This window comes from Triplophysa dalaica, chromosome 24 (genome assembly GCF_015846415.1).
Source record: "Triplophysa dalaica isolate WHDGS20190420 chromosome 24, ASM1584641v1, whole genome shotgun sequence".
Taxonomy (NCBI): domain Eukaryota; kingdom Metazoa; phylum Chordata; class Actinopteri; order Cypriniformes; family Nemacheilidae; genus Triplophysa; species Triplophysa dalaica.
The window spans coordinates 2,739,731-2,883,909 of NC_079565.1; the positions used below are offsets into that span (position 1 = coordinate 2,739,731).

The 144,179-nt window shown below is 39.3% G+C and overlaps 5 protein-coding genes across 7 annotated transcripts; 1 reads left to right on the top strand and 4 right to left on the bottom strand.

Moving 5' to 3' along the window:
* Nucleotides 1-3,350: 3,350 nt before the first annotated feature.
* sin3aa (SIN3 transcription regulator family member Aa) lies at nt 3,351-15,420 on the bottom strand. The gene is given in 22 exon segments (XM_056739655.1): nt 3,351-4,830; nt 4,933-5,128; nt 5,219-5,313; nt 5,431-5,523; nt 5,615-5,788; nt 5,985-6,154; nt 6,254-6,839; nt 6,930-7,113; nt 7,539-7,777; nt 7,862-7,978; nt 8,108-8,318; nt 8,431-8,549; nt 8,646-8,735; nt 10,073-10,084; nt 10,086-10,229; nt 10,423-10,575; nt 10,816-11,055; nt 11,213-11,498; nt 11,592-11,698; nt 11,789-11,968; nt 12,245-12,454; nt 15,394-15,420. Coding segments are annotated over 21 exon segments (3,807 nt in total). The 5' UTR covers nt 12,425-12,454; nt 15,394-15,420; the 3' UTR covers nt 3,351-4,599.
* A 742-nt stretch (nt 15,421-16,162) lies between these two features.
* Nucleotides 16,163-28,519, bottom strand: ptpn9a (protein tyrosine phosphatase non-receptor type 9a). The gene is made up of 13 exons (XM_056739656.1): nt 28,037-28,519; nt 24,888-25,031; nt 22,915-23,004; nt 21,916-22,040; nt 21,369-21,474; nt 20,842-20,952; nt 20,376-20,692; nt 20,141-20,228; nt 19,954-20,023; nt 19,792-19,870; nt 18,671-18,821; nt 18,375-18,582; nt 16,163-18,256 (listed from the first exon to the last, which is right to left on the bottom strand). The coding sequence occupies exons 1-13, from the start codon at nt 28,067-28,069 to the stop codon at nt 18,066-18,068; spliced, it is 1,713 nt and encodes a 570-aa protein (XP_056595634.1). The 5' UTR covers nt 28,070-28,519; the 3' UTR covers nt 16,163-18,065.
* A 1,545-nt stretch (nt 28,520-30,064) lies between these two features.
* On the bottom strand, nt 30,065-32,895 carry snupn (snurportin 1). 2 transcript variants are annotated; one of them, XM_056739658.1, is made up of 9 exons: nt 32,753-32,895; nt 32,388-32,552; nt 32,038-32,224; nt 31,795-31,899; nt 31,599-31,695; nt 31,398-31,495; nt 31,228-31,305; nt 30,922-31,002; nt 30,065-30,821 (listed from the first exon to the last, which is right to left on the bottom strand). In XM_056739658.1, the coding sequence occupies exons 2-9, from the start codon at nt 32,543-32,545 to the stop codon at nt 30,519-30,521; spliced, it is 1,107 nt and encodes a 368-aa protein (XP_056595636.1). In that variant the 5' UTR covers nt 32,546-32,552; nt 32,753-32,895; the 3' UTR covers nt 30,065-30,518. The 2 variants fall into 2 exon arrangements, with proteins under 2 accessions (XP_056595636.1, XP_056595637.1); XM_056739659.1 differs by lacking the exon at nt 32,753-32,895 and adding an exon at nt 32,645-32,743.
* Nucleotides 32,896-33,587: 692 nt separating this feature from the next.
* Nucleotides 33,588-45,566, top strand: snx33 (sorting nexin 33). Its single transcript, XM_056739657.1, has 2 exons — nt 33,588-35,736; nt 42,413-45,566. The coding sequence occupies exons 1-2, from the start codon at nt 34,326-34,328 to the stop codon at nt 42,664-42,666; spliced, it is 1,665 nt and encodes a 554-aa protein (XP_056595635.1). The 5' UTR covers nt 33,588-34,325; the 3' UTR covers nt 42,667-45,566.
* A 4,502-nt stretch (nt 45,567-50,068) lies between these two features.
* cspg4 (chondroitin sulfate proteoglycan 4) lies at nt 50,069-93,427 on the bottom strand. 2 transcript variants are annotated; one of them, XM_056740284.1, is made up of 10 exons: nt 93,290-93,427; nt 70,128-70,291; nt 65,386-68,943; nt 63,376-63,828; nt 59,754-59,930; nt 56,539-56,737; nt 56,224-56,355; nt 55,616-55,776; nt 55,208-55,391; nt 50,069-54,357 (listed from the first exon to the last, which is right to left on the bottom strand). In XM_056740284.1, exons 1-10 carry the CDS (start codon nt 93,366-93,368, stop codon nt 52,595-52,597), a joined length of 6,870 nt encoding a protein of 2,289 aa, XP_056596262.1. In that variant the 5' UTR covers nt 93,369-93,427; the 3' UTR covers nt 50,069-52,594. The 2 variants fall into 2 exon arrangements, with proteins under 2 accessions (XP_056596262.1, XP_056596263.1); XM_056740285.1 differs by lacking the exon at nt 93,290-93,427 and adding an exon at nt 73,272-73,320.
* Between the last annotated feature and the right edge of the window lie 50,752 nt (nt 93,428-144,179).

Below are 144,179 nucleotides of genomic sequence, written 5' to 3' on the forward strand. Positions count from 1 at the left end.
TTATCAAAAAAAGATGATGCGATATAATTATTTTTCTACATAAACATTAATCCTAGATTTTCCTTATATATATATTTACTATGCACCGATAACATTTTATTTAAAGAACGAGGACGGTTACCGATATTTTTTCTGGTGCTCTCCGATACCGATGTCAGTACCGATGTCTGTACCTTTTAACAACACAGTGAGACTAATAGAAATAGAATAGATTCCTTATTACAAACAACTCCACCTTAAACACATTCTGAATGTGCTTTTCACAAACTTTCACAGCAAATTTCAGTCAGTTCTGTGAGTTATGTCAGATCAAGTTTAGGTCTTTGTTATCGGTGCATTTTTACGAGTAAGAGGACATGAGCTCAGTAACTGGCCCGATACCGATACTGGTACATCCTTAATATGTATAGCCTACTGTGTATATATTCCAAAAGACAAAATAAATGTGATTAAACAGAGGTAAATGACAAATATTACCCAAACTGTATACATGCTTGAATTCAGGATAAAGTATTTTGACATCATTTTGTCATAATTTACTAAATTTATGGCTGTATTGAATTAAAAACTGAGTACGAAATAAACCTAGACGCAATACAAGGGTTAAATTGAATCACCGAATTACAACTTTAAAATAAAAGGCAACATAAAGAACATGAACAGTCCACACTTGAAAAAAAACAAATTCAATGCTAGCCATAAATCTCCCCTTTTCTAAATTTGTTAGTTATTACAAAATCTCTTTTGTGAGTCGACTCCAACCCCTGACACCCAAAGTCAAAATACATCTGTCTCATTCATAAGGTCATTTATCCACTAGAGAGATGTCAACGCTAAAGAGCCATTCAGTTTAATTCCGGCCTTGGAAGTCGTGATTGAGTTTGGACTCTATATTCCCAGCGGCTTCGCCTTTGCTTCAGCTCGGCTAAAAGTTCTGCATCACTGTCAACGACAAACAAACCCCGAGACACGAACAACAAAACATCAAAGGCCTCAAACCGATTTGTCTTCGTGCCACCGGGCTGCCGGGAGCTAAAAGCTGCTCTTTCAACATGCCGTTTCACACACAAAACACTGAACCAACGGTTGCCAGGTCCTTCCCCCTCCGCCCTGATTTCTGACCAGCGACAGCGTCAAAGATTACATTCGCCCCACACTGCGACCACGAGTGTGTGACGCTATGTTAATTTGATGGTTCCGACACTCCTGAAAGAGCTCTTTGTCGAAAATGCTCAGCGGCTTTGAGAAACATTGAGGACGAGATCCCCTCCAGATCCTAAAAGGGGCCCAAAGGGACCGAAACAAGGCCAGTGGCACTAAAACAACTACAGACAAACTTTTGTTTGAAGGAAACTACTGTGAGTTAATGAGAAGATTTTACATGCTTTTATTCATTCATGCATTACTACGGTACTTAGTATGTTATTTAAAATTACCGACAGAATATGTTATAATTATGCATTTGGCATCAACCTTTCTTACTCTATATCTTTCTACACCTAAATTAGTGTAAAAATAACCTGTCAGAGCTCTTCGCTTATCTGATTGGACGGTTTCTTTTCTAGATATGTATGAGGTAGAACAGACGTCATGCTGATAGTCAAAAGTCGGACTCGGCATGAAGTGAAGTCTATGTGATGGTTATTTCAGCTTACAAACATGGCAGACTAATGAAGTCTCTCTCTCTCTCTCTCTCTCTCTCATTAAATCTCTGTGGGAAACTTGCCGCACCTGTCAGGCCGAGCAGCCGTCAGAGCCACACAGAACAATCTGGGTCACTCTGACTGGGCCGAAGAAAAGAAACCATCCTTCACCTGTCCAAAACCATTTCATCCATCCACAAACACACACACACGTTTCCTTCCTGTCAGAGCCAGACTGGACCCGCTGAGATCAGATGTTTCTATCTTTCGCTTGAAATAAACATGGTTTTGCTTTTAATAAGCGCTCGTTTTAGACATTACCGTTGCATTCATTTATAGTTTATGTTCATCTATTTAAAGGAAAGCTTTAAGTGGGCTGTGTGCCATCCTAACCGTATAAAAATAATATTACACGCCTATTATACAAACAAGTCCAGAATAGCATATTAAGACGTATGTAGTATGTTTACTATGCAGTATGCAAATTTCTCTCTATCCTTGCGTTCCAACTGGGATATATCTCCATCCGAAGGGTCCTTCGGAGTAACAACAGTCATGGCCGCCATACTGAAGGGTCGTTCCAAACCAAAGTGCTCATAAATGGCTACTTCAAAGGGCCCTTCAGCATGAAGGGTTTCGAAGGGTACAACTGATGGTACTTCGGGCTCCCATGATTCTTGGCGCAGATTCTTTCCATCGTGACGCCGCCTCCTTATGGGCGCGAGATGATGATGCAGAAGGGCACATCAAGAAACAGTTGTTCGGTCCCCTACACCTTTTAACCCTTTGAAGGTCTAACTCCGGAGGGTAAACCATTCGTAGGGTTTAGGGGATGGGTGTGTGTGTGTGTGAAATCACTACCTCCATTATCTACAGTATGCTAAAATAAACATGCAATCCAAACCAAATTTGCCGATGAGATGACTTTTCCAAGTGTGATAAAATGATAAGTAATATAGGTACCAAGAGATGTAAAACCACATAACAACACCTAGTACTTTGTTTCCACTGCTGTTTGTACGTCATAGGTGAGCGAACGTACAGATCACATCACGTGACCTTAAAAACATGGCGGATGTGGTGTGCGAGTAGTCACGTACAAATTTTAACCTGTCAACAAGTTTTAATGACGGTTTTCACTTTGCTGATTGCTCAGATATCAAGATTCGGTGGTTTTATCGGGGTCTCTCTTTGGGTTTTAAAAGCATGAATTATTTTTTAAATCTTCATTATTAACGCGCTTTTGATCTCAAAGTGTGTGTAGCAAACGAGACAAATCTCCGCTAGCTAACACATCCCACAATGCTTAAAAAACTATTGTTTATTAACAATTTGTGAAATTATTTTACCTCAGTAAATTTGAATCAACTGAGACTCCAATTGTCAACTGTCTCCGGCTCTTGTGGACTTCGAGGTTCACCGTAACTTCTGCTCGAGATCAACCAATGCAAGACGACACCGCCAACTAGTGGCTACACTAGAGAATGCAGCATAAGTTAAGACATTTTTTTTAGGTCAAATAATCATTTTTTTACTTGCAAAATCAATCTAATAATACCTTTTGTGGTGCCACCCTTTGATTATGATCAAAATATAAAAAAAACTGAAGCCAAATGTTTATGCTACAAATGTAATTTTTATTAATTTAAATAATATACAAATAAAGGGTCTATAATGATCCACAGAAAAGACATGCTTTGTGACTCATTTTTAAAATGTGTATATATATTTATATTTAGATTTGTCCAGCAGAAATCTATCCAGAGTCAAGACCGGAACCTCTGACAACAATGAAGACCTTTACATTCATACAGTTGTGTATTTGTGTGTGTGTGTGTTTGCCAGAGCTGAAAACGGTCAGTGATAAAAGTGTACAGAAACAAGATCCATATTAAACATCAAAAATTAAAATGCTTTTTTATCTTATAAAAACTACCATTTCAAAAACAAGAACCTGGATACATTTATATTTTTGAAAAGTAACATTTTCCTAATAAAAAACAGTCAAAGGAAAAGCGAAAAACAAAAGGGTAACACACGAAAAAGAAAACACAACACAACCCAACTTCAACAATCGACTCCCTTTGGTAAAAACTGTAATAAACCATCTTGCATTTTCATCGCTTTCCATGTGGGCTCTTGCGACGTTCTCTCAAGACGTCACACTAATGTACTAAACACAACATGCACATCTGGAATAAAAAAGGTCTGGCAATATTTACATTTTATTTACAAAACCGCTGAACTGCTTGTGTGTGTTTGACATGTAAGCTGGTGTACTGTGCAGAGATAAGCGCGATCTCATCTTCATTTAGAGACACAAACCTGCTTTCCGATTCTTGACACACAGGCCCGAGATTTTTATTGCAGTCACATTTTTTATTTTTTGTCTTTATCTTAAATAAAAATGTATTTGTTATACTAATATTACAATGAAATTTTCTTTGAACCTTAGATATTTGTTTTCCTTGAAATGTGGCAGAATAAATCGCTCGTGTTCAAGTTAAGTGCACTTATTCCAAAACTAGAGGAATTGCCACAGATTTTTCTATCCATAAAAAGTCATTTAGGTGAATCTAAACCAACAAGTCTGATTCAGACACGTCGGCTATCAGATTTAGATCTGCTGCCTGCGAATGTGACAGACACTGTCAAATCCAGCAAAAAAACACACTTTCTCCTCAACTGGCGTTTAAATGCTACAGAACACGGATCTGATCTTAATATCAGGTCAGAGGGCAGGTCTGTATTAAGAGCTGTGCTGATTGGTCCGGACCAGGTTTGACTGACAGGTGCCCCGTGTTTTGGCACTTGGGGACGTGTGATTTTTGCAGCTTATAAAAAGGAAAAAACACTGTTAAAAATCTTTAAATGTGTGTTGATGTCACAGGACAAACAAGACAGGTTAGCCTGGCTCCGTCATGTTCCGTGCAAGCCCCGCCCCTGCTATCTGATGTCACTGGCTCTTGTGGCTGCTGCCGTATTTGACCCTGTACTTATTAATACGCTGGAAGTGAAGGATTTCGGGGTCGCAGGTGGTGGAACAGGGAACCAGTCCTTCATGCCCCTCTCCCATCAGCCACTTGCTGGTCTCGGCGGCCATGTCTCTGGTCACGTGCTCCTTCGCCCAGCGTTGGGTCAAGGCGTGAAACCGCTGGTGAAGACGGGTGCTCACTCGCTCATGAGACTGTATAAAAGACATTATTCAAATCATTTCCTTTAGAAAAAGCTGCTATGCAGAAAATATTTTGACAGAGACGTGAATATTATGCAAAGATATCATCATTACCTGATGGGCTCTCTGCAGTGCCGTGCGTCTGTACATGTAATCTTCTGATTTGAAGACGTACACCATCTTGTAGGAGTTCAGTTTGAACATGCACTCCATCCTCATGTTGTCGGAGTTCTCCTTTTTGTCTCCTCCTTTCACCTCCTTCTCCTGAGACTCATGGTCACGCTGACATTTACGAATCTGCCGCAGGTTCCTACAAAAACGGGAATATGCGTCGATAAATACAGCTACAAAAAAGCTAAATTTGTATGCAAATGAGTTCAAGGTCGAAGGCCGCATGTACCTCGGCAGAAACACCGGCTTCTGCGCCAGATGATCTCTCACGTCTGGAGATATGAAATCGGACGACAGGTAACGCATGACGTAATCTGACCAGCACTATAAACACAATGTGAGGGAAACGTCAATGCCCATGTGCACAAACAAAACAAAAAACCTAAAACGTTACCCCAGCGGCCGTACTACACAGATTTGCGTTTCTACTTAATAACTCACTTCGATCTCCATTGGCTCGTCTGAATTCTCCTCCTCGTTGTCCAGGAGCTCCACTGTGAGCTGAATGTTTTCTCTGTTCTTCATAAACATCAACTAGAGGACAAGAAAGAGTTACATAACTTTTAATATGGCAACCTTAACTTTTAAACACTACCCTCGACTCCGCTTTGTTTGAAGGTTGTACCTTAAAACAGTTTTCGTCAGACATGAGTTGTTCGGCTTTGCGCTGGTAAGATGTTTCCGGAGCTGTTCTGCTGCTCTGAGTGAGCAGAGATCCACCTGTGGCCGAGTGGCTGCTCTCATTCAGGTATAGCTCTGTGACCTGAACACAAATCTCATCGCTCACTATGTGCTGAAGCTGGAAAAAGAGAAAAGACAATTTATTTCAATTTTAATATGTAGGCCCAGGTGAGATATTATTGGTTTCAATGAAATGCAAGACAAAATTTACAGGCAACCAGAATGACTGAAATGGGCGGAGCTACCCAACACAACTCGTAATAAGTCTGGTTTTCTTTGCTATTTTTAGGACAAAATAATGTAAAAACCCTGACCTGTCTAACAATGTTCTGGATGAGTTTGTCCATGGTGAACGCGACGTAAGCGTGAATGGTGAACATCTCTCTGAGAGACTCTTCGTACTGAGACGCCTCCATGTTTCCATCCAGCAGATTGCGCAACATCTCCAAAAACGCAGAGTAATAATCATCCACATCCACGTCCACTGAAAGAGAGAGACAGCATTTTTGTAATTCGAACACAACTTCACCCTGGGTTATATTTGCGGCATCTGACATAAATATTACACGTTATTTCAACTCACTGGGCTCCTTCAGACGCAGCTGGACGGCCGTGTTCTCATTTTTATCTCGCTTGAGCCCGAGCACCTCCCGCTCCCATTCGCGCTCCCTCAGGTCATCCTCGAGCAGCCGTTCGGCCTGCATGTAGAGCCGCAGCAGACGTGAACAAAGCGTGTGGTGCAGGCGGAAGAAGATGTACCAGTTATTATTCACGTAGAACAGGTTGTACGGATCATCGCAGGAGCGAAGCCGTTGAGCAGTGGACACGCTGAAAAGCATTTTGGACTTCGTGGGGCTCCCGCTCGCTCCTCTCGTTAGCCCATTGTGCTTCTTGGACGCCCCCTCGTCGAGGTCCATATCTTCTTCGTCGTCTTCCTCCTCCTCCGCGTCCGACAGCACCCCCCGCTGAGAGAAGAGCATGTCGGGGATGAAGTGGTGGACGATTTGCTTGATCTTGTATTTGTCGTCTTTGTTGATGCTGCTCTGCCGTTTCACGTGGTGGATGATCAAAGCTGCGGCGTCTTCCAGGATCTGGCGGTCGTCGTAAGTCAGCGTCAGGTGAGGGCCAGTGGGGGCCGCGGCGTTATCCTCCGAAGCTTGTTCCTGCCGCTGAGCAAACACGAACATTGATTGTTTTGTGAGTAACATCATGACGAATAAAGTCTTGCATTCTTTTCTAAAAGATGAAGTATGTCTCACCTCATCAAAGATGCTCTCGATCTCATTGAGAAGAGTTTTGGAGCGTAGAACCTTAGTGTCGTTCTGTTTGAAGTTTATGCCCTGATGGTCCAGAGATTTCAGGTAATATTTCTCGTTTTGCTCTCTCCAGATCTTGTTAAAACCCCTTTGAGCTTCTCGCCACTCCTCCTCTTTCAGCTTCAGCCTGACAGTGATGGAGACAGAAGAGATGGAATCATAATGATTCAAATGTCATTGTTTCCAAACAAACTGCATTTATTTTTGAGTTACACAAATTTTTTTATTCAACCTCCGGGTTATTATTACCCAAAAATATTTCATAAAAAAAAAAAAACTGGATGCCTAAATATTATTTAAAAAACTTTTTATGAGAATAAACTTTTATAATAATTTCTAAGTTGATTGGGTTAAGTAACTAAAATGTATTGAGACACTATAAATAAAACTAAAATTTATGTTAAAAATAATAAAATGACTAAAGTACATCAAAATCACATGACAAAAATGTCAGAAATTCCATTAAAGTTTAAATGAAAACTAGAAATATAAAAACAAGCTATTTAACATTATTAAATAATTTTGCTAATTTGTTCTTTTATTCTCTCTAACCTCTTCAGCACGATGGGAACCGAAGCGGCTGGGTTCTTCTTCAGCCCGTCGATGATGTCCAATGCTTTGTCTCCATATATCCTCTGTATTGCTTTTCTGTGAATAACCTCAGAGGAGCCGCCCAGAGTGTTGTCCAATCGAAACTTCGCCTGCTCTTCGGCAGACATTCGTGACACCTTCTTCTGGACCGACTCCAGCACACGGATGGTGGCCAGGTTTGTTTCCAGGACCACATCCAGCTGCGGAAAGAAATCAACATGGATTTTATCAAGTACAGCGTTACGTCAATGCTTGAAACCTCAATCGTGAGGGCAGCGTCTCACCTCGAATCGCTCATCCTCACATCTGTACATATGCTCCTCATACTGAGTTTTCTTGGAGCTGACAAATGTTGAATCTTCCGACCAGGACGGGAAGGAAACCCAAGTGTCATTCAGCACCTAAATAAAGGAAATAAAAGAAGAATAGTTTTATTCACTTAAACACTTCACTTTAGAAATCAGGTTCGCACAATATGATATTATTATTTATTACATATTTTGGCTGATTAATAAACAATAGTTTCTCACCTCTTTACAAAGTGGTGTTCTGCCGGTACATTTGGGTAGCTGGTAGCTCTTGGGCAAAGCTCTGTAGCTCGAGCCCAGACGCTTGCATGAGGCGTAGTCGATTTCCATGGCAATGCCCTCTGTTGCTCTCTCTTTGGGGTACGTCTCCAAGTGTGAAATCTCTTTATATCCCAGGAAGTTCTTAAACCAGCTAAACAGCTCTGGAAACTTTCTGTTAAAAAGGTTTGGTAAAATATTTTGAATCAATTAAAGAAGGTCGCTTCTAAACGCATACACCAAACTGTTCATTTAAAAACTTTCAATTGTTAAAGCCATCTTCTCACCCCAGGAATGGAACCACGAGTTGAACCAGCTCAGCGCGTGAAATGATCTCTTGGTTAAAAATGACCAGGCAACGCAGGAAGTTGTCATAGGCCTCCGCGCTGCGCAAGGCTTTCCGCACCTGGAAACACATCAACATCAGTCAATGCGGAATGGCAAGGTCTTTAATATAACACATGATTTAAGATATAGAGAGCATTAATCCACAGAAACTCACCTTGTCAAAGAAGAGGGATTCAGTTCCCCCACCGTGTTTGCCGTCCTCTGCCACAAATGGATCTTTCAGATTAAATAACTTGGGCTTTTTCTGGAAAAATATAAGGACAAACTGGTCTGAGAAATGATATAGGACAGTTCAGGAAAACAAATTAAACAAATGAAGACATTTTTAATCAGTCAGCTGAAAGACATTTATGACTACTGGAGAAGTATTAATCAAACATTTTCTAATATTATATAATGTAACAATGGTAAAAAGCAGAATTCAAGCAATCACAAGCATTTCTAGCCAATGAGCAGGAACGTTCATCCTTATAAACACTTTACATGACTTCCTTAGAGTTTTCTTTAAAGCTACAATCAGTCTCTTTTTCTTCAATTTCTCCATTTTTATGTTCTTTTTATGTGATTTGAACTCAAATGATGTCAAACTGACATTTCCAGCAAAATCATAACCAACCGCTTAAATGAGAAATGACTACAATTCATTATTATAAAGTCACCATTGTGATTTTAGGGTAGAACTATTTTAAACACTTATTTTTATGAATTTGCCCAACTGGAGGAGGATTCACGAAACTTTCTTAAGAAGGGTTGGGTATCGAAAACCGGAATCGATTGAGAATCAGAATCTTGAATCTATAATTTCAATTTCACTTATCAATTCCTGTGTTCATATTTTCAGAAATGTGCATGTTAATTTGTGGTAAAGCACAGGCGCCACAAATTGACCATAGTTTCATTATATTAACTACAATTTAACCATGATGTAATTAAGCTATGGTAATACAAATTGTAATAAATCAGACAAAACATGGTTTCTAAGTGTATATATACACAAAACCCGCCAATAAGCAGGCTAAAGGGTCATACATGTTGATATCTAAATGATTTACTTCAACTGTGGAATTTAAACTGGAAATCGATATGCAGAATCGAATCGAAATCGATAAAATTTAAGCGATACCCAACCCTATTCTTAAGAAGAAAATTCTTCTGAACTGACACATTTGATCTTAGATTCGTATTTAAGAAAAAAGTAAGAATTGTTTTGTTTTCCCCCAAAAACTTCTTAAGACCGTTCTTAGTTTTTTTCCTCAAGATTGAATGAAATTTGTTTTACGAACAGTTTCATGAACACATTAAATTGTTTTTTTTAATAAAATTAAATAAAATTAACTTTCCAGAGCTTGGAAATGATCATTTTGCATATTTTTAAACTAAAATTTATGAATTTATGAACTTTCCAGAGCTTGAAAATTATCATTTTGGAATATTTCTAAACTAAAATTTTAGAATTCTCCAGAGTTTGAAAATGATAATTTTGGCATAATTTTGGCAATAATTCCAGAGCTAGGAAATGATCATTTTAAGATTCCCTGACATTTCCAGTTGTTGCACAGTACGCTTATGATGGTCCTGTACCTTCACAGGCGGGGGTGACGGCTGTAGATGAGTGTCTGCGTATCTGGCAGCCGTTCTGATTGGGCCTCTGTTTGTTATTGAGCTGCGGTTTCTTAACGGTTCCACCGTGATCGTTGTGCACAGCTTCGGCCTTTTCTGCCGCAGTCTTGCTCAACAGCTGGAAAAAGGGGAGACGTTGGTCAAAAAGTCATGTTGCATCACTTTTTCACTGCATATGACCTGACCACCACCAACTCACAGTTGGTGCGGTTTCAGAATTTTCAAGTTTTGGATTAAAAGATCCTCAAACTAGAATGGTGCTTGGGAAAAGGGGGCGGAGTCCAAGGAGGCGGGGCCACAGTATAACTCACCACAGAGCTGTTGGCGTCAGGCAGAAACTGGCCGAACTCTGAGAGCAGATCTTCCTGGTTCTTGAAGAGCTGAGCAACCTGGGCGTAAACCTCCTGCTCGGTCAATGCTGGTGTGTAGCTGCTGCCAGCTTCTTTAGCATTGCGCTGTTCCTTCTGTTTAACAAACCGCCGCATAAACGGATTATAAGCAACTTTATTATCGTGCCTGTAACACACATCTTATGACTTCATTGCAGTAAATGGTGTTTATCCATTTTGCTGCCAAATCCTCAAGGCCTTACTCCTGATATGCGTTATATAAATAATTTTTAGAAATACTTAATGTACAATGTGAAAAAGTATCACAAACTCTTAATTTTGTACATTTGAAGTGTTTTGGGTGTGAAACCCGACCTGATATGTGTGCAGGATTTCGAGGAAGGATTTGTAGATGTTTGGCTGGCCCTGGAAGCGGTTCTTTATCTTGTTGACGTAGTTGATGGCGTGGTTGAATTCCACAGGCTGGTTGTTCTGCAGTGGAGGGGCAGAGGGGGTGTTGCCGACAGGGGTGTGGGGCTGGAGTGGGGGCGACCGCGGCGACACGTAAGGGGGGATAGAGGGGCTGGGATGACTGCTCGGAGTCAGACCAGGAGACTGCAGCGGTTGGAGAGACGAAGATGGAAAAATCAGTGACCCTGACCGAACTTAACATTAACTCCAGGTACCAAGGGTTTAGAGTGAAAAAAGCATCCTCACAGTCTCCATAAAGTAAACTGAAATAAAACACATCACAACATTTAATTTGTCAAACCTTGCTTTTCGGCGCAGGCTGGGCGGGTGGCGTGGAAACTGTGCTGGTTGGGTTTGCAGGAATCTGGTTCTGTTGCTGCGGAGCCGCTCCTGTCGGGATGTTCTGCACAGTGATGCCATGTGGCGTGATGTGATGGATCTGACCAGGCGTGGTCACGTTAACCAAATCGTTGGTCTGAACTTCAATCTTGTATCCCGGCGGAAGAAACGTGTTGAACCCCATAATGAGATCGGGGTGACCCTTAAAGAGCTGGGACACCCTGCTGATGACACCCGGGGTGTCGATACTGCATAATAAAAGACAGGCGTGTTAAACATTTATATAAGCATTAACTTTAAACAGTAGTTTATATGCATTCAAACCTAACAGAAGAATTCACCTCTGTGATTTGAACTCTTTCATGATGTCCAAAAAGTCATTGTAGACTTGCGGATAATTTCCAAATTGAAGCTTAACCTGGTCCAGGTAAGACAGGGCGTCCTCCACCTGCAGGACAGAGAAAGATGATCCAATTAAGCCATTTCGTACAGTTTGTTTGTCTAACAAATTGTACACACAGAAATTTCCGCTTCTCACCTTCAGTCTCTGAAACTGCTGCTGCCCCTGCGCAGATGCAGAGGGGGCGGGAGGGTGGGCGTGGCCCTGCACTGGAGCGGGAACGTGGGACTGCACCGCTGGACTGTGAAGGTGAGCCCCGCTGTGGACCGCCGGGCTGGGGGTGTGACCATGACCAGAGCTTTGGGTTACTGCGGGCACCTAAAAAAGCAGACACATCATTGTTTCCGACTTCTGTTTTCACTTTCCAACTTTTAATAGTCATTTTTGAATTTTTTTTCCGTTTAATTCCTTTAAAACTTTTAAACATTTTCCATTTACTTTGCTTGAATCTTCCAAACACTTCTTTTGATTTTAGACACTTTGGTCGTCTTTAGTTCTTGCCGACTAGACGTTTTTGAATATTACGGGTTAAAAAAACACAGTGGGAACATAATCCTATGATTTAAAATGCCCCATGATGGTGAGTTTCAGTACCTTGTACCCTTGGGTAACAGGATACTGTATTCCCGGCGTAGGCTGCATGCCGTCAGCCACAGCCTCGTAGACGGCAGGCGCCGGGGCAAGAACCCTGTGCTGGAAGCCCTCGGCGCTGCTGGGAAGCCTGCGCTGTTGTGGGGTGAACACTGCCTCCTGATCCTCTAAACACCTCCTCATGCTGTGTTCATACTCAGAGGGCACAAAGACCTGGAAGAGCCAAGACACAAGAGCTCCTTATGAAAAAACCCACAATGCATCAGTTCAAAACGTTTTTTTTGCATACATTGCACACAGAAATAGCAACATCCTTTTCTTTCATTATTTTTTTACCCTGATGATCAAGACCTGTATATGACTCTTTCTTCAGTAAAACACAAAAGAGATATTTTGACAAAGGTCTCATTGGATTTGCGTTAATACAATGGAAGTAAACGGGGAACAGTGCGGTTACCAACATTCCAGGTGTGTGCAGAATTGCAGTGCGTGTGTCCACTACTCAATGGATGTGTTAAATGCAGAGGTCACGTTTTGATTATGGGTCAACATAGCTGACAAATAGGTCATTTCACTTACATTCTTTAAAACACAACCCAACAATCAACAGGAAGTCTATTTGAAGCTACGGTTATTTATTTTAAATAAACAAGTTTGTACATCAAAGCAGAGCTCTTTATTATAGATCAAAGTTAGACTGGTGTTTTAACAAATAAAGGGTTTAAAAGACAAAAAAAGTATTTAAGAATAATAGTATTATTCACTCCATATTAGGGTGAAATAAAGAATATTATGCATCTAAACAACTATGCTTTCAGGGTAAATTTAAGCTGTTCTTGCAGGACAAATGCGAGAAAAAAGATCGATTCGAAAGACTTTTATTTTTACAACTTCACACATAATAATACGGAAATGATTTCATCTTTACATTCTTACGTACTGACACATAAGTAATGAAAATAACAAAAACTGACACGTGACTCGCGCGCGCGCTCGTGTGTGTGTGTGTATATTTATATATAGAAAGTGGTGTGTCTGTGTATGTGTATAACTTTATGTGAGTGTAAGAGATACGTTATGCGAGTATAACTGCGTGAAGTACACAACTTACGCATAAGTATGTGTATAGTTTGTGTGTGTACGTACGTGTATATAGTGTGAATCGTGTGTGTCCGTCCCACACATGCAGGGAGAAAATGCTAGCTAGCTAACTCGCGACTAAAAGCGGCAAACTTCAGTCAGGAAATCAATCGTTTTTATCAAAGCAATGGTGAAAACTAAGCACGATAGTTTCCGTGTGAGAGAAAACCGACGTATCGACGTATAAAGTAGAAAAACTCGAAATGCGATATAAAGAGACCCGAGACTCACCTGCTTCTTTTACACGAACTCGCCGTACACCGTGAACATTCAAGAGTAGTTAAAAGAGCCGAAACATTAAAACTCTGTACGGAAGGTCTAACACATTTAAAAACAGATTTTAAAATCAACTAACGCAACAAATCCGACTGAAAACAAGCGATGGGAATGGGCGGGGCTTAGACGGTTTTGCGCCCAATCTCCGCCTACCGGGTCTCCGATAGGCTCTTAGCTTATGGGACGCCGACTTGGAAGAGGGTCGTATTTTTATTGAACGTTTAGACTGTCACTCAAAATATACATTATATTTTTTTTAGGGGTGGAGCCAACTCTTTACAAGTTCTCTCCCACACACACACACACTCAGTTTTATATCGACACTATTAAAACAGCCGGTAGGGAGACTAGCTTTTATCAGCACGTGCATCGTGTCGTCTCTGTTTTTCCCGCCGACTCGAACAGGAGTCCCGCTTCATACGACTTAACCCAAATATAACTTGTATATAACTGAACAATCAGTCTCTGTCTTATTTATGTAAAAAATAAGTTTCGCGGCATTACGTCTGGATGCTTTCACAGTAACTTCCTGAACTTCGGCCACACGTGACCATCCAAGGTTACGTCATTCCTTACTCCCCCCTCAGAGTGGTTAACCAATCAAGAGCACGGATTTTACTTATTAAACGCCTTTTACACGATCCTTAACACTGATTGGCGGGGCGCTTTGAGAGCGAGCATACTATGACGTACCCACAGAAAGGCGTTTACTTCGAGAAGTCCCTGCTTCTGATTGGCCAAGCGCTGGGAGAGGGCGTTACACATGACGTACACTCATATCTACGCTCCGCCCACGAGAGGCGGAGCTTAAGCCAGTGCCCGGGATTTCTCGCCCCATCCGTCCGTCCGCAGTCAGTCTGAGCTCAGACGCGCGCGCGAGTGTATGTGTGCACCGCAGCGCTGTTCCGGAACCGCGTTTCGCTCAAAATACGACCAAAACACAACAATGCCCGAACCGCGACTACTTACGCAAACAGAACAAACGAGTTTGCACCGATATTGGCGCAGAGTGCCCCAAATATACATGATGTTTAGAGAGCGCTAAAACACGACAGCGAACAAAAGACTGGCATTTAAACACCATCAAATGCGTTTATTAGACCCAGATCTCGCGGACGCGTGTTTTCTGGATCAAGCCAGAACACACGAACATGACACCACTGATCCAGAGCTCGAACACACACGCCTCTATCATGTTGTCCTTTAGTAATCAGACCCAAAGTCAAAATGGGAACTAAAAATCGGGTGGCGTAAACATGGACTCTGTATATGTGATCGTGCGATGTTGTGAAAGGAGAGATCAGATCACGCATTTTTACAGAAACACGCTGCCTGATCTAATATGCTTTGTTTACTGACTGAAGGGGAAAATGTCTAACCGTGTATGAGCAGATCTTCCCTCCCCCTCTGAACACCAGACACACAACTACAGATCTAAACACTGCCTTCGGATTAAAAACAAGTTATAAAAGACCTCACGGAAACATCGGACACACACGGACGACTTTGTGCGTCTTAAGACGCGGATAGATTTTTCTTTGGGGCTTTAGTTGGCCAAAGCTTTGCCCCTTTTTCTCTCAGTAATGTACCATGATCGAACAAACAGCCCCGATTAACACATTTTAATCTACTGAACGATCGAGCCCTGCAGAAAGCATTCAAACACCGACGGAAATACATATTCGATCAAACCGAGATCAGATAAATTTGTTTTCTTTTGCACAGCTGGTACATACCTGCGAAAAAGAGCCTCGCACTCCGGATTCGTGTTTGGAACAAATAGTTGGGAACGCCCCCCTCTCTTCCCATTGGTCTACGCGGCAGTTTGCGTCAGCGTCATTTGAATACGACCCGCCAAATCCTCAGGAATAAAGATGTGCTCGCAGCCTTAAACACCTGTGTTGGACTTAACGTTGCTTCTGCTATTCTTTTTCTTTTAAGTTTTCTTAATATTTTACTCTGATTTGACTATTGATATTTAACTCCAGTGCATTATTTTACGACAAAATCATTCGTTTATAAGTGCTCTTTTGTGCCAGCTTTAAAAAGTGCTTTAAGCTGTTTTATCAGTTTGCAAACTTCCGTCAAATTAAAGCACATGTTAGGCCACGCCCCTTACCCACTCAAACATGCTAGCGAACCCAATGGCCTGGTTTCACAGACAAGGATTGGACTAGGCCTTAGTTAAATTGGGATGTTTATGTCACTTTTATAAAAATCATGACTGATGTGCATCTTGAGACAAAGCAGTGGCACTGATATATTTTAAGTGAGTTATTTTCAGTTAAGACAACTCAAACATTCATTTTAGTCTGAGACTAGCCTTAAGCCTGGGTCTGCGGACCAAAATGATTGACAGGAAGAGATCGTTTCTGTTTGGCCACTTCTTTCACGGTTTTGCTTACAGATGTCATTTCTTAAGACGTCTATTTTAGTTTTAGTCATTCTGTTTATTCTGTGCAATATTGTGAAATTCCTTTTTATAAAAAGTGAAGTTACACTCAGTAAATGATTCTTTCATTTAATAAACAAGATTTTGCTAAATGACATTACAGTTTGACAGTTTATTTTTTTGGGAGACAGACATACACAAAGGCAGCAGAAATGTGCAGACAGTCCTTGCACAAACTTTGAATCGATCCACATGTGTGGAATAAGGCTCTTTTTATCACTACAACAAAACTGCTGCAAACACATTAATGTCACAAGCTTGGCATTTTTAGGTTAGTTAAATCCCATAAAAAGAAAAATCGGATATAAATGAAAATATAATTTACATATATATTTGAGAGTAATAAGGACATACAACTTGAATATAATAGAAAAATACAACTGGTCACATTTTGTGCCCATGGAGGCAGGACTGCAGATCCTGAAATCATTTGGAGTGTGTTTACAAGCAAATTCAATATGAATTCGGTAGCAACGACTCTTTAACTCCACAACAGAATAAAAAGCGATTCTAAATGCACTTAGATATAATTTTAAACATGTTATTAGTACAATATAGACAAAAATATTACAAAATGAAAATGACTCAATTTGTCGTCCCACTAAATAAAGAATACATCATTGAAGTGTGGAGGTTCACAGATCCGATGACGCTGCAAGAGTTGGTGAAGAACTTTTCACGTCCAGCCATCCACACCATCAGAATTTTGTTATTAGTCATCCGTTTCATTTAACTGCACAAGTCGTACAAACTACAGAGGCATCAAGAAATTATTCAGTCTTAAGTCAATTTCAGCATATAAATAAACTCTAGAGTGTCTAGAATAATGCACTGGACTGGACACATAAGTAAATCTCAAAAATAAGCAGAACTAAAAAAACTAAACGCTTGTCAAGGAAAAGACACTGCTCTTCATATGAAATTGAATATGGACAGACACTAGCCAGCTCCAAAAAGGCAAATAAAAAGTGTATTTGTTAGCTATATTCCATAGTCTAACGCCATACAAAATCTCAGGCTGAAATAAAGTTAAATTACATTTATGGCATAATGTTTATGATAAAAATACTTTAAACTATCACCAAAAAAAAATGTTTTTGATAAAAAAACATCAAGGTTACAATATGAGACCTACATTGGGAATTTATGGGGCATGTGCATAAGCATTTAATACACGATTTAAAAACTATGTAAATATTATTTTTGTTACCACGATTGTAGTTTAATCAAATTTTCAATCTTTTAAAGCGACAAATCCTTAACCTAGAATTTTCCTTCATGTCCAACTGCCATTCAGCATCTGTCCAAATTCACTTTAACTGCATGAAAAGAGCACACATTATATATCTGCTTAACTTCACCCGTTGCATAAAGTACAGAAAACCTGACAGGTTTAAAATGATATAAAGAAGAGTAAATAACCAAAAAAAAAACTTTGAAAAAGTGGAAGGATGGATTATTGGTCTGAGGCGCCATTATAAGAATGAATCATTGGTCTGTGGCAAAACGACACAAAACACCAGCTTGCACTATGAGCTATGTGCAAAAAGTATTTTTTTAAACAAATGTCAAGTTTTCTCTTGTTTAATCATTACAGTAAATGATCTGAAGTAAAGTCTTGGAACTTCAGTTGCATCATTGTCCCAAATAATATTCGAGTGCAGCATATTTGTGTGAAATATCTGAACTTTGACAACATTCACAGACAAACCTGCAACATTACAGACACTTTATAGAACAGGTGGACCACTCACTTATGGTAACTATTTAGGCTGCCAACCATCAGGATAATATTGAAATAACTGGTGTCGATCAGTAATAATAAAACAAGCTGTTGAGGCAAATATATCCTGGAAGAAAATCACTGACCAACCACATCATAAGATTCGATTCTCTTACTGATTGGCTGAGATTGGCCCTTCACACCTCTGATTGGCTAAGAGTTGGTCATGCTGCTCAATGATTGGCAGAGAGCAGGCCCTGTCTCTGGACATGCTCGAGAATTGCGGTGTGGCAGAAATAGTACTGCTCAGGTGTTTGAATGCTAAAGGCACGCTGCGATCTCATCCGCCGGACCGTCTGACAGACGTTAAGGGTCCCAACGTCCTGCAGTTGGGACAGACAGATGTCCAATGCACAAAATGTACCTGTGGAGGTCAGAGGGTGTTATAGGTCAATACGATCATAAAATAAAAAATATATAGTTATTTTTTATAGAAAATGTTGCTTTCTATGCACCACAATGCTTTTTGGTTCGAAACTAACCGGTTCTCCCAATGCCAGCGCTGCAGTGGACCACCATGGGCGGCCCAAGTGGATGACCCCTCCACTGTGACCCGAGAGCCTGGACCGCCCATTGCTGCTGATGCTTCACGGCTCCCAGGAACTCGATGAGAGACACCGCGGAGGACGGCACCCCGTAATCAGGCCAGCTGAGGAACTGGAAATGAGTCACCTGTCTCTGTTCAAACGTCTGTGGAAAAGAAACAAAAGTTAAAACGCTGTTCCAATTTACTCTTCTAAAGGTAAAAAAGGAAACATTGCATGTCTGTGTGTGGCACCTCTGTGTTGTGTAGTTCCAGTGTGGTTTGGTTGTAATGGGCGTGGTTGTCCACTCTGTGATTGACCACAGCGATGTGTCCATAGACCTCCTGACCGCACTCCTCCAGAGGCCAGTACTGTCCACACTTCCTCCGGCCGCCCTCTTCCGTCCTGCAGAAAAAAAAACGCAACAACCTTAAACTTAGTTTTTTGTCAAGCATGTATTTCAAGTTTTAGGGGTGAAACAATGTATCATGGTTCAATATATGATGACGTTTATGATATAACATCCATTTCATTATATTGGATAAGTGGGCAACGCGTGAACAGCCCCAACATGGTTTTATAACTTTTTTATATATATTTTTACTTTTACTGATTTAAGAAACTCTCTTTTAGCATTTAGATTTTCAATCTGGTGCAAATTATATTAATTATGCAAATTATACAAAAAATAGATAGAAATTTGTTCAAATTCAGTTTTATTCTTCAGTGACCGACAATTTCGCTTAACCTTGATTGTTGTCGTCATATCTATAACACGCTGTTTGTATAACAAAAAGTGTAATTAAAATAGTATAATTGAATGTCATTAGGAAATCATTAACTTAAATTTCAATTAAATATTATTTTAGTTAAAAATATTGTGATACTATTGCGTCTTGTATCATGAGCTGAAAAGTTTCATATTAGTAGTGTATATGAAATATCCGTAATATCAACAACATTTTAACAAGAGAAATGACTACAAACACTAAACACACTAAATTAAACATAACCAAGCATCATTTATTGATATTAAAAACATTTAAATGTAAATCATGAATATTGTAACCATCAATTATTATGGCCACAATATCTGATGCCATGACAGCCCTATTTTATAAGAAGCATTTCATATTTTCTTTTTTTGTATACATAATTAATGTATCATTTTTTTTTACTGCTTTAAGAACTTTAAGAGAATTTAGATTTTCAATCTGGTAAAAACTAGTTACAATATTATCATGATTTACATGTACACATTAATTATAATGTTGTATAATTTCTTTCTTGAGCCTGCCTCCTAAAATCCTGTCTCTTCATGTCTACGTGTACTAGACTTCATGTCCGACACTATTATTCATGCCAACCGTCTCACCTTGTTGTCATGACGATAACAAGCACATTTTGCTCCCAAACCATTCTCCAGAAATCTCCGTACGTTTTCTCCAGTGCTCCTGGTCAAAAACAAGGGCCGCATTTTAACCTCCAAAAATACTGAAACTGAACCCTGAAGAAGCTTAAGAAGATCTGTTTTTACCCTGAGTCCCAATATACGCATTCTTCTGCTTGTATCCGTCCATAAAGCTGGCGTTTATGTAGTCTGATCTCTGTGAAAAGACAAAAGGAGGAAAAGTTTTGTATATAATAAGTCGTTTACTAACTTCCACCACTAAAACATTTGATCCAGTTAAACCTATAAGAGAATGACATCAGACAGCACAAACCTCATTTCGTCTCGCTTTGAGTCGCACACGTGTTTGATCGAGACACAGCACGTCGCCATAGCGATTTCGCTCCTGGTTGTGAGCGGCCCTGACAAAGTGTAAAGTTATATTATCGCTATGAATGCTTTTCAATCTCATGTATGTCACAATATCAAATTTTAAACTCCGCCTACACTATTCTATCTAGTTTTACCCTCCGTTATAAAAAAAGATGCTAACATTCTATCATACTCACATCGAACAGGAGAAAGTTCCCGGCGGCTGCTCTCTGCGGATCTCTTCGTACTCCATGTAGATACCGCTGCGCTGAGCCCGGTTCAGGTGGGCCATGAGCTCGGGCAGACCCATCCCGTCAGGTCCAGGGGTGTGTATGGAGACGTTCTCCAGCGGGATCCCCACCAGCTCATCCACGGGATCCACGCGGCCGTTCTGCTCAGACAGCAGCTGCATGTTCCAGCTGTGCACGTCCAGAGGCAGACAGCCACCCAGGTGTTCAGGTAAACAGTCTCTGGGCAGATGCTGTCGCAGGTCGGCCATCTTCACCATCTGAACCTGAGAACAGGTGAGGGGCACGTCAGCATTTCTTTACCAAAATATTCATTTTTAACTTTTACAACAAATAAAAGACAGACCGGATTTTGTTTTGTTAGTCTGCAAGTTATATAACAGTATAAGTACTCTTGTATCTTGTGTGTACTGACCCGTTCTCTCAATTTCTCCTTAAGTAAGAGGCTCAGTAGGTTATACGGCACTCGGAACCACACAGGAGCTCCGACAATGAGCACTTTCTTCAGACGTGCTGGAAATGCGCCCTGCAACCAACAACAGAGAGAACAAAATTATCTAACTTCCACAAATAAACTTTCATGTCAAGTTTCTTTTCTACCAGAATGCGTCGATAGCAAAATCCCAAAGTTAACAGAGTTGAAAAAAGCTTTTTAAATAAAGAATCTTCATCTGAATTTGATTGGATGATGATGCAGGAACAGGAAGTAAACAAATACATTTGCACTATATGCCATTACCGATCTTCTTTTATAAAAACATTTGAATATCCCTTGTAAAGTTGTATTTCAGATATACTGTACATATATCTTTTTTTTTTTTTTTTTTTTCTCTATTCTGTGTTAGTGTTATTTGTATGCACCATGGGTCTGAGAGTAACACAATTTCAATCCTCTATATATATGTACTGTTCATGCGACTTTGACATGAGACAGAAACTCACCTTGAGTAGATTAAGGATCTTTTTACTCAAATCCAGTTCGAAGTTTGTGTAGTTGGATCCAGCCATGTCATAAATGAAAACCAGTCCATTTCTCTGAGTCTCAAAACTGCAGAAACATTAAGACGAATAAGAACTGTCCACCACTGTTAACATTCTCATTTTAGCTATTAAAGGGAATATCTAGCCAGAATGTTTTGTGATATTAAAGGGACAGTTCATCAAAAAACATTTTTTTTTTTCATGCTCATGTCGTTCCAAACCTGACTTACTTTCTTCTGCACAACCCAAAAGAAGATATTCTGAAGAACGACCGTAACCAAAAAGCACTGGCCCTCATTGACTTTCACTCTAGAGACACTTAGCCATCGAGACATTTCACAAAAGATCTTCTTTTGTGCTCCACAGACGAAAGAGTCATATACCGATTTTGAGCAACATGAGAATTAATAAATGATGACAGCATTTTTATTTTTGGCTGAACTATCCCTTTAAGAAATATGCTACCCAGATGTCTTATCTGTTGTCTATAATCTTTCACACTCTCTACCTCTCCACGGCTCGGTCCAGCAAGTAAAACAAGGCCTGCAAAACCACATGATTTCCTGTTTTGCTGGGATGGTGCAGTTTAGCTGTGTACAGGGCGATGGATGCTCCAGACGGGTCACGGACACCCTGATGGCAGAAAAACATCTGACATTAAAAATCTAAAGAAGCCTATTTTACAGAAAGCATGCTCAGACCATCACAGGTTAACTTTTATGTAAGAGTAATAATATCATGACTAACAGCCTAAGTGGGATGAAGTTTTGAAAGTGTACACATGGGGACAGTAGAGAGCGCTTCTTCCAAAGCTGTTAACAATGACTCATTCTAACAAAAGCTGGCTGTTGTTATAGAAACATGATGTTCATTAACATTATACATAAACACCATACTCATCTCTGCCATTCAATACCATGCTAAATCTTGTTTATTTGCTTTCAGCTGCTCAGTGATCAGATCCGCTTCCGCACGCTCACATCTATCAAATATTTATGTTAATAAAATATTCCGATAATCTGATGACTCATAAGAAGTATGGAGCCCGCGTGAGTGTCTCCGGACTATAAATACGGATAAAAGGATGTGATGAGAGAACAACGGAGGATAAAAAGAGGTTAAAGCGATCAATGAAAGTATCGGATGAAGCACTGCCTCCGCAGCGACCAATCAGGTGTCACATCACCAATCCACATGACCAATCGGAAAGCAGCACCAGACTCTAAACTCACTTGATTCTGTAACAGGCTTAAAAATGCACAGAATCAATCACAGAGACAGATAGCTGATCTCCTTAACACATGCGAGATGTCTGTTCGATAGACCTACAGGTAGATGGAGAGATTTCCGTTTCTTAAACACACACATTATAATTGGGTTGAAACTGCAGAGTCTGAAAATGAAATTTGGCAGATGATCTTTTTATCGATGAATCATGAATCTGATTTCCCAGCATACCCAGCTCATCTGAAGATAAATAGATCCCTGATGTGATGTGTGATCTTACCAGAACGGTGAACTTTCCACTAAGCAGCTCGGAGCGTAAAGGCTCCTCGTGAGGCTGAAGTTTGACGATTCCTTCCCTCAACCGAGTCTCCTAGAAAAGAGATATTTAGTCTCATTTAGTGCATAAATAAGACCAGACATCATTTTTTATTAGGGATGCACAAAAGTTACTTTTGGGACGATAAAGATTTTCTATTTTCTTTTTTTTATAGATGTTACAGAAGTAATTTTGTAACTCGCTCACTTATTTCAACTTTTATCATAAAAGCTGTCTACTAATTATTTAACATTTTAAAACGTGCAAACATTTATGAAGACATGCTTTAAGGTGTACTTGCTCGTTTATCGGCTACATCACCAAATAATTTCCATTTAATATGAATTGGATCCATTTAACATTCAACAAGCCAACATAATAAAAGTCACAAAAAAGTATAGATAAAACAAATTCTGGACAACATGACAACCTTCAGATGTTATTTTTTGCCGTCAAATATTTCTAATTAAAAACAAACTCACATTTGACTTATTATTATAGAACATTACATATTCCTGCCTTGCACTGTTAATAAATGGGTTGTTTTCTTGGCCTTTCTCATGCTATAGCTGATATACAGATGGTTGTAAATTAATGAAAATAAAAAAAGGTTGATTAGTATTGTCAATGTTCACCTTGTATGTCCAAATTTGCTGTTCAGAAAACGGAAAAAACACAGTATTTTCAAAATCGTGTTGTCAAAGTTTTTACAAGACAAGCACTTTTAATAACTTTTTATTGGTTAGATATTTGGAAAATCCAGTGACAAACATAAAGGGTGACTAATAACAACAGTGATTTATGATCAAATATAAAAATCACAAAACATAATGAAACAAGGTTTCAGAAGGACAGCAGCGATATGGTGGCCGACACATCGGTGCATCTCTACTTTTTAATCTTCCTTTCTTTCTTACTATTGTATACGTAATTGAAATGTGGTTGTTTAAGTGACTAGCATAAAAACACAAGCTATTAACACTAAAAATTAAAACAAAACTATTGTGTGTATATGTATTATAATTGTTTCGTCTCTTGGATAGATTGCCACGATGACAAATGCATTTTGAACTGGTGTAAGAAATGGAATTATACAACATTTATTCATCCTCGATGTTCATTGCGGCATAATGAACAGACTTAAAGTTAACAAAGAATGACATAAAACAAAAAAACATGCAAAAAGAGACTCATAACATTCTTTACTGACAGATTTGCATTTGGATGGCGTCTGAAACTCAAGTTTTATTGTTCTGATTTTTATTGCTCATGTCTGGATTACTGATATCATCACTGCATGAGTCAGCTCATGCACTGAACACATCCACGTCTGATCCAAACAGACCTCAGGAAAAAAAGAGCTCAGATCTGCTGCACGCTGAGCAGAAAACCAAACAGATCTTTACTGAGTGAATTAACTACAGTCCAAACCAGACAAACAAAAGCATTCTCCTTTCCAACCCAATTTAATGCTGAATTAACATCTATTGTAAAACCAAATCTGCTCGTATGAAGCCAAGCTGCACTCAAATCTGCTAGTTGCCCAAGATTGTGCCGGTAAGTTTTTGGGACGCCAGAGTAATGTCCAGTCGTATAATACTGTATATGGGAAAAGGAGGGTTTTCGGATGACAAATATGGGTGTAATATATATGGGGTAATATATAAGCAATATGACAGATCCTCTTTACATTTTTCAGAACTTTGTTTAGCCAAATCAACTCAATAGTGTTGTACGACCATAAAGTAGTCTGGCGACTCTGGCGTCGCAAAAGCTCACCAGCGCCATCTTGAGCCCATTCACGTTGCAGTATTTTCCACCAGTTTCTTCGGTGAAGTTGAATTGTGACTTACCACGAACAAACCGCGGTAAAAATGACCAGGCACCACATTGATTTCTGGGTAACTTGGGGGACAAATACAACGCTGAACACTCACCCTGTAGCTGTGGAAAAGCTCAATTGCTCGCAGGACATCGAATTTGCGGGCCATTAGAAACTTTACCGCCACGTCCCAGGATAACGGCGTGACACCATGTTGGGATGTCCATTTATTGATCTCTTCCAAAAACTGCTTAGTTGCCTAAGGAGTAGGAGGGAGAGAAAGAGAGAGAGTTAAGAGCGGTATATTAGCTACTAAGCTCTTTGCAGTTGGATTTACAAGAAAGTGAAACATTAAATAAGCCAAACAAATGAAAAATTGCTTTTGAACTTGGCTCTGTGCGTGTTTGTATGCATTCCTCCGGTGGTTTTGGATGAGTTTACAGCAGAGAAGAAAATGACCTTGTTTCAAGCGAAACACACACTTCGTTCTCAGTATTTTCCCGATAACTATAAACACTCGCATACAAACAAATACTGTCAAAGAGCGCAAAGCAGAACACATGGATCCATCCGACTGAGAGTTCTGGACCTGTAGGTCAAAGAACATCAGGGTAGTGGGCAGCAAGTTCTGTAAAAGCCTCCTGTATTTTTATCTAACAGTGATAAGATCAAGGTAAACCTAGACTGACCCACCATAGAGAAACTGCCTCAATATGCAAATCATCTAAAAGAAACTTAATTTTCATGTTTGCAAATCAGTTCCACTCAGCATGCAATGCATTCTGGGAAATTATGGCATTCCACAGTGTGATGGACTGCGTGTGAGAAATTTACATGACTACAGCCGGGTAAAAAAACATCTCCAATTAACAAATACTGCAATTATCAGCTTTAGTTATTCATCTTTTATAAAGCAATATGACAGTAAAACTAATATTATTATTCCATTAGTCAAACTCTTCTAAAACTTGTCGTAAAGACAGTCATGTCTGTGGACTCAGGCTATGTACCAACACAAAAACATACACGTGTATAAGGGATTATTTTTGATATTAGTAGTATTTACTTAATTTACCAATAACTGAAAATATAAGTAAATGTTTATTATTATTTTTATATATATACACACATGTATATGTTTATAAATACAAAATTAAGCACAGTACACAGACATACATTATGTAAACACAAACTTTTATTCCGGATGCGATTACTCACGATGAATTGTTTGACAGAAACAAAAACATAGCTTAAACATAGTTTATAGTCGTATTAACTTCTCCGTTGTGCATGGTTACTGCATGCGACAAGATGAACTCTAATAAACTCCAATCCACAATAAAGCTCAACTTTTTCTAAAAGCTGGACACGCCCACATCGCGCTGCCGCCATCTTGCCCCTGTTTTCAAAATAAGTCAGTTTTGGTTTGGTTCATCACTGTAAATTGCTATATGTGATATATGTGAACCCCGATAATTAAAACAACTTGCACTAGTAGAGTAAACTTACAGAACATACTGTATCATTGCCAAACTACTTCTATCTGAAACCTTTCTTTACACAATTCTTCGAGTTCAACTTTACATTCTGCTCCTCTAGTTGTCCTGAAAACCAAACGGAATAAAAATCTGCTTTTCCTCTCTTTCGCTCTCTCCAGAGGTTCCAGTCCACCCACTTGCACAACACAGTCAGTCTCCTTAAAAGGACAGAGAAGCAGAATATGCAGGCAGACAGCCCTGAATTGTGCAGAATTCACCCCGAGATGAACTATGCGGGCCTGAGAAACCAGCAAGATTACAGTTAATCACGGTTCAAACCACTTCAGTCAAACACACATTCAAGCGGCCAAATACCATATCTATCTCATGTTAAAGCGTTCACGGTAACGACGGTTTCCATATGATTTCTTTGTATAGCCTAGTTTCAATTAAGAGAAAAAACGTGTGTAAGACACAAACAATTTTTCACTCAAAATGATACACTGACGTATTGAATGACCTCAACATCATAAGCGAAATCTGAGATTTTCCACACACGCGTGCACTAGCAGATTTAAACCATCACTTCATGTAGAAACGCACATCCACCAATGCTTTGGATGTTCAAATGCTTTTAGCAGCTCACGTCCCTCAGGGGCTCCGAGCGCCGGACACAGCCAGTCAAACATCAAATTATTCTCGCACACTCAGGAACCAGCCAGCCACCCCGATAAGCCTGTGGTTCCAACTCCGAGAAGGAAGCCCCAGAACACCAGGCATGACATTCCCACAAACGGCCATTATTGCTGGGAAAGATGGACCATACGATGCTGACGAGCAGGTGAATGGATGAATGAACCAATGAATGAATAATTGAATGAATGCGCGACTGGGGCTCATGTAAATGAGATTCAAAAGCGGAATGAAAAACACAGAGAGGCCTTGTTAGAAATGTGCAGCCTTTCCTCATCTTAAAAAAAAGGTTAAGTGTTTATACACAGAGCACTGATGCATCTTTCATTCATAAAACTCAACTTCTTCAGTTATTCGAAAGACCATTTTTAACACGTTAGCGTGAAATTGCTATCCTGTATTTATGGCTTGAAAGAAAGTATTGAGACTGAATGGACTGGCGAGTATATTTCACAATATCTTCAATTACATAAACATACATTTCTGCTGACCTATAAATAACCGGCAGACTTACATAATGACTGTTTCCTGTTTGAGTCTTTTGAGACAAACATCTCTCTACACTAAAGTTCTTCACCGCCACACATTAAAAGTGTTACATACGCAGGTATGTGATAAAACCTCTTGGAGTTTTAATAGCTCTGCTCTGACTTTGGACAAACCTGATATTGAGCTATTGAGTTTAATCCACTTTTAAGTGAGTCATTGATGAAGTCGCATCTGCAACCTATTTCCCTTCAGCTGTATTTCCATATCAGACCGGAGTCAGACCTGATTGTGAGGTTGTAGAGGAAATCGAGTCGAATTCAGAAGCATCTCAACGAAAAGGCATCTTTTATCAAACCTATCATTCTTAAAAGTATAATTTTGTGATACAATTATGCCTATACAAATTGTAATAAAAAAGAGTGTACTGTAATAAAACCACGGTGAAACTTATTAAGAGAACCAAAGTTTCAACAAAAATGGGATTTTACAATAAATCATCGCAACCGGACAACGTTACCGGGGTTGCTTAGCAACAGAACCGCTGGAAAAGAGAACCGATGTTCTGGTACGGTAACGTCAACCGGACTGTGAAGGCATTTCATACCTGCTCCTCTTCTGCGGTCAATCGGGCGGCCATGCTCGCGTCCTCCTCGGGATCCTGTTAAAGCCCGGACAGATGTTGAGATCGGACCGTGTAGATCCGACCGGGATGGTTTTTAAGGCCCGTTAGCAGCGATCAGGCTAACACCAAGAGAAGCGCGAGACTCGCGCTGTTTTCAGCCCGTGCGGCCCGCCGCTTCAACAAGGCACGCGACACAGCGGCGCGTTCATGATCCGGACCGGGTTCGGTTGGACACACGTTCACGTTTACACGCATACACGCGCAAAAACGAGCTAATGGTTTTCCGGCAGCGCTTCGGTCCGCCCGAATTTGTGACGGAGGGGAAAATTCATCACGGAAAGGCGTCGAAACTCCCGAGGGCTGCTTGGTTTATATCGAGAGGCTGAAACGGTCGTTAACGATCAGCATCCGGGCGCTTTAAGACGCTTTTCCGAGAGAATGAGAATGAAGATCATACGCTACCGAAATGCAGCAGCGGTGAGTGAGGCCCCCTGCTGGCCGCTAAGAGAACTGCGCGTGAATGACGCTCCGCCTCTTTCATTCATAAAAACTACGACGTTCGGGCGAAGAGACACAACTTTTAAACTTTTTATTTTGATTCACCTTCTGGTTAATTATAAAAACAATATGCTTGCCAATCACACTCAGCCTTAAAAGTTTGAATATTTTTAAAGAAATATAGATGACTATTAATTAATTGTTTTACCAGATCTCTTACAAGAAACGAACCACGTTTGGTCTAGTTTTTGACCTCCCTATTATATCACCACATTTTGCTACACAGAGATGTGTTTTTTTCTGGTCAACACATAGTGAACGTTTTCCTTTTGATCAGTTAGAAAATAGCACTAATGGAAGAAGAGTTTCTGCAAATCTGACGTAAGAAAATGTACACCGAAAACGAAAAAAGAGAGATGCTGTAAGAACTGCAAAGAGCTTCCTGTGGGTTTTCCATCATTTAATGAAGGCCAGTGATTGACAGGAGAACATAATGACCTCATCCTGGATAAATGCACACGAGCACTTTCACTTTAAGAGAGGATTCATACACTGGGGGTGACATATCATCGCCAAAAATTAAACTAGAGATAGTTTTGTGTCATTAAGCAGACGCTTTTATCCAAAAAACGTGATTACCTAGACAGCATTTGCGGGCATCAAGCACACACTCCCTGTTTTGAGTAGACCTACAATGTTGACCTGCTTGACACATTTTACTCACAGCCAGTAATTCTGACTTCTGTTTTGACAGACACGGTGTTTGCTCACGAGAGATCCAGGAAGCCTGATCTAGGGTGACAGGTGCTTCGTGTTCCTGGAAAGCAGCGACTGACTAATAATCAAACCCACAAGCAAACCACAGGCCTCTCCGATGACGCTCTGGGTTTTCTGTAGGACGTGATCTAACGTTAGTGGTTTCACATCTCTGCAAAAAGCTTCCACGTAATCTTCCTTCACGTTTTGGTCTTCATTAGCTGAGGCTGTTGACATTTAACCAGAATAGATTTTGATGATGACAGCGTTTCATTGGCAAAAATAAGACATAGTTACACTAAGTGCTGTACAATGATGCAAATTGATATAACACTATGGATTAAACTGTATTTATTTACGCTTTATAGGGAAATCACACCTTTAAAAACAAAATGAGCAGCAACTGAAACAGAATTTAGTTGTGGAATTACAAATTAAATTTAAAAGTAATGTTTTATTTATATTCAAATGCTATATTTGTTTGACTGAGCAGTTGTTACATAAACCAAAGTCTATAGCTATGCTTGTAATGCATCCCATATTTCTATCCCAATTGAGATCCCTCAAATCATACAGTTTGGTGTGGTTTAAGATGAATTCGACTTTAAATGTGTAAGTCTGAAAGACTATAAAAAAGGGCAAAAATGTTCACAACAAACACCTTAGAAAGTGCATATATTTTCATAAAAATCTAGTGTATTATTTTTGAAAGCAACACTGCTAACGACTTCTGGACATTTAGAAATACACAACAAACATGGACAGTAAAACTTTATTGAAATGGCAACACATATTTAAAAAACAATTCATTGGTTTTATCACCAGATAATAGTTGACCTTCTACAGAGAAGGTCAATTTAAAAAGATACATTTAAAATCAAAGACGTTGTGTAGAGGTGCATAATTGAACCGTGAATATCCTATTGTTATTAGCTGTACATTCACTAAAATATTTGGCAAAAAAGCAATTAAGTTTTAGTTTTATGAATATATTGATACGAATAGCCCCTTACGAGGCACTCATAACAAAATTGCAATTGAATAATACGCCAAGTAAAAACCCAACTCGTTCACATTTCTGTTCTTTAGAATTAAGACTATTCTGGTTAGTGATCTTCATGTCTGAATTCAGGCTAAATCAAATCGATCCAAACAGGATCCACATCTAGAACTCTACAAATACTAAATTCGTGTAGTCTATTTATAGACCTCAGACCTCCATGTTCTCCTTCTGAGAGGTTTGTGAATTCTCTAGCGGTGCCTCTGGTGTGGAGAGGTGTTCCAGTTCATATCGGCCGTTCTGATCCGCGGGACGAACTTCTGTAGATGTTTTCTTGTGTTCCAGGATCTGCTGAAGTTGGTGGCTGGCATACTCAGGCTTGTTGGTAAGAGGGCACTGTGGCACCTCTATGCCCAAGATATCTGCCACCATGTAAGGTCTGAGCCAGCCCACCAGTGGTGTGCTACCAGGGGTGTAGTGGGTCTCCTTGTGGTAGAAAAGAAGGCCGTCCACCTAAAAAAGAAGAAAAAGTGTTGTTCAAAGATTAAAAAAAATTGTTGACACGCATAAAACATTAGGGATTTCGAAAATGACACATGAAAGATGTTCTTACAGTGAAGCTGTATTCATGTGCAAGAGCTTTCTGGATAGACTCTGTTAAACAGGGGATGTTGCTCAGACTGACGAATCGGAACTGAAGAGAGAGAACAGAAGTTAAACCAATGCAACCATATAGACGAACAAGATGTATATACTGTAACGTTTAGAATCGTAAACCCACCTAGCCAAAATGCCTGGAACAATGTATATTTTATTATTCTTAAATGACTATTAAATTATGATGTTTTTGAATAAAACAGTAAAAAAAATATTAAATCATTCCATGTGCTTCATTGACAGCTGTTCATTTCTGACTTACAGGATTAATTTTAGAAATTTCAGAAAGACTTTCAGCCTCCTCCACTTTAGACTGCAGCCAATAAAATCTGAACTCTGTCTGTAAAAAAAATTATAATTGTGAACATGCAAAAGAACTGATTTTAATCGAAAATTTTGTTTATGTAAATAAAAAGAGGGAGAATCACTCACCGGGCAGTCATAGACCGGATGTCCCCTCCAACACATGACGTCCAGTATGTAATAGGTTCTGTCCACATCGCTGTAGATGCAGTCTAGAATGGTGTAATCTACATCAAGACACATTTATCAGTTTCGTCTCCCATGATGGCTCAGAGCTGTGCTCTAGCACACTCTAGTGTGATAACTCTGAAGGACAGGTGAGACACAGACCTTTTCCCAGTGCAGAGTTGTGCCTACTTCCACCAGGAAGATGAGAGGGGAATCGATTCACACAGTAGCCACTCTTAGTGTAGGATGTAGTGGACCCCTACGTAACAAAAAAAACACAAACTGGATAAAATGTATCATATAAAAACAAGTGTTGAGCTCATAAATGACAAGAAAGTAAAAAGTGATTGGCACAAACCTTGGAGGCAACGACGAGGGATCGCTTGCCAATCGGACAAACTACCATCAGCCAATCAGAGCTCAGATCAGCAGGGACATCCACCAGCCACTCCGACAACATCAGCTGCAGAATCATAATGTTTATATGTAAACGCTCACAATGATGAGTCTATAAAAGTCAAACTTTTCTGTACACTTTTTAAAGCATTTAAGGGTTCTTGCACCAAAAGCATCAACCTCTAGCAATGTATCTAATAAGCACCTGGTTGGCGTAATGTCTTGGCAGCTTTTTCCTCTCCTCAATCTCCATCCCGTCCTCATCTGCGCTTTTGTCAAGCTGCTGTTGACTCTTCTTCTCCTTCTCTTTATCCTCCTCATCTTCACTATCCGCTCCGGTCCAGTCTCCATCTGCCAGTCGACGAGCATGATTCACATAGTTCAGTCTCTTCCTGCAAAATGCATTCAAGTAGGTGACAACTTGGTTTTCACTCCTACTATTCATTTGTCAACTTAGTAGGGAGCATCAGGGCTCCAAACCTCCACTGTCTGATTCAGGAATCTGAGTGATCATATGACAAGACATTGAAGCATCTCAGGTTTGGAATAACTCACTCTTTCTGTAGCTCCAGGAATCTTCTGCGGCGTTCGCTTTGCTCTAGGACACTGTATTTGCTCTTGTATTGGGCCAGACGTGGGTGAGGTGCAGACGTGGTGTTTGGTTCTCTGGACACAGAGAAGCTGGAGGAGAGAGCCTGTGTCAGAGCCTCCATTATGGATCTGTGACAAAATACAGAATAATTAACAAACACAAGCGATCCACGTGCTTAGTAAAAATGTTGTTTCAAGAGCATCAACGTCAGATCATTCACTTGTATAACGTGCGTATCAAAACATCACGATCACGTCACACACCGATATTAGACAGAAAGAACAACAAAAAAACGATGGGACAAACACAACTGCGAAACACAACTCACCTTCCGCGTAAACGTTTCAAACGCGTTTAGCGCGCTGACGTCGTCACGAATCTAAGCGGCCGACCAATGTCTTCACGGAGTTTCCTCCCGTTAGGCGACCAACGTTCATCACAGAGTTTCTCAATCTGGTCAAAATACCAAACGTAGGAAAGTTTTGCTTTGCTTAATGTAAACGTAATTTGACGCAATTTAAAAACATTGCAAGTGGACGTTAAAGAAGCTGTCCTATGAAAGTATAATAAGCTGTTGGAAAGACTAGGAACGACTCGGAAGTGATCGGCAAATGAAAGTATACATATTTTTTAAATCTAATTTATCATGTGTGTATTTGTAATTTAAAGACCCTTACGTTTATTGGTGTTATTATGTTGGCATGCATTATTCCGAATGGTGTTGATGGGAGGTACGGAGTTGTCACGTGACTCCTGTTACTTTTCATATTGCATTTTAGGATGGGCCAATCACTGTAAAATGTGTTCACTGGGCGAGATTTTAAAAAACATTTTTATACATCGTAGATAATAATCGTTGGAAATACGGGATTATTGGAAAAACTCCAATAATAGGAAATAACATCGTGGCATATGAATTTGACTGAATGAAGGATTCGTTTTTTGTAGCTTGTACGTTTTACATTACAATTTAATTTAGCTCAGTTATTATATTTAATTGTTTTTTTGTCTTGATTTGTCTAAAACTATACTGGACATTGAGGGTTTTAGTGTTGACAACAGAAACGCAATGGTATACCTCAGACTCTGCAGTTATCTCCTTGACCGCCGTGCGGCGCCATAAACGCGCTTTCAAACCCTGCATTCAACTGCGCGAATCTCATTGTTCGATCGTCACGTCATGGAAAGAGTTACTGCGTTCTGCTCAAAGTAAAGAAATACTTCGAGAAAAACTTTAATCTATTGCCTGTTGAGTCTAATCTCGAAGGGAATAGCATGATCACACATCTATAAGGGCCGGATCGGTGGATTATAAAGACGCTTCAGATGTAGTTTTCTTTTGTGTACGGAACGCAAAGGATGCGTTCATTCCTCATCTCCGTCTGGGACGGACGACGAGCTGTTGGGACAATGTTTTCATCTGGAATTTAGTTCAGCCGAAGCAGCTGTGTGTGTTTGTGTATCTTTCACTTTAAACGGAGTTTTGCGCCATGCAAGAGGCATAAAAATCTTCCATAAGGATAACAAAACAGTGAAGTGCGTGTGTTTTGCCGGTGTGCGCTGGACTGTGTTTATGGACTTATGGGTTTATTTTTTTGCGCCTGAAGAAGAGTTTGCAGTACAATGGAAAGAGATACATTTTGTGAAAATGGAGAATAATAATCTAACAGCGAGTTGCAACATGTTACACTTGAGTTACAAATGTAGCAGATGAGATTATAAACCTGTTTCTTATTTCCTCAACGCTGACTTTTGGTAAAGTGCCCGAATCTCTGACTTTGAACACATTGACCGTATTAACTGCTGTATTGAGATAAAACTGTTGACCAATGAGCCTTGTAGCATCCCTTTCGTTTACTTGTTGATTCTTGCCCCCTTTTTTGTGTCACAAAGTTTTAAGGATGTCCCTGAAAGCCAAAGCCCTCTACACTTTCCAAAGTGAGAACAAGGAAGAGATCAGCATACTGGAGAACGAGGAGCTTGTGATTTTTGACGAGAAGTCTATGGACGGCTGGCTACAAGGAGAAAACAGCAAAGGAGAGCGAGGACTCTTCCCCGCCTCGTACGTCCACATCGTCCGGAGCCGCTCCGGGTCCAACTTAACCGATCAGTCCTTCAGCTCACCCGGAAGTTCACCCGGTAAAGATCACTCGTACATCAGCACGCAGTCCGCGACCCTCCCCAGCGACGACGATGACGATTGGGACGACTGGGATGACAGCTCCACGGTGGTCGACGATGAAGATCCACGAAGGGGCGTGGGTGCCAACGGGCATTCCCACCAAAGCCAGTATTCCAACCCGAACGTCCACTACCGGGCAAAGCCGTACATTGAGCGTCAAGACAGCATGTCCAGCAACAGGAAGGGCAGCATGGTGGGCAGGAACCTGAACCGATTCTCCAGCTTCGTGCGGTCGGGTGTGGAGGCCTTCATACTCGGTGACGTGCCCATGATGGCTAAGATTGCCGAGTCTTACAGTATAGAGATGGGACTCCGGGGTCCCCAATGGAAGGAGAGCCCACAGCCCTTCTCCTGCTCCGTCGAAGACCCCACGAAACAGACGAAGTTTAAGGGCATTAAGACCTACATCTCGTACCGCGTGACCCCCAGTGACACCGGCAGGCCAGTATACCGCCGCTACAAGCACTTCGACTGGCTGTACAACAGACTACTGCATAAGTTCACCGTCATCTCCGTACCCCACCTCCCCGAGAAGCAGGCCACGGGTCGGTTCGAGGAGGACTTCATCGAGAAGAGGAAGCGGAGGCTCATCTTATGGATGAACCACATGACCAGCCACCCCGTTCTGTCCCAGTATGAGGGTTTCGAGCACTTCCTCATGTGCGCAGATGATAAACAATGGAAGCTCGGGAAGAGGAGAGCCGAGAAGGACGAGATGGTCGGCGCTCATTTCATGCTCACGTTTCAGATTCCCAACGATTATCAGGACCTTCAGGATGTCGAGGAGCGCATCGACTCCTTCAAGTCGTTCGCCAAAAAGATGGACGACAGCGTGCTGCAGCTCACCAACGTCGCTTCCGAACTGGTTCGGAAACACCTCGGAGGTTTCCGGAAGGAGTTCCAGAGGCTTGGGAATGCCTTTCAGTCCATCAGCCAGTCATTTCAGCTGGACCCGCCGTACAACTCGGACGCCCTGACCAACGCCATCTCTCACACCGGACGCACCTACGAGAACATTGGGGAGATGTTCGCGGAGCAGCCCAAGGATGATCTATTTCACATGCTGGATAAACTGTCGCTGTACCAGGGCCTGCTGTCTAACTTTCCCGATATCATCCACCTGCAAAAAGGTAAGCTCTCACAGAATATTCAATTCTACACAATCGCAATTCATTACTTTTTATTTGACTAAAAATAAGGGCACTCACATGGTGACATCACATCTGTCAATGAGAGTTAAGGGGCCTCAAATGGGACCGGAGTGAATTTTAGTTAAGCGGTCACAGCTGATATCTGGTAACTCCCAAAGCTGGCGTGCGGAGACATTCTAAAGTGAAGAAGTAATGCGTTGGAAGAAATTGCATTTACAGGTCGTTGAGAAAAATAAATGAATGGCCTTAGTCTGAATTACAGGAAGTGAAGAAAGTAATGAGGTGAATCAATGCAGTTCAAGACAGTAGAGTTCAGTCGGTTCAGAGCTACACACTACAGTTTTTATTGTCATGTTTTTGTGGAATGACTGATGTTAAGTATCTCTCACTGCCGAGAGATCAGACCGAACATATGCTGACATCCTGACACGCTGTTACACGCCAGCACTGACAATACAAGACAAGTGTTGGACAATCCTCAATTGATGTTCTCCAATCTTATAATCTATAGTTTAAAGCATTCATGTTCAGGATTCATTTTAGAGAGATATAAATTCTACATTATACATTATATAAATTATACAGTTCACCCAAAAATGAACATTCCTTCATCATTTACTCACATTCTGGTCTTGTGCAGAACACAGAAAAGAAGATGTTGGTAACCAAAACCGACGGTACACTTTGACTTCTATTGTATGGACATAAAACCAATGCAAGTCAATGGGTAACGTCGATTTTCGGTTACAGACATTTTACAAAATATCTTCTTTTGTGTTCTGCAAACGAAAGAATATTTTGTTTTTTTGGGTGAACTGTCACTTTAGACATGGACATTCAAATATTTTCTTTGTCAAATTCCAGTGAAGTATCTAGCATACATGAGAACTCCTTAAATACTCTTTACAAAAATCCCAGAATGCACCTCATGAAGTCGAATGAGAACGACCAGAATGTGCAGAGCTGTAGGCTAGACACAAAATTGTTAATTCAAAGATACTAAAATGTTAGAAAATATACATGTTATTGTTCAGAGGTGCTTCGTCTGGATGTTTCTCCTAAAATTGCTAAGGAGAAATAAAAACAATTGAGTGAACATGAAGAGTATGGAGGTGTAAAATGAATGTATATTCTATAGGTGGAATCATCTGGTTTTGGGTAAATTTGATGAGAAATGTTTGAGTTCTTGAGATCTTCAATAATATTGACTTTTGATTGCAGATTCAGTTTAACCCATTGTTGACATCTCTTCTGAAACTCGTACGACAGATATTTCTTTGTCAGATTTGTGGTTCTTTTCAAGGGAGAAATATCTGAGCAAAACTTAAGCAAAACCAAAAGTAATTGGCCTTCACATATTATCTCATTGTGTCAAGGAGAAATAATTGAGATATTATAAAGAGGTACACCATTCTCAAACTTGTGTTGTCATAGTTTTGATGATTTGTGCTGAATGATTTCAGCTTTTTTGCTAACTTCCACTACTGACCCCTTTCAATCCCTTCTATGACTTGTCTTAATAACCTCGCCCTCCAATGGCATGTCACCAATCCTGTAAAGGTAGTTGACAGGCAGCAGATTTTGTCTGATAAGAAAGCCACATTCTCCTGTTTATTGAGCTAAAAGTTGCCATACAGATGTTATTTGTATATAAGTTAAAAAAATTCTGTAAGGTGGTGTGGACAATTTCGGTGCGATACATATAACATTAAAAATCACCTACAGATTTAAAGTGATGGTTCACCCAAAAATGAAAAATTCAGTCTAACATCTAATATAAAAACATCAGCCTAACGCAAAAAAATATATTTTGAAGAATGTTGATAACCAAACAACACTGACCCCCACTTTTATTTTATGTTGACAAAACATTTCACAAAATATCTTCTTATGTGTTCCACAAAAGCAAGAGTTGCAATGTTGTATTGTGAGTCTTGTATACATACACACAAACTGTGATATTGCTTGCATGTGTATGTTTATTTGTACTTAAATTAGGGCTGTGAAACAATTAATTGCGATTAATCGCATCCAAAACAAAGTTTGTGTTTGCAAAATACATGTCTGTGTATTGTGCATATTATTTTTGTAATTATAAACATATACACATAACCAAAAACACGCATACATGAATACATTTAGGAAATATTTACATGCATTCATTTAAATTTATAAATATGTTAAAATATATATAAACTAGGGCTGTCAAAAGATTAATCGCGATTAACCGCATCCAGAATAAAAGTTTGTGTTTACGTATTAAATGTATGTACTGTGCATATTTATAAATACAAACATATACACATGTATACATATATATTTACATGTATTTACTTATATTTACTATTAATTGAAATTATTTTTCTTAAATATGTGCATGGATGTGTATGTGTTTATAAATACAAAATTATTATGTATCACATGACAGACAAGGTGGAAAGCTAATACTGCACTAATAGGTTAAACGGTCATGGGTTTAATCCTAAAATAGGAGTGACCAGGTGAAATTATCATCATTATCCGTCACCTTTGTGCATTCATCTTGTATTTTTCTTTAGAAATACCTGGAGGTAATCAAATAACCACCTTGAGCAAACATTTGCTTTCGTTTCTCCTTCTGATGTGTGTGGACTGGATGGCGATATCATTGCTTCAGTTTCACATACATACACATACATACACAATGGACTTTGGTGTACAATGGAGAAAAGTTGCTAATAGTTACTGATGTACGCACACAACATCAACCGTTAGATTTGGTTTTAATGCAAATGTTATACACAGTCGTCCTGATAGCAACAGTCATCATAGACTGTACTGATCTGAGAGTCCATCAAGCATGAAATCCCATCATCTGTTTCTCTCGTGAGCTGCAGGAAAAGATCAAAGAGAAGCAATGAAAAGAGGAAAACAGCACATGACCCAGAGATATAATAGCAGCTCTCTCTCTGAGCGCACTCCTTACGGTGCTAGTGTGTCCGAGCCAGCGATCTGTAATAAGATCCGCTATGGGACGGCTGGACACTTAACCTGACATCCTGAAGTCATGCTTACATTGAGCCCACTCTTAGATTTAAAAATATTTGTTTTTTCCGAAAGCAGTGGGGAATGTGTTTGGATGTTGATGAGTCAGTGGCTCAGTTTTTGTGTCTGGATCTATTGTTATTCAAAAATACAAAAACATACAGATACTGTTAATGATGAACATGCCGTCAAACAGTTTCTGGATTTCATTAATTTTGTTTTTTGGGGGGTTTTGTGGCTTGATGAATAACATGTCTAGGTGTTGAAACTATTGCAAGATTGTGAAGAGTTCAGATGCAAAAGCCTCTGTAGTGCCTTAAGAGGCATTTTCATCTGAACTCTTAACTTTTGTATTTATTTTATTTAACTTCGTTTAACTTTAAATATTGGATCTTTTAAAACTTGATATGTTAAACGTTAGTGTAGGTCTGCTATCAACATACATGATAATTGTATATTAAGCAAAATTTAGTTTGTGGCCTTTTTTACTTGGTTTAAAATAAGTGAGAAATATTATATGACTTTCTTACTAGTTACACCGTTTGACAATTTTAGAATTTTCATAATTTCATCCCCATGTTTTATTGACCCCAATGCATAACATGTTGGTCTGTTGTATATCTCTGCTAATGAGAAGAAACAGTTTAAAGCAGCAGCAGGCGTTCCAGGCCCTGGGCTCTGCGTGCAGCAGTAGTCATGCACTCTTATAAAGGGTGTTGGTTTGCTTTTATTGCCAGGTCTTTGAGTAATACACTCACGCAAGCACTACGGTGCAGTTGTTCGCTGACTTTCAGAATGACTGTCGTTCCTTTTGGGAATTACATGTCGGGGCAGGACCTCCGATTTTTTTTGTATCTGGTCTACGCACACACGTGAGATAGGGTGTTCTTCACACACATAAAGTTAGAGGTGCGTCATTGCGTTGTTCTTAACCGCATGACTTTCTTTCAGTAGAACACTGTAGGTGCATTTTTACATATAATTAAAGTGAATGGGGACTGGGGCTACCAATCATGTAAATGAAACACTTTTCACAAAGTTATCAGACGACAGCAGAAGACTCGGAAAAAGTCTTTATTAGAGTTTTTTTGGTTTGGTATTTCGGAGCTTGACAGCTCCAGTCTCCATTCACTTCCATTGGGAAACAAATTTTGACTTTAACTGGGAACAGCAAGTATGAGTAAATCAAGAGCTGAAACTCTTTGAAAGAGGGACAACCAGAGACATGGCCCCCCAAAGTATAACTTCGAAAGCAAGGGCTAGATGTGTTAACTTCTTTTTCCTGAGCTGTTTTTGTCATTACTTTCAACAAACTAGTGATTTTTAGCGTATGAAGTCACTTCCCCTCAGGTTCACACAGGTGTCTGGTAACTCCAGATGTAATTCAGCCATTAACTGTGACAACCAGAAGTGACAAACTGCTTTTATCTTTCAGTAAATTTATTTTAAAGGTTTCTGTTTGTTTAAAGTATACTAAATTAAAATGTATATTGCTTTAAAAACTGTAACACACTAATTGTTTTGCTTGTGCTATGTTGTTGGGCCACCGTTTGTAGTTCGGAACGGTTTGTTTCTTTTCTGGTTTTGCTCCCGGATTCATTGAACTTGGATTGTTTTTCCAGTTTGAAATTCCTGTTTCTACGGCTGTGCTGTTAGACACATTATACTTCAGTTATTCATGTGCTGTTGACATTTATTTTAATTGAAAGACTTGATAAAGGTCGGACGAACTCTACGCTACCATTGGACAGTTTATTAATGCTTTGAATGCTTTTTATAATTAAACCTCTGTTTGGAGAATACAGTCTTTAAACTGGTGCTGTAAGATTAGAGAACAGAGAGAGAGAGAGAGAGAGGTCAGTACTCGTCTGTGTCTGTCACCACTGACTGCTTGTTTTACTCCATCACTTCTCATTCATTTAAGGGGAATATCATGGCATCAGGACATTCTTTGCTCTATTGAATACAAATCTATTGAAATATTAAGATTAGTTTGTAAATAACATGTTATTTATTATAAAATAATTTAAACTGTTATCAAATTCAAGTGTCTTTGTAATGACATCACAGTGATGTCATTGACAATCAGAAGTCATAAAAGTACAGTAGCAAACAATTCACAAAGTCTTTCTCTAATTGTAAGGTCAGAAACACGGAGGAGCTTTTGAACACTCAGTGGAGAAATGCAAACACACAGTTTTGCATACAGACGTCATTTGACTGGATGACACAACTGTGTGTTTATGAGTTTGTTAATGCTTCCAAAATGTCATAGTATAAATAAAGTGTGATGTTTTCAGGATCAGATATCTGATCTCATGCACAAGTGATCTGTTGTGGCCTTGTGTGTTCATATATGTGATGATTCAGTCGTTCCCGTATTACATCTCGATTTACAGTAGCAGCTTTCAGACCTGAGATTCTGAGCTTTGTCCTGTTGTAACAGGAATGCGATGGAAACCGTTCTCATAGATGTTAAAAACTGGTCAAACTGGAAATGTGAGAGAAATCGGATACAAAAGGCCCTTTAATCTGAAATCTGACAAAGAAATAGATATATTGAGATGGCCTGGAAACGTGTGCATTTGCATATATTTAAGGAAGTATGCACAGTATATTATGTATATTGATTGTTTTACTTTACATTTTTTACAGTAAATCTAAGTCAACCCATTGGTTGTCCAGCATATAGTCATATTAAAGCATGTTTACTTCCTCAAAAGGAAACTGAGTGAAACTCAACTAGAATATGAACGTCTCATTGTTAAGTTAAAAGTCTTTATATGATGGCAGGTTGTAAACAGGGTTGAGAATAAAGAGACGTGATGACGTCAGAAGGGAAGAAAAAATAGGTTAAGCAATTAAAATTATATTTTTACATAGATTATATATACATATATATAGAAATATAGAGTTTGGTTCCAAAATGAGATCAAAAGAAAAATATTTTTTGTTATCATGTTTCTTTATGGTTTTATAGTGTTAGATCTTAAGTTATTATGACTTAAATCAAAACAAACCAACTGCAGTTTGATTGATATTAATAAAAAAAAAAATTTAGTTATCTTTTGGAACCAAACTCTTCATTTGAATATTGTGTTTTAAAAATGTACTACATGAAATATTGCAACGTTTATTGTCAATAGTTTATCAATATGCATCGTTCTCTTTTTTAAAATCGTGTGCCCTCATAATTCTCAGTTAAAAACTAAAATGCACTTCTGTCCTGTAATGACTATCCATCTTAGATGACGTATGTTAGACAGTTTGGGCGGAGCATCAGTTAACCCCTCCCCTTCAACTGTCAGTCTGCTGCCAGTTCCATTTCAAAATGAAAGCGCTGTTTTTATACATCAAATCAAATCACTGAGAAAGACGAAAGCCACGCCCACTATTTTTCCTAATTCAAAATTTGGGAGATTGTTTGTGATTTATATAATATAAATGTGTGTTGCGTGTATATTTATATATACATGCACACACAAACATGTATATATAACAAATATTAACAAATATATATACAATTATATTTAAATATAACTTGCATTATTAATATAATTATCCAGAACTCATACTTGAAATAAAAGTCAGTTTTTATATTTCTTTTGACCTCCCTCACTCTCTCTTTTAGGTGCTTTTGCAAAGGTGAAGGAATCCCAGCGAATGAGCGACGAAGGCAAGATGGACCAAGCGGAAGCCGATGGCATCCGTAAACGCTGCAGGACCGTAGGTTTCGCCCTGCAGGCGGAGATGAATCACTTCCATGAGCGCAGGGATGTGGATTTTAAAGAGATGATGCAGGCGTACCTCCGCCAACAAATCCTCTTCTATCAGCGGGTGGGTCAGCAGTTAGAGAGAACCCTACACATGTACGATAACCTCTAGAGCCTTTGGTAATGGAGAAATGACACTCCTGTGGACGGATATGAATGAGTTCTTTTACTCTAAAAGTCGGACGTTTTGTTTTGCAAAAGAAACTGGACATTTCTGCTTCTGCACTTAAAAATGTCACTTTTAACCCCAGGAACCAACCATATAGTTGCCTTTGATACACCACAGGTTAATAATGTATCTTTGAGTTTACGATGAAATTTATTTAAATTGCTCATAGAATATTGTTGCAATGTTACACTAATATCGAGTCAGGTGTGCGAGTGACGTTACCTGTGTGTTGGCAGGTACGGATGCTAATCAGACTCCAAAAACGCTTCTGTCATATTGAAATAAAAACACGGCTTGCTGTTGCATCGGCTAGCAGTGACAGTAATACTGCGGTTTGCTTATCGACTACGCTAGTTTGTTGTAAAACTAGCGTATCATGCGGTTTTGTTTACACAAATACTTCCCAGAATACATCGTTTTTGTAAAAAAAAGCAAATTATGAAAAAAATTATGTATCCAACCTAGAAACATAGCATAGTAGCACTGTCGTAAAATTCAAGAATGAATGAAATCGTATTGTTTTAAATGGCCAATCCACATATCCTGATAGCAGACATACATCTGGGAGACGTCTATTTGACATCTGTGGTTACATCTGCAAGACATAATTTTTTCTTCGCTCATCGTCAATACGTCTCTGAGATGTCTCCTGTCGGATGTCATATAAACATCTTAAAGATGTCTGAAAGATGTTTATGATTTAGAATGTATGTAAAACTGCATGTTTCTAAGACGTCTATCAGATGTTTTTACACAGCAGATGTTTTTCAGATCTTTAGCAGACATCTTACAGACGTACCTGTGCTATCCGGGTTGGGTAGCTGTATATTAAACACAAACTATTGTCTGTGATTGTGTCACTCTGCACAGGATTTTACAGTGATGATAGAGAAACTGCTTGACACTCCAAAGTGTGCGTTCGCGCAAAGTTTGTGTAAATTTTGAGTTGAGAAGTTTGAAGATCTTTCATATGGAAGTCACTGTTTGCTAAATTACTTAAACATTCCAAATCACTATAAACTAGAGTGACTAGAAATTAATTCACAAGTGAAATTAATTCTGGTCCAGATGTCAGGAGAAAATGATGTGATGCAGCATCCATCGTGTAGATTTTTTTTTTGTCGAAAATGTCGAGTTGATGTTATTGTGAAAGAACACGTGCATTGTAGTTCACACCCTGCTACTGTGTTACTAAAGCTGCTGTGAGAGATTTTAGCCATTTTGCTAACTCCAGCGATGACACAACCTTACTGGACAATCTCTTTTTGAAACCCCGCCCCAATACCAAACCTGAACATGAGCGAAATGACTGACAGGTTTCTGATCGGCTATGTTTTATAAATGCTTAATGACACTTGTTTTGTCGTTTTGTGGAGAACTGTCACAGAGACTTGAGATTTCTCAGGACCAGTAACAGGGATATTTTAGATCCAAAAAATAAATCGCTTACAGCACCTTTAACACAATGTTTTTGTGGAATCCTCACACAGAGGTTCTGGATTGCAGACACTTCAGTATTAGCGTTAGCATTTTAGAATGAGCAAAACTTGGTTCAGGGTGTTTCCAAAACCAAAAGGAGCAAAACTCTTCCTTTTGGAGCCCTCAGGAAAACTAAACACGGAACTCTATATAATGTTTTTGTTTTAATTTCCGAACAAGTGATCTTTATTTTTAGCCGTTAGCTTTAAGGGGTGCGTGGATTTGTGTAAATAAGACCTCCATGGTCTCCATGGATGTGGTGAAGTTACAGTGCTTTGGTTTAGCTGTCGGACCTGTCTCAAGTTTCAAACTGTAAACTTGAATATTTACTTTTTTTGCACATTTTGGAGTTGTTTTTAAGGACCAACATGCAACCTTTAGTTTTCTTTAAAGTTTTATGTGAGGATTTATGTGAGGGGTTTCGAGCTCCGTCACTTTTACAGAATGATGTCCCTCTTGTATTGTGAATGATTTCTCTGTGCACATTTTTCCAACTTAACAATGGTTTGTCTTCATTACCTTTCAAAACCAATCAAAATGTAATAAGTTGCTACGCCTCTGAAATGACTTTTCTTTTGGCTGACATCGCCGAGCCCTCTTATTTTTCAACTTCTCCCACTCAACCACTGCCAAATACTGCAGACAGATCAAACCAATTCCCCCGTACATTTTTTACTCAACCAATATTGCACTTTTACACCAATATATCACAGTAGAGTATGTTGACTTCAATATAGAACCATTGAAGAATATTGTGGATCTTGCGGTTTTATTCTTCGGGTTTCCAGATGTTTGTGTGCTCGCAGGTTTCAGATCAGTCAGAGACTCGCTGACCCTTCCCTCAGGGGATTTCTCTTCTGGTAAATCCACGTAAACAAAAACCTCTGCCCTCAATTCTCTGAAAAACCTTGGAACACAAACAGACAGTGTTGTGGTTGCGTGTGTCCACTTGGCGACTTCACACGCATTCCAAGATACAGCTGAGCTCAGACTTGAATACCAAAGCCGGACACTTTTCCATGACTGGACTAATCCAAATACTCCATATTTTCCTAATGTTTTATCAGGGTATATATCTGGAGATGGATTGCACGCTTTCAGAGAGAATAATACATGTCTAAATGGAGAAGAAATGTCAGGCAGATGAAAGAAGATGGACTTGTCTGTCATTTTGTTGAAACATGTTCTGTAGCTTTAATAAATGGGTTCCGGAAGGACGGCAGACCCCACACGGATGATTTTGGACGGAGCCAGAACCGGCACATTACTCGCTGTACAGAGAACATTAGGATTTATGTAATGTGTAGACTTTTCTACTTTTCTGGTGTTAAACAGGGGATCTGAATAAAGAGATCTCAAAACTTGTTTTTGTGTTGTCTTGTGTTGATTCGAGTTATACAAACATGTTCTCACAAAGGGGGTTTGTTCAAGGGATAATAATTCATGCATATTTTTTAACCCCTCTTTCTGATTGAATGCTTTCATTTTATAATCATAAGGTTTAAGTTTCATTTCAAGTATTAAAAGATCTGAAGGATTTATGAATGACAGATGAATTTCTTTGATCACTGTAGCACACGAGCATCTGCGCTGCGCCTCTGAGCAAACAGATCCATAAATATCACCTTCAAAGTCTCTCTCTTCAGGAAAAACTGCAATATAGGCCAAAGGTCTTTGGACTTCTTAGGATGAGTTTTTATGGAAAATTATTTCCAGGCAGGATAGAAGTCAAAGTACAAACACAAAGCAGCTGTTACTGTGATGTCATCATTATAGCAAACTGTGTCATGACATTCTAACATCTCTTCAGAGTCCAGACGGTCATGTCCACTTAGCATGAAGAATTGTCTGTTCTGACAGTTCTCTGCTGCTGGTTGCTTTATGAAGAGTATCCTTTTTGGCATATCAGCGTTTGCAACTTCATCTTGCATGCATGTAAGGGGGTGTGGTATTAGTTTACAATGGTTAAATCGAAGCAAACACATTTTTTGTGTCATTCAGTTACGCAACCATTAGGAATCCACACAGAGAAAAACATTTTCGTAACTAAGGAGATTTGATGCAGGTCTCTTGTTTCATTTATCATCTTTGTCTCAGATATTTCTAACATTTCTAAAAAGGAAAACCCCCGGAAACAAATGAGACAGTTTTTCAAATTCACAAAGAGTGTGGAGGTGAATGTAAATTGTAGAGGTCACTTAATCTGTATTTGGGTAAAGATCTTCAATAAAATTGACTTTAATTGCAAATCTCTCCTGAAACTCTAATAGAGATTGCTGAGTCTTTTTCTCAGCTGAAATATCTGCCCTAATGCTGGTTGCTGGTTTGTGCGGGTTTAAGCTGGTCACGTGCTGGTTTAAACTGGTCACATGCTGGTTTAAGATGGTCCTGAGCTGGTTTAAGATGGTCCTGAGCTGGTTTAAGCTGGTCCTGAGCTGGTTTAAGCTGGTCACGTGCTGGTTTAAACTGGTCACATGCTGGTTTAAGCACATGACCAGCTAAGACAAGCAAATGCACAGGGCTTCGTTCAGCCCCGACAAAATGATTTTAAAGGGAAATGGTGGTGCAGTTGAACCTGTTGTGATGACGCAAGAGTTGAACTATGGCAGCTGAGAAGGCCATTTTTTGTGTTCTTTTAGAAGTATTTTCAGAGCCTGATGAAATCGGTATAAATACGTGTTGAATACTGCAAAATAAATCTCTTCTCATATCTTCAATTGTTGCGTATACTGCAGAAGACACATTTGAATGACTTAACCTGGACCCTTTGTGTGAGCTGTCTCTTTAATACAGCGTGGGTTATATACATGTTGCTGCTGATTGGACTGATGTTCTTGACTCACCCACCAAGCAAGAGAAAACGTATCTCAAACGCTGTTGCTCACCGTTGGAAACTGTTTCCAGGAAACATGTTGTTCCACCCGGACACTGTAGCGAAACGTTGCGCACCGGTTTGAACTTGAACATGCCCCTGGTCACATTCTTGGTTAAGCTGGTCATGTGCGGGTCCTTAGCTGGTCATGTGCTGGTTTAAGCTGGGGCATGTTCAAACTCAAACCGGTGCACGTATTTATACCAGTTTCACCAGGCTCCGGAAATTCATAACAATGAACACAAATAATGGCCTTCTCAGCTGCCATAGTTCAACTCTTGCGTACTCACAACAGGGTGTTCAACCGCACCAACACTTCTGTTTAAAAAGCGTTTTGCAACATTTTGTCGGTGCTGAACGCAGCCCAAGTAAGGACCAACTTTAACCAGCGCATGACCATCGTATACCAGTATGTGACCAGTTTAAACCAGCACAAACCAGCATCAAAACATCCCCCAACCCAGCACATGGGTTTCCCAACAGGGTGAGTAACAGATAAGTAACAGATTTAAGCGAACATTTCCATTCTCTATCTATTCAATCTCATAGTAGAAATAACCGAGACATTAAATAAATCGAATCTGTGATTTTTCTCTCTTTTCTGTTACAGTATTCAGAAAACTTTGAGATACATTATGCAACACCACAAACTTAAATGCTCCAAAATATTTCTGTATAATTTCTAGTGACTCTACTGTATTGTAAAGCGGGAGAATGTTGGTTACTAAACTCAGCAGATGTAGACCCTGGAGGCTGGCCAGATCAAAGAGAGCGAGAGGGGAAGAGTATGAGGAAATGTTTGGACCACACCCCCTTATCATGAGACCCTTCCCCTGTCTCCGCCCTGGTCTTCAAGCCAAACAAAGTTCCCAGAAGACCACAGTTACTTCCTCAGAACATTGAGGCTACATTCTTCAAATGCTTTCTGATCTCCTTAGACACCAACCCCAAATGGCCCATTTTCACTAGCTCTTAAAGGGACAGGTCACCCAAAACAACAAATTCTGTCATCATTTACTCACCCTTGTGTTGTTCAAAACCCATATATGACTTTCTTCTGGGAAACACAAAAGAAGATATTTTAAGAAATGTTTTAGTGGTTTTGTGTTCATACAATGGAAGTCAGTGTTGTTTGTTTATCAACATTCTTAAAAACGTCTTCATTTGTGTTCTGCAGAAGAAAGACACCATTCAGGTTTTGAATGAAAGTCTAATGTTTTTAACGATTCATCTTTGCTTGCTGTGTGTTGGAAGACCGTCTAAGTGACTTACCAGAGCTCATTTCTTAAAGGCACAGTACCGTCTGCTACCCTGGATCATTTCCTCATCTCCTGGGCATCAGACTCACCCCGTAGACAGCGCTGTGGAAACACAGAGACAATGACGACAGGTCTCCGATCACATACCCAGACGAGACTCTAACTGGGGCACAACACTGTTTCCTGCTTCCAGAGATCTGCAGCCCTCAGCTTCTACTTTAACAACTCAATCCCTTTAAAACTGTGAACATGACACCATCATAGCCACATTTTGCCATAACAGTCGTGTTTCAAACTATTAAAAATAAGATTGTGAGATTTTTAATGGGTACTGAAGTGACCTCACATGGAAACATGGATGTAATCGCAGATCGAAAGCAGGAAGGTCTAATATTAGGGTTGGAAATGTTAACACAGACGCAGGATGTAAAAAAAAACAGAAGTTTGCGGCTGATTTCGTCCAGACGGGATAAAAAGTTTAGAAGGGATTCTTTTGAATGATGTTTTGTGCACAAAGAGCAAATCCTTGTTTTTTAGTGGTGTTTCTGTAAGGCAAGCATCAATATTTCATTTTCACACTTGACTTCCATAAGAACAATATAAACAACTACGAAATTTTAAGTATAATGAAATTGAAGGAAATTCAACATTTACATTTATTCATATACCAGAGGCTTCATCCAAAGCCCTATTCGTATTCTTAAGGCCTCAGAACTATATTCCTGTATATTAAGAGACTGGCGAGTTTTGTTGGCAGACGATACAACAGCAAATAAATCTCACAGACATATATTGAAGTTAAGATTCAAGCCAAACACCAGAGATCCTGTTCTTATCTTTTTTTGTTATCTTTTGGCCTTAAACATGATCCTGTTCTTTATTTTTTCTTTTGGCCTTTAACATTTGCCCGTATTTATTTTCTGCTGAACGATGCATAAAAGCAAGAAACACTTCTGCATTTCTAATGTTTCCAGTTTCTAAATTCTCAAACATGAACATTTGCAGACCTTCATCAATATGATACATGCAACCAGTCACAAATTATCTTGTTTTTATTTTTTTATATAAATAATTGTATATTTAATACATCTATTTGTATTTCTAACGTAATAATAATAATACATTTTATTTATAAAGCACATTTGTAACCATTTGTTATTGTGTTGATTTTAAAATCATGTAACATTTTATTTTGTTCAATAACTAAAAATATAGTAATTTGTTTAAATATCTCATTGAAATCGTAGCGCAATCTGATTGGGTAAACTTAACTGAGCTAGCTAGACGACGAGTAGAATTTCAGAATAAAAGTCTTCTTTGGCATCGACTGCAAAACATCATAATAAAATACAAAACAAAACCGAATTTTACATATAATACAAAACAGTGATCTGTTAAGAACACTGAAAAGCTCCAGGACCAGGTTTGTGAGGCGTCTGACTTTGAGTCTTAATTCCAAAGAATGAGCCAAGAATGTGAAGAAAACGAAAGGCCGCTAGTAGGAAAGTATGATGACAGGACATCACATATTGATGGACACCCTTCCGCCCTCTGCTGGTTAAAATGAGGCACAACAGCGACTTCAAGACTATAAATCTGGAGAAAGTTTTCTTTAAAGAATGTAAATAAAATTGTAACACCGTTGAAATGACTTATATTAATAAAATGAAACATGTTTAATGTGCTTGTACAATTTTAAAGACACTTAATAAAATAAAAGAACCAACAAACACTGTACTTTTAATATTTTATTTCTATGTTGTGTAAATGCATATACACAAAAAAAGAACTGAATTTAAAGTGGCTGAAAATAAATTATAACACTGGAAAAAGTTAAACTCGCCTACAAATGAAATCTTCAAAAAGCTGGAGAAAAGTGCATTTTGATTCTTATGACAGGTTAGCTGATCTGAAACAAATATTTACAAACAAACTGAATTTAAAACACAAATAAGATGGTTGTGGGTGGAGTAACGTGGTTTAGGGTTAAGAGTAAATAATTCCCATTAACACACAGAGAACAAACACATATCCTGAGTTTTAATGTAAATCTCATTCTGCTCTGCAGAAATACAGATACAAAATGTCCTGAGTGGTCTCAGATAGCTATTACAACCCCAGGATATGCTGTTAACACTAGCTTAATATATAAAAGAAGAAAAAAAATGAGATTTAACAGTGATATTGATTCTATATGCAGTACATTGGGAACAGACCATGTTTCGCTGTCATTAAATTGCTGGAATGATCATGATGAAGGAAAGGAAATGGTCTGGGATAGAAAACTGATTAAAAACATTTACCCAAGTAAGAAATGTTTTTGAATGAACATCTATAATTCAACAAATTTGGATGCTAAATAAGAGAACTGACCTACTGAGGTAATCAACACAATTGTTTTATTTAGGCAGTTATAAAATCCTAATGATGTAGAGTTTGACATGCCAGTGTCACATATGCCAGAATTTAAGACTAAAATCGCGGTTTATACATTTCCTGAACTGCAACAATGACACAAATGTTTTTTTCCACCCTGAACAGACAAAGGCAGAGATTGCAAAACATTTTGGATTGAGTGTTGTAAAATGCATACGCTCAAATGTCCACCTTCTGAAATCAAATAAGACCCATGCAGCCACATAAACTCTTCATACTTTTAAACTTTAAGAAAGTTTCTTTGAAAGTGAGCTCTGGAAAATAGCACCACCATGTACAAAATGATGACCTCATATCTTCCCTGCAGCCAATCAGGACACAGGGTGAATACACACAGCTGACTCACTTCCTGTACGAACTGCGATTCAGAAGAAGAATATCTGACAGCTCTTCAGTGCCTGGAATCAGTGCAGCGGATGAGCGTTAGCAGACTAAAAAGATACAACAATCAGAGCAGAAAATAAAAGATTCATAAGAAAATAAAGACAGATTTATACGAAAATATGAAAAACATAAAAGCATTCTTTCATACTGGGATTTTGGTTAGTGGACATGAATTGACGCTCTCGAAGCATCCAAATTTGTGTTTGATAGAAAAAACTTTGTACAATATAGCTTTGAAAAGACACTTCAGGCACAGCATGATTCTAAAATGGCACTATTTTAGATGTGTAATATGATAAAAGTAAAACTTTTTAGAGTTTTAAGGAATGTTCTTGGTTTAAAGCAAGATAAGATCAACACATACATGTATAAACATCTGTGGCACGATGCAGATAACCGCACAATATTTTAACTACAAGTTTGTTGAAACACAAAAATAATGTGAAGAAGACATTGGCTGACTTATACAGCCACGGAACAGAACATTGCAATGTTCATTTAAGCTGCACTTCTAGATATATTGTGTCCGTTCCCTGATGAATTTCAACCAAATCAAACCTCAGGAGTGACATAAAGTCATCCAATAGCAATATGAAGACAGACAGCATAAGAAGACGCATGAAAACTCTAAAAGAATTGTTAAACCATTGATTAAAAGTGAATCTGAACGTGTTTTCTTTGCAGTGTTTGAGGTCTGAAAAAACACAGAGCATCTTTTTCATCCAGGTTTCATTTTCTGTGATAAAAGCAATTTCTTTTTATTTAAAATTTGGGAGAGATTTTCAGTAGTTCGCAGAATGAAGCAGAAATGATCATCTAAACACATACCTATAAATTGTACATTTTTTAAATCAGACAAACGAAATGGTCTCTTAAATTTGTTTCCACGGCTGTATGAATTCAATTAGAAAAACTGGACAAAATGATTGTACTTAGTAGAATTTAAGGAAAATGTGTTGACCACAAAATTGTTGTTTGCTTCTTCTCTTTCTGAGTAAAATCATAAAAAACACTAGGTTAAAATAAACGTCACATATGTTGTCTATAGAGCTTAACCCGGAACATTCCTTAAAGATTGATTTTAAACCATGTGACACCTGCTGAATATACATAAAAATTGATCTGTGTTCAAAACGCATCCAAACACAAATCAGAGACCTGACACTCTGAGATTTTACGTTATTTGACGCTGTAACATACATACAAACCATTGCTCAAACATATCAAACGTATGTTTTTGTCCAAAAGTACCATAAAGTTCTCGGTCGTCTATTTTTGTTCTAAGAGAAATCAGCACACAGAGTTCTGGTCGTGACATTTCAGAATCTATAAATCAAACATGTGCTGAATTTAAATTCATCATTACAGCAAGAAATTTGTAGAACGCTGACCGGAATGATTCAAGCAAGCCTTGAAAGCGCTGTCCACTCTCTTCTCTGTCTCAAACCCAATACTGGTTCTTTTTCAGCGGCGGGTTTGTTGTCCGACAGTGCTGTATCAACTCGGGATCCGTCCCTTTGGAGTCCATGTTGGACATGGGGATGGTGTTCGCCGGATCGGTTTTCCTGAACGTCTCCTGACTCATCTCTCCATTCTTCGGCTTCGCCGCTACCGTCTGAACGTCGTGCTTGCCGGTTTTGTTGCGCCGGATCAGGTAGTAGACCAGAAGTGCGGCGATGAGCATTAAAAGAAGAACGATGAGGATGGGTATGAGGATCGCCCAGAGAGTGTTCATTCTGGACACCACGGGGGTCGCTGCGGTGGCCCCGTCTCTCAATCTGGGTATGGGTGAACCTTCGGACACGGGTGGAGGGACTTTGAGAAGAGTCGCGGCGTAAGTGCTGGAAGGATCGTAAGGCGTGGTGTGGAACGGCAGGACGCATTCCGCGGGAGGAACCCCGTGAGCTTTCAGGAGGAACCGAGCTTCGTCTTGACCCTGACCGGCGGTTGTGTTTAGGATCTCGAGGGCAACCTGTCCGTCATCCAAGTCTCTCTGAGTGAAGGTGCTCACAGGCTGGCCGTCCTCTGTACCGCCCCTCTTAATAAACCGAGCGCCACGCGGTTGCTGGATCACACTGAAGGTAGGAGAACTTCTGGTCTTGTTGGCTAGAAGTGTAGCGTCCAGCAACTTCTTGTCCATAAGTACGGTAGTGCCTTGGGGGAGCAAGGGATTCTGGGCCATCTTAGCCAGAGGTTTCACGGTAATGTTGAGGGTGGAGGAAACATTCGCCGCTCGGCTCCGGGCCACGAAGGCCACGCTGTCCCTCGGCGAGGTGGACTTGACGAAACGTACGCTCACTCGTCCTCCTTTGATCTGCTTTTGCGTGAACCCCGAGGTGGGCTCTCTGTCTACCATCACGGCGGCGTATTTGGGTGCGTTGGTGATCTTGTAGATCACATCCTCGTCCACGATCCCCCCGGTGGAGGCACTTAGCATGTCTTCGGTGATCAGCGTCTCGTCGTCGCCCTGCCTCACGTGGATCTCCGGAGCTTTGTTGAGCACCAGAGTTCTTCCCATGACCCCAATTTGCAGCGTGTACGGGCCTGTTTGGTATTTCCCATCGGACACCGTAAACTCAATGAAGCCTTCTGACAGGCTCCCGTCGCTGACGAACGCGACCCGTCCCATGTTGACATCGTCCTGGCTAAACTGCTTGATTTGTTCTCCGGTGTCGGTGTCGATCAGATATCCGTTAGCGGGGCTCTTAGAAACGGTGAATCGGACCTCGTCGGGTGTGTTATCTTGGTCCACCGTGTTGAGGTACTCTTTGGAGATGATGGTCGTGGAACCCTCCAAGACCTCCAGAAGCCCGTCCAAGATCACGACCTCCGGAGGGTTCGAATCTCGTCGCCTGATGGCGATTCGAAAGATCTCCTCCAGAACCAGAGAGCCGGGCTGGGCCTGCGGAGTGCGGCCGCTGGGGTTCAAACGGACACAGAATGAGAAGCTATCGGAAGACGCGCCGGAGTCGTCATGGTGGTATTTTAGATCACCGCGTGTCACATCGTCCTGCAGGAAATGGGGAGCGTTGCGGGGCAGGTCGGACCCTCCGAGCATGAGTCGTCCGTGAACGGGGAATTGACGCACCTCATATACGATATCCTGGCCCGCACGCTTCTTCTCAGGCAGACTGGCCAGAAGATTAGAAGCGTCCAGCACAGAACGGTCAATCACTTTGGATTGACCCTGCACTACTGACTCACCTGCAAAACATAACATAACACCAGAAAATATGAATATACAGTATCTCCAGTTTTGAAACAATAGAAATGAAAAAAAAAATCACTTGAGAGTGAAACTGTGGATTATGTAATATTATGTAATTTGTATTTTTATAAAGTGTTAATATCAAACAAATGATAATTGAATATAATGAATATTTCAGGAACCAATTTAATATTTGCCTTAAAGGCATAGTTCACCCCAAAATTTTAATTCTGTCATCATTTTCACACCCTCAGATTTACTGCCACATCTCATCCCCCCTTTAATGAAACAGTAGGGAAAAAATAAATACTATGGCAGTAAATGGGGGATGAGATATGTTTGGTTACTGACATTCTTCAAAATATCTTCCTTTCTGTTTAGCAGAACAAAGACATTTATACAGGTTTGGAACAATCTGAGGGTGAGACATGTCCTTCCTGTTTTTTTGGGGGTGAACTGTCCCTTTAAGAGCCACCATAGTTACAAACCCTCTTTAAGGTTCCTATTTTGAGTGGGGCTAACAATATTAATTAACAAAATAAACCTAACTGATCGTATATTTTATAAAAAAAAGATATAGCGATTATATAGTTGACCATATAATCTGGGAAATTTTGGTTGTGAAAATCCTGATATCTTGAAAGTCCTAATATATTACTGTATTAACACATTAAATAGCTAGCTGTCAATACAAGTCAAATTTAATTATTAAAGCAAATTTAATTTAAGAAAACAAATTCAGGGGACACCACAGCACTTTTATTTTGCATTTCTCTGGTAGATTTTTTCCAATACAAATTAGTTTACCAACATAAAAGTGTAAAAAGTCATATGCAAAGCAATTACCCTTGTTCTTCCAGAGCTGAGACGACACATTTCGATGGGCAGCGTAGTACGACACAGTAACCGGGAGGCTGTGCTGTAACTCTGTTGCCGGGGGAGACGACAGGGCCAGCTCGACTGAATCTCTCAGCACCCAGAAGGGCTCGGACGGCATCTGGTGTTCGTAATACACTGCACCTGCATCCACCTAAATACATGAGAAGAAACAAACAATGAGCCTTAAAACAGTAAATGATTAAGGATTTTACAATTAAACATGATTGAACTGGGTCATTTATTTATGCCTTGAGTGACAGTGGAATGCTGCCCTCTACAGTCCACTGATAAAATGAAATGACGACGCCCTCTAGAGGCCAGAGCATCACAAGCACAGTTTTATTAACAGCACTATAAATATGTGGCACTATTCACCTCGGTCTGTGTGAATTTGGAGATCTCTTCGAACTGTCCGATCTGGTTGGGTCTGATTATTCGTCCCAGGCGAGGAGGCTTCACCAGAGAGTATGTGATTTCATCTCGGTCTTCACTAGTTGTGGCTCGCAAAATATCTCCACCGATCACCTGCCTGGTGCCTGGTACAGATCAGCAAACAAACATTTCAACAAAATTCAATTTAAATGTATGTTTCTTTGGTTAACACAAAATGTGTATATAGCAAAATATTCATGGAAAACTATATACAATTGGTTCAAAAGACTGAAAATCTAGGACTTCAAATCTAACTTAAACTTGGAAAGAAACTCAAACTTTTAGGATTTAGAACTAAGAAATATAAAGATGGTCTAATATTCAAGTAAATATCTGTAAATTCTGAATCGAATCAAACCCACAAGCTTTGTGTTGCAAACGTATTGCTCCACCAAATGAGCTCCAGGAACATTTTATCCTCAAGTGCAGGTTTATATTAAAAACTAATAAAAGGGATTCTGTGCAAATACAGATGAAATTTCAGACTTGTCTGATGGGAGAGAACTTGTCGAGAGAGTGAAAGATTCGAGCTTTGGATCTGTGAAGCCCACCTGGGAAGATCATGAGTTCGCCCTGCGTTTCCATGGTGATATTGAGCTGTCTTGCCATGACGACGAAGCGATGGAGAGGTGAGGTGTGCTCTCCATCAGTCACGGTGAAACTGAACCCTCCGGATGCCGAGCCTGAGATCAGACACGAGCACAACAATCATATTTTCACAATTCACACCGAAATCTGATCAAATCAGACCACAACATTCTTAAAGTTACATTAAAGGTTCTTTAGATCTCTGCAAAAAATAAACTACAGAATAGAAACTTCTTTGTGGATGTTTTAAAGTTGTGTAATATTTTATTTGAACCCACCCTGATGATTAAAAAAAACCTCTCCGTTGTCGATCTGAGCCTGCGTGAAGGCGTCCACGCTGTCATCCGGTGATGCTTTCAACACCACGATTCCATTGATTGGCTCCTCGATGGCGTAAAGCAGCTCCTTTGGAGGCGTGTCCTCATCCTCAGTGCTCAACATACTGGATGTGATTTCAGACTTCTCACCAACCTGAAGCTGAAACATAGAGAAAGCGAGATAAACAAACCCATAAACAAGACGGAACAAGTGTGTTGTGGTGTTTCTAAGCACTGATGTGACTAACTCTCTGATGTTATTGAGATGGAAAAATGGCACCGGAATGTTTCGCTAATGGATCTGTAATGGACGAGTCACTGTGGTTCTTAAACTATCATATTCAGCTGGGAGCCACACATCCATTTATCTGTTCCTGCTCGCTTTCACTCGCTCCATGTGCCGCTCACGTGAAGAGAGGGGAAAACAAAATTGAGTCTGTGGTGTGTAGCACTGGTACACAACGCCCAGGACTCTATTACATTTTGTGAGATGGTGATCAGCAACTGTTGGGCCTCGGGTACCAGAGTATTTTGGGGTCCACGAAAACATTTCTTGAGTCACATTTTTATAAAACAAGAGCGTCATAAAACTTAGTTAATGTTAGTTAATGTCAATACATTTATTCCTGTTGGTTCATGTTGGAACTTTTTATTTTGAAGAAAATTATAAGGAAATGTTGAAATGAACATGAACTAAGTGCTGAAGAAGCATTGTCCATTGTTAGTTTATGCTAGCGAATGCAATTACTAACTGTTAACAAATACAACTTTATTATAAAGTGTTACCAAAACGTATTTGTAAAAAATGTAATATTAGAACCTACAAAGATAATGAAGAAATATAAAAATATAGAAAGTCACTATAGGCATAGTTTCATCGACAGAAGACTAGATCATATTTGATTCTGACAGCAACACCATGACCTGTATTATAAGGATATATACAAAGAGCCCTGAAAAAAGTAGGAGACCACTTCTATATTATTTTCATTTTTTCTGAATTAACCATTTCTAAATACGTGGTTAAGGTAAACGTTCATTTTTCTTTCATTCAGTCAACAAGTAACAACATTTCCTCAAATAAAAATGTTGTTTTTTATTCGCTAGCGAAGTACAAAAAAGTTCAGATAGGTATCGTAGAGCAATTAAGATATGTATCTTCGAGCTATGGTAATATATATATATATATATTAATATATATTTCAATTTTTTCAGTGACAGATCAATTTATATTTGATGAGATAACATACAGATGGTTCAATTAAACCTTGAATGTTGTCCCTTCGTTAACAAAATTACAACATGTTACTGAAAACTGTTAATGTTTTAGGGAACATAACGTTATTTGAGTGTCAATTTTTACATTTCTAAAATGTAAAATCATATGTATATATCATATTGAGATCTGAGTGTATCGTTATTATTATTTGCAGAAAGTTACATGGGAAAAACTGGTCAAAACAACAAAAAATATGCAATGTTTGCAGATCTTAAATACAGCGAGTGAAAAGTCTAAAGATATATTTAATTGTCAAAACCCATATGTATTTAATTTATTTGTACTATTTTCCTTTATTTATTTGTATTATTATCATATTATTTTAATATTTTATTATTATTATTTTATTTATTATTATTATTACGATTATTATTATTTATCTATTTCCTTTTCCTTTTGGGGGGGTTATTTTCTATTTTCAATGCCTTTCACTGTTCCTGTTCATTGTTGTATCAAGAAAAAAGAAGGATATTTTTTGTGTGTTTAAACAATGCAATACTAATGTTTTTTACATGTATTTTGAGATCTATATAAAATGAATATGTGTGAGAATAAGCCTATTTTTTCACTTTCATAGGTCTTTGCATTCTCTTACTGCTGTTGGGTGACTTAATGTCATTCTTGAGATTTGTCTATGTTAAAATTCAGCACGCACAGGACTGGATTTGCTAAAAGACATAGATTAAAGACAAACCCAGAGTGATCTCTTCATTTTTTCCTGTGACTGAACATAATTCTACTAAACAATATTTCCATGTAAAAAGCAAGTAGGAATCTTTAATGGTTGGTCTATATTTGGTAGGTGTGTCAATAATAAAAAGCTCCCATACTAGCAAAGGCAAAGTAAATACATTCCTAGACCTCTATAGACTCTGTTACATAACATGATGTGTTATATCCACCTTCAGCCACTAGGTGGCAGCACAAGAGTATAGCCAAACAGCTGAAGTTTACAGGACAAATGTAATGTAAATTGTTTGGAAAATTGCTGTTTCTTCATACTCAATATTTAATTGACATAACATTGATCTTTGTGAAGCTGTGTGGCAAATCTAATGGCAGCGAGCGGAATCTATTGTGATGGCGAGCAGACGTCTCTCTCTGATTGGACGGGTGCATCTCTACAGGGTCTCTGGAGCTGAACGTAGGAGCCCAGAAACGGATTCATAACCATATGTGTGTTTGTGTAATCATGTGATTGTGTTTGTGTGTGGGTGAATCTCAGGAAAAGTATATCTAGGTCATATTTTATCCTGAAAGCCAAAGAAAGATGTTCTTATTTCGCAGTAAGGAAATAAAGCCTATTTTCAGGACCATTATTATGTCACATTTATCACAAGCAGTGATAATGAAAAAGATGCCATTTAAATTATGCATCTCAGTAACGTAAGTGAGCTTATCCCTTTGTTTTATTCATTCAAAATGCATTTCATGTTTTGCTTTTAAAATAAGACAGATATTTCAGTGTGAGATTCACAGTGTGTGTGTATGCGTGTGTGTTTCCAAAATAATGATCTGAAATCTGTTATCATCCATAATCACAGAAAATTGCGGCGTACGGCATTAAAGAATTCCCGAAACAAACCAAAAGAGACCCATCAAAACCCGTCCGCATGTGGAAAATCACATATCATTATTTCACATTTTGCGGGAGTCACACGGCGCCTCTGATTGGCCGGTTTCTCTCCAGCCCAGAAGCCAAATTCTCGCCACCGTCATGGTTTTCCAAAAATATGAGTTTCCCGCGGCGACCAGAAACCACAGACAACATCGAGCGCGCATTAAATGACACTCTGTGTTCTGTTGGAATTTTCCGAATACGTCTCCGTTCTCCAACCATCATTAATGTTTAAAACAGGGGATGAGAGACCGAGCTTTGATGGACGGCTCTGCATACCTCTAGTCCAGTGTTGAGTTGAATGATGGGAGCTTCGTCGTTCACAGGTTTGACGGTGATGCCAATGAACAGGGATAGACTCTGGCGAGTGATGTCGAAAGCCGAAGCCATGAGGGTCAGACTGTCTTCCGTGGTCTCGCTGCTGTCATGGAAGTAGAATACCCTGCCCTGCTGTACCTGAGGACACACGTACAGAAGTTATTTATTAGAATTTGACTTCTATTACAGACACAAAACCAAAATATCTTGCAAAAGAAAGAGTCACATACAGATTTCAAAATGACATGGGGTGAATAAATGCACCTTGGCTCAATGTGTCTGATCACGTGGTCAAAACCATGAATCCATGTCCGTTTTCTAATAACACTAACCCGATTGTTAATAGCACAGCTGTTCGTCTATACAGACTTTGTAAACAAGCCATTTTCCGGTTCGTTCCATCATTTAAACATATTTAATATACATCCGTCACACTACAACTGGATTTACTGTGGGTGGTCAGATAAACTCTTTAAACAAAGCACAGATTTAACACAGCAAACATAACGCACGTTTCCAAGAAGCCGGGTGTCATGTGTGAACCCTCTGGTGCAGGAGGTCAGACGACAGATTTGCACAGTTTGAGAGATTTTGAGAAGAGATTTTCTTTTATAAGAACAACAAAACGGGTGAAAACAATCCTTCAGATTTACATTGAGGGTTTATAAATGATCGTGTTGACCCGGGACCGATGAATATCCAGACATGATATGGAAAATTCTAGTCACTTTCTAGCATCTTGGTGATTTTTAAGGAAACCATAAATATTATTAATATGATATTATTCAGACATAATAATACCACCTGTAAAAGTGTAATAACTTGCCAAATAATGTATCCTCTCAGTCCTTCCGAAACACTGAAATATGGATGTCGGAAAGACGATATGCATCAATATGTATCAATTTGAACAACGTTAAAATATATTTAAAACCTATTAAAAAAATTAACCTTTTATAACCAACATGCATTTCATTTTTTTGTACTATTGTTGATCATCTGCTATTCTTCAAACATAACTTTTTTAAGTATTAAACCCATTGTCAGTCGATCACATTGCCGTTGACTTTATGTCACTCCTGAGGTTTGATTTTGCTGAAATTCAACCGACGCTGGACTGGAATGACCCCAATACATCTAGAAATGGTCCTTAAATGAAAATTTGGAACGGTCTCTTGATTGTTTCCATAGCTGTATATGCACATCTGTGACTCATATCTCAATATTTTGCATCTCTAATACAAATAAATCATACTATTCTAAAGTCACAGAATCTTCAGCACAGAAAAGCCATGCCTCATTTCTCAGAGCTGGTGGTAAATCGTGGCGTTTGTCAGGAAATCGATAACCATTGGCGACTATTTACGGAAGTTGTCATTTTTGTAATAGAAGTGAAATGTTTTCCGGATTGTTTCATGTAAGATGCTAATGGCTCGATTCTTTCTCCCTCCCGCTTTCTTCTCAAAGCCCAGAGCTGTTTTGAAATCTTTTAATCTGAATGCGTCGGGAGCGTCTGCTCCTCCGCCATGCCGTAGGCTGTGATTACAATCCATCCCCTGGAGTGGAAGCTTTGACTGGCAGTAGACCTTTACAAACCAACCACAATAAGAAAAAAAACGCCACATTTTGTCCAATAATGAGCGTGACGCACACATCTTTAATTCTGGCACAATTTCGAGAGCCAAACAGCAGCCGATTTGTTCCATATGGAACGTATTAAAACTATGCCGGCTCGAGATGTATTACAGAAACGATTGAGTAAAACGTCAATGAAGAAGTCCAGAAGGAAACGTGGGGCAGAGGACAGAATAAGCCAGAGCCGTTGAGACATTATGCATTACGATGTGAAGTGTAACGGCTCTTATGGAGCATGTAATGAAGTTATTCTGACAGCTGGACATAAACCACCAGTTGACATCGATTCTGAACTTCCCATCTGCGATCAATCGCTTTCATCCTGTGTCTCAAACCGCCCCGTCTGTGACTGATCTGAGACCTGCTTTTCTTTCTATAAGATACCTGTCAGTCTAACAAGAGTCTTAATGGAATACAGAAGTATTCTGGGTTGTTTTCAACGCGGTATGATGTTTTCCTGCCGAATTAAATGAAAAAAAAATTTGGGGGAGCTCTCCATTTAAATGACAGATAGACCACAGTGCTTTGAAATCACATTTGCACACAAACTAAACACGTCATATCGGATTTAATAAATGGAAAATAGCAGCAATTAATTCTGATCAAACTCTTTTTTGTGGTTGTTACGTGAGTTTGGAATGACATAAGCATGAATAAATGATGACCAAATTACTAACAATTATTTCTCATCTTTAGGTCTTCGTGTTTTAGGGACAAAATTCTTTCATTTATTCACCCGAATGCCATTTCAAACCTGTATAAGACTCTTTTCTCTGTGGACCAGTAAGAAAATAACTCAAATATGTTTTAACAAATGATCATTGATCTTTAGACTTAAGAATTCCTCTCGAGTTAATCTGGTCTCGATGGCTTGGCTCTGAGCCTGGCGGAATGGTGCGAATGCTTCATTACGGGGATATATGGGCGAGTTTATTCTGGCCCCGGGCGGCGAGGAAGCGCAGTCAGAATTTCCATCATGTTGGAACAGAAGGCATAAGAGCGACGACTAATCGCTCTCTCGAACAACAGCGTACACATTCTACCGCCAGATTTTCCCTTCTCATTTTTTCCACTAGAAGACCTTTGGGACACTCCGCTAAATATCATAACGCACAGTAGTTTCAGGGGCCCAGTGGAAACAAAGAGATCTTAGAAAATCTCCTCAGACGGAAAGTGAAATTGTTTCTCTGTGCCTCTGAAACACAGCGAGCATCTCTGATAGCATAGACGTGCGGCGTGATCAAGGTCGCTTTCTGCGACCGGCTTGTAAATTAAGATGCGGAAAATGCTATTTTACGCCTGACTGTACTTTACTGATGTGGGGAACATCACGCAGGGACGCTGGTGGTCTCTTAGAAAGCATTATGTGCTGCTGTGCGTCCTTTTAATTAAAACCAATGAAAGCTCCTGTGGCAGCTTTGTTGTCGGTAGAAGAATTAACTCTCATTTCCAGAACACAAAGTACAAACAATGAAAAACAAACACCCTGTAATGAGACCATCATTAGCTCTTCCCACTGTTGCCACAACGAATGAGGATTTAAAGAACTAAATCTCCCAAAAACAAAACCTCTTTGTTAAACCTGCATGACTTGCTGTCATGAAACAGACCCTGATAGCACAGGTACGTCTGCTAAAGATCTGGAATATGTAGAAACATCTGATAAACGCCTTCTAAAAGGCAGTTTTACATGCATTCTAAATCATAAACATTCTACAGGCCTCTTATAGATATCTATATGACATCGGACTGGAGACATCTCAGTGACGTATTGCAGATGTCTTGCAGATGTAAATGCAGACATCAAATAGATGTTTCCCAGATGTATGTGTGCTATCAGGGAGACATTCTGAAGATTACAACATGCTGTCAAACATCAACATGAGGGTAAAAAACATTGACAGAATTACACATTTTAAGTGAAGCGTTCATTTAAAAGAGGACTTACTTCGGCCCAGGTGAAGCTGACAACCCCATCCTCGTCCTCCACATATCTGATGTCTCCGTGTTGAGGCTCCTCCTCCATAATAAAGTCAACACTCAATTGCCTGTAGAAGGGGTGCGTGATATTCAGAACCTCTTGGGTCAACGCCACGGATCCCCCCTCCCTAACGGTGAGGTTGACCACCTGGACAGGTATGAGCCGTGGGACAATTTCCACCTGCACCTCCACATTTTCAACTGTGGTGAATCCATTGCTGACATCGGCAGCAAAGTGGTCCTTGCCTTGAAGAGAGGTGGACACGTAGACAATTCTGCCCATGTTTATATCCTCCTGTGTGAAGGACTGAATGTAGTCTAGGATCTTTGAGTCGTTGATGAGTTTAACCACGTGACCCAGGCGTGGAAACTCTTTAACAGAGAACACCATCTCTTTGGGGAGGATGTCTGTCTGTTCAACCTGATGAAAATGAAAACAAAGCATTCAACAGGTGCTGCAATAAATTACCTTGGTATGGAGTTACTTGTTGACTTTGAAAATGCATATATTTTGTCATCACTAAATCTTGGTTTTAAAGGGATGAAAGGGATAGTTCACACAAAAAATGAAAATTCTTTCTTTATTTACAGACATTACAAACTTGTTTTACTTTCTTTCTTCTGCAGAACACAAAAGAAGATATTTTCAAAAATGATGGACACCAAACAACTTCGTCCCCCATTGACTTCCATTGAATGAACAGAAAACCACTGAGACATTCCTCTAAATGTTATCTTTGTGTTCCACAGAAGAAAGAGCCGAACAGGTTTTGAACAAAACGACGGTAAATGATGACAGAATTGCTTATTTTTGGGCGAACTATCCCTTTATGTCAAACTTACTTGGAAACATCTTTTTACAATCATAAAATATTTTGATATATTTAATGGCTCTGAATGAGCCGATATCATGAATAAGATTTACCTGAAACCCTATATTCAGTATGTGATAAATCTAGAAATACTGATGGCAAAGCAGCACATAAATTACTATCAAATGACCAACGGAGGCAGAGTTTCCTCATCGGCAACATTTGGATTATTGCTGAAGTAAAATCAATGAAGCATAAACCATATTGCATAAACTACATCTGAACACTTTTCTCTTCTTCTAAAATACAATTTCGCTTCAAATTTCAAAGCAGCTCCTTGATGGATTTACGAGCCCTTCGTTCAGGGAGTTTTATAAGTAGAGCTCATGCCGTTCTGAAACCATGACTGTAACACAAAGCTGTCAAACAAAAATTATCATTAAGTACGGTGGAAACTGCCAAGGGCCTTTGAAAACTAATCTAAATATTTCAGCTCTGTGGGACGTTGGTCATATACTTTACAAATTATGTGTATGTTTCTTTTCTAACCTATTAGCGTAAAAGACTCACAAAACACTGAAACAGAATTAGCTTTCTGGCCTGAGATAACAACACTTTATGACTGAGAGAAAAGACAAAAAATAGGCTCTAACAGCTGCATTCATGAAGCACGAGCAGAGCAAATTTCAGTTTAAACAGTTCATGAAAACCTTGAAAATTCTCATCCAATTCAATCAGACAATTTATGTAACAATGGTTTTCCAAACTATTTATATCATCTGCTTGTGTTTTATGAATTGGATCTTCAGATACTACTTTTTCAATTACGTAGTTAATTATACAGTGAACATAAGACATGCAAAACAAATGTAAACACTACTGATTTGTGTAACTTTGTGTATACAGAAACATTCTGATACAACTATGATGTATCAAGATTGAACAAACCTACATACAGTAACTGGGACCTGATGTATGTATAAACTTTGCAAACACAACTTTCCATGCCCATATTATAAATATAAACTGAGTAGTAATATGTATAACACACTACCGTCAGTTTTGACTGTGCATACGCACACTTTAAGGATCTAAAATCCTACACACAGTTTTATACATGAGGCCCCTGGTCATTATATGTGGCATACACTCATAAAGTGGCTTACCTTCAAGTGGTCTTGGTCGATAACAGAATGTTCTCCCTCATATGCGATGATCAACTGGTTTGCCAATACCTCAGGCTCCGACAGGTAACCTTTCTTGAATATCTTAATCTTGAAAGTACCCTCTGTGGACAAACCCTTAGCTTGCACAGTGAAGGCAAAGGAATCTTTCGAACTAAGGCTCTGGTAATTGTTTTCATAAGAGACCACACACTTTTTTAGGTCCTCTTGTGTAAACGTTGAAGATTCAACTCCGCTGACTATAATCCTACCATCAGTGGGTGCAGAAGTCACAACATAGATGATCTCAGCGGGACTTCTAATGTCCATGTTGGACTCTGCACTTATCATACTGGTGTTCAGGGTCTTGGTGCTACCATGGTCCATTACCACCATGCTAATGTTGGTTATACGTAGAAAAGAGTCACCTGCCTGAACTTGAAGCATGGATGTGGTCTTGTGGTACCCGTCAGATACCTGAAGTTGGAATTGCTCACGGTCGGCCCCGTGGTGGATGAACAAAACCTTCCCATCTCTCAGGTCAGCCTGAGTGAAACGGTAAAGAGGTTGTGTAGGGTCTGCTGATGAAACTATGTTTCCTGAAAGAATTCCCACTCGGACGTAAACCAGTTGGGTGTCATTAAAGTCATAGTCGTCATCTTTGAAGAGAATGTCATCAGTTGTCAATAAACGCTGGCCATTTCTAACTACATTAAAAGGTTTGTGAATTACCCTTTGAGGCACATGGTCATTCCTGGAATGTATTGCAATGTGAAACACCCCCCTCAATTCCTCATTACCCTCCTCTTGCCAATCGTTGCCATCTCTAGCATCAAACACCAGGAATGTGAACTGGTCATGACTGCTTTCCGATCCATCATGTGTGTAGATCAGCCTGTTTAGTAGCAGATCTTCATTACTGAAAACTTGAATTGCACCCTCAAACCTTTGCACACCAGGAGGAGAGTCTCTGATAAGACGACCGTGTTTAGGATCTTGGGCTATTTTGTAAACAAAATCAGTTGAGTTGGAGGTTTGAACCCACAGATATTCCTTGTTTAGAATATTCTCATTGCCCTCAAACACAACCAGTCTCTCATTAGTCAATACAGGGGCATCAAAACCTGTCTGAATTTTGATCGGAAATGTGTATGATGAGGAGGGATGATTGTCTATAAATACACTGAACTGGAACTGATCCTCAACATAACTGGGACTGGTAAGAAATCCAAGAATTGGTCTGTAACTAATTTGCCTGTTCATAATGTCTTGTTGGGTGAAGCTCTCGCCCTCATACAACTCTTTACCATGGAAAAACAAGACTCCCTTTGCTGGACGTTTCTGAACTGTGTACGTAATTCTCGGATCAATATTATTAGCTACCCTCCCAACAGCTTGTAGTTCTTCTAGCCCAATGACTTTCGGGTTCCCACGATCAACTTGGAGAGGACCCACTTTAACCATTTTCACATGAGTGGGAATGATCTTAATGGAAAAAGTGTTGTTATGAAGGATGGCTTGCCCGAGCTGCGCCTTGAAATGAATAAGTTCTGTCTGTGCGTTCGTGAGGTCCGCCATGGTGTTGGGAACGTACCTCAGCCGATTCTGTTCAAGATCAGACTGATGAAATTGCATCACCATCTCTTGCACCTCATTGTTTGAGATCAACTGCAGTTCTCCATATCTAAGCGACTGAGTGACGTAATACACAATGTCTCCTGTTTTTGGAGTAGCAGATATGGCCAAATGCTGTATTCCAATTGAGGCAGTGCTATGCTGTGTAAGCAAGAGGCCAGCATTGGTGACAAGATTCATCTGTGGCTGTGTGATCAATAACTTAAATGTTGATGAGTAGCTAATCGAATCTCCATCCGAGACTTTCAGGGAAAGTTCGGCCACTGCCCCTCCTTTGTGGATGTAGTAGATGTTGCCCTCTTTCAGTTGTCGGCAGGTGAACTCTTTCAGGCTGACTCCTGGCTGGTTAGCTCTCTCCAGATATCCAGCAGGTGTTGGGGCTGATGTGACTGTGATCTTGATGTTGTCACACCGATTATCTGAATGTGAGATTCTGATGAGGTTCGGGCTCAACCGTGTGCCCCCATTAGCCGTCACAGAGATGTCACCCATGATAATCTGAGGAATATCATTGACGGGCAAGATCTCTACCGGAAGAATATACTGGTGTGCAACACTTAGGCATTCTGGGAGACTAGTTCCATGTGCAATCACTTCCAGAAGAATTTGGTCATTATACTTTTCGTTGCCATCATGGAGATACTTGATTTTCTTATTGACGACATCGAGAAGGGTAAACTTCTTTGTGCGTCTTGTGTTAATGTTCATATCAAGCAAGCCATACCAGGGATCATTTACAAGAGAAAAGATTATCTGGGATTGACGTACACCCGCCGCTTCCAGATTGAAAGTTGGGTTGAGGTTCACAATGTCGAAAAGGGCCTCTCCACCTTCAGGAACCAGCAGTGGAATGACTTCCAAGAGCTTGGAAACATTGTGGAACATCTCTGGCAAGTCCTTAGTAGGTAAACAGTGTCTTTCATCAAGACTGACATCGACATATGTGACTCTCACTGGGAGAGTTGTGGTTGTCTCCATATCATCGTAAGCAGAGTAATCATAGTCCCCTTCACATTTCACGTGAATGTCTTTAGTAATCAGAGCGTCCTGCAGGCTACGGTGTTTCTGATTCACCTTGATTTCTCCTAAACATCCAATAAAAGATTCAGTTGTGAGCTCCTCCTCCACAAGAATCAAGTAATCGTCCTGAAACACCTCCTTCATCTTCTTTTGAATGCCTCCCAGATACAGGTTCCCCACCAGATCCAGCTTATCTGACCCATTTAGCGGAAGCGAAACAACCTCACTGTCAACATTAATCTGGAACTCGTTGGGATCTATTTGAATTCTGACTCTGTGCCACTGATCGTCGTCTACTTTGACTTTTGTGTTCTCCAGCACATGCATTCCACTCCCAAGATCGATCACACCTTTAAGGAGCCCTTGCATCATTCCTATTGCGATGAAATCTGCCTGCTGTCCAGGGTGGAAGGCCAACAAGGCATCCTCAATGGTCGTTTTCATCAGCATCTCCAGTATACGGGAGTTAGAGCTGCTTCTGGTCCATGTAGGGAAAGAGATGAAGGACTCGGGGCTGATGAAGCTGGTGGTTTCTCCATCTCCTGCCTCAAACTCACTGCTGCAAGTCTCCTTCGTGTCATAACAAATGGTGGCTGCTGAATCCAGAATATCAAAGTCGTGAGACTCAAACTTGACATTGCTCATGCAGCCACGCAAGGAGGGCACAGCTGTGCTTTGGTACTCCACTTCCAGGTCTTTCACACCCCCGAGGAACACTCCCTGGTCGATGTTCAGGTCCTCATCCTCTCCATCCATTGGAATAAAGGTTGTATAGAGGCTGTCCACAGCCATGGTGAGTTTGGAGTCTCTCAGAACAAGAGATACGTGATGGTCCAGAACGTTGTTGAGCTGCAGACCCGTTGAAGAGGTCAGAATATGCTCTCCAGATCCCATGTCTATCCTCGCCTGTAGAAACACACACAAATGTTACACTGCATTACACTGCACCTCATTTCGCATTGGATAAAAGTGTCTGCTAAATGACTAAATGTTAATTTAAAATGGCTTTTAGAATTGTAAAACTAGATTTGTAGTTTTTATACCTATCTTAAAATCCACAAGGTAACAAAAAGTTTAGGAAACAAGTAAGTTTAGGAAACCGACAGCACACCTCTCCAGAGCATAAGGAGTTTGTGTTAGCAAGCAACAATAATATATTTAGTATGGTTTCTTGTTAAACCTAAGGAAAAATTTACTTATATTCACTTCAAACCTCAAACAACTCTTAATATGCCATGCAAACTTTCGACTGGAAAACAAGACGAAGAAACTAATTAAGAATAAGACTATTTGCAGTGCATTGTTATGAAATTCATGCATTAAATATTCCGACATTGGCTTTGTTTGATTAGTCTGCACTTTCAAACACCACAGTCATTTAAAACGAAAATATCACCAAACTCATTTCACATCTGAAGCCTCCAAAGATAATGATGGAAAAAGTAAATGAGTATAAATTGTAGCAGTGGAAATGCGTTTTTAATGACAAATCCTTCCGCTGATGAAACAGTCACAGTACTGTGTCATATTCAAACATAATGGCTGCAGTTCCAATGTGTTTATATCTGCAGAGTGGGAGCCATTTTCTAGCGTGGCCGCAGATGAAGAAATATCTCTGGGCAAAACGGTAACGCGTAGTTGCAGTGTCATTTTCCATGTGTTGAGCTTAAAAACCATGCATATCCAGTCACATTGCAACTGGAAGCACATGCGAGTCATTCCTCTCACCGCAAGGTAGACGACAAACCATCTCAAAAACTCACAGGGAGTAACACAGCGTGTGGCTCATTCTGGGCCATGAGAAAATACTGGAGTTTGTTGTTATTTGTGCAAACTACATCAGCCTGGGATTTCCTCTAGAGTGCAGAGCAGATTCAAGCACTTTTTGAAAAACTGCGTCTAGTGAGGTTTAACTTGGCTTCGGATTGGCCAAATCTTTAGAAAGTAAACAGTAATTTAGCAGGCACTTAAAGTGAAACTTTGACAGCTCTGGTCTGTTTGTGAGCGAAAAAAGTGGCGGTTCATGTATTGCTACATTGCTCGGATTTGACCCTATAACCATTCGCTGTGCATAAAGCTGTGTGTCTCACCTGCAATCTGCCATTGTAGAGCTCCAGCGAGAGGTAATCTCTCTGTCCAGCAGCCAGCAGGAGCAAACCGCTACGTCTGCTGGTTTTAAACTGGAGCGACACTTGAAAACTCGACAGGTCTTGAATAGCATCTATCCGGCAGTAGCTGTCCCCAAAATAAGAAGCTGCAAACATACAGGAAGGAAGAGATATCATTTAATATTACAAATATTTCAACGATGACGTGCACAATTAACGTGTGAATCTGGAAGTGGGAAGATGCACAGCAGATGGAAGTTTGGATTTAAAACGTTCCCAGCTGTCTTGTCAGCTGTTGTGTAAAAACGACACAGGAAAATGTTCGGGAGACTAACGCCGTTGGCCCCATGAGAATGTTTATATAACTGCTTTGTTGCAGGATTCCCTGAACTTGGCGTAGTAATGTTCGACTCTATGCTAATGGAGTCACCTGTCCTAGTGATTTTTCTCTTTTTATATTCCTTTTGTAAATCACATTTATACACATCACTCCTGGGCTGTGTGTCAAGGAGGTCCCTGTCTCATGGAGGAAACTTTCATGGGCCAAAGGATCAGCGTATATGGTAACATTATCCAGTCGGACTCAATGGGAAACCCTTGCATGGAATTCTGGGAAAGATCCAGTAATGGAACGTTCTCACAGGAACAGTGGTCAAACAGTGGTCAAACAGTGGTGGAAGGTCAGGGGTCAGATGAGGTCACCGTGTGCCTGTTCGCATCCAATACTTTATGACTCATGTAATTCCCTTAGCATCTTTGTAAAACTGAACCAAAAGTTCTCTGAAAATGCTATTATTAGGAACAAACAATGTCTGAAACTGTTGATAAAAATATAATAAATGTGAAATTATTTCTCTATCATGCGTTTACAGTGTTAAAGGGATAGCTCACGCCCCCAAAAACAATATTTTAACCATATTCTTGCCATTTCAAACCTGTAGGACTTTCTTCTGCAGAACACAAAAAGATATTTTGAAGAATGTTGGTAACCACACCATTTACTTCCGTTATATGGACACAAAACCATCGAAACATTTCTCAAAATATTTTCCGTTGAAAAATAAATCTACAAGCTTTAAACCATATGAGGGAATAAATTATGACAGCATTTTTCTTTTTGGATGAACTCTCCCTGCAACAAAATAAAGTAAATAATGAAACAAACTGTAAAGCCCATTGCACACTGAGTCCGAAATTCGCGTCCGAAATTTCCTTATGTTAAAAAATAAATGCAACCTCACATTTTATCAAACACATTTACACACTGCCTTCAATATTTTCGTCTGTCATAAAAAAATTCGGACTGGGTTCGATTTTCTGCGCCTTTGCATCTGTCAAGCATTTTCAGTTGCCTTTTTAACAATTTAGAGACACCGTACAAACGAGAGCCAAATACGAAAAAACGCATACGAAAATTTTGGACTGCATGTGCAAAGACCTTAAACATGAATGGGTAAAGGTTCACTGTAGTAAATATCCGTAAGGCCATAAGAATACAAACAATACATTCACTCACTCACTCACTCACTCACTCACTCACTCACTCACTCACTCACAATAAAGGCTTAGTTTACTAACAAAAATCTAATTCTGTCACACTTCTTATAATAATTTCTTGCTTGAATTACTATTCTTCAAAATCCTGCTTTTGTGTTCCACAAGAAAACAACATTGTGTGCAACTAAATAAATAATGGAATAATGGCATTTTCATTCTTGTGTGAACTATTCACATAACCTGATAAATATTCACAGCAGTATAGCAGCTGAAATCATTTAGCAAAATTGCAATTGTTTAGCTAATCGCTAAGAGCGTATTCTTAAAAACTCAGTCAATGGCAACCAGCCCAGTTGTGTCTCTGTCTGTGCTCCTCTGTGCTCTCTCTGATTTATACACAAAGCAAATAAAACGACTTTGGAGAGCTGCATACAAACATAAATTACATGAAAGTGAATTGAATGCACAGGAAAATCTCAGAAAACCACTGGGAATTAAGAATATTCATGCACCAAAGACACAAGATTAACCATCTTCAAAGTAATTGAAACTCTCATTTACACTCCTAGCGTGTTATACATCAGAGATGTTCACAGTTCAGCGAAAGGTTCTCACAGATACCTTCAAATACACACGCTCGATACACTCCAAAAAACAAACACATAAATCTCCCAGAAAGAGCCAAACACAACAGGAGGGCGAGCCAAATGCTGAGGCACATGTAATCTCTCGTATAATAATCCATAATGCTGAAAAGGTTATAACATTTAGATCTGAGTTTAAAAAAGACCGTTCGCACACATCTGAGTAACACAGATAGCATATAAAGCAGAGAAAGCACTGTGAATTTTAATGAAGCCACATCTATCTGAAGATTGTTACTGTGATTTAGTTTATATCAGTGTTCAAAGAACTTCAAAACGCACTACAGATACAGAGGCCAGATAGAAAAGGGAATTATCTGGGAATATTTTCCTCAGCTTTACAATCATCAGATCTGTTTTTGTTGGAATGTTCACGGCATGCACGGGTGGTAAAATGGCTCAACTGGAGCCCAAGGACTCAGAGGTTCAATCTCAGAGAACCGCCGCTTGAGCATGCTCAGACAGGAAAAGACACAGGGGCCAATGTGAGCCGGGCCTGCGTAAACAAATCTGGAACTCGTTAAAACTCTTAGAGGGGATTCTAAATGAGACACATGTGTTCAGGACCCCAAAATCCTTCCAGCGTTCAACATGCACTATACATTTAACGAGGACTCGATGCGGCTATCATCTTTATAGGCCCGTCACGTTTCACTGCATGATAAAAATGCAGCCGGCTTTTCCTTTGTTTGTGAATGAGCATCATTATTCTGTTGGTTAGTCCATTATGAAACTCCAAAAGTACATCTGTTTTAACAGGCCAGCTCTTTCTTATGGGATGAAGAAGAAGGTGGACGATTTGAATGACTGAAATCTGGAATTACTAAAATTTCTACAAAATTTCTACTTGCTGCACTTCATGTAATCTTCATATAGTTTTATATCGCACTACAACAAATTAACTAGCTACTGAATACTGTATAAAACATTACTTTACGCAACAATAATCATTTTAATTGTAAACTAAGTTAAAAACATTACGAACATTAGTCAAGGTCATGTAGCCTAGTCCATGTAGTATGACTTGAGCGTAATGCAATTTAAAATGCAGCATAAATAATTTAAACACTGCGTAAAAATACATTAGTTACATCCTAATGTAAACTATTAAAATACCTATAAATAGAATGATAGGCTATACAAATATATAAATAGTTCGAGAACATGATGTCGCTGACGCGATTACGTCACACGCAATGCTTCGTGAAAATAGGTCAATACTTCGGCGAAGATTTCGTTTCCATGGAAACACAAAAGCGACTTGAGGTGGATTTGAGGACACTGACGATTAGCATTTCGGCTATTAAAAACGATTGTCATGAAGTTGGAATAACGTTTTTGGATGACGTCAACAAAAATCGAAGAACAAACTCAGAGCTCGTGGTACGTCTATTTCCAAATTTCATCAACATTTTTCATCAAATCGTTAGTCAGACAATGATTGGGATTTTTTACTTTCGGAAGTCGACTGTTAGCCCTTGCTAGTGTGCGACTGAGCACTAGTTGTGTGCTACATTAGTTACAAAGCGTGAATGTAATGTAATTAAATAAAGCATATGGTCAAGTGATTAGGCCTCAGAAATAAACCAACAAATAACGCCTCAAAAACACAACATGGTGTTTTATAAACGACATGAAGATAAATTAGCCTCCTAATCTAACTAGTGCAAAACCTGTCACGGATGTAAATAACCACCTGTTCCCTAACGAGATAGGAACCTCAACTACGAACAACAACACATTGATTTGTTTACTCACACTCGCGTCGTTAATCTCCATATTTCTTCATCCATAGAAAACATAAGTATGAAAGTATGTATGAAGTAACTTTTTGTGATGAAAGCAAATAACTGGGGCTGTCAGGTTCAAGACGTAATTAAATTAATTCATGCCGCTTATGCATCGTTTGGTTTGTTTGGAGAAACAGATTGTTGCCATTTAATTACAACTGGCTTCGATTTGTTCCTAAAGAGGGCGCTAAAAGACCAGCCTTTCATTGATTCGAATCTTTCTTCGATTCGAATCGTTTATTGATTCAAATCGTTTATTGATTCGAATCTTTTATTGATGAAGATCTCTAGGCATTTTAGCTAATTGGAAAACACAATATTTAAAAAGAGCATTTTCTAAAGGATCTGTCCCATAGAATATACATCAAACAATGTAAAGAAATAGAAATATTGAATTGACAATACAACCCGCTGCAATGCCATTTGGGAAAGAAGCTGGTGTCCCTTGGCATGTGATAAACCGGATAGTATGCAAGCTGGGATGAAGTCCAGTTCTTTGATGTGGTTTTCTTACACACATTCATTTAATCTCATGATGGTGCTATTGCATTGCTCTCACCCTGGGGAACGGTGTGTTTATGGACTTCTGCCAGGGCAGATGGCGCTATCTGCTCCGGTCTGTATTTTTAGTGCTTAAAGGGAACTGAGTGGTTCTCTGTCTCCTCATCCTGTGGATGAATCCGACTCACCCCAGTTCCCCAAAACCCTCCCGTTCCTTGTCAGACATCCGGAACATTCACACGGAAGAAGAGGCCAGGCTGTTTCCTCTGGTTGGTTATAGTTGCATGAAATATGAGAAATGTTGAGAATGATTTCTGGGGTCTGTTTTAAAATTGCACTTTACAAAATCTAGAAATAAATATTAACCAATGTTAAAAATGATGTTATCAATATTTGTTAGAAAACCGGACCAATTTTCTAGTTTATTCTTCAATATTTGTATATACAGTAGTATATAAAATACTATATAATATTAATATCATATTGTACTTCTTTCAGGATAAAGGATTTATGAAAAAATCATTCATCTACTTTATTCATTTCAAATACGTTTTCTTTACAAATCAGATTGAAGCGGTACTTGATCAACTTACTGGAATGATTATCAGTCAATACCGTACCTTAAATTTTTGTATTGTGATTTTCTGACTTCAAAATACAACAAATATTTCAAAATATAACACATTTAGCATTTTGGACCTTCAATATATTCCTCAAAATTTCAGTTTTTGTTCAATGAAAGAAAGAAATAGTCTGAACTATTTCTCTAAGAAGTCTGGAAGAATGTTTATACCGCAGTTATATTCTGTCTAGACTGGATCTGAAGGTGACCTTAACCATCGCCAGCACGTTGCTTAGTCCTGTTTGGCTCCCGGATGATTTGTCGTTCTCGGTTGCAGTCATGAGGAATAAGCGGATCTCTCCACAGATGAGCTCTGTGCCTGTAAAACAGTGCTGGATGTGATCCAGACTGTGTGGTTTGCTGCACCACACACCTGGTATGATAATCTGACTCCATCTGAATAATGAACTTTCACCTGAGTACACCATCCACAAATGAATGAGTCTTTAAAGAATTTAAAGAATGTAAAATAAATATTCTGGTCTGTATACATATGTATGTATCTAATACCCTTTTTGTTTGTATTTTGCCTGCATGGCTCAAACAAGCACAAATAATTAATCCTAAATATAAATGTTTAAAGTCAACAAGTCAGAAATACATGGCAAATAGCTTGGCGCATGTTGTCTCCATGGTAACAGCGACTGACCACTTCGTTTGCTAAAACAAACCACTGGGTTGCCATTAGATTAAATATAGTAAATAGTGGTTGTGCTGCTGATGTGTTCTTTGGTTATGTAGTGGCTGTGCGAGGGATGGTTGTAATTACATCAATCTAAGAGCGGCGTCTAACTGGAGTCTCTCTACATAGACTACAACCTATTTGTGGCATCGCTGTTGCCATGGTAGATCAAAAACAGCACTGTGTTGGTCAAAGTCTTAGAAGATATTTCAAGGAAATATAATTTTTGAGAAAATAAGGACAATGACTCATCAACGGTAAACAAGTATGTTTTTTCTTTGGATTCTTTTTTTAACATTGAAAGAGGCCACGTTATGTTTTTGTATCATTTTGTGTTATTTGTTGCAAATGTCCACTTATGTTGTTTTAAACCGGTTTGGGGGTCAAAATAAACAAAAACATCAGTAATTCAACAAGTACTTAGAAAAGTCTACTTACAATAAGCCAATATCAATCAATGAATATTTTGCAGTACGATTTGATGCTGTTTCACTTAAATCTACATAAACTAACTTGAAAGTTTGTTTAAACGGTTATATAGAGGAAAAAGTAAGGATTTAAGGTTATTTGGATTAAATGTACATTTATGTGAATAAGATGTTATCATTTCAATGCATAAGAATATAATTTTGATCTGTTTGTCCAACAAAACCAACGAATGTAAGTCACACTTTTATGTTGTTTTTTGTTATTTTGCAGTTTGACAGCTCCATTCTCCATCCGCTTCCATTATATTAGGAGGGCAGCATCTCTATTGTGTTCTAATGAAAGAAAATCGCAGGGTTTGAGGCAACATGAGTGTAAGTACCTTTTAACAGAAATGTCTTTTTCAGGTTAACAGAGACTTTGTGGGAGAAACTAAATGTCTAATTCACACAATCCCTTTTATTGGGTGCACCATGCTGGTGAAAACCGAATAGATGTTTCTTTATAATGTTGGCCGTCATATGTCTACATCATTAGGATGTTTCCCCACTCATCTCTTTTTTATATTGTGGTTTCGGGTTTGAACTGCGGCGTGTTTTGTCACCGGAGCCTGAACAGAAGACCTTTAAAAGCTGTTTACAATCTTTAGAATGGGCTAAATTGCATCTCTGGTGTAAAAGAAATGTTTTTGCAGCTTAGTTTTGTTAAATGGTCTGGCTGGAAGGGGAAAAGATGTTTGGACAAATGCAGAGGATGTCTGCGTAGTACATTACACTCTTATTCCAAAAGAACAAGAAATCCTGTTTTCCATGACATGGCCCCTTTAAACTCAGCATTCTGGGAGTATCTTTCCTAAAGAGGAATACGAAACAGGTTTAGGAATGCAGTCAGGATGATACCTGGGTTTATTCCAAGCGCAAGCTGCGGTTTTTTTTGTAGCGAAGGTAGAGAAACGCTGCTCCTGTGTTTTATAGAACCCAGAGCACGTTTAACTGAACTCAGATTTAGTGTTGACCCAGAGAGATTCGGCTCTATTCCCTGCACACATTTCATTCAGATCACCTCCCTCTCCGTCTGTCTGTCCGTCTGTCTGTCTCTCTCTCTTCATCTCTCTCAGTCTCAAACAAACACTGTTCACAGGGAATTGTTTCCACAGCATGCAACTGACACTGATATTAATTAAACCATCCCAACCTTTAAATACAAACAGCGTGTGCAAGTGAGTCAGAAATAATGAATGTGCTTGTAAAGAAGCATAATTGTTCCTAAAATAGACGAACGGAAGATCGTATGAGTATAGTTGTTTTCCACAGCCTTTTGTTTTAGGTTAGTTTTAGTTAGGAAGAATCATTTGAGTAAGAAAAATAAATGCGTATACTGAAGGTTTGTGTAGTTTTGTCTATTTAACTATATTTATTTTGCAAGAGAACCACACAAAACTCTCCCAACGATTTTCTTCTCGAGTGAGTAAAACTACCCCCAAAATATCTTGATGGGCCAACGTCATAAATGGCCGTTTTTGCTCTCCACAGGAGTAGAGGCCCATGTTTGCCTTGCAGTAGTTCAGTGTTTTGACTAGTGCAAAGTGTGTGCGCCGGCTTTACGCCTTTCCTTGCGGAATGCTGAGAAGCTGACGTTACGTTTGCCAGTGCAGTGCAAGAAAGCAGAATAATTTGTAAACGCCCCGTGGCATGATGTCACTTCCCTGCGAGCTAAAGGGAGGCATTGTGTACTTGTTTATATGGATTTAAACACTAGAATGGCTGTATTATAGAGTATTGAGATATTACAGCAAGCGTTTGTATGTGTTAGCACACACATGCACTCTTTTTGTCTGGAATCTGTTCCCTTTTGACCACGAACAGTGACCTATGGCCTCTGACCTGCCATAGGATAGATAAACAGTCCCACAGGAACCTTATTCTACAGCACGGGATATTATAAAGACTTTATATGGACCCTTTTGACTCGGGCTAGTAAGTACCTGGCAACCAACAAGAATAGCCATAGCAACCACCTGGAAACACCGCAGCATCATCACGTTGTGTGGAGGCAAGAGATGTTGAAAGTAATTGCATCATAGACTTCAAAAAGTGTTTTAAAAATGATATGTGTGCTATTGGTATGTGCACAACGAGACCAGAAACATTCTTTAAGAAATTAAATGGGATCCGTTTTGATTCCGTAATGCCTCTAAACACGGATGTATTACACAATGACAGTGTAAATATTGACTCAAGTCGTCAGGGGTGCAGATGGTGAACAACGCAGGCGCTGTTAGTGTAGCGCCATCTTCTGATTCCCGACAGCTTCTCGTTGCGTTTGCGTGAGTGAAGCACTTTATTGAGCCGCTGATGTGGAGCTGTTTTAACTCTGACAGCTGAACCTTTGTTCTCACACGTGTACGTGAATTCCTCCGGGCTATAGGCAGAATAAATGTTACTGCGTTTGATCGGAAGGGCAGATGTGACACCCAGAATCTGAGTCGCACAAGCTTCTGTTTACACTTTATTGGTGCTTGTTTTGCGCTAAAGTTGCTGCCATGTTTACAAGGTTTCGTTTAACACGTTTCTATGTGTTTGCTAGGGTGTTAGGTGTGGGTTTCTAGATATGGCTTTGGTTATTGTATGTATTTAGAATGTTGGCTGTATGGGTAATCGGGAACTATCTAACAATCACGTTTTTAAAATGTTGCCATTGCGTAAAAACCTGAAATATAGTAATATAACACAAAACACAAACCAATACATTCTCACATTTGATCTTTACCATGGCTCTCAAAACGATAACTCGCGATTAATCACATCCAGAATAAAAGTTTGTGTTTACATATGTGTTAAACCACAGGGCTTTTCATTATAATCATGGAAGTGTTTCGAATCTCAAATGCGTCTGCATTTAAATTGGTTTTTAGGAAGAGATGAGATGGTTCTGCTGGTTTTTGGGCGTGCTAAGTATCACACGCAGGGTAATGGTTTAAACATATGTCTCAGCTTGAGGCCTCTCGTGCGGGGAGAAAAGTGAATGTGTGTGTTTGTTTAAAAAAAAGGCAGCTGAATATGACCTTCTCTCAAGGTGCCCTTTAAACACACCCAGTTCTCTCTTTAAACAAAAAAACATCCATCATACAACACATACAAGTCATACAGCATCAATAGGCCGAGATCTGAGATTCGCTCTGTGTGTGTGATCTGTGAATGATCTGTAAGACAGATGCACATACTCTCTTCATATGGCATAAAACAGCCGCAGATCTAAAACAGCTCATAAAAATCAGAGTGGACAAGAGCGAGTTTTTATGAACATGTGCTTTGTGAGCGCGGATGAGATTTTCTGCCCGTCTCCTCAAACGGATCTAAGTTCGACTGCCCGAGGACGTATGCCTTCCGGGAGATTGCGAGCACACGCCGAAATAGACAGAAATGGAATAGCAAAGAGATGCAACAGTACAGCCTCAAGTTCTCACGGGATGCGTCTGCTTACGAGTTTGGAATTATGAAACGTGACTTTTAAGTTATTGTGTTTGGAGTAGATAGATGTGTTCATTTCATACTTATCTCTTCCTGGCAAAGTTTGAGTGTTAGTTGATTTATTATATTACCTTTTTCAATAAAGATGCTCCCATAAAAGGCAGCAGCCTTGTAATGTGTGTTTTGAAATAAAGTATAAGTCTTGTAAAGGGATGCTGTCCTGCTGTCACTGGTGTAGATTAGTGTAAATGATGTTTCCTTCTCAAAGGAGAGACAGTAAATCAGTTGAGTTCTTAGGAGACGCTGTAAGCCCCTCAGGTCCTGTTATTTTACTATAGTCTGCAGTCTGGCCCTAACAAACACACACACACACACGGGTGACCCCTGCCGTTTACTGACCCACTGAGGTCATATGACCTGTTATATCTGTAGCCAGCACTGCTGACACATGCATATGTTTCATATTATGAGGATAAATTATGATGAACAACCCTGAAGCAGGAACCACGGAGAAACCTTGTGGTACTTTCTTTTCTTATTTCTGTTCCCATCTCTCTTTCTGTAACAAAGCCAAGTAAACTGCCTACTTAGGCAATATTTTGAGGCATCATAGGCTTATTACAGATGGTAGGGCGGTTCCAAACAGTAGCCAGCAATGCTCCTTTTTGTCAAATTCTACAGCAGTCAACGCAATCTTCAAGGACAGAACAATCCCAGCATGCATTGCATTACAATAAGCTGAGTGAAAATTAAGGAATGATTTCTATGACTAATTTTGAATAAAATATGTAATTCAAATTTTTCTTTAGCCCAGTGTTTCTTCCCAAACGCCTAAGGAGGCCTCAAGATGACTTGTAATTATTTTAAAGGTGCTGTGTGTAATATTTATGAGGATGACAGAAAAGCTATATTATATCCATAACTATGTCTTCAGAGGTGTATAAAGACCTTACATAATGAAACTGGAATTTTTTTATTACCTTAAAATAAGATATTTAAATCTACACACACTGTGGGTCCCCTTGTTTTTACAGTAAACCTACAATGCCTTTACAAAGTGCGTTTCTTAAATATGTTATCTTCTTTTGCAAAGAAGTGAAAACACAATTAAATCTTTGTCATGTGAGAGAGAGAAGGGTTGAGCAAGCCGTTGGTTGCAATTTGCCATCTCACCTCTAGTTGCCGCTAAAATCTCCAAGTTGCTCCTTTAAATAAGATCAAACAGCATTTGAATAAGCTAATAAGGGATATTTCTTAGTCTTTGGTTATTTTTTATAACAAATAAAACATCTTTACAGGTATGTCAAGATTTAGAATATTTTATTGGGGTCCTTCAAATATTATTGGGGACAGTCCGGGTCTTAAAATTAAAAAGGTTGAAATCCCTTGCTCTAGCTAGCCAATTGTCTCTATATAAATCAACAGGTAGCAATAGCCACTTGACTTCTTTGCTATTTGTGTGATGCACAGTTGTGTTTAAGAGACATTTTTCAGTCATGGGAGTTAATTTAGAGCTTTAGATTTTTTTTCAACACAATCTACTGATGTTCTCTAACCGTTGCTCTCAGATCGCTGTTCTCTGAACTGGATCTCTTCAGTAAATGGTTAAAATAACAGATACATGTGAGGTGTTTGTTTGCCTTTGAGAATGAGGCGTCTAGGAGCGGTAGAAACACTCAGTACACTTGTCTAGTTGTGTATTTGGGTTCTTTAGGCTACTTCACTCCACACTGCCCCACAAACGTCTACAAACTGCAGCGTTTCAGACATAAGCACAGCCGTCTACACTAGAGGTGATTAATGACACGTCACACAGTTTAAAGGTTTTTACAATCAAAGTGTCAAAGCTTGTCATATTTAATAATTACTGACATTGACCAATCAGCTGTAAGCTCAAGGCTACATTTCAGTGGTAAGCCGTCAAAAATACATGGAAGTTGATTTGATCCCATTTAATTGGGATCCATTAACACATTTTCACATATTCATATATATTTGTTATTAAAATCAAATTCAGTTTAATGTTTGTTTTGCGTTTGTGGGGGCAGTAGGATAGCTCCGGCTATTGGGTTTTAATGGATCAGTGTGTTAACCCTGTTGGTGTTTTCTGTGTGTGAAATGAAAGCTATGCTTCTAAATCAAGCAGCCAGTTTTAGAGTGTTTGTTGGGAAAGTGTGATACAGCTACTAAGCTTTCGATATAACTTGTCTCTTTGTTGAACAGACTGGTTTTTTTTTCATTATTTCGGCTGTTTACTGTTGTTCCTCACTTGCTTGTGACCAAAGAAACAACACCAGGATTGTCCTTCATAATTTTTAACATACCATGGTGTTTTGCCTGGCGATCCTGGAGTCATTTCAAGGCATTTCTTAGTAAAGCTTTTATACAACACTCCATTGAACAGTTTAAACATTTTGCCTTGTCGGACAGAAACATTTTCTGATTTTGATAGAGTTTTCTAATTTAATAGACACCTAGAGAGGGCTTTGGCGTAAAGTGTGGACGAAGGCAGATAAAACACCAGCGTTTAGTCAAACTGACAGTGTCTTTCAATGAGAAGGGTTGTAATGAAATAAATGACCTCTTTATTTGCACGTCAGTCTATTGTCTATTATATATGGTATTGTCGAATCTCTCACCTAATGAATTTTTCTTGTGTAACGATTTGCGCTAACGTAAAGCACATTGTGTCCCATGATTCCTTCAAGATGTTATAAAACATAATGCAGTGAATCACAGGTGAGGATCGCTGGGCTTTAAACTGCCTCATAAATTTAATTTCATATAATGTGTTTAATTGATGTCTTTTTATGAAGTCAACACTTTCTCAATTAGACTGTAAACAATTTCATATTACTGTGCTTTGTTCACTGATTTAAACCTTGTGTTAGAATAAGCCATGCGTTGGATGTTTGACAAAAGAGGCTAATGAAAAAAATCAAACATGATTCAATGAAAAACACATTTTTTTGTTGCTACGCTAAATACTGAATAGGTGTTGATGCATGTGGACATCACATCCATTTTTGTGACTGCATCTGAGTTTGTCGAGCTGGCTTTGTACCTTTATATTTGCAAAAGTGTGTTTCAAGATGGCCAGATTTTCTCAGAGATATCCACTATACCTGCTAAAGAAATATTTTCCTACAAAGTAAGTCTTTGACTGCAGAATGTCACGATTGACCAATCAGATTCAAGAGAGGCGTGTTGAACAGTAGAGCTGTGTTTAGACAAGCAATGTGGTCGGATGAAAATCGTGTCTAGTTTCACTTAGTTTGGATGGACGAGTCCTCCCTTAGAGCCGTAACGAATTACTGTTCATTGGTGACATTTCCTCTTTCCATTCCTGAACCATCAATCACAGTTAATGACAGACAGAGATGAGAAGTGTGTGTGTATGTGTGTGTATGGGACCACAGGACAAGGGTGTCTTACTCCACCCGTCTCTTGAGCTACTGGAATAACCGCCCCATCACTACAGATCCCACACACAAGCTATTCTTCATACTAAATTGCCACTTAACGTCCGAAAAATGTTTGTTTTTAAGTTCTTAAATGGCTTACTATTTTCTAGTAAGGTTTTTATAAGGGTAAGTGTATGGACCCTTCACATTTCTGGATTGTATAACTAAACAATCGTAAACCTTTATGGAGGTATATGGGAGATTATACTGTAGCAATCATTTTTGATTTCCCATTTGCTACCACAGCGAAAAACAATAATGCAGTAGGGTTTCTTGGTTTTACACTAGTTTTTTTTTCAAATTGCTGCCAGGGATGTAACGCAAAGTGTTTTTATTTTTTTTAAATAAAACCTTTTTAACACGTACAAGGTTAATTATTGTGGAAGTGCGTCATCACAGTCACATGTAAAATGGGTCCATTGTAATTGTGATTTTTATATAAAAGCAATATAACTGTTATGCATCCTCATTTATGTACCTTAATGAGTGTTTGTGTGTGTGTGAGTCATGGTGTCACCTCGTGTTTTGTGCTTGAAGCGACCTAGAGCTCTTAGAGAAAGCTTGTTATCTCGCACAAACATGCATTTTCACTAAAGCCAATTCCCAGCATCCCTCACTCCGTCGCAAGTGTGCGTGCCTGTGCATCACACAGTGGGACCGTAACACCTTGTCAACCTTGCTCATCCTCTGATTAACTCGGCTGAATCATTATGGTTTAGCTAGCGGAGCGGACTCTTTAGCAGTAGACGGGAAGGACTGAAATCATAGACGTTCACCACCGCCCGAGCCCACAGTTCTGGTTTGGCAGTCCTTGAAGTGGTATTGCGCTCATAAGAGGGAGAGTTGCTTTTTTTACCCGTTACGAGCTGCCGGGCGAATCCATCTCAGACAGGAGGGGCTTGGTGGAAAAGAAAACTGTGCAAAGAAAAGTAAATAGTCTGAACAAAAGTCGTTTTTTTACTTTAAAAAGGGTCTTTGTGCTGATAGACCAGTGGACCACTGTGTTCCTCTGCATCATGGAAAAGCAAAGCAAGGAAACAGAGCTTGCGAATATAAAGGACCAAAAGAGGAGTGTTTCACTAGCTGAAGGGAATGTGTTTGAATAACGGCGCCTTCCAGAAGCTCCCTTCTCGGTGCCAAATGGTTTGACTGTTGGTTGAGGGCGTTTTCTCACTTGCCTCGCTGTGCCAATGACAACGGTAGAAATGAACAAAAGTCTTCAGACCGCAGGTTTTTTTAAAATGGCTTCCTCCAGACTGACGCATCACGTATTCATACATCTCATAAAACATGCTCTGAGAACAGCTTGTACGTAGGGTTGACTTAAAAGTGCAGACGACGTGACTTTTGTTGCTAATTGTGTAACAACTTGTTAACTGTACACTCACTGTTAAGTATTTCTGACTGAAGCTGGACTTCAATAAATGAAAAATTGAAGTCTATTCCTAAATAAGTACATAAACATGTTTCCACACGTGAACTGTCGGGTGTTTTTAGATTCGCTATATATTCAATATATTTATTCAATATAATGTTCAATGAACTAAACTATTTTGTGCTGTCTGGTCATTTATACACAAATGCCTCAACCAGGATTCCAACAAAGTTAAACTTCACATCGAGTTAAGTTCAGCTTTGTCCTTGAATATGTTTCAAACTTTTGAAAGCAATTCGTTTCGACAAACGTGCCAAGTATTACAGCAAGTTAAACTGGCACTGTTCTGAGGTCTGTGTTTGTCTTGTGAAATGTCCTTAAGTTGAATTCCTCCTACATTACCTCTGACAAAATACGTGGAAAACGCTTTACGATATTCACACTTCCGTACCGCAGCAGCTTACCGGAAAGTGAGCATAGTGCTGAGCGAAATCCAGACCAGGTAGCTTAGAACAACATACCTACACAACAGCTGTTGATGTGTTGATTCGGCAGGGGTCGGTTTATGCCCTGCTAATTGGCTTGGATGGAAATATGGAATGATAATGAGATCTTTGAACCGTTTTTGAGGGATGCTGTTTGCGTTTTTCTTGTGCCGATGCAGTTTTGAAGGATGTGCTTTTAATTCCTCTGGCAGATTCGTCTTTCGATTCCCTGACCTTCCCCTAGAAGCGTCCAGAACTGACATTCAGCATTCTTCTGACTGGAATTTATCGATTTCAACTCATGGCTGTTTACTGTCTGTTATGCAAACAAGAGCAACTGTTTGATTCCACTCCGGTGGTCTGTCTCGCTTCAAGAGGTTTCAGGACTGGCCTGATCCTAATGGAGAATGGCTCAGAAATGTAGTATAAATTCCTGTTCAAATGAATGAGACCAGACAACGTTTGTCTTTTCTCGAACGTTTTTACATTCTTTATTTAAAATAAATGATGTTCCCTGTGGGAATTTTTCAAGTGTAAAGGATACTCAGGCATTTTTGTGTTTATGTTGAGGAGGACAGAGGTCAAAATGTGGTGGAATTCAGAAAGCGAACATCTCGCGTTTAATGGTCTGGTTTCATTTTCTGCGCATGGTTATTAAAATGATCGATATAGATTCTTTGCAAGCAAAAGCAGAGAACACCCAGTTTGTGTTTGCGAGAGTGCCGGAGGTTAATAAATTCATGTAGTTAGATGCTGGGACCCCCAAACAGGAGGTTCATTTATGTCCACAGCGTTGCTAATGGCTAATTGCCCCGCTAATGTTTCCCCCACGGGCTAGTGAAGTATTAGAGCAAGCTTTTACCCCCCCACCCACACACACTCGAGACTCTACACAATACACACATAGACATGCTCTGAACACAGCACACACTGTATATATACGTCACATATACAATGACCCTCATTTGGGTTTTTAATGACTGAAATGTTTGCGTTTTAAAGCTTTTCTCATGAAGCCACATTTAGATCCCCATATCTCTAGGACTGAAACATTTGCGGCCTTAAAAATGGCGTTGCCAAAAAATTTGTAAAGCAGAAGAATCTGTAATAAGAATCTTAGGACATTTAGGTATTTCTTAGGTATTAATGTATTTTAAACATTTGTTGAATTACAGGAATGCAAATTCGTGAAAAATAAAATGCATCAAGGATTGCTAAAGTTAACATATTTTACACATAGAAAAAACAATCTCTGTTTAAAAAAAAGTTATGATGTTGGCATATTACCCTTGTCTTTTCACCCTTCTAATTTTGCTCCAAATTTCAGGTGAAAACTATAATTTTTACCCTGTCCACATGAGTGGATTGCTATTCAACGATGACATTTAATATTTTGGCTTTTGTGATGATGGTCTTGTTTTTGTAAAATGATATCTCTTTTATATTAACTCGGGACCTCTGGTTGAGTTGACACGGACTGACCCAGTGGTGTTTCAACTATTGCATTATAGTGTTGCAATTTATTGACTGTTGCATTATAGAGTTTTGTTATAGACTGCTGTGTGGTCATATTCTTTGTTGGTGTTGTCTTGTGTGTTTTAGAGCTCTGTAACTGACAGGCTGACAAATTTCACCCACTCCTCCCAGAGCGTTTATTCTCTCGTTTATTTTAAGGTCCCAGAATCGAGCGATGACGGAATAGCCGTATCCCTGTGAGTCACAGTACTAGTCTGTTACCCCACCCTGTCCGCTAACAGCAGCCTCAGAGCCAGCACATGGCCCGTCTGAGAGCGGTTATATTTATCCATTTTGCTACAGAAAGGCCGTGTCTCCAGAGAGCGCCTTTCTAAAGAGACGCTTGCAAATTACCCAGAACGCCTCTGGCTGGCTGGAGGTTTAATGCAGGACAGAAGTCAGAGCTGACACGCAGGCATGCCAACGGCTACGGGAGGATCCCAGCGGAAAGTTTTACAATTGCCTACCGTTCTTGGGTATTGCGGCCACTGAAGACTGGAAGGTCACCCGCAGTTAAAATGACAGCAGATGTTGAGAAAATGAAGGTTCTTTATGCAGGAAATAATTTTCATATGAAAATCTTCAAATCCAACTATGGCTATAGCATGATAAGGCATCAGATGGAAGTACAATGTTTTTTTTATTGCTTTAACATTTCAAAGAAGGGTATTTCAGAAATCCTAGTTTTGCCAATGTACTGTATGTCATATTTTATCAGTTAAGGGTTTGTCAGATCATCTTGCAATATGCCATCCATTAACAAAAAATAGTGAAGCTCTCTTGGGTTCTTTGAAGCTAGAACTCTGTGTGCACCACAGAACTCAAGACGGGTCTCTTATGGCATTATTTGAGCTTGAAAAGTTTTTCACATGGCTTTAGGCTGTACAACGCTTTTCAAGAACGTTTATTTTTAGTATGAGCATGGATTTCTATTCCTAAATATAAAGAATTCGTTTTTTATTAATTTACCATATGCACTGCGGTGTTAATCTCCATTCAATAATATACTGTATGTGACCCTTTCTGCGAAATCCAATATATTAAGAGGATCCAAGTTTGGTTTCAACCATTAATATAAGGCTGTGTCAAATATTGAAATCATAGCGTGAATACAGATATAAAAAAAGAAGCAACATAAAGAAAGCATGTATTCAATCACAGTGGTTAGCACATCTGTGCCCCTCAAAGTGATACTGTGATTTGAATGACCTTGTTGAGCCAAGATTGTTTTCTGATAAGCAGACTGGAAAGAGTGCATCTTTAAGGGAACTGTGGGACTTTGTAGTGTTCCCAGTGCTGTTTCATAAAGATGAATCACGCCAAATGTCCCCCAAGGGAAGACCAGACCAGCTCCATCGATCGCCCCCTCAAATATTCTCTCATTACTGTTGCAAGTTGTTATTAATGCCGTAAAACTCTCATTTCTTATTGGACTTTTTCCAGATGTTTCCTTAAAGGGATAGTTCACCCTAAAATCCATAAATGGTTTACTGAGCCTCATGTCATTTCAAACCTGTATGACTTTCTTCTGCTCAAAGAACACAAGAGAAGATTTTAAAGAACGTTGGTAACCAAACAAAACCGGACCCCAATGACTTCCATTGCATTAGGGTTGGGCGATGTCATCTAATTCTCTTCAAACGATATCTACAGTAAAATACGTCGCGATGGACGATGACTAGGGGTGTAACAGTACATGTATTCGTACAGAACCGTCACAGGCAACATTCCAAATATAGTCATCATTCCTATACCCTACTCCTTCGAAGGAAAGAGCCCTTGGAATTTATACTTTGGAGTGAAAAGGGCATTTGCATGCCATTATATAGACGTTTGGAAGGCACTTGGAAGAAAAGTAATTTCCTCATTATCTTCAGCTGGCATGTTCACGTGAGAAGGAAGCATTGTGTCCGTTAGCAGATGTTGCTGTTTTAATGGCATACCTTAAGCACTTGCAAATAAACATTTTTAAAATATGCTCTATAATATATTAACACTATTATATATTAACTTTATCAAATATAAAATGTATGGTTGATTTGCAAACAGTTAGGTTTTATGCTTAAGTTCTGCCATTAAAACAGCGACATCTGGTGATGGACTCAATGCTTCGTTCTCCCAGCTGAAGATAATGAGGAAATTACATCGCTTCCTTTGCCAAGTGCATTACAAACGTCTACATTATGGCACGTAAATGCCCTGTTCACTCGAAAGTCTAAACTCCAAGGGCTGTGGCCTTCGAAGGGAGTAGGGCATAGGAATGATGACTCCATTTGGAATTTTCCCCGTGACGGCTTGTGGTAGTTCGGTACGAATGCGTGTATCGTTACACCTCTAACGATGACATCGCCCTGCGGCGCATGGAGACAAAACAACAAGATATTTCTCAAAATATATTCTGTGTTCCACAGAAAAAAGTAATAAACAGGTTTTGAATGATGTTATTTTTGGTGAACTATTCCTTTAAAAAACCATAGCCCTATTAGAAGAAATTTTATCCAATGCTTTGTGTTAAACACTTGAAGTTTGTCTTTTCGATGTCTCTATCTATGAAATCAATGACGCACAATGGAGATCTTTTTAACACAATTGCTTCTCCTAGACAGCAATAAGATTAAATAGAGAGCAAATGGAGACTTTGGCTTATGGCTACTGTTTATTAGATTATTTTATCTGACGAAAAAACGAAAGCTTAATATCTGAAGCAGGTTGAGCAATTGCAACAGTAATGTTTGCCTTAGCAAGAATGACTGAGAAAAGCCCATACAAGTTTATTTATTATTAATTCTCTATTTTTGGTACACAGAAGTGGTTTGAACTCATACGGCAGTGTGACATTCCTGAACCCCGTGTGTGTATTCAGGTTGGTGCAAGGGCCAACAGTTGAGTTGTGATCTCAGAGATAAATTTAGCTTGATCTATGTTGACAGTGATTGGGGCCAGGAGCCACCGTGGGGACGACTGCCCAGACCATGCCGTATATACCCACAATCCCTCTGTCTCTCTGTAGTGCCACATGAGGTGGTATTGAGTGAATGTGAAATGACAGAAATGTAGAGTCTGTCTTTATGCTTTCCCTACGGTATTGTATTCTAGGGCTTAGAGGATGTGTGTGTAACATACTGCAATTCATTTTGGGGAAAAAGATGGGGAAAAAGGAACATCAGTGTGCGTTTCCATTAGTGGCCGTATTCTTTATGTACACTACATACAAATTCGACCCGACTGCTGGGGTAGCGCTAGTTTTAAGTAGCTGTATTTTTGACCGTCGACATACTGTCTGGTCCAATTTATTCAGGCCGAGAATAGCCCACTCAGATACCTCAGTTGTAAAATGACCAACTGAGGTTTGTTTTAATGTGATGTTTTAATTGAATGTGACAATAAATTGAAGCTAATTCTGGCCAAATAGATAAGATAGGACGGTACGATTGACGTTCTGTTTTAAAGGTATAGTTCACCCAAAAACTCAAATTTGGTGTTTATTTACTCACTCCCAGGCCATCTGAGACGTAGGTGACATTTTTCTTGAGTTGAACGATTAAGAAGATTGTTTGGTAAATCTCTCTGCTTCATATAATGGATGTATATAGGATCCCTGTCTAAGAGTTCCTTAAAGATATAATTCCAACAAAAGCGGCTCCTGGTGACGTATTGACGTCTTGTGAAGCGAATAGATTTATATTTGCACGTCCTGATCGCGATCTTCAAGTAATATTTGGTGGCGATTCGACAGTCGCTCAACACTCCCTTTCCGCAGGTGGCGCTAAACGCACAAGAATCTGGTATGCCATCGGCCAATGTGTGTGATTGAAAGGGAGTGTTGAGAGACTGTCGCAGAAATGAAATATGCGCGTTATCAAACACTTCCTTTTGTCACGTGGCCTATCCCTTTGTGACGTTAATCATGAAATTGGTCAATCTGAAATTGGTTTTCATCAAAATATTATAAATAGCTTTTCATTTTGATACCTCTGATGTAGAGATAAAATGACCAACCGTTCTAGCCAGGAACCGTGCACTTGGAGAAGAAGAGACTTTCTAGAAAACGACAAGTTAAGCGGCCAACACAGTATATTTTTATTCATGATTTTTAGAGTTGGCATATTAAACCATTTCCATTGACATACCGTATTAAACAATTCATTTTCTACATGTGTTCTTTAGTGGTCCGCAGCCTTGCTCTCTGAGGTTTAAAGTTGGACAGACGGATTTACAGCTCTCGCTGCGCCACATCGCATTGTACTTCAAGTCAAGTCGCACAACCAAAACCTCAACACGTTTCATTATTCAATCCCAAACAGCACCCGCTGAGAGATCAGCAAAAGATAAATGTTTGCCTTCTGTTTTCGAGACGCCCCGAGTCGCGCTGGAAGTGGCTCCTCTCTCCGCGGCCGCCAAACTAATCTCATCAATTTACAAATGCAAATATTTTGTTTATTAATCTAATGTGCAGGGCTGTGCAAACATACATTACCCTGCCAACTATCCAGATCCAAACATATGCACTCCTGCCACCACAACACACATTCGCGCACAGTCACAAACTCCATGTATAGCCTAAGATTCCCATCATCTCCGAGTCCTGTTTGTGTAGCTCGTTGCCATGGTTACAGACAGCCGCCCATAGATGGTTTCAGCGCCTAGTGCAGGATGCTATTGGTGTCTAAGTCTGAGTAATATCCAATGAAGCCACTCTACTATGATTCAGTCCAGCCACCAGGTTCTTTATTTTCTGATTACCACTGAATCATTTTTATTGCAGATATTTTATTCTTAAAGCATTTGCTGTGTCACTAGCATCACTATTTGTGTTTTATTGTCTGGCAAACAGATAGTTATACCGCAAACATCATTGGTTGTGCAGCTGATGTGGTTTGTTAGGTTGTTTAAACAAACCGATCAATGTTTTGATAGAGCCACAGTGTTTATACTCTTCAGGGGACTTAACCTTTCCATTGTTTACTTGTGGTTGTCTTCATGTAAAGCTACTGTAGGATAGGAAGTTATTCAACATTAGTTAATTTTATAAGATATCTTCTAAGATTCTATGAAATGCTGTCCATTTTATTTTCATTTCCTTAGTGCATTACTGCAAATGCGATTTCTGCTTTTATTTCACGTTATTTCCATGGTAATCAACATTATGTCTGAAATGCACAACTTGCAGTAAACACAGAACGTTCTTTTAAGATGTAAGATAGTGATGTGTGAAAAACTGCTAAAAAAGTACTGTTCACATGTTTATGTGTTTTCTTTACACATCTTGCATATGTTTATTTAGTGTCTGTCGTCGCTGGCTTCGAAATGAACATTCGAAAGACAAGCAGGGTGTGTGAGTTTTAACTTATAAGGAAACGGAAAAGTTTTCTGTAATAGATTTCATGTGAATATTCAACTAGAGCCATGCATAACCAAATTCAGTCGAAGCAAGAAAATGCCTTTTTAAGGAAGAGTTCAATATAAATATATGATTGCAAACCTGTGTGGCTTTCTTTCATCTGCACAACGGAAAAGAAGATATTTTGAAGAATGTTGGTAACCAAACAACATCGCTCACCATTTACTTCCATTGTATTAATATAAAACCACTTTTCTATTAAAATATCTTCTAATGTGATTCACAGAATAAAGAGTCGTATACAGTTTTTGGATAACATGAGGGTGAATAAAAGAGGACGCATTTTTGTGGGGGAACAACTTCAAAGGGATCGTACAGTTCTTTAGACAGTCTACTAGGGATTTCTAGTTGGTTACAAACCGTTATTTAATTCAATGAGTCAATTTCTAAAATAGCTCAGCCTCTTTTAACATCCTTGCTTGCCACGCCTGGCCACACCCCTCCACGCCTCGCACATCAATTAGACTCCAAGATTCCAGGTGGGTGGGCGTTTTTTTTCACTGTTTCATTGAATCAACACATGGCTCTCGTATGTTGCCTAATGATGCAGGAAATCGATGTAAACAAATGAAGGGTGTGTGATGTCAAAACAGCATCTTTCATACTGTACATTCTATAGCATTCTGCTCAACCGGTGCGTTGCTGTAGTAACCGAACGGGCGTCGCTGGCGCGGGATTTGTCCGCAGCAGCTGGCGCCGGTGAAACGCTTTGATCCAAAGCTCCGAACAACCACCACTTCAGTATCACTTTAGCTCGCACACTCATTAAACTAAATCTCACAGGCGACTCTGTGAATCCAAGTGAGCGAGAGAGGAGCGGAAAAGCAGTTACATCTGTGTGAAAGTCAGCTGATCGCACCTCTGAAAGTGACTCTTTATTTAAAGACCTTAAAGACATTTCCAACTCGCCCAGTGAGTGCCAAACACCGGAGTGCACGTACGGACCCTTGGAACGGAAATGCAGAATGAGAGGGAGAGAGAAGAAAAGGGAGGGTTTTGCCGAACTGTGAGCTTATTGTATACCGGCTGAACAGACGTGAGCTTCACAAGTATGAATGAGTTTTTCTGTGAGAGATGCAGAGGAGCCTTACCTTAAACACACACACACACACTTGGATGTAAGAAGCTTATCCACTCAGCTTGCCCACATTAGCAGAATTCACATTAATACAATTTCATAAACTTTTCTATGATATATTTATGAAACATGCACATAAAAATTTTCCACTGCATGTCTGGCGTGCTCAGATAAAGTTTAAGCTTGAGTCTTACCTCCATGGGCGGTCTGAAGCAGGTATAACAGTGACAGCAGGGGCAAGAGGGCAGACTGGAGCGGGCACAGGGCTCTCATCTTGCCACTTTAGTCCGACTTTCAGAGTCTATGTGGCCACTTTTGGACCTGGAGTTGTGTGAAGGGTGTACTCATGAAGGGGGCGGGACGGCAAAGGATGAAAATGACACCCTGAACCCCCCCAAATGCACAGAGAGAGAGATCCAGCCCCTCACACACAGACTCATATACACCCCTGCCCAACCCCACAACGCCCATTTGGAAAACTACACCTCTTTTTTCTATCATTCGTGTGTTTCTCCACCCCTTCTTTTTTTATGCAATACCCTGTAAAGATGATGTAACTTTTTTCCGATCAGCAGAAATCGCATTTTTTCAGATCGTTTTTCTTAAGATGTAAATGCTGTAGCTATAACACAATAACACAATTTTAGAAGTTATGTTTAAGATTGAATGGTTGTCTGTCTATATATAGTGTATATGTGTGTGTATATATATGTATACACACACACACATAGAAAGAGAGAGAGGAATATGTATGTACCCATTATAACTATATTTTGTGGAAACTGCTACCTAAAGATGAGAAAAGCCTGACAAATCCCTGCAATCCTCCCATAAAGGGAAGTCCTCATTTGTAAATTTAACGTGAAAGGAAGTTTTTGCGGTTTCAAGATTTTGAAAAAGTTGTCTTTCTTCAGGGATAGGGTTGGAGTGTGGGTTAGGTTGTGGTATTATTAACTAGCTGTGTATGAAAACAATAGTCTATGGAGTCTCCTTTTTTAGAAAGATGAGTAAGTGTTTGTGCGTGTGGAGATTGTAATATCTATAAAAAAATATCTCATTAGATATGAAAGAACTGTCAAATCATATCAGCCTAGTTTGGACTTAAGCTAAAAAAGGTCTCTCACACACCCGCTCACTAACTTAAACCAGACGTGACCCCCACTTCATGTCTGCTGCTGTGCTTCTCTGATTACGCACAAACTGTTTGTGTGTGTGTGTGTGTGTGTGTGTGGGGAGGGTTATTTCTCACCCTTTGACAGCACCCCAAAGAAAACACTCGTAACAGTTTCCAGATTCTCACAAAGACCCATTCTTACAAATTTTTGTGTTAAAAATAAAGGATGGTTGTTCTGAGTTGTGTGTGTCTGTGAGATCACTCACCGCAAGTATTGAACGTTAGATGGTTTAGTCATGATGTCATGTGGGAAGTTATACACTTATAATTATATTAATCACCTCTGGGCTGCTGGATCGCTGCGTCATGACTTCCTAGCTGTTATATTTACAGGAATTATATTGTTTTGAGATTTTTTTGAGCGTTTCTTTTAATGCTACATGTCCTTGGTTATTGACAGATACAGCCGCTTTAGAAAGTATTTGAGCACTTGAATTGCACATAGAAGATATTATTTGTATCATTAGGTAATACATGTATTAAACCAAGTGTACTTTTCAAGATTGTTAAGTTGTAAATTGCACAATATAATGTGAGATAAATGTCTTCGGATGTCACTCTTGTTTCTGTGATGGACCTAGGCTTTGCAAACAGCAAAAAAGTATTTTAGCATGACCCGTGTGTGGCAGCCAATCAGACGCCCTGGAAGGTCAGACGGGGTCACCCGACACTGGCACATGATGATTTATTCAAGCCGGACGTGTTCCTGGATCAACATTCCCATCAAACTATCATAACCCTCACTAACCTGGACAGATGTGATTGGGTGATAAGATATTTGTTCAGGTCCAGACACAATCTGTAATACGTCTCTCTATCGCCATCTCTGTTAACATCATAGATCTGCAGGTTACATATTACGTATTTTTGTAAATCGAGGTATGTGAGATATTCCACAGAAAATCATCTGATAAATAATAGCATTCTATTAAATAGCTTCTTGCATACTTTTGTTTGTAACTTTTCAAAAGAGTGCAGTACCTTGATTGTTGTTTAACTATAAATTTGGAGTATCTTGGCAAAATGCAGTTAGTCCTCGAAAACAGGATGGAATGTCGTCCCCGGTCCAAACAAAAAGGTTGCTCCAGGAATGTTTTACTTGAGTAAATCATATTTTAAGCCGAGACACAGCACGGCCATTATCGTTCATCACAGGGACGTATAAAACATTAAAACATAACAGTACCGTATATCAGGCACTCACACCGACTAAGACATGAGTCAGTTCTTAAAAAAAAACAATTAAGTTATCGGACAGGTTATACAACAGAAAGTCATAAAGGTGACGGTGAATAAATGACAAAATTGTATACCTTTAATTCTACATGATCACCTTTTACATTGTAAGCTTGTAAATGTGTTAATGATCTCTGCTGTGATTGGGTAATCGTTTTTCGTGGTCGGTTGAGATGTTATTGAGGTTTTAATCTGTAATGTTGCCGGTCATATGCATAGTAGTGACGTCAGACTGTTTTCGAAACGCTACGGTCAGTGGTGTACCGCAAGTGAATGAGATGGGACCCTGCACATTTGTACTGACGTCATGCATGAATTTGTAGTGGGGGTCAAATTGTTGTGCCAGTTAGGTGTCCCTAGTGTGGTTTTGGGCTGCTAACACCCAGGGGCTGAGATATGAGATTTTATTTTGCACCCAAAAAGTTATAGATTTAAGAGTCAATAAAAATAGAATAGATAGTAAAGAAAATAGAATTCTTCACACCACTTTGCCTGACCCACATTTGCATAAAACATTTGTTCTTGTTTGTGTACACACACCGCAGGAGTTGTGTAAATTTAGGCATTTTACTTTCAGTAAAAGTCACCAAGGACGAGATGACAGAACTCTCTCTCTCTCCCTTTCTCTCTCTCTCTCAAAGATGATAAAAGGTGAGACAAAGGCAAGTCAGTGATTACGGCTTGATGCCCCTCTAGCAATAAACAAGAACAGGAGACCTTTCAGATCTCTCTCTCTCTGTGTATTTGTATTCACAATGATTTCTATTTCCCCGAGCGCAGGACTCCTCCCGAGTCTGTGTAAACTCCCCTGTTTCCTCACGCTGTGAGAGGTGAGGAGGAGACGGACAGACGGAGAGAGATAGAGTCAGAGAAACTAATGTTTTAGGGATGTTTTCCAAAAGAACTTATCAAAAATCTGCAGGAGGAAAATGAACCACAGCAGGAATGAGAACACGAAACCCTCTGAGACATAAACTCTCTCTCTCTCTCTCAGACTGGTAAGAAAGGAAAATCGTTGTGCTTCTGTTTTAAGGGATAGTCTAACTCGGTATATGAGCTGAAAAACAAGAAAAGAGAGATGAAAGATGGAAAGCAGAGTGTATCGTTGTTATAGATCAAGTGTGATGTTAAAATTCATCTGTCCCATCTTATTGTGCTTAATATTTGGACTGAAATTTGGATCACAGTTCACACACAGACTTCCTCAAAATTCCAATTCGTTGCATGTTAGTTTATTATTGTGTCTTTATCCATTTCAGACGTAACAGTCTGTAAATGCTGTGTTAGCAGATGTGGTCTCTTTAAATTTAGGTCTCGAGGTCTTTTTCCATGAAAGAGGAAAATTACTTTGCCACTGTAGAATCAATTGCGAAGTTGACCAGACCGGGAGATGTAAAGTCTGCACGACCACAAACGCACACACACCGTTCAGAATCTGAGACGTGAAGTGCTCATCGTAGGTGGTTATTGAATCAGTAGGTCAGACAGATTCTTCTCTCGCTATGATTAAAGACAAAACAGCCGAATTTGGTCGAGAGTCGATCTGAATAGCAAACACTCTCAGGTTATTGAACCACACGGCCAAAAACGCGCAGGCTTTCTTTTTCCTTTCTGATGTGTGTACTGTGCTGAATAACGTCGCCGAGCGTCACGCAGAACTTTATTGTTATGCAGTTCAATAGTTTGCAGCAATACTCGCCTACATTTTCGGCGCTCTGGGTTCTGGTTGTATTTTCCCTATTCATTTCCTCCATTGAAGTCTTTATAGAACATTTCTTTCACAGTATGATGAAGTACAGAATTGAATAGGGAGTTTTGAAGGAAATGAATAGACTTGTCCTATATTTACCAAATCAAATCAGTCTGGGTCTCTTTTTCCTTAATTTGGTTTCTCAAAATATAACCACTGTATTTTATGTACTGACAGCCACAACATTTTGTTTTAACAAGATGTAAACTTGCAAAGACTTACACAATTATGATATACCTGTATATTTTTATGGGTTTGTGTCTCGCTTGAAAACAGAATGATCAGTTGCAATGTACAATAGGGGGCGACCAAATCAGTCATGTTTTTGTGTTTGTCAAGAGTTATTTTAATAGACAGTTATTCAAAGAGTGGACACTCCAGTAGGGTTGTACGGCCTACTGATGCTACGGCAGTATCGCGATGGTAAAGCTTCTAAATGCCCACGATACCACTCTATTTTTTAAACGGTAGTAGCATAGTACCGTAAGTATGTTTCGCAGATGTGCATTAACATTTTGAACACTTACATCTGCCTTTTTGCAGTGAAAGACTCGGACTAGATAATGATTCAGTGAGTCATTCCTCAAAACACCTGCTTTGTTCTTGAAAAATTCTGCCGTTTTACTCAGTAAAAAAATGTTTTAGTTTCACATTTAAAGTAAACCTAACTTTTCCTTTTATAAACGTTCCCTTATAAATTAAAATTGTCTCACGTTTAAATTTGTTCCCACGTGAAAAATTGTTCTAGTGTACTCTAGTATTTACTGCAGTGAATTTTTACAAAAATTCCAACATTAGTGTTTTTGAGTCTTATCATACAGTACACGAAAGTATTTGCTACAACTTATCCAAATTGTTAATACTACAAAATATTGTACATTAAATAATACATTAAATAAGTGTGGTATAACAGTAACATATCACAGTATAATATAGTTTGGTATAGAAATATTAAATATTTTTCTTATACTAAATTAAAGTTTTTATCTAAATCTGCGTATTTAGGAAATGTTGGTTTATTTTGTATTATGTACATTGGCACAGCATCGTGATACTACTTGGTATCGTGATACTTCAGCTGGTATAGTATTGTAAGATATGTTAATGGTACCGTGAAAACATTACACTACTGTTATAAAACAAAGAGCAATAAAAATCAAGGTCTTAACTGAAAAATTGAAGAAAACTGGCCAACGTGCGACCAAGACTAGGACTGTTAAACGATTAATCGCGATTAATCGCATCCAGAATAAAGGTTTGTGTTGTGCTGTGCATATTTATTTTGTATTTATAAACACATACACATACACGCATACATCTTAAGGAAATATTTACATGTATTTATTCATATTTACCAGTAATTTATATTTTATATAAATGTTTATTAATTTGTATATTTTTCTTGAATAAATGCATGTATGTGCATGTTTTCAAAATAAAAAATATTAACATACATGTGACAGTACACATACGTATATTATGTAAACGCAAACTTTTATTCTGGATGCGATTTATCACAATTAATTGTTTGACAGCCATAACCAAAACTTCTGAAATTTTTCAACAAAGTATTACTGTAATTTTTCTGTATCTTGCCCATGTTGTTAATTCTCATTTCATTTGAATATATATGTGGTCAGGTGTGTGGCTAGTTTTCATGTAATTGAAATATTTTCTTGAATATAGCGAATTAGTTTTACAAGCATTGTTTTGAAGGTATAGTCTGATAACTTTTGAGACACATGTAAGACTCTGTTCCACAAAGTTGTTAGACAACTAGTTGAGAATACTACTTACTACCTACCTACTTTTGACCAATTTTTTTTTGACATGTTTTGAATATTATTTTGTACAAAAACAACTCTCAATCACACAGACTTAGAAAACAGAAATTTGCCTCACGGTAGGTGCTCATGTTCTGGCTGTTTTTCATCATTCATACTTCATTACTAAAGAAATCAATTGCTTTAGAGAATTTTGAATAGCATTTTTATTTCGAGAACCCCGAGCTCTGTTTCTCAACAGATTCAGAAATGCACAGGAGAGGAGGGGCTCAGTCGCTTTGTTTTATAGGTTGTGTATCAGACCTGAACACTATCAGTGACGGGCATCAGTCCAGCATCCCCGCGGGGACACATGTGACCCCACACTATCAGCTCAGGGTCGATAAACTCTTCACAGTCAGAGGAGACTCATCCAAACATCATAATGCACAGATAAACAAAACTAATAGTGTAAAGAGAGTATGTTGCGTGTGGGGAAATTGGATTTACTTATGATGGTCTTCATTAGCAGCACCTGCTGAGTCTCCTCGAGGGATTCTGGCAGCGCAGGAATCAAACAAATGCGGAAACAACAGCCAACTGCAGGGAGAGAGACAATCAGCACAGGTTCCTGGAAACAACACAAAGGATTTAATGCACAGATGCAAACACTCACAGATACAGAAAAATCACACAAGCTGTGCCCATCTCATCCAGATCTCATTACATGAGAAATTGGCTCGCACAACCTGTAGGGGGAGATGTTGCTCAATCGTCTGTAGTAGAGAGAGAGAGAGAGAGAGAGAGAGAGAGACAGACAGACTGCAGTGAGACAGCCAGGGAATGTTGTTTGGCAGTAGTTCTTGTGTTTGTGAGCAGATGGAGACACTGAATTCCATTTATTATCAGACAAACCTGATGAAGACAAACCGATAGCGCTGCTTTCGACCTTATTACACACGCACACAGGCACATTTATTTAGATATCTAAATTAGGACATACTACAAACCTCTGTTTCTGTTAGGGTTGTCCATTTAAAATGATACTGCAGTATAATGGATTCAGTATAACTTGGAAAGAAGGTGATGAAATAATGCACTGACCCATCCGAGACACGATTTTCTACCATCTGAGGACCACCAAATATTTTCTATTTTTCTGTCACAGTGGGCTTTGTCTACTGACTTATTAATGATAATGCTAATGATTTATTTTCATCCTTATGCCCAACCCATTGAGAAACCTTCTGCCATTTTTTATTTTAAATAAGACATTTAAAATGTTTATTAAATGGCTTTCTTCGGCAGAACACAAAATAAGATATTGCGTAGAATGTTGGTAACCAAACAGCATTGCACCCTACTGACCCCATAAAGCACTCCTAACCTTTTCTCTAAATATCTTCGTTTTGGGTACTTTTGTGTTTTTTAAACACATGAGGGCAAATAAACATGACAGAATTAAATATTTGGGTCCCTTTAAGCTTCGCATATGGTTCAGCTTCCAGACCCAGATTGTGCATTTGTCTTTATGGTTGTTGGGATGAGGTCATATTAGGCAACCTGTCCATATTGGCATCTATTTTATTTGGCTTATGTCTCTACCAAAAGATAAAAACTTGTGCCAAAGTACCGTAGAGCACTGGCACGTACTGCCTTTAATGTCAACAAAATATGTGTGAAGGGTTTCCTCTCCCTTTAAAAAAATTAAAAGCGCTCGTCTAGGTTGCTGACTATTTATGATAATATGCTCATTTGCATATAACATTGTTTTTTCTGCTGTCAGAACAGACCAGTGACTCATTTCTCGGTCGTGACCCTCCAGTTGAAATCCATTGCTTTAAATATCACCAATCCACTCAAATGACTTTGTGCACACAAAAAATCTACCCTGCAGGTGCATACCTGCTATCTTTTCATATGTTTGTGTTTTCTTCACGCACGCCTCCTTCAATAAAACAGCTGTTTTGTAATATAATGATATGAGATTTCTAAGAATATCGGACTGTAAATCTGTTGCGAAGTGCAGAGGCAATGCATTTACACTTTCTGCATTATTAAATAAACTGGCGCTGCCGGCAGCTGAGCGGTCACGGGAGAATCGCTGCTGTCTCTGGCATCTAATGAGAAACACAAGAAACATTTCTACCTGCTACCATCTTCCCCATCAAAATAACGCGTGACGACAATTGTTCACACTGTCTGCCCGCACATCCAGAAATGATTTCTCAAAGTAATGCGTTTAAATGTCATCTGCTGCGATTCTGACAGGAGAAACTCTAATGATGGAATCGCAAGAGATTTCTACCTCTAATGTGCCTAGAATGGCGCCAGAAAAGCCATTTCATGCATTAAAGGAAATGTGAAATCAAAATTGACCCTATTTATGCTTTCCTAATAAAGCGGCCTTGCTGTGAACGATTCATTAATCACATTATTTTCGAAAGTCGACGGTTGTACGAGCGGGGAAAATAAAATGAACAGTATCATGCATTATAGAGAACTTCATTCAGGTTCTGTTGTCTGATTGGCTGGTGGTGTTCAGGTAATGCTGATGTTGTACTGATTTTGTGTTGTGTTTCAGACAGTCATCTGTGTGTGCGCTGCTTGCTTGGAGACCTGGGGTGCGTTTCCCAAAAGGATTGTTTGCCAACTATGGTCGCAAGTTCTGTCGTTCATACATAGTTTAACTATTTAAGTGTTTTCCAAAACCATTTAGATTTGAAAAGCGAGGTTTGCTATGATTGGCCAGTTAACCAGTGCGTATTGATTGGTCGAATACTGTCGAATACTGTAATTTAACGCCTCTTACCATATTTGGAACATCAGGATTATAAAAATTAAAATTAAAAATTTCTGAAAATAATTAATTGTTTATTGAACTGTTGTCTATTTCTTTTTTACGTGACGTTTTTGTGGTACTGCTTGCATGTTGCTTAGCTGTGAAATTGGTTTCCCTATGACGGCTGGGAGAGCTGTATGGGCTTTGCATGCTTGCGTCAATCCGTTCAGAATAAAGATGAGACGTTGTGTTCTGTGATGTTGCCTTTCTTTGTCTTCTTATGTGCAACTCCAACAGATGTTCGCCGCTGGCTTTTCTGGATGTAAATCATCATCAGCAGTTTTGCAAGAAAGAAACGTACACAAAAAAACAACAGAAGACAGATTGCGCTCAGCAAATCGCCTCTTCCACAAACGAGTGTCACAGTTCTGAATTCACACCCCGGGAAGTGAGAAGCGTTTCCGTGTCAGAACCAAAGAAACAGAAAGTGCTGGTGATTACTAGAAAACTATAGTATTAGCTTAAATCCTAGAAACAACGAACTTTGTTAGAAAAAACACATCATTACTGGGACTAGAATACTGCTTTAGCTGTCAACATTGAAAAGTACACACACACAAACACAATCTGGTGTGCGATGAAAGGTTTGCGGTTCTTTTTTACTCGAGTGTTGACAGGCCCGTGACGTCAGATGAAACATTTATGTCAAACCAAAGTCGTGACCTAAAAAGTGTAATTATAAGAAGAAAAGTGGGACGTGTCCTAAACATGTCAAGCGGATGAAGAACTGTTATTATATGTGGCAGTTTTTTATAGACAGCACAAAGTAGAGTTCAGTTGTTGAGCGACGTTCCAACTTGACCCATTAATGTCAAGTTAAATTGATTTATTAAATGGGTCATATGTCACGGCTAAAATTAATATTATCGTTTGTTTTAGATGTAATGAAATACACAATTTAAGGTTCTAAAACGCAGTATTTTCCACATACCGTGCATGTTTGTATCTATTCTTTACTCCGCCTCTCTGAAACGCGCAGATTTTTTACAAAGCTCATCGCTCTGAAAAGTGAGGTGTGCTATGACTGGCCAGTTAACCAGTGCGTAGTGATTGGTCGAATACTGCAACCGTGTGACGGAAATGTAACACCTCTTACCATATTTGGAACATCAGATTCCAAAGCAATTGTGCTGACAGGTACACCTTACTTGCAAACTAGGTGCTTTTTGGCGAAATTCGCCGATTTGAATCAAAAATATGTAATTTATGTGAATCGTGTAGTTACGAAGAGTTTTTTCTCTGTGGGGGGGTGGTCTTTGGTCCAGCACCTAGATTCGTTTGGCCAACCAGAATCAAGATAACAGCTAACCGCATCGTCTTTTTTGGTCCTTGGGCCAAGCAGAATCGTGTCTAAACATCATGTTTGCGCCCGACCGTGCTGAAAGGGACGACTGCGAAGTGTCTTTCAAAGAGAAAACGACATTGATATTTATTATTCAGGTCACCCGTGTGATGGAAACGGCTATTTTATGAGAGACAGTTGCTAGTCTCCCTTTCGAATTTCCACTTCTAGAGCTCTGCACTGCTAAGTGAGTTAGGCACTTGGGTGCAATTGATATTCGTCCAAAGTTTCAGTCGCAGAAGCTGTAGTTTACAGACGCACTTCATTTTCTCAATCCTGCATGTTTTAAAACCAAAACCCCAGACGTGCAAATGCTTTGGTTCCAATGGACACGCATTATTAAATTGAATTAGGAAGCGTGCACCTCTCAGAAAACATAAACAAATGGAGATCATTTTAAATGTTTAATTATGACTCGGAGAATTGTGATCGTGATAAGAGGGCAACATATTTATTTTTTATGAAAATGTCAAATTCGTAACAAAATCCATATTTTTCCTGTGGTTAAACAAGGCGTTTCAGGAAGGTCTGGGTGAGCATTCGCTTTTAGATTGAATGCGTCTTTTGTTCTGACACTTAAATTTTTGCAATTTTACATGTCTAATACAATGCATGGGGAACACACCAAAGACACAGAAAACAGGTATTTAATTCAAATGTATTGGTTGCAGTGGTTTTGAATGTGGCTTATGTGGCCAGAAAATGAACAGGAGGATGGCTAACCGCACTCTGATCCACTCGAGACTCAAAGTCTACAAAGACATGTTGTTTATATTATTTTATTACACGGGCAACGGTTTCAGCACACGGCTGTCTTCAGTGCTCACATAACAAACAACATTCACCCTTTTTAAGCAGGTCAGCAAAGGTTATCAGCTGGATTCAATTATCACAGGTGAACCTTAATTGTCACAATTTTAATTCCAAGAAAGTCTAATCAGTTATATATAGCAAAGTATAACAAACATAAAAATTCAAAGAATGGTCAAACAAATAAAATAGACATCGAAGAAAGTATTATCTGCGATGGCACTGATCAAAAATCCTGCAAAAACAACTACAAAACAACTACAAAAAGTTCTAGTTCTTCATTCATACCTCAGGAGACAGAGACTTAAGTTCAAAAATCAACTTCTTTGTGACAACTTCTTATCCCTATCTCCACCTCTTCTATGAGGTAAAATGTAGCCAGAACTATGTATTTACGTACTTAATTTGTTATTTAAAACTAATTTTCTTAACAGAGAGTATAAATAAAGTATACACGAATATCGAACTTTAAACTAAAATAATTGATGTATTCTGTTGTTAAGGTGGAAATCAGCAGGTATCTAGTGATATATGAATATCTGGTAACAATATTAGCAGTGTGATATACTCTGATCTTTTATTTAACCTGGTTTCTGTTTTGGACTTTTGGTCAGAAAATTTCCAGACATAGGAATATTGAAACAATGGGGTGAATTTAAATTAAGTTTTCCGGTATAAATAAATAAATAGACCGTTTAGCAAGATGTTAGAAGCATGGGTCCAGAAGAACTTCCTGTTTTTTTTTTTACATTTAATTAAGTTTAAAAGATGTTTTTTTTAACATTTTGATTCTAAATGTTTTGAATGTTTATTTTTTATATTTTTGTCTCTTGCAAAGTGAGAAAAAAAAGAAAAGAAATAAATATGAGTTTTTCTAAATGTGCCATTTTTATTCATTCTGTAATCTACTAAAAATACAGTATCTCTGCCAAATTTTCAAATGAAAATATTGTTTCTATTTGCATTTATTTGCAGAAAATGTTAACTGGTGAATGAGATGAAAAAAAGCCTCAAATTCTGCAAAGAAAACAAGTTCGGATTCATTTTTAAGCAATACAACAGTCATTTTTTGAGTATTTAGGGAAAGTTCAACAACAATATATATTGTTACAGTTACAGTTATTACAGTTTTGTGATGCTGTGTCTTTCACATTGCTGTTGGATGACTTTGTCACTCCGGAAGTTTGAATTTGATGAAATTCAACAGACACTGGACTGAAATGACCACAATACATTGAGAACTACTGATTTAATGAACATTTGGTATGGTCTGTTACTTATTTCCATGACTGTATATATACAAATTACGTTCTTAGATTTAGCACAAGGCACAAACCAAACCACCTTGGTCCTATCTTCATTCAGATTCACATGTTTCTCTCAAGGAGATCAGCACTGTCTGTTAAAGTTCTTCCAGCACAACATTAAGCACCAATGTGGCATGTCGGTGTATTAAAATTTCCAGACACATAGATACCATGAAAGGCTGTCTTTCCCTCTCGCGTTTTATCCCGGTAAACCAGCGCCTGAATCTTTGATGATCAAAAAAAAGCAACAAAACATTGGAATGACAGGCGCGGTATCAGCACGCAGCAGAGGGGAGCTGAGCTCTGGTGAAGGGGAATTCATTTCCACGTCCTCTGAAATAGAAACATGGTAAAACAGTATTTAAAACAGTGTCAGTGTAGTTAGCTGCTTTTTCAAATGGGCAGCTTCTAATTATACTTCTCGCTTCAAAAGTTATGCCAAAGCTTCTGAACCTAAGCTTTCAAGCACAGAGTGTCAAGAAAGCAATTCGTGAACGAAACGCCGGCGACGTTTTCTGTACATGAGGTTGATGGGTGATACAGTGAAGGTGTCACTCCAATCTGTTGAGATAAATCACAGATTACTTTCACAGATTGGGGAAGCACATTGTCATATGCATGAGCCCTGTTGTACTCTATCAATATTCAGCGTTCAGTGTTTTGGCTCCACATGCTCGGGTTGGATGTGATTGTATTTGGCACGTGAGAACGGTATCGGTTGATGGAATAAAGAGTCTCACGTCTGAAATGATGTCTCTATTTGAAAGGTGTATCGCTTGTGACTCGATTAGTTTTAGTTCGAGCCAGTCACACCTGCAGACTGCTTTTTCTAGAGTCTTCTGTCAGAGATCTGTCACACTCACCCATTAAGAAAAGACAATGACTAAACAACAGCCTACAACATTTCTCCATGATAAGTAAACACGGGAGCGCCTGGCAAACATAAGCAATTGTAATTGGATGAATTTAAAAGGATTTAAAGGAGTGTCATTACACTTTGAATATTTGCGTCATTTGTATGTTAGGAAACATATTTAGAATTAATCAAAGGCCTAGCAAGTATAAGGAAAAGCACTTTATTTTTCCCATTTTTATCATCTGTTTAAGATTTTTAAGCAGGCACCGAATTAAACACCCCCAAAATGTATGTATGTTAATTTATTTAATTAGCTTGTGGCAATAATTTTGATGGGGCCTTGAATTTCTCAGTACAGTAAATATTATGGTTGAGGCCGTTCACACCAGAGTTATTATAGTTTTGTTTTTAGTTTTGTTGTAGTTTTAATAATTCTGCAAAATTACAACATTTTTAATAATAATGATTTAGTTTCTTTTTTATATTTTAATATAAAATAGTTTGAATTGTTTTGGTTCATTTCAATGCCAAGCAAATTTGGTAATTGTTGTTGACATTATTATATTTATTTATGTATTATTCATATTTATAAATATATATAATATTGTTGAATATATATCATATTGTTATATTATTTTTTAATGCCTCAAAAGATTTTTTTCAGTTTATTGCTAAACATTCATAATGTCATGTCATGACTCGTCATTTCAAACCTTTGTGACTTTCTTTCTTCCACAGAACACAAAAGAAGATATTTTGAAGAATGTTGTTTACTGACCCGCATTCACCTGCAGTGGTTTTGTGTCCATACAATAGAAGCGAATGGGGTCCGGAGCTGTTCGGTTACCAACTTTCTTCAAAATATCATAGTTCGTGTTCTGCTGAAGAAATCTGATGTGAGGGTGAGTAAACCATGACAGAATTTTCATTTTTGGGTGAACTGTCTCTTTAAATCTGAAGTGAACTGAGTCACTTTTGTGTTGCAAGACCTTTAGTTTGAGTGCTAATAGAACCAAGCACACAGTTCAGCATGACTTCTTCATTTTTCTCCACGGCAACCACGGGCATCGTTATCCTCATCTCTACGGCAACACCAGACAGACGGCCAAACAAGTGTAGCTTGCGGTGCACAGGGCCAAATCAGCGTCTGACAACGTTATTATTTGTTAGACATGCTTGCTCTTTTCTCTAGAACTGGAATAAAGCGGTATCCTGGTGTCCACCGGGAGTTAGAGGACGAGAGTTTTGGAAGGAAATGCGGTTTGAAAGCCGCGTCTGGCAGTTTTTCAGTGTCCTTGGCTGATGTTGTTTTAAAGCACGGTGGGGGGATTTTTGAGATTTCTCCTGCTGATATTGTCTGCTCGGTGAACTCCAGGAACGCTGGTTTTAATTTCTTTTTAATGGTGGATATCGTCATTTTGAAGGTTGCTGACATTTTTGTCGGTGACACAGCTGGACATCAGCGACATTAATCAGAAATCTGTTAGAAATGATCATCTGTGATCTAGGGATGTGTTAAAACAACATACTTTTAAAATATACTAGCAATGAATTGCCTGGAGGACGTTTTTTATTCACATGTGTCTTTTATAAGATGATTCGTATATATATTTTGCATTCCACAAACATATGCACACGTTTACTTATTCCTGTTTTCTGATATGAGGGTAAAAGCTTATGTCTGGACAGTAAACACAGATAAAGGGGATTTGAATAAATCTGTTGAGGGTAAATGACTTGACTGTTAAATGTGCAATAAACACAAACTTGTCCTGAAGGTCTCGATGAAAGTGTTTACAATAGATTAATGATGTTGCTTTACGTTCCGTTCAGGTTCTCTGAAGTTTTCTGCCGCCTGGGACGCCCTGACCGCGTCCGTCCATCAGCAAAGTTTCTGCTTTGATGCTCGTATATTAAACCGGACGTCCGTCAGAAGGCGTTTTGCCGGTTTGCTTGCTAAATCTGCGTGTCCTCTGTCGAGCGGACTTCTTTTTATGTTATACAGATGGACTGCAGGTCGACGAAGACAGCAGTCCATTCTCATCGCTCGGATGAAATGAAAGTAGGAGCCTTTGATGTCGTTCTGTGATCTCGACGGTCTAATTAAGAAACAGTGTTCGCGCTCACACACCGACAGGTATTAGGAATCAGATAAGGAAAAAACAGCTGAATGAAGATCTGAGGTCAGGTGCGGACTGGGAAGCAAAATCGGCCCTGGGTTATTCAGCCCATTAGCCCTCCACCATTTCTGTCTACGGGACGGGACTGTATGTAACGTGTCATTGCGTTACATGCATACGTGTCCGAATCGCTAATGCATTTGGGTTTCGTATATTCGCGTTTATAATACATCCATCTGTCCGACCCTAGCGTTCATTCTGGCCCCATACGTTAGCGGCCCACCGGGAAAAGTTCAGGTACTCCAGACGGCCAGTCCGGCCCTGTGGGACTGCTGTTCTGGACTTTGACGGAATGTCCTAACGGTCAGTCCGCCCCTGTCTGAGGTCATTGGAAGTTTCCATTTGACGACATGGACAAATTTAGAATAAGATCACCTTGCTTAGATCTCAACATTGAAATGACTGAGAAGAATCAAGCTAAAGGATGCTGTTGTGTGTGGACATCGGTCACATCTCTGCCAGGTAAAGGTCACGAGAGGTCAGATGCCTCTGGCGGTCAGACGGTAGCAGTAACACAAGCATTGCTGTCTGTCTCTATCTATTCATTCGTCCATCAATCAATCGCTCACAGCATGGCCGTGCGGGTCACACGGTCTGTTTGCTGTGTTGTAACAGAGATAGCCCCTTAAAGTGCACACGTTCCTTTTTGTGACTTGAAAGGACAGTTCACACAACCATGAAAAATATTTCATCACGTCTTTCCAAACCTGTATGACTTTTCTTCTTATTCTTCAAAAGAAGATATTTTGAAGAAAGTTGATAACCGAACAACATTGAACCCCATTGACTTCCATTGTGTGAACACAAAACTACCGAGACATTTCTCAAAATATCTTCTGTTTATGTGTTATAAGGAAGAAAGAGGCGTATATAAGTTTTGAATGACATTATGGTCTATCTTTGTCAGCAAAGACAAAGGTCCATTACAAAATTGTTACAGTCAACCTAAAATTTAAATCTACCTTGTTTTGCTTAGAAATGCATCATATTATAATGCGCTGTGAATGCTGTTTTATGTTGCTTCCAAATATTTTGGCCAGCTTGTTTATGCTTTTAGCTACCATTAGTAGGGTAGTAGACTCCATTTAACACATTTTACTATGTTTAAATCCATTATAGAAATCCATGAAAAAGCAGTCTGGGCTTAGTTATAAAATATAAATGAAGAGGCATCCCAGTGCAGCGCAGTTTAGATTAAATTATAATATTGTGATTTTAAAAAGAGAAAATCTGATTTTTATGTGTATTTTCTGTGAGGATGAGAACGTTTGTATATTTACACGGCGGGAATGTGAGATTAAATTATGAATAATGTGAAAGGAGGAAGCGAGGTTGGTAAAGGTGAATGAGGTAAACAGAGGAGGGCGGTAAGAGATTCCCTCTGGACCCACCGTCGGGTTTAACCCACCGAGGCGGAACTGAACGGACAGCTCCCTTTAAATAAGAACAAATTTACTTTTCCCACCCACTCTGGGGACAGATCCAACCGCGACAGCAGATATCTTTGTTTGCTCGCTGGAGTCAAAAAACATACAACCAACACCATAAACAAACCTGCTGGGAGAAAGGATGGCGATGCTGGTCTGTTACTGGAATAAACAGATTATTTTTACAGGTAGTCGGATGACCAAAATAGACCAGCATGAAAACATACCGTGATTGTACAGTTTTAACATACATTCCTATAAGCACAATAGGACTAGTTAAAAAAGTAAACAGGGTACATTTTGTTTTAAAAGTATAATGTGAGGTGTGTTTGCTTTCAGTTTTTTTTCTCCAGCGAGTTTCATTTCTAAGGATTATAGGATCCTGTTTGTTTACCACAGGTTATTTCCGCGTCTCATCTCGCTGATACCTGGCAATATCCTCCCTCTCCCCACCGAGGCCTGGAGGAAATAACACTTATCTATAGAGGAAAATGTCAAGCTGTACGGCGGCAGGCGCGGCGAGCATGCAGGCTTTAAGTGCCGCAAAGCACAACGGTGACAAGCTAATCAGAAAATGATCAGGTGTGAATATGTTCGGGTGCTTTGGAACTGGTGACCCGGGCCGTCGTGGAGCAGGCTATAACGCCGAGGGGTTGCTGAACCAACATGTCTGATAATAACATTCGAGTCTGATTTGAAAGCCCTAGAGACCGTTGTGGAAGATCCTTGTGGGTTAACCGCATATCAACCCTGGAATGATCCTTATCTCTATAGCCATTTTCACACATACATAGTCTTAAATGGTAAATTGGAGTGATATGACATCATGTGTGAATAAGACCTTTTCAGAAATATCATTAAATCAGTACTTTTTTAAATCAGTGTTTTTTTCATTGCGCAAAGCTGGTATATGGTGATGTTATTGCTGTCCTTCCAAAAAAAATTCTTTTTTTTAGGAAATGGGGAAAAACTCTGTATTTCTTATATAATAACGAAAATACTGTTTTGACAAGCACTTTTTTAGAGATGGGATCGAGGACACGAGTATTCGAGTACTCTGACGAGACCGCGACGTTCGGTCATGGAAACGATGAGCCTGTGGCTAAAAAAATAAAACAATTCTTTCTTACTCAATTGCGTCATAGTTTAATCAACATAAATGTACATATATGTGCTGTAATTAAAATATTTACATTATTGCCATGAAGCACATGCCCCGCCCCCGCTCATGCTCCGCCCCTGATTAATCGAGTACTCATTTTTCAAACCTGTCCAGTACTGGCAAAGAAATATGGTCAAAATTGCCCATCCCTACACTTTTAAATATATTATATTAATTAGATATATGCAGTGACAAACATAAAGTGTGACTAATAATAATGATGGCAAAAAATATATATATATATGTGGCCATTACGCCACCCGTAGCTGGAATCTGCTTCCAGAAGACATGAGACGTTCACCAACAGTAGCTACTTTTAAATCCAAATTAAAAACACACTTGTTTAGCTGTGCATCCTCAACCTGAGCACTGTGCTTTTTTACATCAACAGCACTTCTATTTCTAATTTATTTTTATTTTGCTCTTATTCTTTTTAAATATACACTCACATTTTTTAATCAATTTTAGTGCTGTTTTATTGTTTCTTAAAATCTTAAAAAGTATTTGTGATCTTAAATTATTTGCATTTTAAAGCTTATTTCTTTGTCAATCATTTTATGTAAAGCACTTTGAATTGCACTTGTGTATGAAATCTGCTATATAAATAAACTTGCCTTGCCTTGCCTATATATATATATATATATATATATATACACACAAAGTATGCTTTTAAATCTTAAAGAACTGTTCAAGACCGAAGAAGTTAATTCAGAAAATCTTTTTGAAGTCTAAGTAAAACCTATAACCATCATAGAGATGAATAAAATGAATATGTCTATCTGGCAGAATTACTGCCTGGCCGTGATTGACAGATAATTCCATTAATATTTGATGTCACATTCAGTTGATTTAAAGCAGGTCAGAGCTGTCAGAAAAACTGCTGACAGACTTGACAAAATAGAAATAATGTATTTAATTGAAGAAATTGAACCTGTCTTACTATAGTTTTGTCGAATTGGAAGCAAAATAAAGTTTGGGAATCAAGTTCTGCTCCAGACAGGGACGAGAACATTTGTGTGGAGATGTTGGTAATGATCTAGTTTGTGTGCACGGCCTATTTTTGAGAAAAACTGTCAAGCTTCATGGCCAGAGTGCTTTTCAGTATCGGCTCGGTGCCAGCGAGAACAGTGAATTTGACAACAGTTGAACATTACTCACCCCAGAGCACTCTGGGAAAAAGACATTCTCCAACCACTTAGAGTTCTTTAGAAATAAACGCAAGTCGTGTCACTCATAGCGTACGCTTTCTAAATGGACAGATATCTTATTTTCCCCCCGATTGTGGCAGGCGGGGACACAACTCGCCATTTGTTGAGGGCTACTGTACGCCTGTGCAATACAAATCCTGTCATTTAGTGACAAGAGTGACAAGAGAAAATTATAGCGTAACATTGTTTTTCTCATGTTAATGCTTTTTCCTTCAACCGTTCTGTGTTTTGTGCGCCATCACGGTTCCTCCCTCTGTCTATTTCACATGTGACTAAATAATGTTGAAAGCAGTGTGGCTGGCATTTATTTGAGCATAAAAAATAATGTGTCCGTGCATCATGCATGTCTGTTAAAGGGACAGGTCACCCAAAAAATAAGTTTTGTCACGTCATTGTGTCATTTAAAATGCGTTTGACCTTCTATCTTCTGCTGAACACAAAATAAGATATTTTGAAAAATGTCTCGGTGGTTTTGCGTTTTCTTACAATTGAAGTCAATGGGGGTCAGCGTTGTTTGGTTACAAACGGCCTTAAAAAAATATCTTCTTTTGTGTTCTGGAGAAGAACGAAAGTCATACAGTCATAAAATGACATGATGATGAGTAAATTATGAAAATGTTTTTTGAGTGAAATACTGTATCCCTTAAAGATAAATCTATTTTTTGCCATCGGGTCATATGCTACGTTCTACAGTAACAAATTAAAAATGTATAATGGTAACATGAATTGTGGTTCTGTTGTGTAAGATTGTAAAATGTCAATGATTGAGTCGTCTGCTATAGTTGTTCCAATCAGTATCTGGAGCAAACTGAATAAATAATGTATTATGTTTTAGCGATTTTCTTTTATTGTTATTGCTGTTCGATCATTTACCTGTTTTTCCCCCAAAATATTTTACAGAACTGAAACTCACAGAGATTGCAAATATGAATAGTTAATGTGAAGACGCAACATTTGAAACAAACCCGTACAATGTGAATTCATCAATGACTAAACGCCGAACATTACTTTTTCATAATGGCTGCCAGTAAATTTGAGAACCACCTAAAAGAACCGTTTTATGTTTTTGTTAGTATGTGGTGCATCCAATCATGGTTTTAGATGTATAATTTAACGGTTTTTGAACCACAGTAAACATTGAACTAAAAAGAACAAACAAAACCCAACACTTTATTGCACTTGCAAGTGTTTCACTCAGTCATTGCTTTGAGTTGGCACAGTCGGCGAAGACCAACTGCGGTGCTTGGCTCGAAACCCGCAGCCGCCTCGCTGTTGCAGGAAGATTTTGGCACATCATCATCAAAGCATGTCAGCATGCGTTTGCTGGTAATCACAGGTGATGAGATGTGAGCAGCACATGCTCACCTGAAACGATCCAATCGGTACAGCGAGTGAACGCTTTGGGCGGGGTGATTTGTAAACGTGACTCATGCATTGGTCATCATCACCTTGAATGAATCCGCCAGGGATTTTGGAATCTCTAGTATGAATCCATTTACTCACTTCTGGATGTGGGAATTGTACTTAAAAATGAAAATTCTGTCCATATTTTTCACTCTCTAAATGCAAAGGGTTCATGTGGGGTGTTGTACGTGTACGTAAGTTAATTAGACCGTTCTCGATCTGTCATGGATAAAACGTCAGGATTAACAAACCTTTCTGGCCTTTTAATTATGTCCCACCCATACCGCCGGATCATTTTCATTCTATGCATATGATGGAGATGCAAACAGATGAGCGTGTTATCTCCCCTGTCCCAATTCTCATTTAGGTAACAAAGCCGAGCAAGAGAACAATGAGTTCCTTACAATATCATTTGATTAGTTTTGCTATCACAGGTTCATATTATAAAAGGACATTATTTGTTTTGAAGAAGAGCCCAGATTTATTAATCTCAATAATTCAAATCACAAATGGCCTATCAAACATGTTTTTCATATCGGCGGTAAGTGATATTGCTGCAGATCGGATACAGCGCTAATCCGCCGGTCTATTGTCGTTTCGAGCATATAGCAGGTGCGTGAGCTGTTGGCATTTATTTTTTGCGATGTGACCGATCCTCAGGTGACCCGTGCTGAATAACAATTGCCATGCTATACAAAGAGTAGTTTTGTGGGATTAGGATTGGTTTCCCAAATCACAGTATGGTGAAAATGTGTCATTATATACGTTTCATTGGTTTAGAGGCTTTTTGTGAATAAGAGAAAATTTATTTGCAGATGATTTTTTGGGATGGAAATGCATGTGTTATGCTGATGTACACTGTTAAAAATTTCACCGTAAAAAAACAGTAAGTAACTGGCAGCACAGTTGCAAGCAAGATACTGTTAATTAACGGTCTCTAGCTGTAGCTGAAATTAACAGGTGGTTACCGCTTTTTTAAAAACGTCATAAAGCTGTTATTTTCTACATTAACAGTAAACTACTGTCAAAAACATTAACAGTTGATTAATGTTTATTCTCAAGTGGTTCTTAAAAGGCTACAAATTATTTATTTTTACTTTTGATACTATCTATAATCCCTTTAGCAGTCTTGCTGTTTTGTACAGTTTATACATTTGTCCATTAAAACATTAAAGGTTAACACAAATAATGCATCGTGACTTCAAAACATGCATCTTCTTTAGCATTTAAAAATCTTAAAAGCTTGAAACACATTTAAAACAAAAGAAACCAAAAAATGCAGCCATTTAAATAAAATTAAATATTTAAAGTGCAGTTATTGTAAGCAGCAAACACAAATAACAAAATATTCTCAAAATTAGGGGCTGTGGAAAAATAAGTGAATGGTCAAATAAATGTACTTTTATAAAATACTGAATTTGTCGCACATTTCATCAACACCTGAACATCAGTGAACACAAAGAACCACAAAATATTCTCCAAATTAGTAGAAGATGTAAAAAAAAACTAAACAAAGGACTTAAAGTGACCAAGAATTAATTGTAAATTCAAAGTAATATCAATATCAACGTAAAATAACAGCAATTTTTAACAGTGTAGGTTCAATTCTATTGATTCATTAAAGGACAGAAATATGGACTTGCAATAAGGGTTATAATGGGTTTCTGCCCATTTCTGCTTTTCAATTTGTTGCTGCGGGAACTTAAGGTGTAAATCCGGAAGTCTTTTATCAATTAAGGGATAAATTGTAAAGCCTTTTTGTAAAAAGAAGCAGTCTTATTTAGCGGCTTAATCATGATAAGATGATGTAAAGTTATGCAATTGTCTGGAAACAAACCTAGATTAAATTAGAAATGAAAAGATATGAAAAATAGTCAAATTGAAAAGAAATGAATGACAAAAATATTCATCAAAAATGTCATTAAAGGCCCAATAGTTTGCATTTTTAGTTTTCAAATTAATGGGATTTCCAATAGGATAGGACTTTTGTTTTTACCCATTTTATTTCATACGCCAGTCAAAAATGTTAAGCGTGATCACTTAGACAAGTAATAAATGTGCAAGATTTTTAAATGAACTTAAATGTAGGTCTGTTCTTTTTGCAATGATTTTGTATAGTTTTTTAAAGCCTTTGAAAATATTGCTATTGCACGATGAAGCAAATTCATATGAGATCTTATTTGTACGCTTTAGTACGATCTGCTTTCACTGTTCTGAATTTCTCTTTTGTAACAATTATACATTTTTGTATGATCCACATTAGGTGTGTCACAATATACAAATATTGTCAATATTTTAAAAAAGTTTCAATATCCTCTTCTTTAAATCGTAATATTTTTCGTAATAAATTCGGCATCCATTCAAAATGTTAAATCACAAACTATGCTTCCATACATGCACCAAATAACAGATAAAATGCAAAATAAATCAAATGAAAGATGGATTTCACTGATGGTTTTATTTATTTTTAAAAACATTGTGATAAATATCGTGATGATATCGCCATCTAGTTTATTTGGCCACAATAACCGTCTAATATTGTGACAGACCCCACTTTACATTGTTTGGATTGAAATAAATTTGCAACCTTGTAAAATAGTTACGAATTCCTCATGAATTCCCATGAGATCAGGCTGACTAGTTTTGGTCCTGTAGTCTCTGTGTTCTTCATCCACTTTGATTGTATTCGTAAGAACATCTTGAAATGTTTGAATTTCATTTTTTTCACTAAACATTTTTGTTTGATGTGCCCTCAATTGTGAATAAAAATAGGATGTATGCACACTACATTAACAGCGCGGCTCTGGATGACTGTTCTTGTATGTTAGCACTCTGAACTGTGAGATGTGGATGACTATTGAGGAAATGAAATTTGTTGGACTACAGGGGACATTCCATCAATATTGCTCCGTTCTCCACTGAGCACAAACCAAATCAAACTGCTGCCCCACACACACTTATACACATACGCACAGAGTGGAATACAGACAGCAAAACCAGAGACGGGGCACCAGGTCAGTCTATTTTCAGGTCAGACCAGAGAAATGTGCTTTTATCTGAAGAAAATGTGTCAGCTCAAAATATTGCCGCTATAAAGCCCTCCATTTGAATCCCACCACTGAGTGATGTAGTACAGAGACCGTATAATAGTGTGTGTGATGGAGAAATAGGAGATGCTTTGAAGCTTCCAGACGTTTTTGCATGTCACAGTCTGTCAATGTAAAATCACTGCAGACGATTTGCATTTTATCAAAACAAACTTTTGCAAGATTTCACGAAGTGATTTATAAAAAAATGTATAGTAAATATGTATGGAAGATACATATTTACTGTTGTAAGGCTGCTTTAGAGTTTGAAAAATAAAAAACTCATTAACTTTAATTTATATTCTAAGGAAAGATGTTTCATTCAGATTTTGTTGGAAATTATTGGATGCCAGCTCCAGCCAAGATTGCATTGTACTCTGATCTGGTATGACCCAGTAATGCCTCTTTTCCATGGCGACGCTCCTCATGCCAAAACAAATCCATGAGCGGCTTGATTGGTAAGACAGGAATTACTATCACTACATTATTTCACCTGTGGAATCTCACAAAATATTCTGTTACAGACATATTAAAACATATATTTTTATCCTATTAAGTTTTGAACTTTCTTCCATTTGAAGTGGCTTTTAAAGATAGATTATAGTAGGGCTGTGCAAAAATATTGATACAACAAACTATCGCAACATTTTTGTTCATGATAGTGTATCGATAGTCCAACCTCTATTATCCATACATTTATTAAAATCACGTTTTAACGTCATATACAGTACCTACGCCCATTGTCTCAATGAACAATAGAACTCTGCCCAAAACACAATAGAAAATGTATATATTTAGTGGTTGTAATGGAATTTTTAATAGTTTTAATTGAAACTGTAATGGGGTCTACTGGTATGTAATGGAATCTATTGGTGCAATGTTAAAAAATACCCCAGGTGGTCCACAGCCAGTTGAATTTTAAATCTATTTCTATTCACATTTTTTATTAGAAAGGTATTGCGATATATTGCAACTATGTATCGTATAGAAATATATTCAATATATTGTATTGTAACTTATCTATTGTGATACGTGTCGTATCGAAATGCACTTGCCAATAGACAGCCCTAGTATACAGTAGGCAGGTCTATCTAAACTGGTACTCGGCTTACGTGCAATAATTAAGTTTTCAAAATGAAGTCAGACTGTTTTTTTGATCTCACTTTAGAGTAGCTTTGAACTACTGTATGACTATATTAGCACTTGTGTATTTCAACCGTTTCTTTAAAGACCAAGAAGTTTTTCTTTATGGATAACACGGTGTACTGTAAAATGAGGAACAGATTAACTGTTCATAGTTGAACTTGGATTTCTTTTTAAAATACATAACAGTCACTTTGCATAGCGGTTCGGTGATGCCACTGACCCAGAAATAAAACGCTGCAGCTTTATTGAAAAAAAAAAAAGTCGTTTTACAGTGTGTTTTAGGAAGTTAGAGCTCCACACCAGGGGGAAGAGGAAGACGCTGCTGTTCACCAGTGGACGAGTTTCCTCATGGAGAGTTTCAGCCGAGCTTAATTTAGTTTCATGCTGTTTGGCAGAGGGCAGGAGCTGCCGAATGAAAAGCAGGTCATGTGAAAAACAGGAAGGATGTAAATGTAAGTGTCAGGGTGAGAAACGGCATGTATAGCCACACAAGCAGAAGATCCGCTCGACAGGAACCACAGGAAACGGGCTAGGCAGACACATGACTCTTAAAATAGATCCGGAGCTGAAAACTCAGGCCTGCAGGAGACATCCTACCGTCTGGAGAGCTGGAGATCTACAGCGAAACTCTTATTATGAACACACAGCTGTCTCTCTTTCTCTCTCTGTACTTGTGTGTCACTCATTATACATCACAGTGGAGGGGCTGTTTTCTCGAGGACTGTCAAGTTTACTAGTAATAAGTGGAGGTTGCTTTCACTAGCGCATGGGAAAGAAAAAAAGGAAGATCTCTGTAATATCTCAATTGTGTCTTTACAACAAAGCTTCTGCAGTGGGTGGTTGCCAGGTTGTTGGCTAAGGTGCTTTCTGAGTAGATTTTAGTGTCTAGTTGTGTGGTTGCTAAGGTATCTTCAGTAATTGGTTGCTTAAGGTGGTTGTTTACGGGGACACGAGTTAAAGAACCCAATCCCTCCAAATGACAATACTGTATATTTTTGAAAACGTCTAAAAAATGTGTCCAAATATATATATTTTTAATATATAAGCAAATAAATGATCATATCTTTATTATATATTTTTTAATTTTGGAAATATATAATATATTATTAATTATTATTATATAAAAAATAGAATACAAACATTGAAATATGAAAAAACAATGCTTGATTACATAATGTACAAAAATCTGGTTCCATCAAGCGTATAGAAGCCACAATCCTTAAGGACTTATAAAAATATTCATATCACATATAATATATATGTAATAAATATATTATATAATTTTTTATATAAATTGTGTATTTTATAAATATTATTTTGTATTATTTTATACACTGTAAAAAATATGTGCTCAGTAAGTCATGTTTACATTTTTTTTCGATTACTTTAACTCTTTAAAAGAATGTAAAATACAGTTTAACTCAAAATGTTAAAAGTAATACAAAGTGCAAATGGATTTTCTTAAGTCAGTTTAAAATTAAATTCAAGCGAATTGCAAAGTCAGTTTGATTTGAATTTAAACCATTGGTTTATTTTTAACTCACATATTCTTACGGTGTTTGATTCATATTTTATACAGTATTTTGGTATTCATCTTTTTTGAAAAAACGTTTCCTTCACCCATGGGGTTCGCAGTTCACAACATAGTGTATACCGTTTTAAGCATACTCTGGCTGAAAAATTATATAAAGTATATATTTGTGCTGGGGATTGAGTGAGAATACATGAAAACGTTTTCCATGCTTTGCTTGAAGGTTGTTGAGACTCCTGTTGTAAATGTTGTAAAAGTCTCTGAAGTACACACATTCACGCCGAGAGTTTGCCCGGGGAGGTGAACGGCATCGTTCAGCCAGACTTTAACTGCTTTCCAGGGCTGCAGTTACAGAATCTGTAGAATCTATTCGACACTCTCGCTGAGCCCTGCAGGACTGCAGAGACACAAAAAACATTCACTATTCCTGTAGAAAACACCCGCAGAACTTGTGTTTTGGATGTTGGTGTGCTTCCTTACTGCAGAGACCTTTTGTTTTTTGGTCTGAGGTGCTACACCAGCTAGGCCAGTACTAAACCAGTACTAAACCAGTACTAACAATTATGAACCAGTCTAATCCTGTATAGACATTCGTGCTGGTCTAAGCCGGTCTTTTCAGCTTTTTTAACTTTAAATATTGAGTTTGATAATAGCAATAACTCAATTCTTTCCAGAAAATGTAAGTTCCAATAGTGCAAATCTGTCCGCCCTGATACCTGAGGATTGAGTTATTTTGCTGAGTTATATTACGTTATTATTTCCACAAACCTAAGCAGAAGCAATACAATGTAAGCATTTTTAAAATTTTCAAAACAGTATTGACTGCTTTAACATCCCATTCGGCACACAATGATGTTTATAGGAAGTGTTTTTACACTTTGTGTGTGTCAACAGTGTAAAATATGCGGAGGCTAATTAAGAGCCGCTAGCGTTCACACACTATAACAAGCACGCGCACACACACACAAGGCCCTGAGGTGTACAGAACTGTCACTACCACACACACACACACACACACTGGACACAGGCTTCTCTTATGGCAACATCACAATTGGACACAAAGAGCCATTAGTTTATTTCTGACACAAGATATTTTCGTCAGCTATCCTGACTCTCTCCAGCTTGACTGATCGCTGTTTAACATTTATGTCTTATATAACAAATAGTCACATGACCAGACTGCTGTTATGTGATTTAGTGAGATGCCAATGGCGAAGAATTATCTAATTCAAGCAGAGCCCTTAAAGGGCTCATATGGTGCGAATACGTGTTTTTCGGTGTCTTTGTTGTGTTATAAGTTGCCCATGCATGTATTAGACACGTAAATTGCAAAAATTACAAAAAATGCATTCTATCTTAAAGAGAATGCTCACACAGACTTGCCTGAAACGCCTCTTGTAACCACACCCCCACAAATCTACGTCAGTTTGTGGTATTATTTGAATAAGACCGCTCAAATGTATACGCAAGTAAGGTGGGCGTACCTGTCAGTGCAATTGCTTTGGAACCTGATGCTCCAAATATGGCAAGAGGCGTTACATTTCCTTCACATGCTTGCAGTATTCGACCAATCACTACACACTGGTTAACTGGCCAATCATAGCACACCGTGCTTTTCAGAGCGATGAGCTTTATTAAAAATTGCTTATTGATATAGGGAGACTGTTTTGAACACTGACTTTTATGTAATATCTCAAATTATATTATATATAGAATTTATTTGATTTATACATTATATTATCTCAAGAACTTATTTTCGTTTATTTTTTTCTGAAAAAGGATTTTATGCAGTCAAGAAGATATCAAAACTCATGGTTGATATTGCAAAGTGCTAGTCACACTGGACATGCAGAGTCAATTGTTTGCATTGCATCATGGGAATTCCAATTCTGTGCAAATCTGCTGAGCTTCTGCAGATTCGGTCTGGGTCTGCTTACCGAGTATACAAATTGAGAAGTGGAGATGATTAGTCTTGGTTTCTCAAGAAGATTCTTTTGGCTGGAAATGTGACAGTATCTTCTTAACGCTCTGCCTCTCTCCCCCTCTCTCTCTCTGTAGTGTGGGAGTCTGTATCTCCAGAAGCCGACTTAAAGACTCACGCCATCTCAGCAGGGTTTGGATACGCTCTGAGTAGCACACAGGCTGGAAGCGAACGTTTCCATACAGTTCCCGAAAACTCAGTGGTGGCACACGTGACAGCGAGGGTCCTCAGGGTTGCGCGTCAATCTGGCTTTTCGTCACATGAACTGTAAGTGCTGTTGAGCGCTCTGACTGACCCATGTGACATGATGTTGGATCAAATTAAATTGAACAGACGTTAGATGAAGGCACACAGAAAGGGGCAGCTCACAACGGAAGGATGTGTCAGGGAGTGTGTTAAGCCTAGGTGCTCATCTAGGTGATGCGGGTTCGAGGATGACCTATGCGATACCAAAATTTACACTATCCTAGTACATTTCTGCCACTTTGTGCTGCTTTTGTGCAATAACCCCCTCCCTATTTTCCCCAAAAACATTTAATTAATGATCTCTCTGCATTGTTCTATTTTCCTCTCTATTTCTGAGTGCTACTACTACACACACACACACACACACACACACACAGCCTCAGTTTGGTGAATCTGGGTCATTCTGTATTATATTGTGATGTGAATGATGGAGCCTTTTATTCATTTTAATGCATCACAAAAATCCGGAGCATCCAAAGCGCCACTTCCATCCCCTAATTGGTTTGATGTCTGTCATATCTCACCCATATCACTGCCAAAGCCCCAATTTTGCTCCACAGATGGTGGCCGGAACATGCGAGGGTTTGTCACACCAGGATTAGCTTTATGGGTTCAGACACACATTCATCAGCTGACTGCTTGTTTTGGGTGGAGCTCCTGCAGTCAGTGGAGGACCACCAGGGGGCCCTGTGGTGTATAGCAGTACCACAAACAGCCAACTTATCATTAGAAATTTGTTCTTATTGAGCTCGGTTGCAATTCTGACAGGACACCTTCAAAACCGCTCTCAGAAGCTCAACAGCGTATCGAAATAAAATTAAAAAGGAGAGAATTTGGAGAGAAGAAATTAAATGCAACATGAGAAAAAGAGCAGCTTTTCTCGGTACGGGTCCTGTTTTATTAGCAGAAAGTATCTCTTAGAAGTCACTAGACTCAAAAAGTAAACACTCAGATGGGTTTATAGAGCAGCTGATGCTTGTTGCGTTTCAAAAAATGGTTAAAATATTTTCACAGTTGCAAGCTTCTATCTGATTGGCTGGCTGGTTCTATTGTCAGGGTGCTATCAGATTTTATGTGCATTGACTTTATTTTCCTTGATAGAAATTAAATTAATGTCACGTTAACAAAAAAATGTCGTTGCAACAGGTTCAATTAATTATTTAAATATTTTGTCGATGTCACTCTTTTGGTGTGGAGTGTATTACGTGGTCTAAGGTGGATGATTTTGTATTAATAAAATGTATTTATTATATATTATAAATATATAATAAAAAAGTTGAGGTACAAGGCTAATTTTCTTTTTTTTACTAGAACGTGAACAAAATATTACCACAAAATATTTAAATATAATATAAATATTTAAATTTTTACTTTTTTTATGTGCTTTATCATATTTACATTACCATAAATGTAGACACTTTTTAAAGCGACTTTTACTACAATTTACAGTATACATTTTTTATCAACATGTGTGTTCCCTGGAATTTTGAAACCACAACCTTTGCGCAGTAAACACAACACATTCTTTGTCTTACAGTGTCAGACTGGTTCACATTTTGACAGAGATATAAATGCCAGGTTAAGGCCAAAAGCCATCTGTTTATCACAAATCGCCACCGTCTGAGATAATTCCCCTGAGAGACAGACCCCCGGTGACCGAGTCCTCCCAGAAGCAACACGTCCCTCAGGGCCTCCAGCAGTGCACATCACGCAGTGGTCTCAGCCGAGCAGGTGAGGTATCGGCAGCACAAAGCCCAAAGTTCGCCTATGTTCTGAGAATATCCCGAGGCGTGAAAGCGCTGCTGCTCCTCCTCTGTTTGTCTTGGAGTGACAGGGCCTGAAGTTGCTCTTTTTGATATGACTGTGGAAGTATCACTTCATCTTGTTGATGCCACAGGCCGGTTTGTCATCTGCCGAGACTTCACTCCCCAAAACAAGGTTAAAAACATCAGCAGAGGCCCGAGGAATCCTTTTAACTGCATCTTCTGTAATCTTTCTCCTCTGTGTCTGTGTGTGTGTGTGTGTGGATTTTCTTTATCAAGTACATATGTGACAGTCTCCACACGCTGTGTGTCTCAATGAACTAAAGGCCTGGGGGGTTCAACTCTTTAGTCTGTCTGTTCTTTGAAAAAGCTTTTTTTCACACTGTGAATGAACCGGGTCATGCTTCTGAAACCCAAACCAACCAAAATTGTGTCTTAGAGAGAAGAATAAAGAAATGACCCCACAATGGGATTGCGTTCATGAGAACTGAAAGTGCCACACGACAGTTTCAATGATGTTCTGGTCCCTAGATATGACTCGGGTCCCTACTCTCATATAAATTTAAAGCAACATTAGAGAACTTTTGCTTATGGTTCTCCCATGTGGTTGATAAGCGCAATTGTTTGTTATCTCTGTCGTAAAGCTGGTTGTTAGACGGTAGTGCATAGCGTGCTAGCTACATAGCAGTTAACGCTAAGGTCAAAAGTACAGGACAGTAAGAAAAAAAGTAGATGTAAGACATTCAAGCCCAGTAGCAGGAAGGGAAGGTCTCCATCCGTTTTGCAACCCGTTGCCTCTTGCAGTTTGCGCCACCATCAGTCTCCGTCGGATATTGATATTGACGTCTTCGGGCTCGAGTCCAATCCCTCTCTCTCTTCCCCTTTTTTGTTTTTTGCTGGCTCTGCCATGGTGATGATTAGTAGAGTTGCGTTGAACTAGACCATTTCGTCTTATTGTTAGCTGTTCGCTAACTTCACCCAGGCTACGAGTAAAACGTGACGTAAAGCAGGTGATGGGCGGGGCTTGTGAATCTACCCGGATACCAAAGTTACAAGTGTGATTTCAGCCGAAAGTGGGCTGCTTAGGTAGCAGCGGCAGTAAAATGAATCTAGTGAAGAGTTGTCCTACAATTTAAATTAATTTAGAGAGATTATATTAAGTTTGAAAAACTCTCTTTTGTTGCTTTAAGAGATTTTAAATCCACTTAGCAAAAACATTTGCTAAACATTCTTTAACAACACACATGATGTTTCTTTTGTGCAGGAGACCTGAAATTTACTTTATCCGGAAAAAATTGTGAGCCTAAACTATAAGAAAATAAAGGTTTTGTTTAGTCATCGCTACAGAAATAATGATCCATCTGAGAAGTCACACTTTGCCCAAAAAATATATGTGCAAGTTTGTTAATTGTTTCGTTCCTCTTTCAGGAACGTTTTCAATAACACTCTTCCTGTTGATTTTCTTCGGTGTTATGATGTTGTGATGTCAGTCCCTTGAGACACCCATCGAAAATTGCATTAACAAGTCAAAAAGTGCCTCTTTCTGGGCACGACTCTCTAGGCATCGTTCACAAATCTTTCTGCACGTACACATTACGAACACAAGGTATTTTTCGTGCATGGTATCAGATGTCGGTTTATCTGACCTAAATCTGAACAGTCTTATCTGTTTTTATGAGGATTCTTTTGTCATTCTTATGTGAGTGATATGCTAGATTTGCTTAAAAATCATTACTTTGTGTTCAGGTGAGGGTAACAAATCCATGCTCATCAGATTCAAATGGGCAACACTGTGCTGTCTGGCATTAAAGTAAACATTTGTTTATATTTTAAATGAATGAAAATGTACAAATTAAAACATACAACTAACTCTACCATTCTATATACAGTACTTCTATACAAATTGTATACATATAGATTGACATATTTTACTCTGTACAGATTCTGACCGTTGCCTCTGACTCCTTTATAGTGTGCTCTTGACTTTGGCTGGTGGACAGTAATTAGGGTCACCTGTTAATTAGGGTCACCTGTTAATTGTAGTCAACTTTTAATTAGGGTCAAGAATAAACAGCAGTCTAGCTGCCTTGCTTCAGCATGAGAAATTATTTGGTGAAATAAAGGGGTTTGAGCGATGTAATAGCAAATGCACCAAGCTCTGATTAAGATAACTATTTACAGTTGATCCATAGATGGACGGACAGACAGACAGACAGACAAACAGACAGATAGACGGACAGACAGACAGACAGACAAACAGACAGATAGACGGACGGACAGACAGACAGATAGATCGACAAATAGACGGACGGATAGACAGATAGAGGGATAGAGACAGACAGACATACAAATAGAGATGGACAGATGGACTGACGGATAGACACGGACAGACAGACATAGATATTCATATAAACAGACATACAGAAGGACAGAGGTGGATATTTATATAGACCGACGGACAGACAGACAGACAGACAAAGATGGATATTTATACAGACAGACAGATAGACTGACAGAGATGGATATTTATATAGACAGACAGACAGATAGACAGACAGACAGAGATGTATATTTAATAGACAGACAGACAGACAGACAGAGATGTATATTTATATAGACAGACAGACAGACAGAGATGTATATTTGTATAGACAGACATACAGAGATGTATATATAATAGACACACAGAGAGACAGAGATGTATATTTAATAGACAGACAGACAGGCAGACAGACAGAAATGGATATTTATACAGACAGACAGAGATGTATATTTAATAGACAGACAGACAGGCAGACAGACAGAAATGGATATTTATACAGACAGACAGAGATGTATATTTAATAGACAGACAGACAGAAATGGATATTTATATAGACAGACAGACAGAGATGTATATTTAATAGACAGACAGACAGACAGACAGATATGTATATTTAATAGACAGACAGACAGACAGACAGAAATGGATATTTATACAGACAGACAGAGATGTATATTTAATAGACAGACAGACAGAAATGGATATTTATATAGACAGACAGACAGAGATGTATATTTAATAGACAGACACACAGAGAGACAGAGATGTATATTTAATAGACAGACAGACAGGCAGACAGACAGAAATGGATATTTATACAGACAGACAGAGATGTATATTTAATAGACAGACAGACAGACAGAAATGGATATTTATATAGACAGACAGACAGAGATGTATATTTAATAGACAGACAGACAGACAGACAGATATGTATATTTAATAGACAGACAGACAGACAGACAGAAATGGATATTTATACAGACAGACAGAGATGTATATTTAATAGACAGACAGACAGAAATGGATATTTATATAGACAGACAGACAGACAGACAGATATGTATATTTAATAGACAGACAGACAGACAGACAGACAGACAGAAATGGATATTTATACAGACAGACAGAGATGTATATTTAATAGACAGACAGACAGAAATGGATATTTATATAGACAGACAGACAGAGATGTATATTTAATAGACAGACAGACAGACAGACAGACAGAGATGTATATTTAATAGATAGACAGACAGAGAGACAGATAGATAGATAGATAGATAGATAGATAGAATTACAGTGTAGTTTCTGAATTATCACCTCAGGGATGTATCGGCATAAAAGAATACATTTTGTCCAGTGTCTGATCTCTGCCGCATGCTCAGTTCATTATCACACATGACGCTGTGCCACACACATCGCGTTCTCCTGTAAAACACACAAAAACTAAAATTCCCCCAAGTTTGAGCTTAATGCATTCACTGAGTGATTCACACCTTCACTGTTTGATCACGTTTCTCAAATCTCATGAAATGTCACCAATTAGTACAAACCGAATACATACGAGACACACAGAACACATGAGTCTCGCTCCACACGGGGCAGATTTGAACTGCGCCGCTGAGTTTCTCTGCTATTGTAGCGAACTTCAAAGCCACCGAGCTCTCGCAGATAAAGTAAAAAGCTTTGGAAATGAGGGTTATTTTATTCGTCATTGGCCCACATTCCCCTCCATTCCTGCTAAATTACATCTCATTTACAGACACAGCTCTCTGGTCCTCACACTACTATGTTTGTACCTTAATGGTTGCATTGGTCATCATAAACAGGCATCCTGTGACGGGCCGCTGCGGACTCCTCGTACAGTTTCAAAGCATTCTGGAATATTTTCATTCCTTTCTTCCCTCAGAAAAACAGGGACGCATGATTAAAGTTATTCGAAATCAGAAACACAATTGCAGAAGGTAAATGGCTTTGTGCTCTCGGCCAACTGATCAAAGCGCCGAACAATCTCGCTCCAATCTTTTCTTTTATATCGCTCGCTTTTCTCCGGCTGCCGATTTGCATGGCTGTGTTTTGAATTCACCCTTGGGAACGGGGCTTGAATGCATTTCTTAAAGATGAGAAAAATATTATCGGTTCACATTGCTGTGAACAGAGGCTTTGCTCAAATACCCATTCATATATATTTATGAGCGTAACGGTGTCGTCCGAACAGCGGCCTGGTTATGGGCATGTACCTTAACTACAGTTAGCTGTCAATCACAGGGAAAGGACTCCACACACCCACACACAGTCCAGGGTAAATCATCGCAAGTTACGGCTGCAGAATGTGTAATGGCGTTAACTGTATTAGAGTCATTATTTATGGGTGTCCACTATGTGTGTGTGTGTGTGTGCATCACATGGTCATGAATTACAGCGACCGCCAGAGGAGAAAAAATCAAATTATAAATGCTACCTAAAATAAGGAGTGCAGACTGAAGCATAGATCATTCCCTGCAGCTCAAAACACGCACACACGCATGCACACACACACACAGCAGATACAGATGTGTGTAAGAGAGATGATAAAAAAATAGAGCAAATTATGTTTGCTTTAAAATTAAATCTATTAATATCAACAGTTTTAAGGGCACTGTTATGTATAATATATATTTTTTCAATAAGACACACACTCCCATGGGACAGGTGGTGACTGATCCTTTCCATGAAATGCAAACTTTTGTCTCTCAGGTTATGAATACAGACATTTTAAATGAAGTTCCATAGTAATGACACTAGTAGTTTTCTTAAATTATGCTACAGAGTCCATTGGGAACAAACTGGTTCAATTGCTTTGTATAATACATCTAACTGAAAAAACACATGTTTTAATCTTTAAAGACTAAACTATTTGGTTAACAATAAAAACAAGGTATTAAAACAAATAAAAAATACATAAAAAACAACATTAAAAAATCACAATTATACAATATTCACAGTGGTGTGCTTATTGTAACGATTTAGAAGTACTGTAAAAAAAGAATGTAAAAAAGGGAATTTGATATGAATTGACTTCAACCCATGTGCTAAAATATAAATAAATAGATAAATATAAAAGTGATATTGTGGCAAGGGGGGCGTGGTCTGACACGGTCTGCGGCAGAGAGGCGTGTCGGGAGAACGACGGTAAGCAAGCAGATCAACGCTATAGTGAAAACACCTGCTTCTTGTTCTAGTAATTGGCGAGGAGACGCTTTTAAGGCTCAACGGAGGAAGCAAACGGAGAGAGAGAGACGGCTGAGAAACGTGTTCGAAAGGAAGCCTCGTGACGTTGTGTCCAGGACTAAAGAGAAGGAATCTCCCTCGACGAAGAGGATTGGAAAGACAAAGAATCTTACTCAACGAAGAGATAAAGAGACTGTGTGAATGTTTGATCCCGGAAGTGAAACCCGGAAGTAAAAATAAAGATTCTTACGTTTCTCAGCCACGCCGACCCTTGCCTCCTTTCTTCCCTTGAACTTGAACTTTGTTACACTGGTGCCGAAACCCGGGAGGAAAGGAGAGAGCCGCCGCCATGCAGACTCCGCCAGGATCGCCATTTGCGGAGGTAATATCTTCACTCGCCGGTCTCCACCAGGAACACCATCAGGCCCTGCTGAGGCTTCGAGAGGACCAAGAGGCACGATTCCAGGCTCTAGTCCTGACTCAGCAGGAGGACCGCGAGTCATTCCGGAGCTGGTTGAGCCAGAAGAGAGGCACATCACCATCTACGCTTTTTGGGACGGTACCGCTGCATAAGATGGGAACCCAGGACGAGCCGGAAGCCTTCTTGAACTTATTCGAGAGGTCCGCGGAGCTATCCGGATGGCCGCCGGACGCTTGGGCATCCCGCCTTATCCCACTCCTGTCTGGAGAAGCCCAGATGGCGGCCCAACAACTCCCGGTGGCGAATCTCCTGGTATATGCGGACCTCAAGAAGGCCATCCTCCAACGGGTAGGCCGGAGTCCTGAGCAGCATCGGCAGCGGTTCCGATCCCTGGAGTTCGGGGAACGTTCCCAACCTTTTGCCTTCGCTCACCAGCTCCGGGATGCCTGCCGCAGATGGCTGATGGCCGGGGCCACTACCGTCGACACCATCGTCGACCTGGTGACGCTGGAGCAGTTCGTGGCGCGGTTGCCCAAGAAAACCGCGCAATGGGTCCAGTGTCACCGCCCGACGACATTGGCCCAGGCCATCCAGCTGGCGGAGGACCAATTGGTGGCGTGCCCAGGGGTCGGCACAACCCCAACATCTCTTTCTCTCTCTCCCTCTAGGTCTACGACAGTGACGAGACCGGTGCCCCTACCCAGGTCCAGGGGGGGCTTCTATCCGCGGCCGGCGCCGCGAACCCGGTTCCCACCAGAGGCGGGGCCATATGGAGCTTTCAGGTCCCAAGAGGGACAACCCCAACGGACCGGCAGTGGTTCCCAAAATTCTTACCCTTCATCAGCCTCTCCTCGCCAATTCGGGGGTCTGCTTCCTGCCGCTGGGGCGGCGGGGACTCCTGGGCCGGCCTGTTGGCGTTGTGGGGACCCCGGGCATTTTGTCGACCGATGTCCGATGATGGAGGTCGGCATGATGATCCGGGTTCCCGACAATCCTCAGGCTGCCCTCGGTCAGGACGGACTGTACCAAATACCTGTGAGTATTAGGGGGGTATATATCAGGCGTTGGTGGATTCAGGGTGTAACCAAACCTCAATTCATCAAAGCCTGATTCAATTCGAGGCAATGGATACGAGCCGCGCGGTTAAGGTAAGGTGTGTGCACGGGGACGTGGTGAACTACCCTGTGGTGCCTTTGACCATCCAATTCAGGGGACAAAAGCATAGTGTAGAGGTGGCTGTTAACAAGCACCTCCGGCATCCGCTAATTTTGGGAACGAATTGGCCGTCATTTTCGACATTGTTGGGACACTTATGTGCGGATGTTTCTGGGCGAAACCAAGAGCGATGGGGGGGGGGCGGTCGCGCAGTTGGGAGAGGTGGAGCCGGGACCGCTGACTACGGCCCCAGAGGAACGGAGCTCTGTGGTGAGAAGAAATCTCTCCCAGAGCGATGATTTTCCTCTGGAGCAGTCTCAGGACGAGACGCTCAAACATGCGTTCGATCAGGTCCGTAAGATCGACGGACAACTTCTCCATCCTGCGCAACCGTTGACCTATCCATATTTTGCTATTTTAAAAGACCGGTTGTATAGAGTGACCCAGGACACTCAGTCAAAGCAGGATACAACCCAGTTAGTTATACCGAAGAGCCGTCGGGAAATGCTTTTCCAGGCGGCTCATTGTAATCCAATGGCGGGGCACCTGGGACATTCCTCAACTTTAAATCGCCTAACGGCCCGTTTTTTTTGGCCGGGCATTCATGAGAACGTGCGCAGGTGGTGCGCGTCTCGTCCTGAATGCCAGCTGGTAAACCCACCGGCCACCCCAAGGGCACCGTTATGCCCGCTTCCGCTTATTCAGGTCCCCTTCGAGCGAATTGGTATGGACCTGATCGGGCCGTTAGAGCGATCCGCACGAGGACATCGATTTGCACTAGTCATTGTGGACTATGCAACCCGATATCCGGAGGCAGTGGCGCTGCGCAATATCTCGGCAACGAGTGTTGCGGACGCACTGTTTCGATTAATCTCCCGTGTGGGAATCCCTAAGGAGATTCTCACAGATCAAGGCACGGCGTTTATGTCACGAACGCTTCGCGAATTGTATGGATTATTGGGGATTAAAACGATTCAGACCAGCGTCTATCACCCACAAACAGACGGACTGGTCGAACGGTTTAATCGTACGTTAAAAACCATGATCCGGAAATTCGTACACGAAGACGCCAAAAATTGGGATAAGTGGTTGGAACCTCTGTTATTTGCGGTCCGCGAGATCCCCCAAGCCTCTACGGGGTTTTCCCCCTTCGAGCTTCTCTACGGCCGTCAACCTCGCGGGGTTTTAGACGTCCTAAGAGAAGCTTGGGAGGACGGACCTTCCGCGAGTAAAAATGAAATTCAGTATGTCCTGGACCTGCGAACAAAACTCCATACACTGGGGCGGCTCTCTATGGAGAATTTGTTACAGGCACAAGACAGACAGAGCCGACATTATAACAGAGGCGCCAGACTGCGGAAATTTTCACCGGGAGAGAAAGTGCTTGTATTACTCCCAACGTCAACATCTAAATTACTCGCCAAGTGGCAAGGACCATTTGAGGTCACACGGCGAATAGGAGATCTCAATTATGAGGTAGTACGATCGGACAGGAGTGGGGCACATCAGATTTATCATATCAACCTCCTCAAAAAGTGGACTGAGTTGAACTCCGTAATGCTGGCGACGACAGTGAGTAGAGTAGATGATCTTGGGCCAGAAGCGAACACAAAATTGCAATCTCTCGCTCTGACTCCAGGGGGAGATCATCTCTCGCCGTCCCAGCTTACGGATGTGATAAAGGTACAGGCAGAATTTGCAGATGTGTTCTCACCCCTGCCCGGCCGTACGAACCTCATAGAGCACCACATTGAGACAAAACCGGGTGCGGTAGTGCGCAGTCGACCATATAGGTTACCTGAACACAAAAAAATTGTGGTTCAGAAGGAATTGGAAGTTATGCTGGACATGGGGGTAATAGAAGAGTCCCATAGTGACTGGGCGAGCCCGATAGTATTAGTACCGAAGACCGACGGCTCTGTCCGGTTCTGTGTGGACTATCGCAAGGTGAATGCGGTGTCGAAATTCGACGCCTATCCAATGCCACGAATTGACGAATTACTTGACCGGCTAGGGACGGCTCGTTTTTATTCGACATTGGATTTGACGAAAGGATATTGGCAGATCCCTCTATCTCCCTTATCCAAGGAAAAGACAGCCTTTACGACGCCGTTCGGGTTACACCAATTCGTCACACTTCCGTTCGGGTTATTCGGGGCCCCTGCTACTTTTCAGCGTCTCATGGACCGTATACTCAGACCCCATGCAGCGTATGCCGCCGCTTACCTCGATGACATCATCATATATAGTAACGACTGGCCGCGGCATATGCAGCACTTGAGAGCGGTTCTGAGTTCGCTGAGGAGGGCGGGGCTGACGGCTAACCCGAAGAAGTGTGCGGTTGGGCGAGTAGAGGTAAGGTATCTGGGTTTCCACTTGGGTCACGGGGAAGTGCGTCCCCAAATTGATAAGACGGCAGCAATTGCAACCGCCCCGAGACCCAAGACCAAAAAGGAGGTGCGGCAGTTCCTGGGGCTGGCGGGATATTATAGACGGTTTGTACCAAATTATTCGGACCTCACCAGCCCGCTGACTGACCTCACTAAAAAGGGGGCACCAGATACCGTCCAATGGTCAGAGCAGTGCCAGCAGGGGTTTACCCAGGTAAAGGCTGCTCTATGTGGCGGGCCGTTATTGCACTCTCCCGATTTTTCACTCCCTTTTCTGTTGCAGACTGATGCCTCCGATAGGGGCGTGGGCGCGGTCCTGTCCCAGGAGATAGAGGGGGAGGATCGTCCGGTGCTGTACATCAGCCGCAAGCTGTCTCGGGCTGAGATGAAGTACAGCACCATCGAGAAGGAGTGTTTGGCGATTCGATGGGCGGTTCTCACCCTCCGTTATTACCTCCTGGGGCGGGAATTCACGCTTTGTTCGGACCACGCACCACTCCAATGGCTCCACCGCATGAAGGACACCAACGCGCGGATCACTCGTTGGTACCTTGCTTTGCAACCATTTAAATTCCAGGTGATCCACAGGCCGGGGACTCAGATGGCGGTGGCCGACTTTCTCTCCCAGAGGGGGGGGGACGAGGCTACAGGCCGGATGGAGCCTCGGCCTGAGTCGGGCGGTGGGGGTATGTGGCAAGGGGGGCGTGGTCTGACACGGTCTGCGGCAGAGAGGCGTGTCGGGAGAACGACGGTAAGCAAGCAGATCAACGCTATAGTGAAAACACCTGCTTCTTGTTCTAGTAATTGGCGAGGAAACGCTTTTAAGGCTCAACGGAGGAAGCAAACGGAGAGAGAGAGACGGCTGAGAAACGTGTTCGAAAGGAAGCCTCGTGACGTTGTGTCCAGGACTAAAGAGAAGGAATCTCCCTCGACGAAGAGGATTGGAAAGACAAAGAATCTTACTCAACGAAGAGATAAAGAGACTGTGTGAATGTTTGATCCCGGAAGTGAAACCCGGAAGTAAAAATAAAGATTCTTACGTTTCTCAGCCACGCCGACCCTTGCCTCCTTTCTTCCCTTGAACTTGAACTTTGTTACAGATATAAAGGATTCTTTCACTGTTTCTTCATCAAATATTAAGAATTAGAATTCATTAACATCTTTTGGTTTTAGAGACAGCAAATGTGAAGAAATCAAGCTATGCTGAATTAATGCGTTAAAGAGCGGGTTTGCAAATAATAAAAGATGCATTTGATGCACTGGTAATCTTTGCATTGAAATACATGAGGAAAACCATGAAGGAAAGTCTCAATTTTGAAAGTGTTCCATCAAACCAGTTAAAAAGAATACAAACATCAATTAAGCGTCACAGGCTGCATTGTGATGGAAAACTGACATAGACTGCAATGCTTTACACACTAAATTTATTCAAGTAATGTATAATTTATAATTCATTCAAAACAGACGCCCTGGAGCATGACATCATATTTAGCAGCCTGCATTCTTTGGAAGGCTCCAAGTAATCGTGCGTGCTTAAATTCTACTTAGAGTATGTCAAAATATATACTCACCCAGACAAAAACAATGAGATATTAGTTTTAAAAACAACTTAATGACTTTGCTTTTTTCATTTTACGCTTCAGGGCTTCAAAACTGTTTCAGCTCATCAAAGACAAAATTACCTCTGTGGCCGGTGTATGATCAAGCAACCCGTCCCATGTCGTTAAAAAATAGGAATTAAAATCACAGATAACAGCGCGCACACTCCCACGAGGTGAAGAGAAAGTAATTAAACACATTTTTAATTAATATCAAAATATCTCTGTGGAATAATTGGAACAGTCAGGCCTGTGTTTGCTCTGCATGACTGCAGATGTTGCAGATGCTGCAGATGTTGGCCTGTCTGATGCGGGTTTATGTGACTGTATGTTACTGGTTCGCTCTAAACTTCCTTTATGTGACATCTGCCTTCAAAGCTCTTCACACTGCTGTCAGGAATCTGTGACCCTGACCTACATATCTCACGATCGCTCCAGTTTTCCTGTGGAACGTCATTTATTAATCTGATTTAAATGCAGAAGTGAAGTGGATCATTGCTTGTTCTTGTCAAAACACAATGCATAATAGAAGAAACAGCAATGTTAGCCCTGATAAAAATGTGTTTTTTGCGGGGAATGGGACCTTTAATAGGCCATCCCTATTGAAATTCTGGCTTGTCTAAGCTACATTTAAAAAAAATCATTATTTTCACTTTAGATTACTATCTCTGAACTATATCACTTTTATTGCATTCAGTGAGGAAAGTTGAAGTCCAGCTATCCAGGCAGGAGACCAACTAGATCGTAATCCAGCCAAGACCAGCAAACAATCCAACTGGTTTGATAATTTTCCATCAGGGTTTATTCCCTCTGTTTTCTTGTTTTTATATAAACCCTCTCCGCGAAAAACTGAACAAGCCTTGTGCCACATTTAGCAAAGTGGTTGCTAAGCAATAGTCTCCGGCTTCTAAAGCCGCCGAATCATGAGGAGGATGCGATCGATATCTTCCAGCATCTACAGGCATGTCCTATCAAAGATCAACAACAGAAACATACTTGAATTTCATGAGAGGATAATAAGAGGTGTGTGTGCGTGTTGAATGTCAAGAATGACGAGATTGATTTATTTACTGTTTCTAAGCAATATGGTGAAATTGCAGTACAGAGAGACAGAGTCCAAATATCTTTAAAACGTGAAACTTAACACAACAGCTCAGAACAGTTTTCCAACGAATGCAGAAAGGATCTGGACAATGTAAGAGGAAACAATTAGAGATGCAGAAACATGATAGGCGCACACTGTCCATTTTTGGCCACGACTTTGCACATTTCACAAAAGACTGGAAAAAACATACAGCTTTGTATGTCTTGTCGGATAAACAACAAAAGTATGATTACATCCAATATTTTTTTTTTAGAATAGGACATACGAAAACACAATATATTTATAGGAGTGAAACAAAAGTCTTCTCCATGAAAGCTTTTTAATCTCTCTACAGAAAACATGACAGTGTATTCTTTACCGTAAAATATTAATGACAGTCAGATCTGTGCACATAAGCGAGTGCCACCGTGCATAAAGATGTGCGATTTTACAAGCTCTGTGATTTCATATTTACAAACATGAACTTACAAAGAAACCCCAGAATGCTTCTGTCAAATGCTGATATTTAATGGGAAAATACAAAACACAATCTCATTCTTCTGGTACATGGTTATTTTCACGCTGAAGAATCGTTAGATAGCATTTTCCTTTAGCGGAAAAGCACACGCATTGTCACCATTCACACTCCATCACCAAACTGCTATTAAAAGAATAGTTTCCCCAGAAATGTTTTTTTTTGTCGTCATTGTCTCGCCCACTTGTCATTTTAAACTTATATGGCTCTCTTTCTCATGCAGAACACAAATAAAGATATTTTGAACAACCGAACAATGGCAGGACCCATTGACTTCTATTGTGTAGACACAAAACCAATGCAAGTGAATGGGTTCTGCAGAAGAAATAAATCATACAGGTTTGAAATGACAATTGGGTGAGTAAATGATGAACAAACTTCAATATTTTATTAATCTTACATGCTATTTGCTATTTGGAAACTCTAAAAAAGGACTTGCAATAGATGTTGGACAAATCTCTGTATATAAACTGAGTTTAAAACAAAAAATGATCGAAATATCCTGAAATTGCCCCTCAAAAATTAATCTATTGTAATTTAAATAAATCATTACAATTTCAGTTATTTTATTTTTTCTATATATATAAACTTCCTAATCCAGAATCTTCATTTGGATTGTTTCTGAAATGAACTTAACATTGCTCTGCGACTACTTGTAGGTTAGAAAAAAAGACTCATTTATATGCAAATGAATGCACAATGGGCGCAATATTATATTTGTTTGTTGCGTTTGAACTGCAAATGTTTACAGCCGCCACCATCACATTGCACATAAAAACATCTGAACCGCCACAGAAGACGGTCAATGTAGTGACGATCCAGCGGCGTTCAGTCAGAAGTGAAACGTAAAGAATGTGTCAGTTTATAGATATTGTTGAAAGGTTTTAACGTTCTCACTATGTGTTATTTTTATATAGTTACTCTCTATGTGTGCCCTGTCAGATCGTTTCACCTGAATTCCATTGGTTAACAACTTCAACATTGGAGTCTGTGTTTTAGGTGCTCCTGCGGAAAGCTCAGCATGGAGAATATTAAAGATTTTAGTTCCCTCAACATTACCGCCAATTTGCTTATTTGCAAGCCTCTGTGCTTTGGTTCTCGCTTTGTTTGGGTCTGTTGCATCTGTATTTATACGAATATGGCATCGTGAATACTAAAAAAAAAGACGTTTTGCATGAAATGTTAAAATATGATTTCTGCTGAAAGACAGCAGGGAAAGCTCATGAATGCTTACGATGTTATGCAAATGGAGATTTTATGAAGGAATTTGTTTAGTGTAAAGTTTAAAAAATTTAGATGCTATTGTGTATGCAAATTTGTGCTGCACGTAGCAAACAACTACAGCTTTGAATACAAAAAAATGTATTCTCCTTGGATCTACCATTAATTTAAACTATTTTTGCAAATCTATTACGCAAGTTTCACATACATATCTACTTTCATATCTCCACACACAGACACAATATGCTCTTATATTCTCCCGTTTCTTTAACAAATCTTTGATCTTTTTTTACACAGGTGAGACCTGCCCGAGCACGTCAACACGACGGCATTCTGTGATAAACTCCCCGTCACATCATCTCACATCTCATATCTATGAATATATTTACGCGCCAGGCTTTTGACTGTGATATACGCAGCAACAATTCAAAACTCCTTGTTGGAGACCGCAGTTCATCTGTCAGGTAAACACAAGCCAGGATGGGAGAAATAATGGACCAATAAACGAATAAACGGCTCGTCTAACTAAAAACAAAAAAACAGCTCAGCGCCGAAGACCTTCATCTCTATTCATGTTATGTAAATAGAGGGGCGGCTTGTGAAGATGCTCTGGAGAGGGTGAAAGGTTATTAGTCATTTGAAAGGGTCTGTAATAAAGAGGGAGGAGACAGATGCAGAATTGGGCAAAGTGTTTGATGTTGCCGGTTTAATGTTTGTAGTGAAGAAAAATGTTTATAGTAAACTAAAAATCAATCTTACACTAAAGATAATACACAGGGGATTTAACGGCATTCTATCTATAGTTAAGTATATTTGTGAAGACGACGACGATGCTCATTTAGCAGAATGCTATTTGTTGCACCTGTACGTGCAGATGGTGTCAGGTTGGCATGTCTGTGTCAGATACATGTTCTCCACAGGCGCCAGCGACACCCGTGCCACATGCTAGGCTAGCAGCACTAAATCAGATTAGCGCTGACGGAAGAACTCGAGATCCTTCTGAAGCACCTGTCTTGTCTCTCTAGCGCTAAACAAACACACCTATATAATGAGAAAGAGGTTTGCAAAAAGTTAGAGATAAGGGCATGACTCTAGGGTCAGGTAAAACTTTGAAGTTATCTACAGCTCTACAGCTCAAGACAGGAACAGGAAATGACATCACAAACTCACCAAGCAAGATTTACACACACAAGGAGCTTATGATTGAAGTATGATGTCATGGTGCTTATCTGTTATGTCATAATAGCGCAACAGTGTGATGTGATTATTCTAATCTATTCATGTCTATTCTACTCTACTCTACTCTACTCTACTCTACTCTACTCTACTGTACTCTACTGTACTCTACTTTACTCTACTCTACTCTACTGTACTCTACTGTACTCTACTTTACTCTACTCTACTGTACTCTACTGTACTGTACTGCATTCTACTCTACTATACTCTAATCTACTCTTCTCTAGTCTACTCTACTCTACTCTTCTCTACTCTACTCTACTCTACTCTACTCTACTCTACTCTACTCTACTCTACTCTACTCTACTCTACTCTACTCTACTCTTCTCTTTTCTACTCTACTCTACTCTACTCTACTCTACTCTTCTCTTTTCTACTCTACTCTACTCTACTCTACTCTACTCTACTCTACTCTACTCTTCTCTTTTCTACTCTACTCTACTCTACTCTACTCTACTCTACTCTACTCTACTCTACTCTACTCTACTCGACTAAAAAAACTGAAATAATAATACATTTTCTCACTGACACAAATGTAAAGTTCTTACAATCTATAAGTTTGAAACTAGAATACATCCAGTACATTCAGATCTGCCCCATGTGGTCACAGTTCCACGACCCGCTAAAACCACCGTAACACTCCGCAAGTCGCATTAATCAGACATCATACCGCAGCTCGCTGAAGTTCATCTGAGCAAGCAGAGTAAAAACTCTTCCGTCAATACACACTGTTCCACTCTGACCTCACAACTGATGTAACTCTGAATCGGCCTGCTGGATTCTGATGAGGTCTGGCAGTAAAGGCCAAGCAACAAAGCACATCTGTTTCTTCTTCAGCGTGGATGGATCATCCAGTTCTGCTGACGGTTCTGTCAGGCTTGAAATGCCAGAACCCCTGGCTGACGGTGACCCCTGGTCATATGAACACCCTGATCACCTCTAGCCCACGGCTGCTGGACCATCACGTCCACAATGATGGAGATAGCCATCACGTACTCCTAAATTCAAAGCCTTATACAACCCTTTGGACAAATGATTTGACATTCTGAAACATTTGAACTAAGGTGGACCACTGAAAACATAATGATAGTCTGTACACACAGACACACACACACCTTCCCAGAGAGGCCACATGTTGATAAAAACACTTTGAGAGATCAATGTTTTTAAGAAAAGAACAGTTTCCCACAGCTACGGCTCCAAACCCCTGGTTTGGGTGTGTACCAAGTCAGAGTCGGTTTCATTCAAAAATGCATTAAGAGAAAAGCTGCACATAAAAAGACCAGAAATGAATGAGGGAGTTTGGCGGGGGTCTCTCAACGGGAGGTCTGATCTGAGAGAAAACATGAATCCAGACCTCACTGAACGTTTACCTTCCCATTTCTCTCTTTGTGCGTTACCAACATTTAACATTCATGTACACATGCTGGTGTTTTCAATGCATAAAACAACACAACAGAACAAAACAAACATTAGAGCTCGCTCAGTTGTTGATGAATTAAAATGACAAATCTTGAAAATAATTTTCATTTTTAATTCACCCAAAAATTAAAATTCTCTCATGAATTAATCACCCCAGTTGTTCCAAACCTGTATACATTTCTTTGTTTGCTTGAAAAAAAAGAAAGATATTTGAAAAAATGTTACAAATGACTACCATAGTAGAAGAATTATAGTTTTGAACACAGTTGATGAACACAAAATATGTTTTGAAGAATTTTTGGATACTTATTTGAATACTGTGGAATTCAATGGTGCACAGGAAATGTCAGTTGCTGACAGTTTTCCCAATTACTTTTATTTATGTTCAACTGAACAAAAACTTGTATACAGGTTTCAAATAACTTGAAGTTTAGTAATTCATGACAAAACAAATTTTTTTGGGTAAACTGTCCTTTAAATACCACAAACATTTCATATCTGTATTTAATTTTTAGAGATAGTTCATCGAAAAAAAATAATAGTTCATCATTTATTCACCTTTCAGTCCAAACCTGTATAAAAGAAATGATAATTTGTTACATTTATATAGTGCTTTTCTGAGCACTCAAAGCACTTTACATGGAAGGGAAATCCCCTCAACAACCACCAATGTGCAGGATCCACCTGGATGATGCGACTGCAGACATATTGTGCCACTCGTACCGGTTTGGAATGACATGAATGTTAATAAATGAAAAAAAATAATTTCAAAATTTCTAAAAGGGATTCACTAAAAAATGAACACCTCTCATGAATAGTTTCAATTTGACAAATTCATAACAACACTTTTCAGTTTTACTCTGTGAAAATAAAATGTGCCATTACTGTTAGATTCAGCAGTAGCAGTCATCTCTGGGGAATTTATGACAACCCAAGTTTGTGCAGCGTGTGGCCTGCAGTCTCCAAAACATATTCAAGAATATTGTTTGAGGCTGTTGGGATACACCAAACAAGACTTGAATTAAATTTGTGTTGTGTTAACAGCGTTTCATGCAGACAGCTGCATCATTATTTGCTCCAAACCAGTTTATATCTGCGGCGGCGACGATTTCTGATTTACTTGCAACTTCTATAAATGTCACATATAAAAACAGAACTGTGCTTCTTAGTTTAACCAATCCAGCATTAACAAAGTAATTTTCTCTCTAATTCCATTTCTTTGTCACTCCTACTTTTAGTTTCATTCTTTTGCGAACCTCCGTATTCATTTTGGTAAACAGAAATATTTATTAAGATAACCTTAGGGTTGCATAGTGATGAGCTACAATGCAGAGACTATTTGCCCGAGCATTCTCCATAAAAACAAACGTGTGTGAAATCACTTCGCCTTCTCTTGCTCTCATAATATCTATTCTGTGTTCCTTCATTTCAGCTCTATTGATCCAAACATATTGATTTTTTATGCTCACAAAATGACTTTTACCAGCCACGCTGTTAGGTGTGGTTATGCAGGCAACCCTGAGAGAGAAAATCTGCTCTGAAAGATGGATAATGCTGACCACAGCCAGGATGAAGACATAGATTATGTTGTTTCAGGTGAAGCTTTTTCCTTTTAATTGAATTTGCACCATTATATTTTTCATGGTGATTTGGTGCAGGAAAGCATTTTGATGTATTTTCCCGGCCTGCTGCAAAAATACGGTTATCACGAAACAAATTGACTTGCGTGACCAGATGTTGAAAACGTCACGTATTTTTATCTCGCATTGGTCTGGTGTCAGTTGAGAGCGATAGATTATTTCTTTGCACGACTGAATCCTTTTGGAGCGTTCACACAGATCGTGATTTTATCACTGGAGGTCGGCCGTATCTGTATTTATTGGTCATAGTGGGAGTTCTGCTGGGTAATCTGATGTTATTGGTGGGCTAGTGATAGCTATTGAACGTCTATCAGTTTTGACAACAGATTTTATAATGGCAATAACAGTTATGATAACTTTGCTACAGTATGTAGATGAATTATTTTTTTATTTAAAGCACAGTCTATTTACGCTGCAACAAAACTAATACGCTTTTATTTTAATGGACTGAATACAGATGGCTTGGTTGATTATAAAGCGTATTTAGGAGTGTCAATTATCTGTAGAAATCTATACCCTCTCTTTCTCTATGAATTTGCCCACACTCTCTCTCTCCTCGCACACCTGGGTCCCTTCATTTGGTTTTATTGCTCTCCTCCTGTAAGCGCTCAGACAGCAGAGAAAATAATGACCCGTGTCCTTGACCCGTCTACTGCTGTTTCCACACGCCGCTGTTCCCCCCTTAAAGGCCTTTTACGCCTGTATATTTTTAGAGGAAAATAGACTGTGACATAATTATGATCGCACAAGGTCACAAAAGCACCTGCTATGAAATAAAACTTACAAAATCATATTTTCATTTAAGAACGGTTGGAAAGGAATAGACCGGAGAAGGGATTTGAAAGCATTTATTTTAAATCCCAAACTCCCTTCACTTCAGGTTAAACTCCCTCCTGTTCACACACGTCACAATTCAGATATCCAAAATATCTAAACATCAGGAGACATATACTTTGAAAGCAAAATGTCATTTTTTGTATCGTTTTTTAAGAAAAGAATAAAATGAAACGGAGTTTATGTTTTGTCATTTCAATTTTTATTTTTTCCTTCAGTGTTTTTCTTCTTCAGAAAATGTTTAGATATTTGTACCAGAAAATATGAAAAAAGCACCAAGAATTTTTTTTTTCATCAAAGCGTTACATTAAACACTTCCAGTTAAAAATATAAAATCATGACACCTGACATGGAAGTTGAGATGTTACATCTTAAAAGAAAATTAAGAAACATCAAGTAAATGTATGCTTAAATATCATCTTGATTCTCCGTAAAACTATATTTTTAAAACCATATATGGGTAGTAAATAAATCATATGTGTCCTATGGTGTGACAGCGAAATTTAGAAAACAAACTGTTAATATTTCTTTGTTTTATATTATTTAATATTAATATTTATCATATTAAACAGCATAAGAGAGATTTATCTCCATTGTCTGCCGTCACACCATAGGACAAATATGTATAACTGTCTGTCAACAAACTAACCAAGTAATGTTTTAGCTATGTTGGCTACAAAACAGGAGAAAAGTTGATTTTCTGCTTTAGCAGTGAATATATAAAATAACATTTTCGTGCATTTTTATTTTACAGTAACTAAAAGTCTGACTTTCTATTTTTTTAACAGGTTTCACTATATTGGACATTTTCAACATCATAGGTACAGCACACCAAACACACATCTTTAGTTGCTATGAGAACACATATCCCTGAGTTATCTTTCCGCTCATGGCCCTATCCGATCCTGAAACCATATACATATACAGTACACTGAACATTAAGCCTCATGATATTAGAGTTTTAAATGATGTGCACACAACGATAGTGCATGTTGTATTTTGCTTTCTTCTTCCTGGTGAAATTCCACCACTTCTGCGTTTTTCTAAGTTAATAAGACAGAAATAGATCTTGGTGTTTTCCTTTAGGCAATGATGCGGAGGAGCTAGTTTCTAAGCACTGATGATGGGTGTTCATGTGATGTGTTGGGGTTTAGAGCCAACGACTGGAATGTTGTACGCATTCAGATGTGACGGCATGTTGAAGTTTACTCTGTATCAAACCATAAGTAAGATAAGAAGTGATAAGGTGATTTTATGGCTGAAGGTTGAAAAGTGTTGGTCATTATTAGTGAGGCATATTTTACTTTTCCACATTGTCGCAGAGCTCCCCGTGACCCGAGGTAGTTCGGATAAGCGGTAGAAAATGGAATGGAATGGAACATTGTCGCAGAGGTTATTTGAGATATGAAGTCTGTCCGTGCAGGACTGTTTGTTTCTCATGTTAAAATCCTCTTTTAGTTCTATGTCTCCATCTGTGTTTCTCCTCTGTCTGAGTGCATTTGGTGTCATAGCGTGCCGTTCGTTCCTCACACCCGAATTCCCTCGAGCTTTTAAATCACACCCACTAAAATACAGACACTACCAACAGCAGACATCACAACACCCTGCTAGACAGAGAACAGTGAGGGAGAGAGCAGTAAAAGGGATTAGATTTGAGTTTTTACTCGACTTCTATACAGTAAATTGAGTTCTGTTGGCTTTTTTATGGTGTTTTTCCTGAAGCTGCTGAAGTTTCACACAGGCTCCAGTGTTCTATCACTGTACTGATATTTAATGAAGCAAAAGCTCTTGCTCACTC

Coding starts and splice junctions, on each gene's coding strand:
- ptpn9a (XM_056739656.1), bottom strand. CDS start 28,069: ATGGCCGCCCGATTGACCGCAGAAGAGGAGCAG. Junction 19,871..19,953: donor TGCGTATATTGGGACTCAGG/GTAAAAACAGAT, acceptor GTTTTTGACCAG/GAGCACTGGAGAAAACGTAC. Junction 18,583..18,670: donor TGGAACTACACAACACAGAG/GTGCCACACACA, acceptor TCTTTTCCACAG/ACGTTTGAACAGAGACAGGT.
- snupn (XM_056739658.1), bottom strand. CDS start 32,545: ATGGAGGCTCTGACACAGGCTCTCTCCTCCAGCTTCTCTGTGTCCAGA. Junction 31,696..31,794: donor CCCTCGTCGTTGCCTCCAAG/GTTTGTGCCAAT, acceptor TTTGTTACGTAG/GGGTCCACTACATCCTACAC. Junction 30,822..30,921: donor CACATGAATACAGCTTCACT/GTAAGAACATCT, acceptor CTTCTTTTTTAG/GTGGACGGCCTTCTTTTCTA.
- snx33 (XM_056739657.1), top strand. CDS start 34,326: ATGTCCCTGAAAGCCAAAGCCCTCTACACTTTCCAAAGTGAGAACAAG. Junction 35,737..42,412: donor TATCATCCACCTGCAAAAAG/GTAAGCTCTCAC, acceptor TCTCTCTTTTAG/GTGCTTTTGCAAAGGTGAAG.
- cspg4 (XM_056740284.1), bottom strand. CDS start 93,368: ATGAGAGCCCTGTGCCCGCTCCAGTCTGCCCTCTTGCCCCTGCTGTCA. Junction 68,944..70,127: donor TCTACAATGGCAGATTGCAG/GTGAGACACACA, acceptor GTGTTTCTACAG/GCGAGGATAGACATGGGATC. Junction 56,738..59,753: donor AACTCAACACTGGACTAGAG/GTATGCAGAGCC, acceptor TCTATGTTTCAG/CTTCAGGTTGGTGAGAAGTC.